Source organism: Triturus cristatus, chromosome 9, assembly GCF_964204655.1.
Source record: "Triturus cristatus chromosome 9, aTriCri1.1, whole genome shotgun sequence".
Lineage (NCBI taxonomy): Eukaryota > Metazoa > Chordata > Amphibia > Caudata > Salamandridae > Triturus > Triturus cristatus.
The window spans coordinates 867,291,165-867,435,343 of record NC_140592.1 but is presented as its reverse complement, the minus strand read 5'-3'; positions in this window follow the sequence as shown (position 1 = coordinate 867,435,343).

Genomic DNA, 144,179 nt, shown 5'->3' with positions numbered 1-144,179 from the left:
ATCATGCTCTGCATGGGAGACATAAGCCATTCCCCCCCTGGGACCTACTCTAAACAACATTGCATGTCTGTCACACCTCTACACAATGCCAGAAGTGACAGTCACAAACAAGGTGAACAGTCAAAGGTAGTGGAGTCAGCACTCACCTGCTCCCCTGGTCTCCCATAAAGGCTGGTGTACTGTGGGAGGATGACATCCAGCAATGCCTCATTCTCCTCCTGGGTGAATGGCTGGGCCCTCTCCACAGACCTTGACATGGTGCCAGAGGAAGCACAGGCAGCATCAGTGGTGTTGACTGTAAGGTAGTGCAGGCAAGTGCCCTCTCATGGGTTCTGGCTGACTTATATCTGCCTTGCTGGGCTGTTTCATTTACAGGAGTACAGAGTGATTGGTCAGTCTCATTTGCATCCTAAGTTTCCTCCAATCCCTTTAAACATACACCAGTGAGTGCCTTTGCATGGTTCAAAATTTGAGCATAATGTGAAGTCAACAACCACTTTGCTACATTGTATTTAGTTGCCAACTGCCTTCTACAGGCCACCTGATGGAAACATTTGAACTGGAAACTCGGTATCCATGACAACCAGCATGCATTTAGGCCCTAATACTTGTCCTTCATGTGTCCCTATGTAATTTAGCAATCCACACACTGGTACGGTGCGTTTGACACGTACCCCTACAGCACCAGGTGCACAGTGCGTTTGACACGTACGTGTACGACCAGTGTGTACACATGTACGTGTATTACGGTCGTACACGTACGTGTACTACGGCAATGTACACACTGGTCGTACACGTACGTGTACAACCGTAGTACACGTACGTGTACACACTGGATGTACACGTACGCGTACGACCGTAGAACACGTACGTGTACACACTGGTCGTACACGTACGTGTACACACACTGGTCGTACACGTAAGTGTACACACTGGTCGTACACGTATGTGTACGACCGTAGTACACGTACACACTGGTCGTACACGTACATGTACACACTGGTCGTACATGTACGTGTACACACTGGTAGTACACGTACGTGTGTACGGTCTGTACACACACCCGTACTCCCGCGGGAACACCAATATGATGATACGGACCGTTCACACGCCCTCAGAGCGTGTGTACGGGGCGTTTCACAGCTTACACTGGTGATAGGAGGCGCACACGAAAGGAATGGAGGTGTCAGACTTGTGCATGGCTGTACATCAAGTCATTGTCATTGCAGTCCTTCATGTGCAGGGCCTAGGTGTGTCAGGCAGTGATATGGCACACGTCTCTTCATGTTTTAGCACAATAGATGTGTGATGACCTGTGTACACATGTCATGTGTGATGGGGCAGTATGTGGCACACTTCCCCTTCCCACTTTGCACATGTGTGCATGTAGTACAAACATGTCCAGCACTGCATCACTGGTATGGCACAGTCACCAACACCCGCAACTGTCCCCTGATGCCAGGAACAGGGACACTAACACCTGACATCTAAGTACCAGCGTGCCGTGATGTGACTATGTCCTGTGTGTGATATGTGTTCCCATGAGCTTGCTGTTGGTGTTCCGCCAACTGCATCTGCTGTTGCTGCATCCAACATGTGTCTGTGTGTAGCTGGGCATGGCACACATATACGCACACCGTGCCACATGTGGATTCACACGTTACGTGTGTCTGGATGCTTCAAAGATGATTTTTTTGACATGAGGACATATCTGCGCTGTATCCATGTCTGTGTTTTTGTTTTTCACATGTACCCCTTCATCGCAATGTGTGTGATCTGTACATTTTCAATGACATGTGACCTGTGCGTGTAGCTTGCCACCAGCTGTCTGTATGAGATGACATCCTTCAAATGCAGATATGTGGATGTATGTCACTCCTGTGATGTCTCTGACTGTTCACTTACACTGGCCCACAGCTAGTTTCGGGGCATGTCATGTAGAACTTGACTATCAACGGGTGTAGCTGGCTTGTCGTAGGAGTATCACCTGGCTGGCATACGTGTCCTGGATGTATTGCACAGACCAGACTCTGTATTCAGCAGATGTGTAGTAGCAGTTGAGCATGTGCTCAGTTCATTGACGTTGATATTGTTATGTAGTCACTCTTCGTTATTCCTTCCAATTTTCTGCAGGGCACCGCCTCTCCCCCGACCAATGCCAGACTTGGGTGCCATGAGGGAACGTGACTGCATAAGACGTTACCGCTTCTCGCAACAGTTGATTGAGAACATGACCGCAAAGCTGGAACCACACCTCCAACCGCGACGCAGGTATCCTACTGCGCTGACCCTTAAGATGAAGGTGATAGCAGCCCTACATTTTTTTGCCACTGGTACGTTTCAATTCACCATAGCTGATGTGGGTGGCATGTCACAGACCATGTTCAGCCGTGTCCTGCATGATGTTTTAGAAGCCATGTTGGAGCACCTGGATGAATTCATCCATTTTCCGACTTGTGAGCAGTTGACAGGTGTCAAGGGTGAGTTCTATACCCTGTGAGGGATGCCCCATGTAATTGGGTCTATTGATGGGACAAATGTGGCTTTGGTACCACCACAGGCACAGGAGGTCGCCTATCGCAACCGTAAACATTACCACTCTATAAATGCCCTTGTGGTGTGTCTTGCCAACATGCTGATTTCCCATGTCTGTGCACGTTTTCCAGGGTCAGCACACGATGCCTACATCATGAGGCGTAGCAGGGTGTCAGAAATGATGCTGCGGCTGCACAACGAATGAGCATGTCTTGTTGGTGGGTATACTCTGTTTGTCCTTTGTTTAGCGCTATCTTTGTATCTTACAACAAACAATTGATGGACGGAATGCTGACAATGCAGACATTCTCCCCCAGTCAAGAGATCTGGGTTAAATCCATCGTTCTTTTGCCCACTACACCACCCCAGTTTAGACATGGCCATATGCAAATCAGTCTTGACCCTGTGCCTCATGGGAACAGTCCAGCCCGAACTGCCAAGCCCTGTCTTCCCTGGACCGGAATCAAGCATCCTAGGGCCGGTTTCTGGCTATCAGCCGTCATCAGCCAGGATAGCTTGACTCCAGTGGCGTAGTGAGCACGGGTCCCACGTCTGGGAATACCCATCCCACTTAGGGCGAAAAGCGTTACAACAAACAATTGATGGACGGAATGCTGACAATGCAGACATTCTCCCCCAGTCAAGAGATCTGGGTTAAATCCATCGTTCTTTTGCCCACTACACCACCCCAGTTTAGACATGGCCATATGCAAATCAGTCTTGACCCTGTGCCTCATGGGAACAGTCCAGCCCGAACTGCCAAGCCATGTCTTCCCTGGACCGGAATCAAGCATCCTAGGACCGGTTTCTGGCTATCAGCCGTCATCAGCCAGGATAGCTTGACTCCAGTGGCGTAGTGAGCACGGGTCCCACGTCTGGGAATACCCATCCCACTTAGGGCGAAAAGCGTTACAACAAACAATTGATGGACGGAATGCTGACAATGCAGACATTCTCCCCCAGTCAAGAGATCTGGGTTAAATCCATTGTTCTTTTGCCCACTACACCACCCCAGTTTAGACATGGCCATATGCAAATCAGTCTTGACCCTGTGCCTCATGGGAACAGTCCAGCCCGAACTGCCAAGCCATGTCTTCCCTGGACCGGAATCAAGCATCCTAGGACCGGTTTCTGGCTATCAGCCGTCATCAGCCAGGATAGCTTGACTCCAGTGGAGTAGTGAGGACGGGTCCCACGTCTGGGAATACCCATCCCACTTAGGGCGAAAAGCGTTACAACAAACAATTGATGGACGGAATGCTGACAATGCAGACATTCTGCCCCAGTCAAGAGATCTGGGTTAAATCCATCGTTCTTTTGCCCACTACACCACCCCAGTTTAGACATGGCCATATGCAAATCAGTCTTGACCCTGTGCCTCATGGGAACAGTCCAGCCCGAACTGCCAATCCATGTCTTCCCTGGACCGGAATCAAGCATCCTAGGACCGGTTTCTGGCTATCAGCCGTCATCAGCCAGGATAGCTTGACTCCAGTGGCGTAGTGAGCACGGGTCCCACGTCTGGGAATACCCATCCCACTTAGGGCGAAAAGCGTTACAACAAACAATTGATGGACGGAATGCTGACAATGCAGACATTCTCCCCCAGTCAAGAGATCTGGGTTAAATCCATCGTTCTTTTGCCCACTACACCACCCCAGTTTAGACATGGCCATATGCAAATCAGTCTTGACCCTGTGCCTCATGGGGACAGTCCAGCCCGAACTGCCAAGCCATGTCTTCCCTGGACCGGAATCAAGCATCCTAGGGCCGGTTTCTGGCTATCAGCCGTCATCAGCCAGGATAGCTTGACTCCAGTGGCGTAGTGAGCACGGGTCCCACGTCTGGGAATACCCATCCCACTTAGGGCGAAAAGCGTTACAACAAACAATTGATGGACGGAATGCTGACAATGCAGACATTCTCCCCCAGTCAAGAGATCTGGGTTAAATCCATCGTTCTTTTGCCCACTACACCACCCCAGTTTAGACATGGCCATATGCAAATCAGTCTTGACCCTGTGCCTCATGGGAACAGTCCAGCCCGAACTGCCAAGCCATGTCTTCCCTGGACCGGAATCAAGCATCCTAGGACCGGTTTCTGGCTATCAGCCGTCATCAGCCAGGATAGCTTGACTCCAGTGGCGTAGTGAGCACGGGTCCCACGTCTGGGAATACCCATCCCACTTAGGGCGAAAAGCGTTACAACAAACAATTGATGCTTGATTCCGGTCCAGGGAAGACATGGCTTGGCAGTTCGAGCTGGACTGTTCCCATGAGGCACAGGGTCAAGACTGATTTGCATATGGCCATGTCTGAACTGGGGTGGCGTAGCGGGCAAAAGAACAATGGATTTAACCCAGATCTCTTGACTGGGGGAGAATGTCTGCATTGTCAGCATTCCGTCCATCATTTGTTTGTTGTAACATCTTTGTATCTTACGGCATCTCCTGACCCACTTCTTTACATGATGTTTCCATGTATCCCAACATGCCATGGCTGATGACGCCTCTCCGCAACCCCAAGACAGCTGCAGATCACCGTTACAACAACGCACATGGGCAGATTAGGCGAGTGATCGAGAGGACGTTTGGCCTCCTGAAGAGCCGATTCCGGTGCCTTCATAAGACAGGCGGGTCCCTCCCATATGCACCGGTGAAGGTCTTCAAGATCTTCTTCGTGTGCTGCATGCTGCACAACATGGCAGTGGAGAAGGCTGTGCCACTCATCCTGGATCCGGATGAGCAGGAACATCCACCCATGGAGGATGAAGGGCTTGGTCACGAGGCAAGTGAGGATGAGGAGGAGGACGACATCCGGAGTCAGCTCATACGCAGCTTCTTCTCATAATGGTGAGTCCATGGGTCTGAGTGTGCACGCCTGGAGCCTTGTGTTGCATGTGTTGCAATGTGTGTGTCCAGCTGACTGTATGCTAAGTGACTTAGAGGTGTGTTCAGATGTGTCATTCGAGTGATGATGTCCTTCCACACATTTTAGCTTAGACACTCAATTTTGATATAGCATGGTGACACACTTATTCCTGTAGAGTAAATGACCATGCATGCGGATGACAATCTTTTCCCTGACTTCTTGTGTGTCTGTCATCCCCAGGTAGTTCTGCATGCTGTATGCTCGTGTCATCGTTGGCCTCCCGCTATTCCTCATGAGTATTGCAATGTGTGCTGAATCAGCGTCCCATGCACGGACATGGTGAAAAGTCTTTTTGGTTAAGAATTGCCTCAAGGCATTTTGGTGTTGGTAGGTGTTTGGAATGTGTGGGCACTGCTCCTGTGCATGTTGTGTCACTATACATACATGTCAACTCACCATGGGGCACATGACATGTTGCATGACTCCCATGTATTGATAGTCACCCTTCGTAACAGTCATCTGTAATGGGACCGTGGATTCTGATGAAGGCATCAATGTGTGTACAACTTCCCTCTGAAACATATGGGATGCTACGGGTGGACATAGTGTGGGACATCCCCATGAGAGGATCAATGGGGAATTGCAGCCCCTCCGTGTGCAGCAGGGGGTGTTTGGCTCACCCCCTTCACTTGTGTGCCAGTTCAATAGATTTACCGCATCTGTGTTGTGAAGGGGGTGTCCAGTGTAGGTCCCACATGTTCAGCCAAATGACCTGTGAGTCTGTTCATATTGATGCATTTCCCTAGGTGTGAACCTGAGTAATAAAGGTGTTCCTCACCCTCCAAGGTGCCTCATCTCTGTCAATGCAGGTCTCTTGCCACTTTGCATGCTTCATCTCTGGCATAGTTGTCAAAGATTGTGCATATGAGTCTATGTGTAGTTTAGCAACATGCATGCAGTTCTTCAGGGATTAGAATCTCTATTTTGCATGATGTCCATGGTTGTGTATGTATTTGGGCATGTTGGTGACCGCAACGGGCCGTCAACACCTGCTGAGGGTGTGTATCCTGTGCGCATCTCGGCCTTCAGTTTCATAATCCGGTGTCAGTCATCTTTGGTGATTGTGCATCCATTGTCTCTGGGTGTGCCATGGGAAACCGGACACTCCTTCCTTTACATACGCCTGTTGCAGTTGTCCTGTCTGACATCCTTGTCTTTGTGTGCAACTTGTGGCATAGTTTCCAGGGCATGCCGCCTGCTGATGCGGCCCCTGCAGCAAGGGCCCACAAAGTTTACAGATTCGACAACACACACACCTCAAAGATGCTCCTCCCTTCCTCCCTCCACCCATTCATTTGGCTGGCATCAGCTTGTCTGTGCCACTGTTGCGCCCACGCGGTGCCAAAGGCTGGACCGTCAGTGCATGCAACGTGCACATTGCACGACCCTCATGTCCTTACATAACCCACATCACACTACAGTCTGATGTTGCAGCCCCCTCCAAGCATTGTTCATCCGAAAAGCTACCGCCTGCTCTCAGGCATACCCTAGGCGCACACACAACACCTTTGCATGATGAGTGTGCAACTCCAACTGCCTACACAGCGCTGCCCCGCCTTCCAGGCCCTGTCACACCAACCAGGTCATGTCCCTCCTACTCCCCACTGACTCCGTATACCAGCAAGGCCATGGGAGTGGGACTCAAGCCTTCAGCATGTAGTATAGTGGCATCACTGGCACATGGCCCTGGTATCATCTCTCAGTGTGGCAATCTTCAATATGTCCAGGTCCCCCTCTCTGGCATCACATGCGCACAGCACCTCATCATCAGCTCGTATGCCATTGACAGCCAGGTGCTCCTCACCCTCAACAAAGACGCAGCCATTGCCAGTTCCAACATTCAAGAAGGCATGAGATCCATTGATGAATGGCTGAACATCAGCCACCTGAGGCTGGACTTGTACAGGACTGAGGTAATCATCTTAGGATTGTCCCCTTACAGCTGGGTCAACTGCTTGTGTCCCACCCGCAAGAGCCCTGCACATGCACCCAGTGCCCACGCACACAATATGGTGTGCATCATGGATTCGTCACTCACATTTGCCATGCTAATCACCAGCATCTGCAACACCCTCTGCATGATGCACATGATCCACAGATAGATCCACTCCAAGGAAAGACAGACCATCCCCCAGCCCCACGACACCAGCCGTGTCAACTACTGCCCCGCCCTCTACGGAGCAAGTACATCCTAACTCCCGGGAATCTTGTCCACATCCAGGCTGCATGTCCACACCTCAGCTATAACATCCCGCGCCCTAGCCACATCACCGTCTACCAGAGATAGCTGCAATGGATCACTGTGTGCTGCAGGATGACCTTCAGACTCCTCACCCACACTCAGGAGGCAGGCCACAACCCCAGACCCCAAACCAACCTTGGCCGTCTGTCATCCGAGACCCAGTTGTGCCAACTCCGTGCATCCAACCTTGCCCTGGCCACCATTCTTCACATCCACCGTACTCCAACATGCAGGACATAGTTCTCCCACCTGGCAAGACATACCTGCTACTCCCTCCCCGGCAACATCCACATGAGCCATGACCTCTACGCCTTCAGGATACTCTTCCCAATTGGTCTGTACGCACAGCAGCTTGAGGCCATCACGGGTGAGTATTGTGCTTCATGTCTGTATTGTATGATACATTGTGACCCATGTGTGTCCTGTCCCAGACTCAGATTCCAGGGTATGGATGGCTGGAGTAAGTTCAACACTCAGGCATAGTTTGACATTTCCCCACACGTAGGTTGTGTACTCATGCAAAATGAATGCAACATGTAACTGTAGAAATTAAGATTTATTCTCGGTGGGGGCCTGTTTAGTGTGGACAAATAGGTGCTATACAGTGTGCATGGAATCCAAAGTTCACAGGGGGAGATGGGATCCTTGTCATTTGGAGTCATCAGAGTGTTGGTCATCATTGGTCAGACTGTGACCAGCAAGTCCATGTGGCAGAGAATATCATTGGATGAGGTGCTGCTGTTGCGCATGAGGGCTAGGTGCCAGGCCAGGTGACCTGGGAGATGTGGATGGTCTGCTGCCTCTCACGGTCTTTTCTGTGGACGACCCACCTTCCTCGCGGGACCCTCAGATGCAGGCCTTGACGATGCTTGGGACGCTCCGTTGGACGAACCCTCCTCCTCCTCCCTCCCTGTGGCTGGTGGTGGTCTTCGCCTGGTGGCACATGGAGGGTTGCCCATGTTGTCGGCGATCCAACAGAGTGAACGGCTTATGTCCGTTTGCACCGCCAGGAGCTCAGCCAGTCTTGCCTCCATCCGTCCTTGGTGTTGTTTGTGACCGGCGTGTTGCTCGGCCTGCTGGTTCTTAATCTTGTTGAGGGTCCCCACTACCTGGCTGATGCCCCTGGTGTCACGCCAGTATGTGTCCAAGATGTGGCGTATGTGTGACATATCGGTTTCCTCAGCTGGCTGGTCAGGTTTGCCCCTCTGCCTGCCTCCACTCCCACCACCCCTGCCCACACAAGCCTGGCCTGCCGTTGTGGGCCCATCGAGTCTACGGGACCACTGAGTGATGGCATTTGCAGGGTTGTCTGCCTCCTCCTGGGTGGCTGGAGAACCTTGTCCCTCCAGGTCAGACTGGCTCAGTTGTTCTGTGCGGGCAGGGCTCCTGGGTATCTCCTGGGATGTGGCAATAATGGGGGTGGTGGTTGGCACAGATGTACCTGACGCAGGTGCTGCAGGGGCTTGGGCACCAGAGGGTCCAGGTTGGTTGGGGTCATCCACAGAGTGCTGAGAGTCGTCGCTGCCGGTGGGATCATCTTCCTGCCGAGCCTGGGCCTGTGATTGTTCCCCCCCAGTGTTGGGGGAGATCCATGACGTTGCCTTGTGTGTGAGAAAGAGACAATGTTAATGCTGTTTCATGCGACATCCATGTTTCATACATGTTCTAGTTGCCACAGTTCCTCCAGGTAGTTGTATGTGCCTAGAATTCACATCAATGTTCACTTGTGGATGGGTATGTTGCAGGGGACTGCTCGAAACGTTATCCAGGGTCTTTTACATGTTGCATTTGGCCTTGGATGCTTTTTTGGCTGTGGCTTGATCTTGTTGTGTCACATGTCCATTGTGAGAGTGTGTGACTCCATTGGCTGCCCCGGGTGTGTGTGCTTGTGGAAGGGGTGAGTGATCATCCCTCAGCCCGACGCTGTTCAACATCCACATGGCCCCCTCACACAAGTGGCCGACCACCACAACCTCAAAAACATCTCCTACGCCGACGACACCCAACTCATCCTCTCCCTCACCAAGGACCCTCACACCGCCAAGACAAACATCCACGAGGGTCGGAGGGCCATCGCTGACTGGATGCGGAGCGGCCATCTGAAGCAGAACTCGGACAAGACAGAGGTCCTCATCCTCGGACTCACACCCTCAGCCTGGGACGACTCCTGGTGGCCGATCGTTCTGGGGACATCACCGACACCCACCAAAAATGCATGCAACCTAGGATTGATCCTCGCATCCTCCCTCTCCATGTCCAAGCAGGTCAACGGCGTCTCCTCCTCCTGCTACGACACCCTACGCACGCTCCGCCAGATCTACTGGTGGATCCCGACATAAACAAGTAGGACAGTGACACAGGCCCTCGTCAGCAGCTGACTGGACTACGCCACTGCACTCTACGCAGGACTCCCATCCACACACCAACAGCGGCTACAACGCTTCGGAAACGCCTCGGCACAACTGATCGTCAATGCCCCCCGCCTCAGCCACATCACCCCCCTCCTGAGAGACCTGCACTGGCTCCACATCGACAAGAGGATCACCTGTAAGCTCCTCAGCCACGCACACAAGGCACTCCACACCGCCGGACAAGCCTACCTGCACATCAGACTCAGTTTCTACACCCTCACCCGCCAGCTCCGTTCCGGCATCTCGCCCTTGCAGCTGTCCCCCGCATCCAACGTACGCCTGCCTGCAGCAGATCCTTCTCCTACCTCACCGCCAAGACCTGGAAGACCCTCCAAACCCACCTACGACTGACCCTAGACCTACTTGCCTTCAGGAGACTCCTCAAGACCTGGCTCATCGAGCAGTGGTGGAACCCCCCCCCCCCCTCAGCGCCTTGAGACCCTCACAGGTAAGTAGCGCGCCTTACAAGTACCCTGATCGATTGTTGATTGATTGACAGTGCTTGCTGGTGGGTGTGGTGTGATTTGGCAGTGGGTCTCCCAGGTGATGTATCTGCCCCACCATGGCGCATGCTGCCATGTCACTGAGCGTGAGTTACTGTCCTAGATTTCTGAGCTTGTTGTGTTTGTGTTCGAGTTTGCAGTTGTCACAGGAGGGCCTTGTGCTGCCTACAGCAGGGCCAAGTGTCAGCTACCTTGTCAGTACTTTGCCAGTCCCTGTGCATTGCGCATGGTGCATGGGTATGTACCTGGGCCATATGGGCTGAGGGCAATGGTGTCTGTTTCTGAGTTGTACAATATGTTTAGTGATCCCCACCCTCCCAGCATCCCGGACATCCTGTCTTGGGTTTGTGGTTTGTGTAGGCTGGGACATGGCATGGCCTTGCTTTGTGAATGGGGCATACTCATGTCAGTGGCATGAGCGTTGTTTAGAGTGTGGTTGTGTCAGGTGAGGGCTTGGGGGTAGGTGAGTGCATTTGTTGTAGTTGGGGTGTGGGTGCCATTCCCCCATGTTACGTGAGTTGTTTGTGTACTCACCAGGCTCTCGAACTCCTTCGACTCCGTGTACTCCCAGCAGCGGAAGCAGGGCCATCACCTTCCCCTCCCAGGGATGGTAATGTACCAGTCTGCGGGGCAGCCCATCTCCTGTGATGTTACTCTGGGCGTATTCCTTGTTCATTTTGCGCTTGACTGCCCTATGCAGATCGTACCACCTCGCTTGGCTTTCATTCCTGGTCCTTCTGATGGGCGCAACAGCATTCACCCGATCGACGATCCTCTGCCACAGGCTAGGTTTTTGGGGATATGCTGGTCTGTCTGACCAATGTTCCAAAGAGCTGTGGCTCGACTCAGATGACTTCGTTGACAAGGATGTCCAGCTCCTCCCTTGTGAACTTTGGGTTCTTGTCTGTGGGCATGGTGTGGGGTGTGGGTGTTGATGGTTGTGGGTGTGTGAGTGTGTATGTGTAGAGGGGGTCTGTGTGAAGGAGGTTGTGTGTAGGTGTGTAAGTTAAGGTGTATGGGTGCAGTTGTTTGTGTGTGATGTCTGTCAGCAGTGGGTCTGTTGCAAAGGCTCATGGTTTGTGATTGTGGGCCCTTTTTATTGGTCCATTTGTGTGTGTGGCTGGGTTTGAACTTTTTGTGGGTGTGTTATAAGAGGTGGTTGTGAGTTTGGGCCTCTGTTTGACTGTTTGGATGTGCCAGGTCAGTCTTTTAGTTGTTTTTTGTCCTGTAGACGTGTTTTGTGGTGTTGTGCGAGTCGAATTGACCCACCTTGTGCTGTTTTACAGTGTCCTGGTTCAGTACGAGTCGTTTTCGCGTATGTAAGGTGCGTCCATAGCTATGTTGTTGTACAATGATCACATATGCAATGGTGTTGTACGATTCGTACATACGCGATGCTGGGGTACGGTGTTGGGGTACGGTGCGTCCAAGTACGGGGCTGGGGTGGGGGGTATGGGGCGTACATACGCTGGTGCTGGGGTGGGGGGTACGGTGCTTACATGCGCATGTGCTGGGGTATGGCGCGTACATGTTCGGGTGCTGGGGTGGGGGGTACGGCGCGTACATACGTGTGTGCTGGGGTACGGCGCGTACATACGTGGGTGCTGGGGTGGGGGTACGGCGCGTACATACGCGGGTGCTGGTGTACAGCGTGTACATACGCGGGTGCTGAGGTGGGGGGTACGGGATGTACATACGCGGGTGCTGGGGTGGGGGGTAAGGCGCTTACATACAGGTGTGCTGGGGTACAGCGCGTACATGCGCGGGTGCTGGGGTGGGGGATATGGCGCGTACATACGCGGGTGCTGGGGTACAGCGCATACATGCGCAGCTGCTGGGGTGGGGGGGTACGGCGCGTACATACGCGGGTGCTGGGGTACGGTGCGTACATGCACGGGTGCTGGTGTGGGGGGGTACGGCACATGCATAAGCGGGTGCTGGGGTACGGTGCATACATATGCGGGTGCTGGGGTGGGGGGTACGGCACGGACATGCGCGGGTGGGGTGGGGGGGCCGTACGACTCATACCCCGGGCCCAAGTGTACCCGGGCTAGGGGTCGTACAAAGTTCGCTCCGTACGGGACGTTTTCCATACGCTTGTGTATTCGGGACGCCGGTACGGATCGGACTTGTGCGCTCGGACTTCGGTTTTACGACTCGTACGTAAATCTGTCCGGGGACGTCTCGTAGACTTTTCCCAATGCAATTCGTATGTATTTTTACAGTACGAATCGTACTGCGCCGTTTGTACTGGACTTGTACGACTCGTACGTAAAAAAAATACGGATACGAGTCGTACGGGAAATAATTTTACCCGATCGGAATCGGCACCTAAGTGTAAATTGTGAAGAACCAGAACAAATATCCAAAAGATACCGAATGCCAGAAGCAGTATGGATTTTAGTTTTATCAGTTGTCAATTTATCAAAAATAATTACAAAAAAGAACAAAATCTTTTCTCTCGATTCTCCATTCTTTGATGATGTAGATTTTCGAGAAAACACACAACGTTCATAATGACATTAGCATAGCAGTTGATACCAGAACTATTCGCCATAAGTTGGCAGGGTATGCTCAGACGTGAGTCCCTTGCTCAGTTTGCCACTGGATTTAAGCAAGCCTGGCTGAAGACGGCTGAAATGCCAGAAACCGGTCCTAGGAAGCTTGTTGCCGGTCCAGGGAAGGCATGGCTTTGCAGTTCGGGCTGGACTGTTCCCATGAGGCACAGGGTCAGACTGATTTGCATATGGCCATGTCTGAACTGTGGTGGCAGAGTGGGCTAAACAACGGTGATGGATCAAACCCAGATCTGTTGACTGGGTGTGAGTGTTTGATTGGTTCTGATGCTCCGTCCATCACCACCCCCTTTTGTACCATTCCATTTCAGTCAGCCAAGGCTTGAAGAGTTGTAGAAGTGCTAAATAAAAAAATTCTCTTTTATCTGGAGTATCACAACTGAGTTTCCTGTGATTAATCAGATGTCCTTTGGCATGTTTTACCAATCATCCTTCACATCCATTCACTGCATACTTTCCTTCATTTATATTTTCAGTAACATTTCCCTTAAACGTTTGATGTTGCAGTACTTCATAGAGACATATTTCTTCCAGATGTGGACTTCTGTTAGGATAGTACGTATCCAACATATTTGTTTTAAGAATATCTGTACCTTCTGGATCATTCAGTGCCAAGTATTCGATTTCTTGTACAGATTTCAATACACAATTTCGTGTTGCTGCAAGACCTACACTTACCCAAACGATTCCTATTGACTTTGAATATAAACTTGCAGATGTCAACCGATCCGAACATTCGTAGAATCCAATCTCTCGATGAGAAAGCATCTTCAAACTAAAGCTGTACATTTTCTTACTAAGACTCTTCTCTTGTGAAATATCTTCCCACATTTGTTTTAACGCCATCTTTTCAGCTTTTGTTATATAAGATGTAACATAGCGAGCAACAGCAATGGAATTATCTGCAACATACTGGCTATCCATATTAGCATTCCACATTCACAAAATAACTGGATTGTAGTCATTAAAATATTTTGATTCCTCACTTCTCTTTATATTGTAAGTATTCTTTGGAGATTTTCGAATGATAGTATGTCTCACTGCTGACATAACATTTTTTACTCTTCCTTTGGAAATTACTGGATGTGGAAAACCAAATCGACATTTTGTATAAAAAATCTCCTTCGACTTGTATTTCTGTCGGCAATACTTTCCACATCGATGATTTTGAAACCTTGAAACAAGCTGTCTTAAGGTATTTTCTTCTCTTGTTTTTGGAATACCACATGTAACATAGTCTTCAATGAAAGATAAAACAGTCTCTTCAGAATTGGTTCCAAATGTAGGAGCATCCTTAATCCATTATAACATATGTATATGAGGAGCACCTCTGGCTTGGTACTCCTTTCTCCAAAAGAAATCAATAACTTCTCCAAGAGGTGGGTTCTTTTTATTGCAGATAAAACTCATCATTGCTTGAAACCTATGATTAAAATATCTGCACACACTGACTGGATCCAAAGAACACAGTTCTCCAGGTGTCTTCAATTCAATGTTTTTAACGTTTGAATTTGCTTCTCGTAGAAAATCAAGTAAATCGTCCCATGTGTATTCTGCACAGCTTAGCATAACAAACCATGTAGGGGTTCCTAAATTCCTTAGCGTACATTTCAGTTCTCCGTGACGACAATACCAATGCTCATTAGTACCACATTGACACGCCATCAAATGAATCAACCGAGATTCTAAATGATGATTTTTAGGTTCCACTATGTGCATGAATTCCTTTGCAGAAAGATCTGTAAGATGAACTCCTGTGTTTAATATGTGGTTCACTGCATATGAAAGTGCAGACAAGTCACTTTCAAACAAAAGATGAAATATATATGGAATACATTGTCGAAATCTTGGATCTTCTGGGTATAATCTTGTTGTACGATATTCTGAAGCTGGAATCGGCACAGGTCGTTCATCATATCGTCCACCTTTTCCAGTGGGGAACAGCTGTGCAAAACTACGCTCTTCTAAACTTCTTTCCCAAACACTCATGGGAGTTCCCTTTGCTTTCTTCATTTGGAATAATTCAATAGTAGTTCTGATCTCTTCTTTTGAATGTAAAGGATTAATACTGTAATATTAATACATTTCTTCATTCCTGGAGACATTGACTTTTTCAATTTGGCCAGTTGAAATTTCTGTGTCATCTCCTAAAGATATTTGTTCTTTGTCCACAGGTACATTTTATAATTAATATTGTTCTCTGTAAGATATAATGTAGCTTTTTTTAAGTTTGCTCACATCTACTAACTCTTGCCATATTTTCCGACTCTTTGTTGGTACACCATTAACTAGAATAACTACTGGTTCAATTTCTTCTCGATATACACCAACTGTTTCAATATTTTTTTTCAAATCCAAAGATAAATACACAACTCTTCCTTTCAAACCTCTTAGTAAATCTGTAGGAGGCAGCTTACCTGTTTTAGGCTCCATACGAACAATAGCCTGAAATGGGTGTACAGATTGAATTAGAATACATTCATATGTATTTAAATCTTTTAGTTCTGAAGGAATACCTTCCAACTCTAGGTTATTATGTACTGCTCAAGCTGGCAATTTATTTTCTTCTAGTTTGCTGTAACAATATTTGCAAATACATTGATCAGTACCCAATGACCCAGCGACATTCCACCATCAAATAAGCACCAAATTGCTCCCACTTATCATTGTTTTCCTTTTTACTTTTTAAATACACATCAACATTCCTAGTTTTATTTTTATAGTGACTACGTCTACAACAGATACAAACATAATTTGGTTTTTCACTACAAACTACTTTAAACTTGTAATCTCTTCTGCAAACTTTTGAGCACTACTATCTTCCACCTCTTGTTCAACACCTACATTAATGACACTCTCACCTCCTCTACTCTCTTCTTCAGGACCAAAAAAACAAAACAGTATCTCGTCACAAACCTTTTTTACATCCGATTCTGAACCATGCCAAAGAGCTAAACATAATGCTGGACTCTTTACATAGTACAATCATCGTACTAACGTCCCCATTTGTGAGTGATGTACTGCTAACATTCTTAAATGATGAAAGACACTTCTACACACTTTTCTAGAAAGACAAGCTAGAGAATGACCCTGCAAACCAGTATATTTTCTGACTTTACAAGGGTCTAATCCTTGCAACATCTTAATCTTCTGTTGAACAATTTTTTTTACTGTATTCTTGTAAACAATTTACAAAAATATCAATTTCTGTTGTATACTACAAATACTACTACAATCCCATTTATACACTGGAACTTGAGAACATCTCCCTTGAACTTCTTCAGCTTTTACTTCTTCTACATTTCTAGGGACCATATTTACTTTTTCAATTGGGCAACCATTTTTAACCTCATAGGAATGACCATTGATATCAACTGTGTGAACTAATGTATTTTGCTGAAAATAGCTTTCTTCATTAAAAAAAGGTTCACTACTAGAAGTGTGCTTCCATTCCCCCCCAAAAAATTGCAAAAGTTAATTCTATTGACTAGCCATTTCTTTTACTTTTCTCCTTCATAAAGTCCATTATTTTATTCAGTGTTCTCAGTCTATTCAAAACTAATATAAACAGTCTTCATTTCAATTCAAAAGCCTTTTCGATTACACTATCAATATGTTTTTTTTATAAAATGCAGATTGTTTCTTATATGTTTTGAAATGTTTCAATACATTTTCCAGTACTCTACTTTTAAACATGTGTTTCCTTTTATCTTTAAACTGTTTCATCCTCCTTTTATCATAGATTCTTTTACCAAAACTTGACCTTCTATCACTATCTTTTTTTTGCTTTTCCTTCTGAATGTTTGAACAAGTTTTCTTTTTCGTTTGTCCATTTTCTAAATTTGTAATCTTCTTTAAAACTCTTTTAACAAAGTCTTTAGTTCTCTTACCAGAATCCGTTTTCTTCACTGTCACTTGTTCTACTTTTTCTGATTTCCTATTTTCTCTCTTTTTTAAATAAGATTCTTTTCTTTCTTCCCTTTTTTTGTCTTTGCTGGTCATAATGAATCTTTAGTAATGATAATGGTCAGTATCTGAAAAGAAAGAAAAGTTTAAATACACTTGTTAAATCATTTACTATTATTAAAATAATTATACACAAAATAATATAAGTAAACCAGTAACATCTGGGGCATTAAGGGACTACATAAGTACCGCCTGACTCATTCCATGACTACAGGGATAATATCTCAGGATTTACATCACTACATAGGATGTGACTGACTGATTCTATAAGTGTATGAGTACTGACTAATTAATTACACAAGTACAACAGTAGACCCTGCGTAACTGAAAGACTACAAACATACTGCTGGGTAATAGAAGCACTATATAGCTAATGCATTGGTTAACACCTGGCTGATTGCATGACAACAGCGGTAATATCTGGGGACTGACATGCCTACATAGGAAGTGACTGGGAGATTTTATAAGTGCATGGGTTGTTCTTGGCTGATTGCAAGACTACGGAGGTACTACTTGAGTGAATAAAGTAGTGTAAAGGTAGTGCATGGGTGATTTCATGACAGCATGACTATTGGCTGAGTGATAACATAAGTACAAGAGTACTCTCTGCGTGATTGAAAGACTAAAAACATACTGCCTGGGTAATTGAACCACTGTGTAACTAATGCATTGGTGACTGCATGAGAACAACAGTAACATTTGGGGGATTAAAGGAGTACATAGGTAACACCTGGCTGATTACATGACAACAGAGGTAATATCTAGGGATTGACATGACTACATAGGATGTGGCTAGGTGATTTTATAAGTGCATGGGTACTTCTAGGCTGATTGCAGGACTACTGAGCTAGTGCCGGAGTGAATAAAGGAGTGCAAAGGAAGTGCCTGGCTGATTTCATAACAGCATGACCACTGGCTGAGTGTTTACATAAGTATAAGGATACCACCTCTGAGATTGAAGGAGTGCAACGGTAGTGCCTGGGTGATTATATAAGTGCATGAGTAGCGGCTACATGATTGGAAGAGTGCATAAGTAATACTTTGCTGATTGCATGAGTAGTGTCTAGATGATTGCATGACTGCAGCACTAATACCTGAGTGATTACAGCAGAGCATATATAGAGCCTGGATCATCCAAAGACTGCATGCACAACACTTGGGTCTTTTTAACCCCTTCCCCGCTTATGACGGAACCGTTCCGTCATGAGCCACGGTTGCCGTGTGCTCATGACGGAACGGTTCCGTCATGACAATCCTGTTGGCGGCCGCTCCCCCTGCGCGGCGCTGTTTCCCCGCCTGTGCGGGGGGACAACGCAAATGCGCGGAGTCATGACGGAACCGTTCCGTCATGAGCACAGCTCAACTGTGGCTCATGACGGAGCGGCTCCGTCATGAGCACAGGCCCACCGCGCTGCCCCCCTGCCCCCCCCAGCGCTGCAGCGGAATGTCCGCAGCAGCGAAGGGGTTAAAACATGCAAAAATGTTAGGCCTGGAAAAATATAAAGCAGCACACTATTCCATAACTCAACCATAAGTCTCTCCATACTGCTCAAAGTGTGCATATATACGTGTCTACCTTCTGAAATCATCATTACATCTAAAAGAAATATGCATGCAATATTTCTGGAAAATAGTGAAACCAACAACTTGAGAAATGTAATAGATCTGCCTGAGTGATAGCATAACTTCATGACTTGTGCTTGGATGATTGTATAAGTGAAAGGGTACTCGCTGGGTAATTGGAGTAGAGGATAGATAGTGACTGGCTAATTGCATGATTGTAGACATAGAGCTTCAGTGCATGGAAAAGTGCATGGATAGATGCTGAAGGCTGGACGAGTTATTGAGTAGTGACTAGCTGATTGGATGAATGCAAACGTGGGGCCTAGATGATTCTATTACTGCAAGGGTAGTGTGTGGGTTATTACATGAGTGCATAGGTACAGCCTGCATGATTGCTTGACTGTAGGAGTAGTACATCTCAATGTATGACTGCAGCAGTAATATCTTGAGAATTACTGGAATACATGAAAAATTAGAAGGTGATAATATAAGTCAATAAATACTGCCTGGGTGATTACAAAACTACTAAGGTACTACCTGAGAGATTACAGTACTGCGAAGGGAGTGCCTGGGTGATTATATAAGTGCATGAGTAGTGGCTACATGATTGGAAGAGTGCATGAGTAATACCTTGCTGATTGCATGAGTAGTGCCTAGATAATTGCATGACTGCAGCACTAATACCTGAGTGATTACAGCAGCAGAGCATATATAGAGCCTGGATCATTCAAAGACTGCATGCACAACACTTGGGTCTTATTAAAACATGCAAGTGTTAGGCCTAGACACAGAAAAATATAAAGCATCACACTATTCCATAACTCAACCATAAGTCTCTACATACTGTTAAAAGCATGCATATATATGTGTCTACCTTTTGAAATCATCATCACATCTAAAAGAGATATGCATACAATATTTCTGGAAAATAGTGAAACCAACAAATTGAGACATGCAATAGATCTGCCTGAGTGAATGCATAACTCCATGACTTGTGCTTGGATGATTTGTATAAGTGCAAAGGTATTCGCTGGGTAACTGGAGGAGAGGATAGACAGTGACTGGCTAATTGCATGATTGCAGACATAGAGCTTCAGTGCATGGAAAAGTGCATGGAAAGCTGCTGAAGGCTGGACGAGTTATTGAGTAGTGACTAGCTGATTGGATGAATGCAAACGTGGGTCCAAGATGATTCTATTACTGCAAGGGTAGTGTGTGGGTTATTACATGAGTGCATAGGTACAGCCTGCATGACTGCTTGACTGTAGAAGTAGTACATATATAGTGTCTATCTCAATGTAAGACCGCAGCAGTAATATCTTGAGAATTACTGGAATACATTAAAAATGAGTAGGTGATAATATAAGTCAATGAATACTGCCTGGGTGATTACAAAACTACTATGGTACTACCTGAGAGATTACAGGACTGCGAAGGGAGTGCCTGGGTGAATGCTTAAGTGCATGACTACTGGCTGAGTGATTACGTAAATACAAGAGTACTCTCTGAGTGATTGAAAGACTAAAAACATACTGCCTGGGCAAATGAACCACTGTGCAGCTAATGCATTGGTGATTGCATGAGAACAACAGTAACATTTGGGGGATTAAAGGAGTACATAGGTAACACCTGGCTGATTACATGACAACAGGGGTAATATCTGGGGATTGACATGACTACATAGAAAGTGACTGCGTGATTGAAAGAATAAAAACATACTGCCTGGGTAATTGAACCACAGTGTAGATAATGCATTGGTGATTGCATGAGAACCAGGCCTGGGCGTAGTGGGCGTAGTGCGGCTACGTGGAGCAGCGCGTAGTGTGGCAAAATCTACGCACACTCACGCGCTCCGCGTAGCCCCACTACGCGCCGCCCGCCCTTATTTTAAAATAATTTAAAGAAGATTAAAAAAAGTAAATAAACCTCCTTACCTTCAGCGCGCCGTCCCGGGGCTCCCTCTTCTTGCTGACGGTAACTTCTTCATGCAAATGCGCATGCGCAGACGCCCGCGCATGCGCATTTGCGTTAAGAAGTTACCGTCAGCAAGAAGAGGGAGCCCAAGGACGCCGCGCTGAAGGTAAGGTGGTTTATTTACCTTTAACCTTCTTTAAATTATTTTCAAATTAGGGCGGGCGGGAGGCGGGTGGCGGGCAGCTCTGCTTCGCTACGGTGTGTGCATAGCGCTGCCTGCTACGCCTACTTCTTAAACGGCAAAGCAGGCAGCGCTACGTGCACTCCGTGGGCGAAGCGGAGCACGACGCCCAGGGTTAATGAGAACAACAGTAACATTTGGGGGATTAATGGAGTACATAGGTAACACCCGGCTGATTACATGACAACAGGGGTAATATCTGGGGATTGACATGACTACATAGAAAGTGACTGGGTGATTTTATAAGTGGATGGGTACTTCTAGGCCAAGGGTCTCGAACAGGTAGATCGCGAGCTACCAGTAGCTAACAGGCTGCCACTGAGTAGCTCACATATGATCATTGTCTGATAAGGCGATTATTTTAAACACTGTGCCCTGAGCATCGATTCATCTAATATCAGGGTGGTGGTGGAAGTTTGTCTCACTTCACGACAATCATGGAAGCAGGACGGTTATTTCCGGTTCCATACCTACTCCCGCCTCCCTTGGCTTCTTTCTCCTAAATGGCTCTGCACACAATTTTGAAATACAGGTGTTTGAGGGTAGCTGGACAAACCTGTGGCGGAGTTGGGCTGGTTGTGCTTAGCTGTGTACCTCAAATGGCACTAAGTTAGCCAATGGAGGGCAGCCTTGTTACCTGGGCAACAACAGAAGAGTTCAATAAGGGTGAAAACTGAGCCCATGTCTGTGATTGGCTGCAGTGACCCTGCACCAAGTGTCACTGACTCTGGCTAGAGCTTAGCTGAAGAGAAAAGAATCTGCATCGCTCCTACCGGTAAAGGAAATACACCACTCCGCTTATTTGCTCGACTAATTGTGTGCCAATCTCCAATCTGAGCTGAGATGCAGAGACTGTAGCTAAATACCTAATTCTTACACCCAGATATGTGACACTTGGCAGAGTGGCTGTAGTATCCCATATTTACTACTGACTCAATACATACTCATGAAACTTGTTCTGCAACCCCACCCCCGTCAAGAGATGCTGATCTGTGATCTAATGGAAACTGAAAGAAAATGCCTGAAACGGGATGCTTTAAAAACAGTGCTGCAGTAAAAACTAATCATGTGCTGGTGTGCGTATAATGTTAATAAAAGCATTTATTGTGACTCAAAAATGCTGCCTGCAAGAACAGCAAAGGTGCCTGAATTTAGACACAGCGTCTTCTTCTGCGCAGTTCAATCTGGGTCAGCACAGGAATACTGGAAGCCTCCAGGCATGCTAGGGGCTGTCTGAGGCCGGGGACGAGTGTTTCTCAGTTACATTTGAGCTGATCAGGTCGAATTATAACAGTTTCAACTTGCAACAGTTACAATATCTGGAGGTATGCTGCTACTGAACCTCTCTCTGCCTGGAGCATTTTTTACTGCCAAATGCTCCTTTTTCTCTGTTCCTTATTTTGTCTTTGTCCCCTTTTAACCCAGGGGTCGCAAGGACAGTGCCATAGGTCTCAGTTGCAACACATGACGAACCCCAAATGACGTCCATGCACCGTGCTCTTCTTTGAGGGCTCGACAGCTTACAATGAAGCATGATGCAGCTTGAGCTCTTTGCGAAAACATTCTTTCTTCTTTCTCTCCTTTATTTCAGCCTCTTTTCTTTCTTTTTTCCCTTTGCTTTCTGTATTTCTCCATTTCTGTTATCCTCTGTTTTTCCTTACCCCTCTTTTTTCCTTCCCCTCTTTTTTCTCTGGCTTTTGTTTGTTCCTGTCTTTGTACACTACTTCTCTTTTCTTTGTTGTGCATTCTTTTTCATTTGCTTTTCTTTTTTCTTCTTCTCTTTATTTCACTATCTTTTCTCTACTTTTCTTTTTTCATTACTACCTCTTTTCTCCTTTTACATTGTTTCCTCTTCTTTGTTCCTTTCATTCTTACTTCTTCTCCTCTTTCGTTCTCTTTATTTATCCTCCTTTTTCTCTGTTTCTCCCTTTTCTCCCTAATTATCCTTCTCCCTCTCAATAATTATTTCATTTGTGCTTTAATTCTTCCTATCTTTTTTCCTCCCCATTTGTCTTTCTCAGTTTATTTTTCTTTCTTTCACTTTCTCTTGATTTATCTCCTTCTTCTCTACTTTTTTTCTTTTGTCCTAGCTCTTTCTGTTTCTACTACTTTCTTTCTCTGCTTTTTCTCACCTCTTCTTTCCTTTTCCTCCCTCCTTTCTTTCAGTCTTCTTTTTCTTTTCATATTTCTACTCTTTGTTATTCTTTCTCTGTCTCTCTTCTTCTTATTGTATTTACTTATTGTACTTTTCCATTCTTTTTCTCCTTTTTCTTTCCACTACTGTCTTCTTCTACATGACACTCCTTCTTTTCTTTCTGTTTCTTTCTTAATTTCTCTTTTCATGTACTCTTTCTTTTGCATTCATTGTATCATTTTATTCCTCTTCTTACGTTCCATCTTTTTCTCGTTCTCTTGTTGCTATTGTTTTTCTCTCTGTCTCTGTTGTGATCTTCCTTCTTTCTTTTTCCTACTTCTGCCTTTGGCATTGTTTCTTCCTGTTCTTTCATTCATTTCTTTAACTGTTTCTTTCTTTTTTATTCATCTTTCATTTACATTTTCCTCATTCTGGCTCTTTTGTTTTCTTTCTTTCCCTGTCTCTCTGCTTCTTTCTTTTTTTGTTTATTTCACGCTTGCCTTTTTTCTCCCATCCTGTAATTCTTTCATTTCTGTCTTGCTCTCTCTTCCTGTACTCTCTTACTCCCCTTTTTTCTCTCACATTCTCTGTCTCTCTCATTCTCTCTCTTCCTCTTTATTCCTTTACGTGGGTCAAGAGCAAAGGGGCAAACTGATCCTTAGGGACGACCCCAATGTAAACATTTTGCAATGTAGCTCTAGATCCATTAATGCTATATGCTTCCTGTAGGAAGACTAAGGTACTTTAGAGACAGTAATTACGTTTTCTGACTTCCACGGCTGCTCATATGCCATGGATTACTGTTTTCTAAAGATGTAGGATAGTTTAATAAACATATATTTAAGTTATCTGACCTTTGTGTACGTTTATCCAATCCCTTTATTAGGTAATAGCTCACAAAGGTTTCCTATGATCAGAAGTGGCTCTCACTATAGAACAAGTTGGAGAACCCTGTTCTAGGCTGATTGCAAGACTACTGAGCTAGTGACTAAGTGAATAAAGGAGTGCAAAGGAAGAGCCTGGCTGATTTCATAACAGCATGACTACTGGCTGAGTGTTTACATAAGTACAAGGATACCACCTCAGGGATTGAAGAAGTGCAACGGTAGTGCCTGGGTGATTATATAAGTGCATGAGTAGTGGCTACCTGATTGGAAGAGTGCATGAGTAATACCTTGCTGATTGCATGAGTAGTGCCTAGATGATTGCATGACTGCAGCACTAATACCTGAGTGATTACAGCAGCAGAGCATATATAGAGCCTGGCTCATTCAAAGACTGCATGCACAACACTTGGGTCTTATTAAAACATGCAAGTGTTAGGCCTAGACACAGAGAACTATAAAGCATCACACTATTCCATAACTCAACCATAAGTCTCTGCATACTGTTAAAAGCGTGCATATATATGTGTCTACCTTTTGAAATCATCATCACATCTAAAAGAGATATGCATACAATATTTCTGGAAAATAGTGAAACCAACAAATTGAGACATGCAATAGATCTGCCTGAGTGAATGCATAACTCCATGACTTGTGCTTGGATGATTTGTATAAGTGCAAAGGTATTCGCTGGGTAACTGGAGGAGAGGATAGACAGTGACTGGCTAATTGCATGATTGCAGACATAGAGCTTCAGTGCATGGAAAAGTGCATGGAAAGCTGCTGAAGGCTGGAGGAGTTATTGAGTAGTGCCTAGCTGATTAGATGAATGCAAACGTGGGGCCTAGATGATTCTATTACTGCAAGGGTAGTGTGTGGGTTATTACATGTGCGCATAGGTACAGTCTGCATGATTTCTTGACTGTATGAGTAGTACATATGTAGTGTCTATCTCAGTGTATGACTGCAGCAGTAATATCTTGAGAATTACTGGAATACATTCAAAATGAGAAGGTGATAATATAAAACAATGAATACAGCCTGGGTGATTACAAAACTACAAAGGTACTACCTGAGAGATTAAAGGACTGCAAAGGGAGTGCCTGGGTGAATGTTAAAGTGCGTGACTACTGGCTGAGTGATTACGTAAGTACAAGAGTACTCACTGCGTGATTGAAAGACTAAAAACATACAGCCTGGGTAATTGAACCACTGTGCAGCTAATGCATTGGTGATTGCATGAGAACAACAGTAACATTTGGGGGATTAACCCCTTCTGTGCCCATGATGAGCTGGACTCGTCATGGAGCACAGTCGCGCTGTGCCCATGATGAGTCCAGCTCGTCATGAGGCATTCCCAAGGGAATCCCACCAGAGGGATTCCCTTTAAACCAAAATAGCCTCGGGAGCTGGGGAAGAGCTTCCCCAGCTCCCGAGGCCCCCCCCTTTCACTGTAATGACGATCGGCGCGCACGTCGCACCGACGTCATTACAGTGAAAGTAAAACTGAAATGATCCTAGATGCCCCTGGGTGTCTAGTTTTCAAAAATGTATAGGTTTGTTAGGTTTCCCTAGGTGCAGGCAGAGCTAGGGTTAAAAAACTACAGCTAGGCACTTTGCTATAAAAGGGTAATTTTGCATTGTGAAAATGTGTTGTGTTCACGTTGGGTTTTGAGCCATTTCCTGTCATGGGCACTATGCCTACCCCTACAAGTGAGGTACCATTTTTATCGGGAGACTTAGGGTAATTCAGATTTGTAAAGGAACTGTTATTACCTATTGACTTTCGATGCATTTCTGCCTTCCAAATGAAAGACATTGTGTAAAAAAGAAGTCATTCTAAAAAATGACTGATAATTCTCATGCTAGTATGAGTATTCCCAATTTCGGAAATGTGCAAATATCTACTGTTTCTAAACTCTATATTTTGTTCCCATTTCAGAAATACATAGGTGTCTTTCATACCGATTTTTCCATGTACACATTTTTACAGAATAATTACTATATACCCGGTACATAATAAAAAACCATTGCAAGTTGCTGCTCAGTTTTTGGCTCTGGGTTCGTCGGGTTCTTGGTGAACCTACAAGTCCTATATATCCCCACAACCAGAAATGTCCAGCGGATGAAACGGTATATTGCTTTCAAAGAGCTGTCATAATTAGAAGATGTTACAGGTGAAAACGTTGACACAAAAGTCTTTTTTATTCAACAAATTTTACATTTATCCTATATTTAACTGTTAGTTTCTATAAAAAAAACCTTGATGGATCTACACAAATGACCCCTTGCTGAATTCAGAATTTTGTCTACTTCTCTAAAATGTATAGCTTTCCAGGATCCATTATTGCTTTTGTACCCATTTCTACCATTAACTGGAAGGAGGTCGAAAGCACAAAAAATAGCAAAAATAGGCTATGTCCCAGAAAAATGCCAAAATTGTGTAAACATTTTTGGGTTTCTGACAAAAGTCTGGTATCCGCTAAAAGCTGGCAAAATGGTGATTTCAGCCCCACAAACCCTTTTTTGATAACACTTGCAGGGAAAAACCCAGAAGCTTTCATTTGCAACCCGTTTTTCCCATTTTCACAAAAAAAACTAAATTTTGCTGTATTTTGGCTCATTTCTGTGACCCCTCCAGGGGTACCTTCAGAATCCCCATGATGTTGGAAGAAAAGGACGCAAATTTGGCGTGGATACCTTATGTGGTCAAAAAGTTACAGGGGCCTCAGCGCGCACTACCCCAAATAGCCAAAAAAGGGCGTGGCACAGGAGGGGAAAATGCCTGGCAGCGAAGGGTTTAAAGGAGTACATGGGTAACACCTGGCTGATTACATGACAAAAGGGGTAATATCTGGGGATTGACATGACTACATAGAAAGTGACTGGGTGATTGTATAAGTGCATGGGTACTTCTAGGCTGATTGCAGGACTACTGAGCTAGTGCCTAAGTGAATAAAGTACTGCAAAGGAAGTGCCTGGCTGATTTCATAACAGCATGACTACTGGCTGAGTGGTTTACATAAGTACAAGGATACCACCTCCATGATTGAAGGAGTGCAACGGTAGTGCCTGGGTGATTATATAAGTGCATGAGTAGTGGCTACATGATTGGAAGAGTGCATGAGTAATACCTTGCTGATTGCATGAGTAGTGCCTAGATGATTGCATGACTGCAGCACTAATACCTGAGTGATTACAGCAGCAGAGCATTTACAGAGCCTGGATCATTCAAAGACTGCATACAAAACATTTGGGTCTTAATAAACCATGCAAGTGTTAGGCCTAGACAAATATAAAGCATCACACTATTCCATAACTCAACCATAAGTCTCTCCATACTGTTAAAAACGCGCATATATACATGTCTACCTTTTGAAATCATCATCACATCTAAAAGAGATATGCATACAATATTTCTGGACAATAGTGAAACCAACAAATTGAGACATGCAATAGATCTGCCTGAGTGATTGCATAACTCCATGACTTGTGCTTGGATGATTTGTGAAAGTGCAAGGGTACTCGCTGGGTAACTGGAGGAGAGGATAAACAGTGACTTGCTAATTGCATGATTGCAGACATAGAGCTTCAGTGCATGGAAAAGTGCATGGAAAGCTGCTGAAGGCTGGACGAGTTATTGAGTAGTGCCTAGCTGATTAGATGAATGCAAACGTGGAGCCTAGATGATTCTATTACTGCAAGGGTAGTGTGTGGGTTATTACATGAGTGCATAGGTACAGCCTGCATGATTGCTTGACTGTAGGAGTAGTACATATATAGTGTCTATCTCAATGTATGACTGCAGCAGTAATACCTTAAGAATTACTGGAATACATTAAAAATGAGTAGGTGATAATATAAATCAATGAATACTGCCTGGGTGATTACAAAACTACTAAGGTACTACCTGAGAGATTACAGGACTGCAAAGGTAGTGCCTGAGTGAATTTGTAAGTGCATGACTACTGGCTGAGTGATTACATAAGTACGAGAGTACTCTCTGCGTGATTGAAAGACTAAAAACATACTGCCTGGGTAATTGAACCACTGTGTAGCTAATGCTTTGGTGATTGCATGAGAACAACAGTACCATTTGGGGGATTAAAGGAGTACATAGGTAACACCTGGCTGATTACATGACAACAGGGGTAATATCTGGGGATTGACATGACTACATAGGAAGTGACTGGGTGGTTTTATAAGTGCATGGATTCTTCTAGGCTGATTGCAGGACTACTGAGCTAGTGCCGGAGGGGAGACATCCATTGCAACGCATGCGTTAGGTCGCATGCATTTACGTCGCAAGCGTTACAACGCAAGCAACGTTAGGACGCAGACCATTACGCCGCGCTCCATTACACCGCATGGGCATTCACCACGCATATGCTTTTAGATCGCGAGGCGGGCGGCACAGACAAGCACCGGGGAAGAGGCGGAGGAGCACCGGGTCGACGCGAGGAGAAAAAGGTAAGGGGGCTTAAAGTTTAGGGTTTAGGGCAGTGTGTGGAGATTAGGGTTTAGGGCAGTGTCTGGACATTAGGGTTTAGAGCAGTGTTTAGGGTTTAGGGCAGTGGCTGGGGAGTGTGATGACAGTGTAGTGTTTAGGGTTTAGGGCAGTGTTTGGAGATTAGTGTTTAGGGTTTAGGGCAGTGGCTGGGGATTGTGCTGACAGTGTAGTGTTTAGGGTTTAGAGCAGTGTGTTTAGCGTAGTGTATTAGGGGTTAGGCCTTAGGGTTTAGGGAAGTGTAGGGTACTTTTTTAGGTTTTAGGCGAGTGTGTGCTATGCTGGGGGGTATTTGGGGAAAAATCGCGATGCTAAACCATGCGGGGTGTTTGTGTGCGTTGTAAATGGGTTTTGCATGTCTTTAAATGCGTACGCTAAGTAATGGTTTGCGTGGTGAAAGACTGCGTTGTACGTGTGCATGCAATGTGAAGACCCCGATGTAAAGGGATGCGATGTAAACGCTTGCGATGTCGCATCATAGATCCGTGCCGGAGTGAATAAAGGAGTGCAAAGGAAGTGCCTGGCTGATTTCATAACAGCATGACTACTGGCTGAATGTTTACATAAGTACAAGGATACCACCTCCGAGATTGAAGGAGTGCAACGGTAGTGCTTTGGTGATTATATAAGTGCATGAGTAGTGGCTACATGATTGCAACAGTGCGTGAGTAATACCTTTCTGATTGCATGAGTAGTGTCTAGATGATTGCATGACTGCAGCACTAATACCTGAGTGATTACAGCAGCAGAGCATATATAGAGCCTGGATCATTCAAAGACTGAATGCACAACACTTGGTTTTTTTAAAACATGCAAAAATGTTAGGCCTAGACAAATATAAAGCAGCACACTATTCCATAACTCAACCATAAGTCTCGCTATACTGCTCAAAGTGTGCATATATACGTGTCTACCTTTTGAAATCATCATCACATCTAAAACAAATATGCATACAATATTTCTGGAAAATAGTGAAACCAACAAATCGTGACATGTAATAGATCTGCCTGAGTGATTGCATAACTTCATGACTTGTGCTTGGATGATTTTATAAGTGAAAGGGTACTCGCTGGGTAATTGGAGGAGAGGATAGATAGTGACTGGCTAATTGCATGATTTCAGACATAGAGCTCAGTGCATGGAAAAGTGCATGGAAAGCTGCTGAAGGCTGGACGAGTTATTGAGTCGTGCCTAGCTGAATAGATTAATGCAACAGTGGGGCCTAGATGATTCTATTACTGCAAGGGTAGTGTGTGGGTTATTAAATGAGTGCATAGGTACAGCCTGCATGATTGCTTGACTGTAGGAGTAGTACATATATAATGTCTATCTCATTGTATGACTGCAGCAGTAATATCTTGAGAATTACTGGAATACATTAAAAATGAGTAGATGATATTATAAGTCCATGAGTACTGGCTGGGTGATTGCAAAACTACTAAGGTACTACCTGAGAGATTACAGGACTGTGAAGGTAGTGCCTGGGTGAATGTTTAATTGCATGACTACTGGCTGAGTGATTACATAAGTACAAGAGTACTCTCTGTGTGATTGAAAGACTATAAATATACTGCCTGGGTAATTGAACCACTGTGTAGCTAATGCATTGGTGATTGCATGAGAACAACGGTAACGTTTGGGGGATTAAAGGAGTACATAGGTAACACCTGGCTGATTACATGACAACAGGGGTAATATCTGGAGATTGACATGACTACATGGAAAGTGACTGGGTGATTGTATAAGTGCATCGGTACTTCTAGGCTGATTGCAGGGCTACTGAGCTAGTGCCTAAGTGAATAAAGTAGTGCAAAGGAAGTGCCTGGCTGATTTCATAACAGCATGACTACTGGCTGAGTGGTTTACATAAGTACAAGGATACCACCCCCAGGATTGAAGGAGTGCAACGGTAGTGCCTGGGTGATTATATAAGTGCATGAGTAGTGGCTACATGATTGGAAGAGTGCATGAGTAATAGCTTGCTGATTGCATGAGTAGTGTCTAGATGATTGCATGACTGCATCACTAATACCTGAGTGATTACAGCAGAGCATATATAGAGCTTGGATCATTCAAAGACTGAATGCACAACACTTGGGTCTTATTAAAACATGCACGTGTTAGGCCTAGACAAATATAAAACATCACACTATTCCATAACTCAACCAGAAGTCTCTCCATACTTTTGAAAGCGTGCATATATACATGTCTACCTTTTGAAATCATCATCACATCTAAAAGAGATATGCATACAATATTTCTGGACAATAGTGAAACCAACAAATTGAGACATGCAATAGATCTGACCGAGTGATTGCATAACTCCATGACTTGTGTTTTGATGATTTGATTAAGTGCAAGGGTACTCGCTGGGTAACTGGAGGAGAGGATAGACAGTGACTGGCTAATTGCATGATTGCACACATAGAGCTTCAGTGCATGGAAAAGTGCATGGAAAGCTGCTGAAGGCTGGACGAGTTATTGAGTAGTGTCTAGCTGATTAGATGAATGCAACAGTGGGGCCTAGATGATTTGACTAGATGTGGGTTATTAAATGAGTGCATAGGTACAGCCTGCATGATTGCTTGACTGTAGGAGTAGTACATATATAATGTCTATCTCATTGTATGACTGCAGCAGTAATATCTTGAGAATTACTGGAATACATTAAAAATGAGTAGATGATATTATAAGTTCATGAGTACTGGCTGGGTGATTGCAAAACTACTAAGGTACTACCTGAGAGATTACAGGACACTGAAGGTAGTGCCTGGGTGAATGTTTAATTGCATGACTACTGGCTGAGTGATTACATAAGTACAAGAGTACTCTCTGTGTGATTGAAAGACTAAAAATATACTGCCTGGGTAATTGAACCACTGTGTAGCTATTGCATTGGTGATTGCATGAGAACAACAGTAACGTTTGGGGGATTAAAGGAGTACATAAGTAACACCTGGCTGATTACATGACAACATGGGTAATATCTGGGGATTGACATGACTACATAGGAAGTGACTGGGTGATTTTATAAGTGCATGGGTACTTCTAGGCTGATTGCAGGACTACTGAGCTAGTGCCGGACTGGATAAAGGAGTGCAAAGAAAGTACCTGGCTGATTTCATAACAGCATGACTAGTGATTGAGTGATGACATAACTACAAGGTTAGTCCCTGCATAATTCAAAGAGTGCAAACATAGTGCCTGTGAATAAATATCACCTGAAACTCTAGATGACTTATTGAGTACTGCGTAAGTGAATAGATAAATGCAACATTAGGCCCTGAATGATTCTATGACAGCAAGGGTAGAGTGTGGGTTATGACATAAGTGCATCGGTACAGCTTGCATGATAGCATGACTGTAGGGGTAGTACATAACAAGTCCCTGGGTGATTGCATGACTGCAGGAGTAATATCTGGGGGATTTCTACAATAGTTAGAAAGTGAGTGTGTAATGTTATAGTACTAAGATACTGTCTGAGTGATTACATGAGTTTAAAGGTAGTGCTTGGGTGATTTTATAAGTGTATGACCAAGTAGGCACATATCTCACTCACAACACCATGCAGAGCTCAAAACTTAATAGAGTACACTTCCATTTTCAAACAGACACTGAAAATGATGTGCTATATATGAAATCTAACTTTCCTCACATGATACAAATTACTCTAACAAATAACAAACATCTAAAAGCTCAGATTCAGGCTTCTGCTTAGCAATTCTATAACTACTTATAATAAAATACCTACCCAGATACAAAGTAGGAACCCATCACATATCTTTAGTAAAACTGTCATCATATTCCTAGAAGCATACATGTATGTGTCTCTACCATACCAACATCCAAACCTTAAAATTTCACATAACAAACTTCAAATTTCAGTCAGTCAAAAAGCTTTATTATCGGTTAAAAACAATAAAAGCGAAGAATACATAATTACATAAGACAGCCAATTGATCACCAATGAGCAGCAATATAAAGTGTACATGATTAAACAATACACCTAGAACAATAAATAGTATTTAAAATAATAAAAACAGATAAAAACAGGCCACTCAAAGTGGTATTAAAATTCCCTAGTAAATGCAGAAGGGTACTGACAGTTAAACAGTTAGTGCAGCTTTCTCCTTAAGTTTGGCTCCTCTAGAGCACCACATAGAGAACAAGAATCTGGAGGTCGCAAACACAGTCAAAGGGGTAGAGTCATATTTCAGCAATCTAAACACAACCCTGTAATCCCTGAAGCCCCTGGACTTGCATAACTGTAAGATCCATTTGGCTCTAGCCGTGGAGTATGAGGAGCAGAAGAGCACAACGTGCAGATCTGTCTCTACGGCGTATTCACACCCCGGACATAGGCTAGATGCATAATGAGCCATTGACCACTTGTTTGTTACTGCCCTCACTGGGAGAGATCCATGTCTAAATTAGACATACAATTTCTTCGCCAGTGGGGGCTGAATGTCGTCCAAGAGTTTCTCAAATTGGTACCTGTCCTTGACTGTGAGAAATCTACCGGACAACCTACCCAACGATGGTCTTAGTGCCATCTGTTCCAATCGGAAATAGTTGAGTGCTTTGACCAGCGCCCTCTTGGGAGTCGTAACAGAGGAAAGTGCGGGGGTAAGCCACAGATCTCCCTTCCCCAGGGCCAGGCATAGATCTTTAACATGCTTTAACCAAGGGATTTTTCCCACACCCCTTAGCGTCAATAGATGACTAATTCCTCCTGATAACTTAAGAGCTCTGTGGGAGTCTCAGCAGACGCCTTATGAAACTATTCTCAGAGATAGAAAGCGAGGAGGCATTGGCGTGGCCCCATAGCTCTACACCGTAGAGCACCCCACCTCTTGCTTGTGCTTTATAGATTTCTACTGGAGGTCCCACAATTTTGGATGTGCACTCATTATGTACCTTTAGAATACCCCCCGCTGCTTGGGCCAGCTTCATATTTGCCTTGGCTATATGGGTCCCCCATTCCATCTTGTCATTCAGTGTTACCCCTAGATATTCAAAAGTAGAGACTCTTTCGAGGACCGTGCTATCCATGTGGTGAAGGGGACAGTTGGGCAATTTAGAGTTAAAAACCATAAATTTGGTTTTGGACAGGTTGATCTCCAGGTTTCTTAGTCTGCAAAAGGAGCAGAAATCCTCCAATGTTCGCTGAATACCTGTTGAAGATTTTGATAACAAAAGGGTATCGTCAGCAAACATCAGGGCTGGTATCTTTCGGGCTGCCAAGCTGGGAGAATCTAAATCCCGCCCGTCCCAAAGATGTTTGATCAACCCATTAAGAAAAAGCGAGAAGAGCGTGGGGGCCAACACGCACCCCTGCCTCACTCCCTTTTCCACCGGAAAGGCGGCCGAAAGCTCCCCATTTCTCCCGTACCTCTGTCTTGCAAAAGTGCCCTGATGTAGATGTTTAAATAATTGGCACAAATAGGCTGGAACACCCATCTCCAACAAAATGGCCCATAGCTTCTCCCTCTGGACCAGGTCAAATGCAGATCGAAGATCTACAAAGATCAAATACAAACTGCCAGCCCCCAAAGTCACCGTCTTCCAGAATACCATCTGTAATCTAAACAGTTGGTCGATGGTGGAAACTTTGGCACGAAAACCTGCTTGTAGGGAGGTCAGGATGTGATGATCGTCCATCCAACACTGCAACCTTGATAGAAGAATGCGGGCCATTAATTTCTGGAAGACGTCAACAAGACTGATGGGGCGGTAGTTGACCGGGTCCAGGGGGGATGCCTTTTTATGGATGGGAATAATCTCCGCGCCCAGACAAGTTAGAGGAATTTCCATACCCAGGAGTATGGCATTAAAGTATAGGCACATGTAAGGGACCCAGACCTTCTGCTCACTCAGAAACAAGTGTCCCGGTATGCGGTCCAGTCCAGGGGCTTTCCCTGTGGCCAGACTTTTAAGGGCTCCCTGAGTTTCCTGCAGGGTTACTGGATAGTAGTCCGGGTCAGTAGTGAGCTTTGTGTCTGGAGCAGGTGTGACTGAGTCTGTTGGAGTCACAGTATTAGTATGCGCGAAGAGGGGTTTAAAGTGAGCTATCCACACATATTCACTCAAATTAGGTGTAATAGCACTCGACCCCTCGGACGAACCTGATCTAACCAGGTTCCAAAATGCCCTGTAATCACGTCCATCTAGGGCATCTTTTATGTTATCCCATCTACGGGCCTCCCATTCTGCTTTGGACTCCACTGTAATGCTTTTGTAAGCGAGTCTAGCCCCTCTTATACTCTCAACTGTGCCAGTTTTACCCTCTCTAACAAGGGCGCGTTTTGCCTCCGTACAGGATTTGTTAAACCACTGCTCCTGGATTCTTGGCCGGACCCTCTCTTGAGCTGGGATGTAGAAATAATCAGCTAGGGAGGTGAATAAATTAGAATGGATAAGCTCAAACGCCCGAAAGTAGGAGCAATCATAAGTAACCGGCAAAAAGGAAGCCTCTGCAAAGGACGAGGCAACTAGTTGGTAGAGCTCAGATACTTTATCCGATGCCAATGCAAATTTAGCCCATTTAATACGTCTGCCTCTTGCCACAGTGATTAAATTGGGGTTTGGGTAAGGATCGTACTCCCCCACTCCAAGTTTACTGCCCAATGCTGAATGAAGTTCTAGAGACAGGAGATTGTGGTCACTATCCACTCTCAATTACAGCGAAGGTCTTAATTTGGGACCACAATTCAACATTGACCATAATATAGTCAATGGTCGTAGTTTCCCCGCTCTATTGTAAGTGGGCTTCCCTGGGGAGTCGGCAGGATGTCTGCCATTGCAAGCTCTAAGGGAATGGGAGACTAAAAGCTTATTTATCTGCAGCGCCAATGGAGTCAGGCGCTTTGCTGGATACAATAAGCACTCCTGAATATGCCAGATAGAATCCTCCTCTGCAGTTACAGACGGGATTCCCACCAATGGTTCAAAATGACAATTAAAATCACCACCCAATATTCTATGTATAGGAGTGGGGTACAGTGTGAGGAGTTCACCAAGCCTCAATCAGGGGAGACTCCCTGGAGTGGGGAGTGGGGCGCAGATAGATGTTGAATATCACTACTGACGTGCCATCCAGATATTTAAGGGCAATGCACAAAAGATCCAGGGAGTGTGTATCGATCACTGTCACTGAACACCCCAGATGAGTAGCTACCCATGTGCAAGAGTCCCCGATGGTCTACCCCTCAATCCCTGTGCAGCTGGAATGTGGTAGCATGCATAGCCCACCCTGAGGGGGACAGATGTCATCCAGGTCTCTTGGAACAGACACACGTCATATTGATCCACCAACTCCCCCCAATCTGGGTTCGATAACTTAGAGCCTAACCCTGCTACATTCCAAGACCCTATAAATAAACTACATAGCTGGGGCCTTGTGGAATTGGCTATGGCGACAAATACAAGGGATTCCTTCTTGAATGGTTGTCCCGCTTCCATCTCCTTGGCCGCGAGCTTTAAGATTTACAGTTAGTAGAGGCGGCAGTGGATCCACTAGTACTGCCCCCCCTGCGGTCTGAGGGAGCTCCTCCCCTTGCCTCTCACCCGCCTTCCCCTCCAGGCACTCGGCTGGAATACGATCTATATCATTGTGCCAAGGGGAGGAGGCTAGTCCGTCCACATTATTCAAAGCACTAAATCTACCTCCCGCCGTCCTTATGATAGTAGGATGCTCCAAAACCACCAGGCAACCTTTCCTGTGGGTAAAAATACCCTAAGTGAAGGGGGGTAATCGGACCTTGATGACAGGGTCCGCCCCATTCTAGTATATGATTAACCACGCCAGGATCTCTAAAATGAATGATCACACAATCCCCACCAATATCTTTAGAATTATTCCCTATCCAACTAACTCTTCTGGCAAATAGTATTTCCCCTTGACTTGAATTCGTTAGTGGCCTGCATTTGTTCAACCAGAATATGATTTTATTCTTTAGCTCGGTGAACGTTTCGCCTTGCGCTTCTGCCAATGGCGGAACTCCAGCTAGTACCACCACGTAGGGTGAGGCCTCTGGAGGTAGCTGGATGGAGGGTTGTAATTGTTTGGAGGTATTGGCTGGCAGTTTATGTGTAGACTTATGTGGTACCATTCCTCGAATTGGGAGCTGTTTATTCATCCCCATTGAGGTGTATGTCGGGATACTGGTGCAGGGACCCACTATACTTGAGTGTCCGCTAGAGAGAATGGCGGGGCCGAAATTGGTAGGTCCAGTAGGACAATTGGTCATAGACTATGGACCTGGCCCTTGTTCCCATTTACCTGGTCGAGGTCCTACACCTTGACTTTGGTCTTGGATTGTCTGTTTAGCATTGCCTACGTCCGGAGTCGGGAAAATATTCCTAGTCGGCGATGTTAGCTGGGGGGCTACACCACTTTTTGTATTTATCATGGAAACTACTTTATCAATTCTACTCATTAGGGTTTTAAACTGAGATTTGATAAGTTGTTCCATGTGAGCTTGCAAATCAATTATTAAGTAGGTAGCCCACAGAGGAGGAGCTAGAGTGGAAAAAGATAGCCCTGCATCTGGCTGTGGAGTGTCAGAGGCAGATGTGGTGGGCCTAGCGGCTTTTTTTGTGGTTTAGGCTTCTTTTTTCTAGGGCAGTTCTTAGATGGCTTGTTAACCACCTGACGAGCCAGAGGGGGAGGAAGATTACTACTAGAGCCTACCTCTGACTCTATCTGAGCGCACGGAAGGTCCGCAAAGGAGGTTGCTAACAGCGAGTCAGGAGAGTTAGCTGTGGCTAAAGAAACATTCCCAGGTGGCGTACTAGGTAGTATAGTAGGTGTCAACGAGAGGCGCCTTTCGGTGTTTTCTATGGCCGAAGCTACCACCCCAATAGTCTTTTGAAACATTTTGTCTATTGCAGTTAAGCTTGGGAGTGGTGTTGTTGAGACGGCTGTTTGGCGTGTAATAGGACGTGTGGATGGGGGAATGGTTTTGTCCATAATTCCGATCAAAAGGTTCACACCAAATGTAAAAAAAGAAAAGTACTACAAAATGTGATTTAAAACTACTTAGAATACTAATGAGAAAAGCATGTAAAAGTACTATGAGTCAAAAGATAAGAGTTATCACAGAAATAGTAATTGACTGACTAGTTAAAACATTATCAAAGTTCATATGTCCAAGCAGCAACAGTGTCCCGCCCCGCGAGTGTTCTCCGCACTTCTTGTAGCGCGTGGGCTTTCATGCTCCTCTCTCCTGGGAGAGCAAGGATTCCTGGGTCTTGGAGTCCCCAACCAGCTAGCAGCAACAGTGTCCCGCGCCACGAGTGTTTTCCGTGCTTCTTGTAGCGCGTGGGGTTTCACGCTCTTCCCTCCTGGGAGAGCAAGGATTCCTGGGACTTGGAGTCTGCTAGGTCTGGGCTCCTCTCGCCCGGATCGCCAGCCACGCGGTCACTTCCGTCAGCCCGGGAGTGGGGAGGTGCGCAGGTCCACCACCATCTAACCAGCCCGGGTGTGCCTTCTCCAGCAGGGTGGCATTGCAGTTGGAGATCGAGGCGTCCGAGGGCGTTCTCTCCCCACAGGTTTCAGACTGGAACCCACCGAAGTGAGAAGACCGCTCTCCGAGGCGGCCTCAAGTCCTCGTTACTTTCAGACACTCCTGGTTCTCTTCAGGTAACTCCTCCCGCTTGGTCAGCGCAGCCCCGGTGCCTCCGCGAGCTGCAAAATCAACTGGAGTAGCTGTGACCTCTGGTGCGCTTGGAGGGGCGAGGAAGCCTTGTGCCAGGCCGGTGGCGGGCGGAGAGGGGAGCGGTGTTTCCCCTGCGGTGAGCTGGATTCTCTGCTAAATGTTTATAAAAAGAACCCTTATCTGCCAGTTCTGTAAAAATCCTGTTTTTTAAAGGCATTCAGTACTTGCCATTTATTTGATCCCTGATAGAAGAGCACAGACAGTCCTTCTGAGTTTTTAATCCACTTTGGAAGCAATCCGCTTTCAGAATAATTCAAAATATAGGTGCCTTTTGCGGCTCCGGGTCACCAAACACGAAGTCTCCAGTTCGGTCTTTGCGGCTCTCCGTCTCCAGTTCCTCCCAATGCTGTATTTTTCCACAGGAAACCTTCGCAGTGCACGGAGGAGAGACCTGCTCCTGTGCCGCCCTGCACAGCCGCCTCCGCTGGCCTCTCACTTCAAATTTCAGACAAAGATAAAAAATGATGCTGCATTTTTCAACTGTACTTGTCTAGAGACTTAAAAAAACGAACCTAATTATTCACAACACCTCTTTTTATACATCATACACCTCCAAATGTATAAAACATATCAAAATACATATAGAAGTAGAAACATAGTTCAGACAGAAGTCCATGCACACCTTAAGTTAAAACTCCAAATTTAAACCAACAGCTAAAATTATGCGGTATACTAGAAATTTACATATTCACACACAAAAATAAACTACCACAATCACTAATCCATCTTCCAATACACACATATTACTATTCAAAAACGAATTCAAGGAATATTTAGCTACAATACACATATATTCCTTTATTCCTATATCTCAAACCTCACACATTTTGAATTATTTTTAAAGTTTAAAATAAACCTAATCCATAATACACATCACAAACTTATAACTCACCTTCCAAATAGATTTGTAGAATTTCAAAAATCACAAACTCATAAAAGATTTTCTCAGGCACACAATCAATGCAATGCACCTGTTTCACCAAGGTAGAACCAGTAATGGCACAGTTGCCCTCTCTTTCTCCACACAAATACATGTAAGTAACAAATCACATTTGTTCCTACATTATTTGAAATCTCAAAACACATTTCTATTGGTTAGACATATTTACCTTTTTCAACTGACTTCTAAAACTCCCCAAACGCATTCTTGAAGGTTCTAAAGCCGCGACCCCACCACGACGGAGCCGCGAACCCACAGGGGAGTTCAAAAACATATTACAAATAAAAAATCAACTATTTTATAAGAACACACCACTTCTACAGATATTCTTGGCTTGGAAAATCTTACTTCAATGAAATTTCATCTACATATACATAACAATTTCACATCTTAAATCTACAGTTAAGATCCAACCCTTCTCCATTCTGCTTATTGCCAGTTTCCATAGTAACAGTTCATGGAACATTGAACTTAACTGACAGGTCACAAGTTCAGCATATTTTCAAGTTCACCACACAATATTGCAGCAGGTGTGGTTGACCTTCCCATAGATAATCTTATCCTATCTACTGTACCTTTCAAACATTTTGTGCGAACCAATAAGAAACATGCTTTTTAAAGACAGAAACATTCACCCTATTTTTCACTTAGCAGTGTTCTTAAACAGCCAATCATTTCTCTTCTTTTTTAAAAACTGCATCTTGTCCACCATTTTAGATACCTCTCATTCTACCAACTGACTACTTCAGCTACAGACATCTTTTCATTACATCCAGACTTCCCTTCAAGATGCTTAGAGTGTGGATTGTGGGACACAGCTATGTTTTCTGGTGCAAAAGGTATGCTGAACGCAGAGGTATTGACAAAGACCTAGCTTTGCAAAATGTGGACATTAAATGGATTGGCCAAAGAGTATTAAAGTGGCCCCAATTAATGCCTTTGGTTACAACCTTTTTACATCTCCAACCCCCTGACCTCATGATTGTGCACTGTGGTGGCTATGACCTAGGCACATTGACTGTGGTAGGTCTGGAAATGCTAATGAAGGAAAGTCTTGCAAAATTGATGTTGCTTTTCCCCCAAACTGTCCTTGTATACTCTAACATATGCCAAAGACAGAAATGGAAGTGGTCCAATCAATTCTGTCCACAGATTGAGAAAGCTCGAAAAAACGTCAATAAAGCTGTTTCTGCTTACCTCAGAGACCATAGGATGGGCTCCATCTATAACAACAATCTACCTTTCCAGAATTGATGGCGTACACTGCACTGATGAAGGGAACAGAGTGTGTCTCAACAACCTGCTCTGCATCCGCACTTACATGTACCTACAACAATCTCCCAATGAAAACACGGGCTCTTTTTAGAGCCACCCAATAACCCAACATATAACCTTGCCTTAACAAAAAAATCTCACGCTGAGAGCCGCGCACCCATCGGGTTAACACTAGGGGGACGCGCTGAGAGACACACACTGGGGGGCCCCTTTCCCTGGACAACTTACTGCCCTGGGGACCCCATCCCCCAGGGCATGCCCAATTCTTTAATTTTTTAGTTTTTTTTAAGGGAGGGGGGCCGCGTGGCCCTCCTCCCGGGCTATTTATGCCCCGGGGAACCCATCCCCCAGAGCATGCCCGAATGTTTATTTACTTTAATTTTTATAAAGGGAGGGGGGGCCGAGTGGCCCCTCTCCCGGGCCATGCCCGAATGTTTTTTTTTTTAAGGGAGGGGGAATAAGTGGCCCCCTCCTAGGCCATTTTTGGCCCTGGGGACCCCATCCCCTGGGGCCAGCCTTTCTTTTATTTTATTTTTTTGCAGGGGAGGGGGGCCGCGTGGTGGTGGTGTTCCCCGGGGGTCATAAATGGACCCCCGAATTTGAATATTAAGTGTCCAGGGAAGTTGGTGGTCCCCAGGGCAGTATGGGGGCTTGAGACCCCCACACTAACTACTATTAATAGCCCCGGGGAGGTGGTGGTCCCCGGGGCTCAGGGGAGCCAACAAGGCCCCCCCACCCATTTACATGAATGCCCCGGGGAGGTGGCGGTCCCCGGGGATGCAGGGGGGCCACGTGGCCCCCCCACATTCAATTTAATAAGCCCTGGGGAGGTGGCAGTCCCCGGGGCAGCCGGGGCCCCCGCGGGTACCCACAAATTTATTGGTGAGTGCCCCCGGGACCTGGCCCACCGGGGTCTTTACAAAAACAGAGACCACGCTTCGTTTTTTAAAATTTTCTTGGCCGAATTTGCGACCCCAGAGCGAATTAGGCCAATTTGTTTTTAAAAAAAATGCTTTTTTTGGCCCCAGGGTGTTATATTTTATATCGGTACCCTGATATATGTTTAGAGAACAGCGTACATTTTCCCTACATCATCTCCCCTTCATTTCATATGAACAAGCCTTATAAGGACATAAATCCAAATAAGGACAGAATGCCTTATAGGGACTGAACGCCTTATAAGGACTGATGCCTTTTAAGGACTAAACCTTTCACCTAGTTCTATGATGATGATGGGTTCTGCCCGATCGATATTGCTAAAACGTCATCCTTAGCACATATTAATAATTTATGAGTACACTCTCCAGGGGGGCATACTTCACCTCTCCTATCTACGCACAAAGGTTTAATCCCCAACGTCATCCTCATACTGAACAATGGGTAACTTACGCACATAGACTGTATAAATACAGCACCTCTTGCTATCAGTAGTCAGGAGGGAACCTAGACTTCAAGGCCGACAAGATGACCAGAGATGCTGCGGCTCTGGCATGCCATTGCTCCAGCTGACAGTAACCTAGCTATCCCTGACGGGGTGTCCAACTCAAGTCCAGGACGAAGTCCCACACTCTGACTATTAAGGTATGGGGGTTTGACTAAATCCTAGAGGGATTCTTGGCTCTTAGATTCTGGGCTATTAGGCTCTTAGGCTCATTAGCTCTTTCGCACCTACTTACATGCTAGGTACACACAGGTACATCTAGTCAGGCATCTTAGGAGTACACACTTTATTTTATAAATGCATTTTATATTCATGTATGTGTTCATGACTATTGCAAAATGGTAGAGCAATACTATTCCTTTTTATTCACTGTACTGCTGATACTATAACTCTGATACTGTGTTACAGTTGTAGCAGCACATTTGTTTTACATGAGAAGAACAACGGTACAATAAATTCTTATTGTAAACACGCCCAACTGTTTCTTCTGTGTATCTCTCTGAGAGCAAAACAAGCAAGCACGAGTGACTGGGTGAAAAGTAGTATATTGTTTTCATGAGTGTGAGGAATCAGGGTTTGTTGTGTTCTGAGATTGTCAAAAACTAATCTCTCTCATAGAAGGAGATTCTAGTGGCACTGCGAGCTAGCTAATGCAAAAACTGGCTAACATACTCAGCGGGGGGGGTGGAGTCAGTCTGCCACCAGACCCACAGTTTATGTTATCCGCAAATGTGTAGGCCCTGCATGAAGGGTGCTATTAGAACTACACTACATGGCGCCCAATATGGTCTAATGGCACCCAACAGTTTGGTTTGGTACATATTTAACAGTAGAATCTGAGTAGCTCAGTCATGCGTATTCTCACAGACCCTACTAACAAAACCCAGAGACATCTGGAGTGAGTGGAAAGAAACTCCGCCACAGCTGAGTAGGCGAGATATCCTATTTATTGGCTGTTGGTTATGCAAGCTTGAAGGAAATATTCCAAAAATTGTGCATAAAACCTTTACATAACTTCCTTGGATAGTTATTCTGTGTTCCATACATGATGGCTGACGAACAGGGAGTCGTAAACCCAATAAACGATCCAGCCCTGGGACTTAATCAGTCTGGGGAGGAAGATGTAGATGCAATAACAAATTGCAGCCAAAGTGAGAAAAAAACTCCAACAGTTAAACTTGTCAAACATGGGTTACCACCTAGAGGAGGTGAAGTAATATTCATGATAGAGGCACACGAAGATTTCAAAACAGAGGTATTCTACTCATGGGTTACATTCCCAGAAGCGGATGCTGTAACAAAAACCTTTCATTATTACACACATGAAGAAGTTCCAGCAGCCTACACTCCGTTTGAGGAGACTGAAATTCCGCTTACTTACCAGGAACATATTTTCTGGTTTAATGGCGCCCTTCCCCATACAAGAACAAGAGCAAGGCTTGGTCCTTTAGGAAGACCAGGAGCAACATGGCCGATATTAGCGACCTATGCACCACATCCAGACATTGACACAATGCCAGGTGATGAACTGCTTGTTCAACACAAAGAGTTGATAAAACTCTACAGAAACATGACACACTTTGTCTTAAGGACACTAGCAGTCCAACCAACAGTAATTACACCAAATCCAGCTCCTACACAGAGCTCAGGTACTAAAATTATTCCACAAACATTACACGTGGTAAAGTGCCCACAAAACGTGAACAAATTCCTTTCAGGTTAGCTCAGAAAATAACCCAGTTACAAGCAGTATTCCCAAATACAACACCATTTGAAAAACACAGAATGATAACAATTTGTTTGCCCATGGGGATTACACCACAGTTAGATAATTGCAACTCTAGGGGTACAGTCTTTGCTGCCATATATACCAGAACTCATGGTATTTCTTCATTAGCAGTAATTCCTTTTTTTTTTTTTTTTTTTTTTGTGTCCTCATTCTGCCAATTTACTTGTTGGCAATACTCCCTTACCATTGCCGGAAACCGGTCAGGGGTGGAGTCGTTCCACTCAAGAAATCAAGCTGCTTCCACTCCCACCCTTCTCTGGTATGCCGTACAAAAGAAGGGGAACAGGACCGACAGCTATTTATTGGACTAATCATTGGACCCCAGCTTTATGACTCCAATCCACCAACATAGCCCATATCTTTTCCCAACTACTGAGGTCACATGCCATGTCCTGTTGACTTATAGATATAAAGTTCTTTTTACATTCCAAGAAAGGGGGTGGGACACCTGATTTCCATGCTCTGCAAGTCTCCCGTCTCCCCAATAAGATCACATAAAAGATGAGTCTTGCAACATTTTTGTTTATAACGGAGATACTACCTTGGCATCTTCTAAATGAATAAAAGTAAAGGACTTACCCTCACCTGTAAGTCTGCGACTTCCGACAACAATTTACAGAGTTCAGTCCAAAATTTGGTAATCTCTGGGCATGTTAAAAACATGTGGAGGTCGTCCGCTGAGGGATCTAGACATCTTGGACAAACATACTGTGTTCCTGAAAGTTTTGCTAATTTTTCTGGGGACCAATACACCCTGTAGAGAGTGAAAAGGCGATTGCGTTTAAGAAAGGCAGGTTTAACTACTTCCCGGAGCAATGCAAATGAAGCCGTCCAGGCCTCGCTCAGATTTAAGTTTGCTAGGTCATCGCCCCAGAGCTTTTGAATATCCTTTTCCTTGTCATCTTCTGCTTCCACCAGGGTTCGATACCACAAAGCGACTTCCTTCTTAATGGTGCCAACTTTCATTGCTTGATTTAGCCAATGATCGTCCTTCTGCTCCTCCCAGTCTTGACAAGCTCAACAAGCAGAAAGTTGATCAAATTTGAATCTGGTTAATTGACCCTGTGTGCATAGGCTCAGAGTTTCCCAACTGACCAAATCAGTTCCCAACCTTAGATCGCCCCAATGGAAAATTCCCGCATGCTTCAATGGTAGGCTGAGCAGATCCTTTAAACAGTCCGGGGTTCCTGGAGAGCCCCATATTGGGGTGTTGACAGAATAATAAGACACTCCAAGTTTTTTCCGTATGAGGACCCACATTTTCAATGCCTCCAGCAAAATCTTCAGTCTTACTTTCTGAACAAACTTTGGATCTCCAAACTTAAAAAGAAATTGCTCTAGCCCATCCCTCAACTCACTATGCATTGCCCCATAGAGAATACCTATTGCAGAATCATAAGGTTTGTTTAACAACATCCGACAATTCTCAAAGTGGAAAGCATGACCATATGCCGACAGGTCAGGAAGTGCCAACTCCCCCTTCTCTAGCCTTCTCCTCAATCTTTTCCAAGATATATGGGGGCCCTTCGAGGCCCAAATAAAACTATCAATCTTTACCTGTAATTTTGCTATCTCACCTTTGTCAAATTATAACGGTATAGAATTAAAAAGGAAAGTAAACTTTGGCAGAACAAACAACTTGATAAGGTTAACCCTACCATATAAGCTAAGGGGAAGATTTGCCCACCTGACCAGCATTCTCCCAACCTCCTGGCTGATCCTCCTCCAATTAACAATAGTCACATCTGCTAATTTCTGCGTAATTGTGATACCCAAGTAGCGCTTTTCAGCTTTGCCCCCAGAGTCTGAGTTGGTTGGTTCCAATCCATGATTTGAGGCTCATCTCTGTTTACTCTATACCCCGATACCTTTCCAAAAGGTTCTGCTTTAGCCATCAATATGGGAATAGCCTTCTCGAGGTTCAGAGTGTACAGAATAAGATCGTCTGCGTATAAGGCTAGTTTGACTTTGAAGTTTCTGTATCTAAATGGGGCGATAGATTTATCCTGTCTGATCCAGGCTGCTAATGGTTCAATATAGACATTAAATAAAAGGGGGGACAGGGGACACCCCTGTCTTGTTCCTTGCATAATATTGAACCAGTCCGTCAACTCCCCATTTGCTAAAACCCTAGCTCTAGGTGAGCAATATAGAAGTTGAACAGCTTTTATTAGGTTGTTAGGGAATCCAAAAGTCTTTAGAGCCTCCCAAAGATAGGGCCAGTGAACTTGATCAAAAGCCTTAGCGGCATCGACTGCCACAGCTGTTACTGGCAGGTTATATGATTCAGCCAAATCTACTACCCCAAGCATTGTGAAAGTTAGCTCATTGAGCGTCCTTCCAGGGATAAAACCCCTCCGATCTCTATGCACAACACTCTTAATAATCTTAGCTACCCTGGCTGCCAGTATCCCTGCGAACACCTTATATCTGTGTTCAACAGGGATATTGGTCTGTCGGACTCCACCGCCAACGGATCCTTATTTGGTTTCAGAATTAAAACCACTGTTGCCTCGGCCCAGGACGACGGAGGATCTTTCCCTTCCATCAGAATAGTGTTGAAAAGCTTTTTAAAGACAGGTACAATACTATCTAAAAGACACAGATAGATCTCAGTCGGAAGGCCATCTGGCCCAGCCGCCTTCCCTCTAGCCATCTTCCTCAGCTGTACTCGGATCGCCTCTTCCCTAATCTCAGAAGTCAAAGACTCCCTCTGAATTTCATTTAAGTGTGGAAGTTTGACATTCTTTAAGAACTCGTCAATGTTTTCCCTCCCGGGCGAAATATTCTCTTTATATAGTTTACCCATATATCTACATATTTCCAACCCTATCTTTATATTTGTATCTGCTATATCACCTGTTTCACACTCTCTTAGGTTGCTTATTTGGTTGTGGGCTTTAGCAGTAATTCCTGATGTATTAAGACAAATACAAAATGAGTACGGAGCAGAACCTGCCCTAAACTTAGGGATGAAGTTAATAAATAACTATGACCAGGTATCAGCCATAATACTAGCTAAAGTTAAAGGGGAAGCAGCATCAGCGGCAATCCGCCAACGCCTAGGGGAGGTTGGCCCATTATTACAGGGGGTTGAACTACCCAAAATAATTGCAGCTGCAGAATTAAGCAGGGATAGTTTGGGGGGGGATCTTTAAAACCTCAACTACAGGGCAGTCCATAAAAGGACACTTCTATGCAGACACCTACTTCTTCTAAAAAGAAGTGGGATAATAACAAAGAAAGCTTTAAAGACAAATGATCTCAGTCCCAAAGTAGGTCTCCTCCACAGGAGTCCTCTGAAAAGAGGTACAATCTTAGGAATAAGGATAATATCAAGAAACCTGACAGGTATCAGGATACTGATACACGTTCCTCTTGTTATTTTCAGGCCTCGAAGAAAAGCTCTGAAAGAGAGGGACGGTCAGAAAATAGAGAGGAGCGCACCCAGTCCAGAGACAAGCAGCTGAAGACTTTACTTCTAAAAAAGAAGATAAGCAAAATCCAAAACTTCAATTTAAGAAAAAGAAAGTTGCTGGTCTGAAAATAGGACATGCCCAGATATCTGTGGACACAACTTCTGAACGAGGAATGGGCTCTGACGATGCTAGACAGTGCGACAGAAGTAACAATAGCTCGCCTGAACCTGAAGGAATTTCTGGTGACAGCGGAGTTGAATGATTACATCACGGTGGAAACACCAGAAACCAGGGTGAGCGTCCCACATAAGTTATATGAAATAACACTCCAGATGGAGGGGGACAAGCCCAGGAAGGTAAAAACTATTTTTTGGAAGAACTTATCATCTGGTTATGACATCATGTTACCAGCACAAGATTGGCTGCCTGCATTCGTAATAGAGTGCCCCAGGGGGAAAAGTATAATTTTACATGCATTTTCCAACCACGTTCCCGTTCACCTTAAACATACATATGCACAGGAATGGGCACATTGTACAAAAATCACGTAGGGTGAGATGAGAACTCAACCTACCACGTGATTCCATTAAAAATGTCACCTAATGCTCAGAGGCATTATCCAATAAAGCAAGAAGCTAAAAAACAGGTCAGGGAGATCTTAGATCAACTTGAATACCAAGGGGTCATTAGAAAATGCGGGTACACTTATTTGACCTTTAATGAAGGATAAACTGTACCAATCACATACAAATCACACCTGTATACAAATGCAAAAATGTGTTTCACTTCAACAGAAAAAATACTGACAGCCGCTCAGACTGCTGTAGCAAAAGAAAGAGCACTGGCTCAGGGGAAACGCATTATTGTCGCAACTCTGGTACCAACTTTATAAGCTGTTACAAAGTCCAGCATCCCAAATGCAAAAGCGTTACATCCTAGATGGATACAATGGGCTAATTCTCTTACTGCAACAGACGTAGCATACAGATTTGACCCAAGTTTAAAAACACAATCATTCATGCAATATGAACACAATTCTCCTCTACCTAATAAAATCTTGCCTTTAGAACAATATAAATATATTATTTATACTGACGGATCTGCGCAACCGGCCATAGGAAGTAAGCAGCAATATTTTTTGGCATGTGTTATCGTTAAAGGTCGCATGCATGATGGCAAGTTCCATCATAGCTGCACAAAGACGCAATCTCTAGGAGACTGCATGGCTCAATTGGCAGACTTAAAAGCACTGAGTTTAAGGACACAAAAGGTGGCACAATTCAGCACAAAATGCTATGGGAATAGGTAGCCGAGTTGAAAGCCGAGCAACCGAGGACTCACGTGATCCATACACTGAGTCGTCAACGTGATGGCATTCATGTTGAAGGGAATTTATTGGCTGATGAAGCCGCAAAGGGGGCTGTTCGCACAGCTTCCGTAGCTGCGCTGACTTGTTCAAAAACAAGAATAGACGGAGATATTATGGTAGCTGTCATCGCATCACGCAAAGGCAGCACAGCAGTACCCAAAAAGTTTCCACTCAAATACTCCTGCAAGTTAGATGCACAAAACATTCCATATGCTCAGATTCCTGGAGTGGGGGATAGAGTAATACCAAATATGGATCGTAGGCAAGGTTTGATATTAGCTGCACACGAGGGTTTGGGCTCTGCGGCGCACACAGGCGTTACAGCGACTATTTCTTTACTGAAACAGCGCTATTGGTGGCCAGGGTTAACTAAGCAAACTAAAGACTATGGGGTCCTATACGATACCGTAGCGGTACACGGGACCGACTGCCAGAGGTGAGGCGATCCCACCATGGCAATTAGGATGCCACCGCCACGGTGGCATCCCACGTATATTGCATTGCAGCTGGCGGTGCTGTAAGAAGCACCCGCCACAATGCAATATATGCATGTTGTGCATTGGCATACACAACGTGACAGGCACTGCGCAGTGCCTGCCACCTTGTCCATGCCAATGTTGGGGGGTACCATAGGTGTCCCCCAAATGCAGTCCCCCACCCCCCCACCACCCTGGGGGCCCGCAACGGCCCCTGAAGTGAAAACCGCATGCCTGTCCATGGCGGAGTCTTCGCCATGGAAAGGCATTGTAAATGCCACATGCTAATATGGATGGCGGTGCCTGCAAGGCACCACCACCATATTATGGGCCTTTTCCGCCGGGAAGACAATCGGGACGATTGCCTACCGGCGGAAAGCGGCTGCCAGTCTTTCCGTCCGCTGCTGTACCCCCCGCCATGCTAATGTGGTGGGGGAAAAAGGCCTCCGGTGGGGTGTGTTGACGGGCGGATCGCCACCGCCAGTCCGGCGGTGGCGATCCGCCCGCAATGCTAATGGGCCCCTTAGTCTTGAAATGCGACATCTGACAGCAGATGAAAGGCTCTACCATTGCACGCCCGGCACAGACGCCATTACCACTCGGCCCCTTACAAACGGACAGGGCTTACAGACATATCATGGTTGCAGTGACTTCATGCTCAAGATTCCTATGGGTATGACCTCAGCGTTCTGCTGATGCTCGAACTGTTATAAAAGATTTGCAAGTCTTTATCGGCACATACACAGTTAGCACATTACACTCTGACCGCGGCCCTGCCTTTAGCTCTAAGGCTTACAAAGAGGCCATGGAAGGAATGGGCGTAGCATTGCGGTTCTCATCTCCGTACCATCCTGAGGGAAATTTGGTTGTGGAGAGAAAAAACTGGGACTTAAAGCAATCTTTAACCGCTAGGTTATTAGGCAAGGGCGGTAGTTGGGTCACACACCTTTATGGGGTTCAGCGGGCATTAAATAACCAGCCAAGAATCTCTCTAGGGGGTGTCACTCCATATGAGGTCCTCTTTGGGACACAAATGTGGGTACCTGATCTTGATTGTGAAGGTGCAGTGGTGGATGAAAGACCATTTAATATCCATGATCGTATGGCTTTTTTACAGGATCTAAATGAATCCAGGACAAAACAAAGCAATGTCCATCTACAGCAGACTACCACTGAAGAAGTCAAGGTAGTCACGGCAAGACTTGTCTGGATCCCAAAAGTCGGGGATCTAGTCAGAGAGAAAATTGCAGACAAAAAGGAATTTGGACCCTCTTACAGAAAACCTGTACCAATCCTTTCAGTACACGGAACAAGAACTGTGCTGCTCTCGCCTCTTTCCAGAAAATAGGAGAAAAGATTTGTCTCATTCAACTTAATCAAACCACACTATGTGGCCGATACTAAACAGTAGGACTAGTGGACTCTGTTGTAGCAGATGCCCCACCTCTAACTACAATCCAAGAAGTTCAAACAGAAAGGCTTATCAAGTTTGAAGAGCCATCTGTAAGGAATGAAGGACTAAGCAGCAATGGTATGGAACTTGTTCCACTTGAACCAGATATTCAAATTCGAAATGAAAATCAGAATAATTCACAAGTTGCAATTAGACCTTATACAGACATCTACATCAACATGCCTCGTCAAGAGGAAAATAATATTCCAACTAATCCCGATGCAATTCAAACAATTGATCGAACTGCTTCTGGCTATTTCATTAACTTTTATACGTTTTCTCTGGATCCAAGCGAGCTGGAAACGATGCCAGCCAAAACACCATTCAAGCAACAAGTAAATAACTTTCTTCTCGTTCTTCAAAAGACATACCTAATATCTCCTTAAATTGAACTCTGGGTAATTTATGGGATATTGTTTTTTCTTTTCTGGCCAGGCTTAGTATTGACTTTTAGTATGCTTATCAATGGACACTATCTTCATCAAGGTTCCACAGCCCAAAAGGTCAACATCCTACTGAACCCACATCCATCATCACATCGTGAACAAATAGACTTGTCATCAGTGAACATTGCAGCAGTTCCTATACCCGATGGTATAGTATGGGACAAGGTTGATTTCAACATCTTCGGACCGACCGAACTTTTAAAAATTAATCATGTATTTAAAATATCGTTCAGTGATATCATTACCTCCAGTACATTTTCTGATGATTGGGACACTGAAACAGTAAATAACATGTTGTCTGATTCAGAGAAAACTGCTGAATTTTCTAATAGTGAAATATTAGAGGGTTCTTCAGACTATGACAAATTGTACTGTTATGAACATTATGGTCATCATTTCCTGCACAAATCCATTTCAGGGATGTATTTGAGTACCATCAGTGGGAACATTGCCCAACACCACCAAAAAGTAGTTCACAAGTGTTTGCACATAAATTTGCATACTTTTCAGGATTTAAGACAACTGATCCAGCCTCATTTTATCTAGGGGTGGGCGGAATTTGCGAAATCCACTTTCGCAAATTATCGCGAAAATGTTTAAAATTATCGCAAACAAGCGGAAATATCGCGAAGATGCGGAATTTTTTTGCCCGCATGTTCGCGAGATTTTCTTCATGGTTGCGGGTCGCCAACTTACCCATGTGGTTGCTCGCGGGCGCGGCCATCTTGTTTTGAGTTGTCTCGCGGTGCATGATCGCGAGAAGAAAGACGTGATCGCGCGACGCATGACGTCACTGCGGGCGCGAACTGTCGCGAGACAGCGCAAATGGCTAAAAACAATCCAACATCTCATGGAGAACGCGACCGGATCAAGAAAACTTGTCGGCGAACGCAGGGATTCAGGTTAGGCGATCGCGCGCGCGCGCGCGAGAATGTATTATTTTACAGGGCGAGCAAGAAACAAATTATCGCCAAGCTGCGGAAAGCTGAAATTTTGACATTTTCACGCTCTCCGCGGAACGCGAAAATGTCAAATTATCACAATTTCCGCGAACGGAACGACATTTTTGCCCAGGCCTAATTTTATCATAAGGTTGCACCAACGTCAGCACTGAAAATTATGTTGACAAACACCAAACAGATTTACTCTGCTTCCTTTTTGGCCCAATTGTCTGAACAGGGTTTCCACCTACAGAAAGACGAAATTGACTCAAAATCAATTTGGGGTTCAATGAACTGGCAAGTTCAGGGTACAGAGGCACTATTTGTAGCATGCCTCATTCCACAGCAGATGATCTTTTTAAATGAGACTGTGCAAAAGACATCCTGTCTTGGAATAGCCAAGATAAAGGACCTGAATGCTCCAAGGTTACCTACACCAACACAGGGGTGGCAAAATTCTTCTACAAAAGAAGGGGCAACAGTTGATGGCATATTAAAGTACAATAGATCAGACCCAAATTGGAAGGAGTGGGTGGTTTGGCCCTTAGACACAAACACATGTCATAAAAGTTTCCTGAGCATCACCAAGGGACTCAACATGCATAGGCCAGACCCATGATATGTACAGAGAGCTCATCCAGGGGTAGTGACATCCTAAAGTGTTGGGAAGTTGTGCCTAGATTGGCTAGAAACCTCAACACTTGCATAAGTGAAACAACACTTATCTTTACTCTCACAAGACATGGATCTTAGGGACTTTTTGCTGGGACCTAGGAAACAACATTAAAAACGTTTTATATATGCAGGCCTTTATGCTGCCTATAATGAAATCTGGAAGATTTCCCAACAAAAAGCCGCAGAGGGAATACGGGGAAATAAACCGTATAAACTTAGAAAAAGCGTTAGCTGTGGAAGATAATGGGTTAACAACTTTGACCTCCAGAGTATATTCATTGGGCAACATTGATTCTTCTGTAATTGACATACTGGAACAAGATTTAGCCATATTACAACACGGCCAATCACAGTTACGTTCTATTATGTTATTGAGCTGGCCGCTGCAATCTTTGCGTGCTGGATTTGTGCCTTGGCGTTTTTTAAACAGTACGTCTCTGTTTTCAGAATACAATCTAACTGATACACAGATAGAAATGGCACAAAGGGGAGCTAAATATACAATGCTGCAAATAAAAAAATCTGGAATGGTTACCATTCACAGTAGCTGAATTACCATCAACAGATTGGCTACTCTACCGGTCACGACCTTTCAGTTTCACTATTGCCTTGAGCAAAGGCAGGTGGGCAGATATGAAAAATTGGGTAAAGAATACATCAAGAAATCCTGGGATTTACTATATAGATTTTGATGCCGGAGTGGGGCTCGAGAGGTGTTTCTTAGTTGTACCAACTGCAAGAACGCTTTAAGAGGTTCTCTCATGTGCCAAGATATTATTTTACACGGGCCTGTAATGGTTCAGTTTCAAATCTGTCTTGCCACATGAAAGGAACTCCAGCTGCCGTGATCACGCCAGCATTTGAACTACTTTTGAATGGGAGTTACTTGATGCTGAGCAACAAGCTTGTTGTGGGATGCTCCCGGGCATTGCATATCTGGTCACCGTGAACACCAGGGTTACTTGCTGTGTGCAAGTATTGTTTCCTCCAACAAGTACAGTCAAGGAGGCGCCAATATGGAGTTCAGTGAATGTTTCTTTTATACAGTTTGATGCTTTGAGCAGAATGAAAGCCATGCTTTTACAGCAAACTGTGACGTTAACCTTCGCTCGAGAAACCTTTGAACTCCAAGTCACAAGGACCTCAACAGAGATACAGGCACTAATCAATACCAGCTGCCCCATACATTTCGTTGAAATGGTGGGACGTATCTTTAATATGTCAGATACGAGTGGCATTGTACACCTATTTAAGACCATAGGGCCAAGATTCCTTAACACCTTTCGGACAATCCTCTGAGTTATTCCTAACTTTATACACTCCGTATTTGGAAGCATTTTTGGGGGTCTACCTCTGATCCTGCTCGCTGTAGCTGGAATCCTGATTATTGTCTACCTGCTGCGCAATGGACGGACCATTCGCCAGCGAGATTGCAAAAGCTCTCCTGGAGATATATTACCGTGAGCGCATGGTACAGCATCTGGGTGCACCTCGCTTACGAGAACTAAGTGCTTCTTGGTTCTTATCCTTCAGACCAGTCTGCATCGTACCTGTCTTCCGATGCCTGTTCTGCGGAGGAGAATGCGAGTTAGACATCTGTCTGCCACCTGACATGGATATGCCAGTGGACTTAGACTCCAGGCTGGAAGACATATGGTCCCATGCACGACTCTGTCCCCAGCGTATTCCCATCTTGACGCCTGCCTTCCTTGAGGAACCACAGGTACATTTCACGACTGAATTGAATTTCAGCTGCAGCATTGGCACAGAGGTATCGAAGTCAGCACCGGCTACCTCCACAACAGCTGTTGGCAGCAATGAGTTTCATCTATGCACACTTGACGTGCTATGCAAGGTATTGCAGTGTTTGTCCCCTGCTGTAGCAGGCAGTGATAATGTTATGTCTCCCTGCCAGGACTTCTAATCTAAATCTGGCTCATCATGTGCTGGGAACAAATTCAGATATTTTCTTTCCCCTTTTCAAAATAACTTTTTTTCAAATTGACACCTTCAATGAGCATGGCCTTCTAAGTACATTTGCAGTTGTTCAACTTGAGTGATCGAACTAATTTAGAACTGTTATTTGCGGGACTTTACAACAAAATGTCAAACTAGTACCAAAAGAACATTTATCGCCTCATTTTTTAAAATTGTTTTTAAATGATTATTTAACGTTTTTGGAAACATTTTAAATGACTCTTGATAATATTATGCACTGACACCGTTATAAATGTGTATCTCGAAATGTGTATTATTATTGTTAAGTATAAGGAGGAGTGGGTGTTATATTTCATATTGGTACCATGATATAGGTTTAGAGAACAGCGTACTTTTTCCCTACATCATCTCCCCTTCATTTCATATGAACGAGCCTTACAAGGACATACATCCAAATAAAGACAGAATGCCTTATAAGGACTGAACGCCTTATACGGACTGACGCCTTTTAAGGACTAAACCTTTCACCTAGTTCTATGACGAGGGTGGGTTCTGCCTGATCGATATTGCTAAGACGTCATCCTTAGCACATATGAATAATTTATGAGTGCACTCGCCAGGGGTGCATACTTCACCTCTCCTATGTACGCACAAAGGTTTAATCCCCAATGTCATTCTCATACTGAACAATGGGTAACATACGCACATAGACTGTATAAATACAGCACCTCTTGCTATCAGTAGTCAGGAGGGAACTGAGACTTCAAGGCTGACAAGATGACCAGAGACGCTGCGGCTCTGGCATGCCATCGCTCCAGCTGACAGTGGTCTGACTATCCCTGACGGGGTGTCCAACTCAAGTCCAGGATGAAGTCCCACACTCTCACATCTAGTCAGGCATCTTAGGAGTACGCACTTTTTTTTATAAATGCATTTTTTATTCATGTATGTGTTTATGACTATTGCAAAATGGTAGAACAATACTATTACTTTTTATTCACTGTACTGCTGATACTATATCTCTGCTCCTCTGTTACAGTTGTAGCAGCACATCTGTTTTACATGAGAAGAACAACGGTACAATAAATTCTTATTGTAAACATGCCCAACTGTTTCCTCTGTATATCTCTCTGAGAGCAAAACAAGCAAGCGCGAGTGACTGGGTGAAAGGTTTTCACAAGTCTGAGGAATCAGGGTTTGTTGTGTTCTGAGGTTGCCAAAAACGAATCTCTCTGATAGAAGGAGATTCTAGTGGTACTGCAAACTAGCTAATGCGAAAGCAGGCTAACATACTCGGCGGGGTTGTACGGAGTCAGTCTGCCACCAGACCCACAGTTTATGTTATCCGCAAATGCATAGGTCCTGCATGAAGGGTACTATTGGAACTCCACTACAAGGGGCCTTGTGGGACCCCCTGACCAGGCCTAGGGGGTCAGGGTGTTTGAACCCTGCTTTCTTTTCATGTTTTTTATCTTTGTTTCACCCTTTTTCTTGTCACTCAGTTTTACCGAGGCACAAGATGGCTGCCAACAGTTCCTGGTTTGGAGTGTTGGCAGCCAATCAGAGTGAAGCTCGTGCCCGGGAGGGTTCACAAACCCTTATCGGTGCTCAGATATCAATATTTTTCTTTATTTAAATTTCTCAGGAACTACTTACCAGATTTACACCAGGGCGCGGTCTAAACCAAGACCTACCTTTTTGCCAAATTAGGTGTAATTCCGTTCAGCAGTTTGGGCTGTAGCCTGTAATAAAGTTCCAATGGAAATTAACATTGAGAAAATGCGCTTCGGAACCCTCCTTTTTCGTCGCCCCCCCGCTTGATGAATCACCCCAACATTTTCAACGCACAAACTGAGCAGTCCAACCCTGTATTTTGGAAAATTTCATGAAGATTTGTCAAACGGCGCCAAAGATATTGGCAAATCAAAAAACGCTTTTCCTATGGAAAATAGGTCCTAACTATAACTACCTACCTACCTACCTACTGGTGACCGGCAGTAGGTAATACATATATATATATATATAAATATATATACATATATATATATATATATATATATATATATATATATATATATTTATGATTTAATATAATGAGCTATCGGTTCCCTTGGTTCCTACTTACACTTGAAATATCCGTTCAAAGAATTGTTTAATGAGTTTTTTAATTAAGGTGTCATGGAAATTCTATAATACACATAATACCTGTATGTTACCAATTTGGGTATTTACCCATTTTTATTCATGTTACCAATTGGAAAACATTTTCAAATATGAGATGAACAATGTGATGCAGTCTGTCTTCCATGGCCATATGTAACATCTATCACTTGGTGTTCAAGTTAATGTAAGTTTTGTTTTGTTTTTTTGCAGAGCGTATACTATGGGAACGCCCACATGTGGTGGCCGAAATGCATCACTTACATGCCTGCGTAAATACATTTCTATGCACCACAGAACTCAGGAGTCTGTGCCTTTTGTGATTGAACAAATGCATCTGTGACTGTTTATTAATAATATATATAGCCGAAACGTTATGGCAAAATAACGCACGAAATAAATCTTTTTCACTAATTACCTGGTCCGTGTCCGTGAATGCTTTGAGGCTGATCTACGGATGTTGGTGATATATATATACATATATATATATATATATATATATATATATATATATATATATATATCCTGCTTGCACATGGGGTGGTGGGAGGAGCAGGTTCTCCAGGAGACCCACAAAATCGAATGAGAAGCCAATGTAATGAGTTGGATGCGATACATCGACGAAGTATTTGTAGCCTGGAATGGTTCATGTGACAGCGCAGTAGCATTTCCTATGGTGAATTTTTAAGACTACGTAAGATTTACAGTACTGACCAGGAACTTCTGCGATGCCAAAAAGATTTTATGAAAAGGGGTATGATAGTCGTACCATTGAACAGGCTTTAGACAAAGCTTAAAAAAATTACTCGAGATAGTATGCTGTCGCCTAAACCCCTCACTATTACTGACACAGGAAATTTGGCCATTGAGCAAGAGGATGTTGAGTCAGTGACTCGACTCATATCATAATTACATACAGTCGACAAGAGAGGCGAATACGATCCATTATCACAAACAGTGGCAGATAGTTAAGACTGATGCAATTTTGGGAGAATGTTTACCTTCTAACTCCACATTAACTTTTAGACGGGCTCCATCGATGAAAAGTGCTCTAGTTAGAAGTAGTCCAGAGGTAGTACCCAAGAAATCAAAAACTAGTTGGCTCTCTTTCAAAAATAGTTTCTATAAGTGCAGTTCCTGCAGAGCGTGCACATTTGGACTTAATACTTTTGAATATGTTTCAGCTTTTAGCCCCAGACCCATAGCATTGAATGGTGTATTTAATTGCAGAACGGAGTTCGCAATATACATCTTGAATTGTACATGTGCACTCCGCTACGTAGGGAGTACTAAGTTACAAGTGTAGTTGAGAATACTTCAGCACTTGAGGGCAATAGTCAACTCTGATCTGACCTACACAGTGGCTCGGCATTTCAAAACAGAACACAACAATGATCTCAGTTGCCTTAAGTATTTTGCGATAGGAGCCATGCCACCCATGAGAAGAGGTGGCAATAGGGAAAAGATGCTTCCACGTTTGGAGTCCAAGTTCCTTTCTGGAATTGGATTCCAAATCGCTGAATTGTCTCAACACTGGGGAAGGCTTACACAACTTCTTGTGAGTCCACCCACATGATGTTGGCGTGCATACCATAGGTTTCAGGGGTGTTATAGTTAGCTGGACTTTTCACTTGTACAAAACCATTGAAATTCCCCCGTTATAGTTAGTTCAGCTAACTATAACTTGCGCGCCCGCAATGCACTGCTGATGACGTCACATATTACATCACTCATGACATGGTCAGTGACATCACTCATGACATCACTGATGACATCTCAAATGACATCACTGATGACATCATCCAGTGAATGTGTGTTTTTCTGAAAATTAAATATGTTTTATATATGTATATTTCAAGGTCGATGGAAGAATAAATGGGTATATAAGTGTCTAAATGGATGATTTGTTTTTGAAAAATTAATTCTGTAACTGACTGATTAGGTGTATCATAGTGAATACACGGCTTAGTGAGTAATGTTTAAATATGTAAATATCTGTATCAGTCTCTCACTTTGTGTATAAGTGGCTGCATGGGTTGGTGAGTAGCTACATGGGTGTCTATATAGGTTATTATATATTGTCCTACAAGTGTACTACTGTGTACACCGCCTTGGAATTATAGTGGTAAAGGTATTCCAGTACATTATAACATGTGTTATAAAAGGTGGTAACAAAAATAAATACATTAGATTATACACTGGTAACCGGTAACCAAGTAACAAGTTTGTAGGATTTATTATTATGTTATTCATGCATTGGCTGGTTCAGTGCAGTTGAATATATAACAGTATAAATACTAGGATAAAGTCTTCAAAAGTCGAGTTACAAAAGTTACAAAACTGTGTACAAAGTGCTAAATGGAATAAAGTGCCTAGATATTAAAAAGTGCAAGGTGCATAATAATTAGAATTAATTTGAGGGAAAACAGCAAAAACTTCTAACTTGTACTGATACAACAGCTGTGTATAGTACCTTGACTGATTTATATAACAATGTTCCATTGTAACATCTACTAAGCATATTAGTTTAAATAGAGATCCATAGGTGGAATCCTGATAACCAATGCACGCCAACATCATGTGGGTGGACTCACAAGAAGTTGTGTAAGCATTCCCCAGTGTTGAGACAATTCAGCGATTTGTAATCCAATTCCAGAAAGGAACTTGGACTCCAAACGTGGAAGCATCTTTTCCCTATTGCCACCTCTTCTCATGGGTGGCATGGCTCCTATCGCAAAATACTTAAGGCAACTGAGATCATTGTTGTGTTCTGTTGTGAAATGCCGAGCCACTGGGTAGGTCAGATCAGAGTTGACTATTGCCCTCAAGTGCTGAAGTATTCTCAACTACACTTGTAACTTAGTACTCCCTACGTAGCGGAGTGCACATGTACAATTCAAGATGTATATTGCGAACTCCGTTCTGCAATTAAATACACCATTCAATGCTATGGGTCTGGGGCTAAAAGCTGAAACATATTCAAAAGTATTAATTCCAAATGTGCACGCTCTGCAGGAACTGCACTTATAGAAACTATTTTTGAAAGAGAGCCAACTAGTTTTTGATTTCTTGGGTACTACCTCTGGACTACTTCTAACTAGAGCACTTTTCATCGATGGAGCCCGTCTAAAAGTTAATGTGGAGTTAGAAGGTAAACATTCTCCCAAAATTGCATCAGTCTTAACTATCTGCCACTGTTTGTGATAATGGATCGTATTCGCCTCTCTTGTCGACTGTATGTAATTATGATATGAGTCGAGTCACTGACTCAACATCCTCTTGCTCAATGGCCAAATTTCCTGTGTCAGTAGTAGTGAGGGGTTTAGGCGACAGCATACTATCTCGAGTAATTTTTTTAAGCTTTGTCTAAAGCCTGTTCAATGGTACAACTATCATACCCCTTTTCATAAAATCTTTTTGGCATCGCAGAAGTTCCTGGTCAGTACTGTAAATCTTACGTAGTCTTAAAAATTCACCATAGGAAATACTTTTATAAGGTGTTTGGGATGAAAACTCAGTGCATGTAGGGTCAAGTTTCCTGCAGTACTCTTGTGGTGCAAGGTCAATAGCAATTTATTGTCTACAACATAAATGTGCACATCTAAAAAATCAATAGCATACTAATCCATCTGTGCATTAAACTCCAAATTTAAATCATTGGTATTGATAGTGTTCACAAATGCTACTGCGCTGTCACATGAACCATTCCAGGCTACAAATACATCGTCGATGTATCGCATCCAACTCATTACATTGGCTTCTCATTCGATTTTGTGGGTCTCCTGGAGAACCTGCTCCTCCCACCACCCCATGTGCAAGCAGGAGCAGCTGGTGGAGAAGCAGGCCCCCATTGCTACATCCCTTAGTTGCTGCAATATTTCCTAATCAAATAGAAAATAGTTGTTGTGTAGACATACATATATATATATATATATATATATATACATATATATATATATATATTAACTGAAAAAACCATAGGTTTCAGGGGTGTTATAGTTAGCTGGACTTTTCACTTGTACAAAACCATTGAAATTCCCCCGTTATAGTTAGTTCAGCTAACTATAACTCGCGCGCCCGCAATGCACTGCTGATGACGTCACATATTACATCACTCATGACATGGTCAGTGACATCACTCATGACATCACTGATGACATCTCAAATGACATCACTGATGACATCATCCAGTGAATGTGTGTTTTTCTGAAAATTAAATATGTTTTATATATGTATATTTCAAGGTCGATGGAAGAATAAATGGGTATATAAGTGTCTAAATGGATGATTTGTTTTTGAAAAATTAATTCTGTAACTGACTGATTAGGTGTATCATAGTGAATACACGGCTTAGTGAGTAATGTTTAAATATGTAAATATCTGTATCAGTCTCTCACTTTGTGTATAAGTGGCTGCATGGGTTGGTGAGTAGCTACATGGGTGTCTATATAGGTTATTAGTTGGTTTTTTGAGTATCAGTCTGAGTGTCTGCATGGTTCGGTGGGGGGTATTACGTAGTGCATAGGTGCATGAATGAGTGACTCACTCTTTGTATGTGTTGAAGACAGCATGTGTGCAGGACTGTATGGGCGGATGAGTGTGTGTATGGGTGTGTTAGTGAGTGAATGACTGTCTCAATAGTGTCTTTATGAGTAACTACATATGTTTTAAACTAGTATATGTGACTATTGGTGTATATAAGTGAGTATATTTGAGAGTGAGAGATTGAAAGAGTTCCTGTATGAATAAGTATGTGTTTCTAAGTGATTGTTTAAAAGACTAAGTATGTGTAAGTTTCCGTAGAAGTAAGTGTGGTGGTGTGTGTATAACTGTATATGCAAATAAATGTATGTTTGATTCTTTATTAGCATGAGTGACTATGTGTGTGAGTAACTCTATGGATGAGTGGCATTGTGTAACAGGATGTATAGGTGTATGAGTACATATGATGAGTGAATACATGTATGAGTGACTGTATAGGACTGTTGGTGAATGAGTGGATGTGTATGTGTATCTTAGAATTACTGAAGAGGTTGTTGTAACTGGTATTGGTATGTCCATTGTTTTGAAAAGTTTAGTCTCTATTTTTGAATGTGTGTATCAAAGGTTATATTAGGGTGAGAGGAGGTCTGCCACTCTATCACAAGGATGATGTCATCAGTGATGTCATTTGAGATGTCATCAGTGATGTCATGAGTGATGTCACTGACCATGTCATGAGTGATGTAATATGTGACGTCATCAGCAGTGCATTGCGGGCGCGCGAGTTATAGTTAGCTGAACTAACTATAACGGGGGAATTTCAATGGTTTTGTACAAGTGAAAAGTCCAGCTAACTATAACACCCCTGAAACCTATGGTTTTTTTCAGTGAATTTCTGAGGTTTTATAAATGCTAATTCCTAACTATAATGTGCCTGAAACCTATGGTTTTTTCTGTGAATTTCAAAGGTTTTTTAAATGCTAATTTCTAACTATGCCTACAGAGATAGGACATTTGAAGAAAGAAGAAAAAATGCACAGAAAGAAAAAAAAGAAATGCAGAAAGAAGCAACAGAAGTCCTCAAAGACGAAGAAAAGTGCAGGAAGAAGGATAACGTGCAGAAAGAACAAACAGAAGAGCAGAAAGAAGCCTTGTTGCAAAATCATCCTGTACCCTCAACTTTTTCAGACGGATACTGGTGGTAACTGAGTCTGACTAAGCAGTCCTAGAGCCAGTGCTATGTTAAAAGACACTTAGAATACAGTGAAAACACCTACATACACTAGGGAACATTATGCGTTGGGGCCCCCTGTGATTAGCATGACCTCCTCTGTAAGCCCCTAGTATATAATAGGGCAGGGGGATTAAAACTACCTCTTAAAACAGGCCACAGGTCGTTTTTGCACACGTTAACTCAGGCCCCGTCCACTCCCTTCACCACTGTGTAAACACGCCCTGTGTCCGTTTTTAGTTGGGAGATTAAGTTCATTTGAATCCTGAGGGTCCCTAGGATCCAACTAGCCCACTAGGTACCTCCAGTAAGTGCCACAGAGCTGCGTTGCAGAGAGGTGTAAAAAGTGGCACGGCCTGGACCACCTCTCTGCAATGCAGCTCAGTGGCGCTTACTGGAAGCACTTGGTGGGCTAGTTACCCCCCAGGGGCCCTCAGTATTGAAGGAAAATTATATCCCCAATTTAAAACGTGCCATAGTGCGTGTTTGCACACGTCACCTCAGGCCCCGTCCCCTCCCTTCACCACTGTGTAAACGCGCCCTGTGGCTGTTCTAAGTTGAGAGATTAAGTCCCCTTGAATCCTAAGGGTCCCTAGGGTCAAACTAGACCACTAGGTACCTCCAGTATGCGCCACAGAGCTGCGTTGCAGAGAGGTGTAAAAAGGGGCTTGGCCTCAGAACACCTGTCTGCAGCGCAGCTCCCTGGTGCATACTGGAGATGCCTGTTGGGCTAGTTGGCCCTCAGGGACCCTTAGTATTGAAGAGGAATTAATTCCCCAACTGACAACTCGCCAGGGGGCGCGTTTGCAGAGTGCTGCAAGGAGGGGGCGTGGCCTCCGGCACGATGCCAGTCTTTTATTTATTTTAATTTTTTGAGAAGGGGGACTGTGTGGTTCCCCTTCTTATTCTAATTTATTGGCCCTGATGACCCCATCCCCCAGGGCCTGTCTCCTAATTATATTTTTGGGACCCCAATCCCCAGGGCCGGCCACTGTATTTTATTTTTAAAAAATATATATTTATAGACCCACCTAGGACATGCTGGACAAACCGTACGTACCTATCACCATGACGATTTGCGTGATATTCATTAAAAGGCGACTATGCATACAATGAATCCACGTGGAATGTATTTACACCGCTAGTGAAGCTCTGACATGTCTGATGCCCTACCGTGCCTAATCCCGGTAGACACCCTTGTCGTTTATTTATACAAACATGGGTAGCTATTGATGGGCACATTTAATACACATGCACACTAAGCCATTCAAAGGGGATTCGACAAAAATTCGACCAATTATGCAAGAAACCCCCCTCACGGTTAATAAAACACACATCCACTGCCGGATGTGTAATACTTTTTATTTTACTCTGGAAAGGGGACGAACATCACTTGAGAGTCACAGCGTGCTCCTGGCAGAGCCCAATGCTGTGTTACACCCACCATTGCCTGCTGAGTGCCACACACCTCTGTGTTGTATTCCACTAGCTAGTGCATATGCTATGACACTCTCTAGCCCATGTGCACTGTAACACCACCCCGTGAATGTCATGCCACACTTGTCTTCGCACGGGTTATATTGCCCCATCTAACGTGCCTTCCTCCATGCCTATGTTATAACGCACAGTACTATGCCATACATATTAAAATCTGGGATCCATATCTTTATCACAGTGCATATGCAACGTTACACTCCCCAGCACATATTTTATATTACAACTTTAGAGACTAGTTAGGTTACACAACACTGCCCTGTGCATATTACACTCCAAGGCGCATATCGCATAGTACGCGCTAGTGCCTGTGCTATCTCGCGCTCTCCAATGAATCTGTCATTGCGCACAATGTATTGCATATTATATTTCACGCCCGGTTCATCTTATATCACACTTTTTGGTGCATAGTTTATACCAAACACTATATCTAGTTTTCATTTTCAATCGTGCTCTCAGGACTATGTTCTATATAACACTGTGTTCACCTACCCTTTTCACGGGCATTACACTTTGCGATAGGGGGTGGAGGGTCAGGGGGTGTTTCTGCCAAGTGAGCCCGGAGTCACAGTCACAAACGTCCTCTTCTTCTTGAATAAAAGTGAGATTATGCTGCATACTTGTTCATATTTTAAGTAGTTCGCACAGACACACGTTTTAAAAACAATAAAGTTCCTTATACCCGCCTTCTCTGAACAGTTAGCTTGCTGCCCCATCCTCCTCCTCCCTATCCTCTGTTGTGTGAATCCATGGACTAGCCGCCTCCCTCCTGCCATGCATGGTCTGATGTGCTGCCACTGCCCTCAATTTAGTATGATGTACCAGTCCACTCCTCCTGCCCTCCATTACCCAATTCTATGCCCCATCATTGACCTCCTGCTTAAACTCTGTTCTTAGCTTGCTGCCCCTATTCTCCTTCCCCCTGCCCTCCGATGTCTTTGTGCATTCCCCTGCTCCATCCTTTTTGCCCACCATGTTCCATGGACCTGCCACTCCTATCTACTCTCAGTGTTCTGTTGAGCTGTCACTCCCCTCCCACCTGCCTAGCATTGTCAGATGACTGTAACCTGTCCCTGCCACCTCCACCCTGCCTGTCCACATGCCATGCCCCTATCCTCTTCCTCCTGTCCTACATGGTCCATTGTACTGCCACACCCTTCTACCCTCCCTGGTCTGTTGTGCTGCAACTGCTCCTCCTGCCTGCCCCGTGCGGTCTGTTGTGAGGCCCCTTCCCCTGAACTTTCTTGTCTGTGCACAGGTCCTGACCCTCCCTTCTATCCTCCATCGTCCTTTGTGCATGCCCCTGCACCCTCCTTCTTGCCCATCATAGCCATTGTGCTACCACTAACCCTCCCACTTGCCATGCATGGTCTTCTGTGCTGCCATGGCCCCTCCCACCTTCCCTGTGTGGTCAGTTAGCTGCCCCTGAATCCCTCCCACCTTCCCTCCATGGTCTGTGTGTATGCCATCACAGTCTCACTGTTGCTCTTCATGGTGTGTCTTGCTTCTAGTGCCCATCCTGCCTGACTTCCATGGCTATCTTGCTGCTCCTGCCCTGCCCCCTTACCCCCAGCCCTCTGTTTACATGTGCAGACCCCTACTCCCTCCCTCCTGGCTTGTCTGTTCCATTGTAATGCCCCTGATCCATCCCTCCTGCCCTTTATGGTCTGTTATGCTGCAGCTTTCTCTCCTGTCTGTCCATTATGGTCCTGCCTCTTGTCCCTCTGTTCTCTGTTGTCCATGTGCATGGTCCTGTCCCCTCCCTCTTGCTTTCTATGGATTGTTGTGCTGCACTCCCATCCCGCATGCCCTGTGTGGTGTATTGTGCTGCTGCAAACCCTGATGCCTGCCCTGCAGGGTCAGTTTGGTGCACCACTCCATGTCCCTCCTGTCCTCTGTTATCCAAGTCCATGTCTCTACCCCATTTCCTTCCATGATCCAATGTACCATACTTGCGAACATTTTGAACTTGGTAAGAGGGAAAAAACTGGGGTATTGATTTTCCCCTTTGAGTTACATTGAAAAAGAGGAGATTGTAGACAGGAGACAGATAAAATAAAGCCCATTTGAGCTTAAAAACATTGGACGTTTCCTGGCTGAATAGGGTCTGTTGGCATGTATGGTTGTACTACCATTGCCTCTTCCTTCTGCCCACAATGGTCTATTACATTGCCACAGCCTCTCTTGCAAGTCCTGTATTGGTGGTTTGTTGCCCCTGCCCCCCTTTCCACTGCCCTCCATAGTCTGTTGTGCTGCCACGGCCCTTCCTGCCTGCTCAGTGTGGTTAAATTGTTGCCTTTGCACCCTCCTACCTGCCTTCAATTTTCAGAGTCCGTGCCCCTGGCCTCTGCCTCTCAACAGTATCCTAATGAACAACTAGATTGCTAACATTCTATATTTATTACAAAAGTGTGGAACGCCTGACGTCATCTTGATGTAATCAAAACTGTAATACCTAGAGCATTTCCTTTAGAAATTACATATATGAGAGGGTCTTATTGGCATCAAAATTATGGTTAGTGCTCTAAAAGACTAGAATAAGGACATATTTTCTGAGTTTTCAAATAGCGAGAAAGCACTTTTAAATTATTTGTTACCTTTATGTTTTTTTATCCAGTTGACCACTTGATTAAATGTTGCACTTAGGGGAGAGGATGTGGTGTTACTTCCAGAACTGCAGACTTTGCAACTGGGGAACCAGGTTGGAGTTTCTGCTTAAGCTCGACATTCTGTGATTCTGGTCAAATCACTTAGTCTCCCCATGTCTACAACCAAAATGAATTTGTTCTTGTGTGATGTAACCAATGCTCATGTAAAGCACTCCAATACCTGACAAGTCTGCACTATATAACACTGCAAAAACACAAAATAATAAGTGTTTTGCACACTTCTGTCATTGGGCTATATTTGGGCTACATCTGGGTGATATTTGGGCTACATTTGGGCTCTTTTGTCTCTGGTGGCCATCTTGGCAGACTTATTTGTTATGAAGTTTCCTAATTTCCTTCATTTACTGCAGTCTCCTCAGTAGGAAATACTTTCAGTTTTTCACTTTGATTCCATCAAGAAGGCATTCAGATGTGTCACACATTTGCCATAAATTCAGAATGTTAGCACTCTTTTTGCTCATTAGATCACTGTAGTAAAGCTACTGCTCACCAGGGAAAACTGCTGCTGGTATTGAAAGTGCATGTTTCAGTCTGCATGTCCGAATTTTTTAATGAAATAGAAGAGGATTTGCGAAGTCACTCAAAATGTGCCCTAATTTTTCTTTCTGCAATACTAATCATACTTTTTATGGAAAAATGAACCCCCTCATTTTGTTCCTTTTTAAATTAAATGTTTTAAGAGTTACCACTTTAATCCAAGCATGATGGCTTCAGGTGTGCCATACGTTTATCATAAGTAGGACTGTTAGCGCTCTAGTTGTTCTTTGGAACACTCTGGGATGCTGCAGTAGAACACAAAGGAATCAACTGCCAGTCTCTGCCCTTGTTGGATGTACATGTTTTACTGAGAATGTCAGACTTCATTCTCACATGACTGAGAAAGATAATGTGAATTTACAGAAAATAAGCTCTCAGTTTAGCTTATAGATCACCTTCCAAACCTCTGTGGGAAAAGCATGAGAAAATATTTTTCTCTCAATCATGATGTCCCAGCAGAAGGCTTTTTCACATGGTGAAATCACCTTAGAACATACCACAATTCCTAAAATGAGTATGGTACCATCAACAAATGATTTATAATGTAACTAAAGTCTTAAAACCTTCTATTAACTGCAATGCTTTTTAATGAGGTGCTATCATGTATATTGGTCCCAAGATGGCTGCCAACACTTCTTGGATGAAGTGCTGACAGCCAATCAGATCTCAGGATGAGATGTGTGGTTAGGCTCCGCCCACATATATATATGATTTTACTTTTGATTTTCTCAGGAACTACTGAACAGATTGACACCAGACCTGCAAAAGGCACATCCCTGACCTGAGGACTAGCTCTCTGCCAAATTTCAAGTAATTCTGTTCAGCCATTCGGGCTGTACCTTGGACTAAAGGTCCCTATGGAAAATTGCATGGGGAAAACGTGTTTTGGGACCCCCCCTTTTTTCTCAGCCCCCACTTGACGAATCCCCCCGAGGCGTTCAGGGTAGGAGTGGAGCAGAGCGCCCCACCTATTTTGAAAATTTTGCGAGGATTCGTCAACCGGCGCCAAAGTTATTCCAAATAGAATGTTGCAGATTTCCTATGGAAACACGGTCCTAACTATAACTATCTACTGGCAACCACCAGTAGATAATATATATATATATATATATATATATATATATATATATATATATATATATATATATATATATATATATATATATATATATATATGCATCAACAAAAAAGTTCCCAACATGGAGAGCCACGTACAGGTGTGTGAATATCATTAATTCAGCCAGGCAGCCCTGCTAAAACAGTCTTTCAAGCACACAGAATGCCAGTAAATCCTTACGCGTTTCGAGCGTCCTTGCGCCCTTGGTCACAGGTACTGGCCATTAGGATGTAGGCAGGATACCGCCGCTCGTTAGCACCAGCTTATGAAGTTCCACCCAGTGGGCGTGTCAGCTCAGTGCATGCTGGTGATTGGAGTCCATGTCAGTGCTCAATCGCAGGTAAGTGCGTCTGCCTATGTCCAAAATAGTTAGCAGTCACCACAGTGGGGCTGTGTGACTCTCAGGAATGCCGCAGAACAGGAATTTCCCAGCTGAGCACACATCGTTCCATATTGTGAAGTATGAATGACTCCAATGGACCCGCACTTCCGCGGGAGGGCTCTCCGCGACCTGGGTGGGCCGCATTCAATTTGCATCAACAAAAAAGTTCCCAACATGGAGAGCCACGTACAGGTGTGTGAATATCATTAATTCAGCCAGGCAGCCCTGCTAAAACAGTCTTTCAAGCACACAGAATGCCAGTAAATCCTTACGCGTTTCGAGCGTCCTTGCGCCCTTGGTCACAGGTACTGGCCATTAGGATGTAGGCAGGATACCGCCGCTCGTTAGCACCAGCTTATGAAGTTCCACCCAGTGGGCGTGTCAGCTCAGTGCATGCTGGTGATTGGAGTCCATGTCAGTGCTCAATCGCAGGTAAGTGCGTCTGCCTATGTCCAAAATAGTTAGCAGTCACCACAGTGGGGCTGTGTGACTCTCAGGAATGCCGCAGAACAGGAATTTCCCAGCTGAGCACACATCGTTCCATATTGTGAAGTATGAATGACTCCAATGGACCCGCACTTCCGCGGGAGGGCTCTCCGCGACCTGGGTGGGCCGCATTCAATTTGCATCAACAAAAAAGTTCCCAACATGGAGAGCCACGTACAGGTGTGTGAATATCATTAATTCAGCCAGGCAGCCCTGCTAAAACAGTCTTTCAAGCACACAGAATGCCAGTAAATCCTTACGCGTTTCGAGCGTCCTTGCGCCCTTGGTCACAGGTACTGGCCATTAGGATGTAGGCAGGATACCGCCGCTCGTTAGCACCAGCTTATGAAGTTCCACCCAGTGGGCGTGTCAGCTCAGTGCATGCTGGTGATTGGAGTCCATGTCAGTGCTCAATCGCAGGTAAGTGCGTCTGCCTATGTCCAAAATAGTTAGCAGTCACCACAGTGGGGCTGTGTGACTCTCAGGAATGCCGCAGAACAGGAATTTCCCAGCTGAGCACACATCGTTCCATATTGTGAAGTATGAATGACTCCAATGGACCCGCACTTCCGCGGGAGGGCTCTCCGCGACCTGGGTGGGCCGCATTCAATTTGCATCAACAAAAAAGTTCCCAACATGGAGAGCCACGTACAGGTGTGTGAATATCATTAATTCAGCCAGGCAGCCCTGCTAAAACAGTCTTTCAAGCACACAGAATGCCAGTAAATCCTTACGCGTTTCGAGCGTCCTTGCGCCCTTGGTCACAGGTACTGGCCATTAGGATGTAGGCAGGATACCGCCGCTCGTTAGCACCAGCTTATGAACTCCAGGGCACCCAGGAGACAAGGCTGGGCCCAGAGGGATGGGGTCCCTGGATACAAAATTGGCCCAGGAGGGTAGCCATGTGGCCCTTCTCCCCATTTTTTTAATGATAGGCCCCAGGTGATGGGGTCTCCTGGCTGCATCGACCCAGGGGGTGGGAATGAGTGGCCCCCTCCCCCATTCAGTTATTACAGGCCCTGGGGCGATGGGGTCTCTTGGGCCAAATCAGCCCATGGAGGTTGATACATGGCCCCGTCCCATGTGCAGAGGGCAGAAAAACAAGCAGCAATGGGAAAAGGGAGGGCAGAGAGCATAAAGGGTAAAACGGGAGTCAGAAAAAGAGCAGGAAAGGCAAAACAGAGGGTTGAAAAATAAGAAAATAAAAGGCAAAACAGAGGGCAGAAAAAAACAGCAGACGAGGGCAAAACAGAGGGCAGAAAAATCAGGAGGAAAGGCAGAACGGATCCCTCGACCCCTCACAGTCCGGCTTCTGAGCCAACCACAGCACCGAGACCGCCCTCATCGCAGCCACTGACGACATCCGAACCCTGCGCGACAACGGGGAAACAGCGGACCTCATCCTCCTGGACCTCTCTGCAGCGTTCGATACTGTCTGCCACCGCACCCTAGTACAACGCCTCAGCAATGTCGGAATCGAAGAGAAGGCACTGGAGTGGATCATCTCGTTCCTCGCCGGAAGAACCCAGAGAGTCCACCTCCCCCCGTTCAGATCCGAGGCCACCAAAGTCATCTGTGGCGTACCACAAGGATCCTCCCTCAGCCCCACCCTCTTCAACGTATACATGAGCCCCCTCGCAGCCATCGCACGCCAACACAGCCTCAACATCATCTCCTACGCCGATGACACCCAGCTGATCCTCTCCCTCACCAACGACCCCGCCACCGCCAGAACCAACCTACACGAAGGGATGAAAGAAGTAGCCGAGTGGATGAAGAACAGCCGCTTGAAACTGAACTCAGACAATACGGAAGTCCTCATCCTTGGATCATCACCATCTGCCTGGGACGACTCCTGATGGCCCCCGGACCTAGGCAGCGCACCCAAACCAACGGACCACGCACGCAACCTGGGTTTCGTCCTGGACTCCTCCCTTTCGATGACCAGACAAGTCAACGCCGTCTCGTCATCGTGTTTCAACATCCTACGCATGCTCCGAAAGATCTTCCGATGGATCCCCACCGAAACCAGGAAGACGGTCACCCAGGCACTCGTCACCAGCCGACTGGATTACGGAAACACCCTCTACACCGGAACCACAGCCAAACTGCAGAACAGACTCCAACGCATCCAGAACGCCTCTGCACGACTCATCCTGGACCTCCCCCGTCACAGCCACATCTCCGGACACCTGAAAGACCTGCACTGGCTCCCCGTCAGCAATAGAATCACGTTCCGCCTCCTCACCCACGCACACACAGCCCTCCACGACCTAGGCCCCAGATACCTCAACAACCGCCTGACCTCCTACACACCCACCCGCCAACTGCGATCGACCAGCCGCGCCCTCGCCGCCGTTCCGCGCATTCGGAGAGCCACCATGGGAGGAAGATCCTTCTCCTACATGGCAGCCAAGACCTGGAATTCCCTCCCCATCCACCTCTGTCTTACCCAAGACCACCTCTCCTTCAGGAAGCAACTCAAGACCTGGCTGTTCGAGCAGTAGCGGACCCCCCCCCCCCAAGCGCCTTGAGACCCTCCGGGTGAGTAGCGCGCTATACAAATTTCTTGATTGATTGATTGATTGATTGAACAGAGAGCAGAAAAACAAGCAGAAATGGTAAAACAGAGCAGAAGAGGGTAAAACAGAAGGCACTGAGGCACCCAGACAGCCACTCAGAGACACACACACCAACTCACAGACCAAAAGAGACACTTATACACCCACTCAGACACTTACTCTGAGACTCACTCTCCCACTCACAGACCTAGTCAGACACTCACACCTACTCACTGACCTGCATAGACACTCATACATCCACTCACAGATCCACTGAGAGACTCACATACCCACTCACAGACCTACTTAGAGACTCACACACCCACTCACAGGCCTAATTAGGCACTCACATACCAGCTCACAGACCAAGTCAGACAATCATGCACCCACTCACAGACTGAGTCACAGACTCATGCACTCACTTACAGATCCCCTCAGAAACTCATGCACTCACTCACAGACCCACTCAGAGACTGATGCACACATTCACACACCCATTCAGACACTCATGCACCTATACACAGACCGACTTAGACATTCACTCACACAATCACAAACCTACTCAGAAACTCATGTACCCACTCTCATACCCACTCACAGACCCACTCAGAGACTCCAACTCCCACTCACAGACCCACTCAGACACTCATGCACCCATTCACACATCTATCCAGAGACTCATGCACTCACTCACAGACCCACTTAGAGACTCATGTACCCACTCATGGACCCACTCAGACTCTCACACACCCATTCAAAGACCCACTCAAACACTCACAGACCCACTCACAGACCCACATACCCACTAAAAGACCCATGCACCTACTCACAGACCCACACAGACACTTGCCCATCATCTCACAACCCAACTGCGACACTCATGCACCCACTCACAAAACCATTCTGAGAGTCATGTACTCACTCACAGACCCACATAGATACTCACACACACTCCCACAGACCCCGACAGAGACTCATGTACTCACTAATACAACCACTCAGACACTAACACACCCTCTCACACACCCACCCATAGACCCACATACCCACTCACAGACCAACTCAGAAACTTATGCACCCACTCACAGACCCACTCTGACACTTACTGATCATTTCACAGATCCACTCAGATACTCATGCACTCACTGACAGAAGCATTCAGAGAGTCATGTACTCACTCACATACCCACTTAGACACTCACCCACCCTCCCACAGACCCACTCAGAGACTCATGCACTCACTAACATAACCACTCAGACACTCATGCACCCACTCACAGACCTACTGAGACTCTCATTCACTCACTCACACACTCACTTTCAAAGGTTAGTGGTTACAATTAGGAAATAAAAAATTTCAAACCTTAGAAATTCACTTAAAAATACAAAGTTTACAGGGACGTTATAGTTAGGAGACAACATTAAAAAATCTTTAGAAACTCACTGAAAAACCCAAAGCTTAAAGTGATGTTATAGTTAGGCTCAGATTTCACTCGTACATAACCAGGCAAATTCAGCAGTTAAAGTTAGCTGAGTTAATTATAATTTACACACCTGCAGTGCACTGCTTATGACCTCTCATACTACATCACTCATGGCATAGTCAGTGACATCACTGATGCCATCACTGAAGACATCTCAAATCACACCCCTGATGACATCATCCAGTGATCTAAATGTTTATGAGTGTTAAATATATATACTGAGGTATTACAAAAGCTAAATTAGTATACCTTGTGCACTAATAATGAATACACCTCTTTCTAACATATATTATGTAAATGGCTGTGTGCCTGTGTGTATCCATGTGTGATTGGGTGTGTGAGTAACTGTTTGGGTGTGTGAGTGGTTGTATGGGTGAATAAGTTGGTGTGTGAGTAGCTGAATGGGTGAATAAGTATGTGTGTGTGTGTGTGTGAGTAGCAGTATGGGTGAATATGTGGGTATGTTAGTAGCTGTGCGGGTAAATGAGTGGCTGTGTGAGTAGCTGTCTTGGTGAGTGAGTTGCTGTGTGAGTGGTTGTATTGGTGAGTGACTGGGTGTGCGAATGGTCATAAGGGTGAGTGAGTAGATGTGTGAGCGTTTGTAATGATGAGTGAATGGGTAAGTAAGTGGCTGCATGGGTGTATGAGTAGCTCTATTGAAAGGCTGTATCAGTGAGTGACTGGGTGCATAAATAGCTATATTAGTGAGTGAGTGGGTGTGAGAGTGGCTGTATGGGTGAAGGAGTGGTTTGTGAGTAGGTATATGGGAGAGTGGCTGTGTCTGAGTGAGTGGGTGGTTTAGTGGCTCTGTGGATGAGTAAGTGGGTGTGTGAGTCGTTCTATGGTTATATTGGTGGCTTTGTGAGAGGTTTTGTAGGAGTGTGAGTGGGTATGTCAGTGGTTCTGTGGATGATCTCATCAGTGATGTCATTTGAGATGTCATCAGTGATATCACTGACCTTTTCATGGTTGATGTTATATGTGAGGTCAGAAGCAGTGCATTGCGAGGGCATAAGTTATAGTTAGCCCAAGTAAATATACCTACTGAATTTCACTGGATCTGTACGAGTAAAATCTGAGCCTAACTATAAAATCCCTGTAGCCTTTTGTTTTTTCTCCATGACTAAGGGGAGAACAACGTCCATATTATTTCTGCCTCTCATCGCATTTTTTAGAATAGCAGGTGATTCCCACAGGGCTACCAAAAAATTTGAAAGGACTCGTTTGGTGTCCTATTGAAAACAAAGAAGTAAAATACTTTGTCATGTAAAAAAAAACTTATTGAATCGCATTTTTGCGCAAAGATGAATTTTTGAAGCTCTTCCATTATTTCAGCATTATTGATGGACACAAGAGCCTGGTACAAAGATATTGACCAGTCAGTGATCAGAAATATGGAGTGGTCATTTCTTGCTGCTACAGTTGTTTAAATGCTAGCCTTATTCAACATCTCCTCTTGGTGTCATACCATTCTCTTTACTGAGTCACTAAAAGGCAAAATAAAGTTAGAAACATCCCAAATGTGCCATTAGAGTAATATAATCAATTACTATGCTTCTTACTATGATACATTTAAAAAGCTCCTTCTAATCCCTCAAAACAAAGGGTTTATGTCCACGCACATTCATACAAGCTCAAAATTAAATTACCCGGTTACTTCTGCTTATTTATAAAAATAGTTAAATTAGCTCAAACCTCATCCTTTTTTCACAACAGCCAAATAATATCTGCTTGTGAACATGAATAATTGTACAGAATGAAGCCAAACTGCAGCCTCTTTGTTCATGTCAGGAATTTTGCTGAGAACATCGAATGGATATTAAATTTACCAATTGTGGTCCTGCTTGGAGTTTCTGACACGAATATGAATTTGGTAACTTCTTCCACCCCCTCCCTCTCAATAAACCTGCAGAGGTTGTCCATATGGTCCGGATTATTCAACATTTTCATGTTACCATTAACCTAGGTTATTGCACACCACCACCTTAATCTATGATTTTACTTGGACAATTAGTGGATCCACCTCGGTCTAGAGAGTGGACCTTGGGAACACGCCACCATCTCACACGTTGGCTTGATGTTTTGGAACTGTCTCTAGCCCAGTACTCAAAGTTACATTTCTTGACATCACAAAATGCATCTCAGGTGAGTTATTAATGACTTAGGCTCTCATTTAGAGATTGATAGAGTGGGAGCACCACCCTAAAGTAGTGGGGCTACCCCTCCATTGAACATGTGAGGCCCTACTCTATTTAGTGTAAACCTCTGACTTTCCAGTCTTTTGGAGAAGAGGCTACCTGGCCACAATGATGGTTACCCAGCCCATTTTCAGTGCGAGTTGTCCTTCACTAGTTTTCCCTCTGTCTGTCTGCCATGGAAAGCAAGGCAGATGCAGGCAGGGAAAAGGCAGAATTGGAGCCATGATCAGGGAGAAAATTTTCTGTGAGTCAGGCTAAGTTTTATAGTTAAAAAAATTCCAGCTTTGGGAGTTTATTTTCTGAAAAGATGTTAAGTGCCTTAAACATGGTGCCCTCACAGAAAACCTTCAGTGTTATGAAGAAAGCAGCCAAGGCACCCTTCACATCACAAAAATTCCCCCTGGCAAGTTCTTGTTTCTAAATAGAGTAGATGGTCCTCCACGAGGGAGGCATGCCCCCTGCACCCCTAGCAGACACAAAGACTGTCCACCATGTTCTACATGATGCTGTTAGTTTTGCACTGTGTGCGAAGCTGAAGCATGAGCCTACTTTGAGGGGACTGGAGCATGACAGACATGAAAGGTTGTACTCCACTTATGATGGTCTTAATGGTCCCTTACTTTAGAAGATGACTACATTCTGTGAATAATTAATACACATGTTTATTGTGAACTTCAACTGCACTTGAGTGCTGTCTAAACTGTAGACCATCATCTGTGTTTCTGATCTATCATTCTCCTTCTCAAACATTGTGTTACTAAAAAGAACATATTTTCAGCAAAATATGTTATTGAAACTAATGTACCTATTATTATTCAGCGACTGCATGAAACTAACTGGATCACAGGGTCCTATCACTCTTGGCCTTTTGTAGCATACTTTACACTATGATTCAAAGAAAATAGGTTAAAAAATAAAAATAATTTAAAACTGTGTTGCCAGAACATGACAGTTTGAATTAGAGACAAAAATAGGACTGGAAGGCTCTATGTGCATCAAAGGATGAATCTAGGATTTTAAATGTTGGTCCTTGATCAGCCTAGCCAAGAGACTAGAAATGTATCCAAAAAGGATGAAACCAAGACAAGCTGATAGGGGTTGTGGGTGGTTGTACTGGCACTGAGCGCTTCAAACAGAGTTCCTGCAACATATTATATGGGATAGGAACTGAGCCTCATCCCATGTTTCCTGATGAGCAAGTATTGAATAGTCACAGTCATTTAGATATCTTTCAAACTCTTCTGCATCACCAGCAAGGTGCATGTCCTGAGCCGACCACCATATTTGGCCAGTAAGCTGAGAATGGCTGGTGATTCAAGGGACACCAGAAACAAGGGCATTTAGAGCATTGATATTCCCAAATTTAACAAGCAAGGATCTTTATCACAGCCTTTTTGCTGCTTCCCACCGCCTCTCAAATTTTATGACCAACAAAATGAGATGTTTCCAGACAATGCTTCTCTTTCACAAGTATTTAAAGTAGTTTTTTATTCACAAACTTTGCCCACCACAATCTCCTTAGTTTTCCATATGGTTGAAATTGTTACCTAATGTTTCATTTTACTCTGTATATTGTTGTTTCCATTTAATTTTGATTCTTCTTTTGGAGTTGCATATCATTTATCTAATGAATTCTTTTTATGTGGTATCCAGAACAAATAATGACCCAGAGATATGTGAAGGTCCCTATAAATAAAAAAAATTGCTTTTAATTAAAATCAGTCTTTGAGACATCTTTAGGTCCTGCAGTAGTACATACGGAACTTGAGAGAAGAGAAAGGAAACAATGCTGAGAGGGAAGTTAAGGTTCCTGTGCCAAAATATCTCTGGGGTAATTTGCACAGGTGTAGATTTTGCCACAAAACTCAGAGTTTTGATCCTTGTGTAAACTACTGTTTGAACAGGTGTGAAAAGAGTCATCCAAACTAGCATGGCAAGTATCAAACCATTACTGTTACTATTATTATTATTAAATAATTATTGCTATTATTATTAATGCTATTATTATTATCATCATCCTCATCATCCTCATCATCATCATCATTATTATTGATATTAATTATTATTATTATTATGTCATATTATTATTATCATTATTATTATTATTATTATTATTATTATTATTATTTTAATACAGAGGAGTCTGGAATCCCTGTATAAAAACAATCTCTAATTTGTTTATAATAGCCAACTTCTGACACACCCAGCCCCCTATTATAAATGACACAGCCACTGAAGAGGAATTACTTATTATATTGAGTTCTGATTTCACAGTGTCTACTGCCAGAGTCATCAGCTGAGGGGGAAGGCAGGTCATGTAAATGAGCATAATTAAAGCCTTCAGTTTAAAGAACGAAACTTACGCATGTCTGTTTTTCTAGCTGTCCAGTGATGTGCAGAAACGAGATATTTATGATAACGCATAAAACAAAAGTTAGATACTCTCTGCATATTTATACACATTGCGAGGTACTGAATTGTATTTAACTGATTCTAATATCTTTTTGCAACAAATATTTAACAGATTTTTTATTGTGTTTAATTTTGCACCAGAGATTCTACTTTTATTTTTTATTTTTGCAAACAGGCTCTTTCTTGCATATAAAAAAGCTTTGCACCAAGGATTTAAGGGCCACATGTATCAAGCTCTATTGTGTTCGCAAATGGTGCGAATCGCAAAATGTGGCCGTTAGCGAATGCAAAATGGCCGTACGAAAAGAAATCGCAGAATTTCCTTGCAATTCGCAAAAGTTGCAATTCCTTATTTTGTGAATACTAAATAGCGAATCTGTATTAGTGAATTTGCAATTTGAAATTCGCAAACATATGTATGATCCATTCGCAATTTGGTGGTAACCAGGTGCAAACTATTTAAACAGCTCCAGAAGGCCTCAGAATGTTTCACAATGGGTGTGTTGTACACCATGGCGAGGAGGCTGAAGATACAAGCAGCAGCAGCACAGAGAAGAAGGAGGAAACAGGAACGTATTTTTAGAGTGCGCATTACATTGTTGAAGCAGACAGAGGAAGAGATCTATGATAAATATAGGTTGAATTCAGACATGATCTATGATCTGATAGCTGAACTAGATCCACTACTGCAGCGTCAGATTTGCTGGACACATGCCATTCCCACACATCTGCTGGTCCTATGTTCACTGCACCTCCTAGCTTCAGGTAGCTTCTAGGGGGTGAGAGCTGCAGTCGGAGGGGTCTCCCAAAGTGCAGTATCACGCATTTTCTATGGCAAAAATATAATCACAGACATCGTGGTAAGATTCCCAGGTTGTACAAATGATTCATACATCTTCAGACACAGTGGCATACATACACGTCTCCTTGGGGGTTCATTTGGCAAAGCATTCCTGCTCTGTAAATGCATTTAACACTGTCTTGCTGACTCTCTGGTCATGGTGAAAAGTTGCAGTGAGTAATGTATTGCCTTCTACCCTGTAGGTGACAGCGTATAGGCTGTGCACTTATTCATACTGGCACCATACCTGAATCTGACTACATAAAGCGGATGTATGACATTACAACGCGTGTCATTACAACGCGTGCAGTTACATTGCATGCGTTACAACGCATGCGATGTTACAACGCTATGCCATTACAACGCAAGTCTTTACATCGACTTGCACTAGATGGCGTGCTAACATTAGAAAAGTGTAATTTACTATTCCAACTCCAGTCCACGTAACAGTAGGGAAGGTGTTGGGATAGTAAAATACACTATTTGTAATGTTAGCATGCCATCTAGCGCAAGTCGATGTAAAGACTTGCGTTGTAATGGCATTGCGTTGTAACATCGCATGCGTTGTAACGCATGCGATGTAAAAGCTGCGCGTGGTAAAAACCGCGTTGTAATGGCTGTTCCCCACATAAAGCGAACAGAAATACAACATAGCCTGCATATCAACACTCAACGTGCTAGAGAGGACCTTTGGTTTATTGAAGAGTCGGTTCCGCAGCCTACATAAAAGGGGAGGTGCATTGCATTACATGCCAGATACATGCTTCAGAATTGTGGCACTTGTGCCATGTTGCACAACATTGCAACTTCAAGAGGCATACCCTTGGACCTTATGGATAATGAATCTGGTCAAGACGATGAGCCAGGTCAACATCAACAACCAGCAAACGTTTCGGAGGCAGCAGTGAGAAGACATAGACGTGCAGAAAAAACGCAGAATTATTTGTAAGGTGGCTAATAGCGAGACAATACACTACATCATTTCATTGCTATTGTGATTTATTTAAAACAAAACTCAGGTAGTGTAAATGCACACATAACAAGTAAAATATGTGCATTGTGAAAGTATTAGTGCAACTAGATAACATTGACATGGTAGTTGAACTTCAGCCCCGACAACTGAATGCTACTAGTTATCAGACCTTAATGGCATTCCTGGGCTCAATGTCACACTATTTTCTGCAACCACGCACGCCTGTTTGCTATTTCACATCCCTTGTTGAGGCTTTTGAGGCAGAAGTATTTCTGAAATTGCACCTTCTGCATTCGTTTACTGGTGCTGTGATGCTACTGAGGCTCGAGGTTCCTCACTATCCCCTCCACCAGGAATATTACTACTACCACCTGTAGCAGTTTACAAATGTTCAAAAGCATTGGTGACCTGTATCAATCCTCTGGCCACATCACCACAAAAATGGGCCATTTCTACCTGCATGCTCACAGCGCGTCAAGATAGGAGAGCTGTTGTGTTACTCAGGTGATTTATGGCCCTAGTATAGCCATCCAAGCAGCCAAGTAATTACTGGTGCCTTTTGCAGTGGGGCACATGGACTTCCCACATTACATTGCATAGTTCCTTGATGGCTTGTGGCATGTGACTGAAGTTATCTGTTGTTTCCCTGCTGTAGTGAGCTGTGTGATGTTGTCCTTAATATCTACCAAATTTTGTTTTATGGCAAGAAGCTGTTCCTGCATTAAACGCATGTGTTTGCATTGCAGGCGCTGCACCTTCAACATTGCGTTCTCCAGCCTACTATGGACAGATGATCCATCGCCTTCATCAGCTTGCCTTTGTGCCCTTGCCCTGCGCCTCCTGATGTGGATATTTCTGTGCTGCATGTGGACTTGGGCTCTTGGGGTGGGTGTGTGCTCAGCCTGTGTTGTGGGAAAGTCAGGTTGACTCCTCTTCTATTTTAAACTCAGGTAGTATTGCCACTGGAGTCCTGCGTCTTGTGCGTGTGGGAGTTGGGGATGGTGGTGCTACTGTGTTGTCATCTCCTGACTGTGCCTGAGTATCCGGAGGGTCATGGGATTTGCTTTCCTCTGACTCCTGCACAGGTGTATCTGTGATGTTAAACAGTACTATTTCAGTTTATGATTTTGACCTGTATATCATATAGCGCATTGTTTTGTCTAATAAAGCTATTTAGCAACACACGGTGTGTACATTTCAATTGCTTGTTAAACTTAAATGAACCTATGCTGTTTTGATTTTCCTCCTTGCCTTTCCTATTGGAGTTTCTAACTATTAATCCCATAATGCATTGGCATGTAGCCAGTAAAATGTGGACTGGAGTAGAATGTGCTCCTCTAAACCTGATTACCATGCATATGGTCATTTGCATGCATCTTATCTTAGACAGTACTGGGCAGTGCAGAGGTGTCTATCTGCGTCACTTCAATGATGGCTTCAGGCTGAAGGGTAGACTCCACCAAGGGTGTCAATGCAGTTTGGGTGGATGGGACTCCTACAGTCTTCTTTGCCTCTGCAAGCCTTGCAGTAAGCGTTTCCTTAGCCCTGCTCCATAGAGCATACCACTGCTTACGTAGATCTGCAATGGAGCACTGTGTGACCTCCACTGCACTGGTTTTGGTTTGGATACTCAACCATAGTTTTCTTTTTTCACACTCTGGGACATGGAGTGACTGTTTTACAAACAATTTCTTGTGGCTCTCCACCACTTCCTCAATTAGGACTTCCAACTCTTTCTCACTAAACTTTAGCTTTCTTTTGCACAGTGCTGGCTCATCCCCAGTGTTTTTTGAAGCCATGCTGGTTTTCTTTCACAGGTTCAGCTGTCCAAACAGACTTCCTAGTGCTGTGCTCCTGCAGTCTGCCTCCTCCTCTCACTCATTTAACAGGTAACAGCACGACATGCCTCACCTCCTGGTTGTGAGGTCATCATACTGCATCGTAATGCTAGATTCACTAATAGCACATTTCAAATAGTGAATTTGCTATTTTGAGAATCACATTTAGCTAATCTCTAATTGTGAATGCGATTTTTACCGATCTCCACATTTTCTGCGAATTTCTATATCTATAGGATTTTGCGATTACCAAATAGTGATTTGCTAAATATCACTATTTGGTTATCACAATTTTGGATTTTGATACATCTGGCCCTAAGTGGTTTGTGGGAAAATAATGCTGTGACCATGTGCTAAAAGGAGAAAGGCACTCCTGCTATACATTATAAAGATATTTCAAGCCCCCTCAGGGTTTCATAACCTTATAAAGGAACTTGCACTTCAGCCTTGTGTCTCTACATGATAATGTAACTCCTCAGTGACTTGCTATATTCTTATAATGTACAACAGGGGGTATTTTATTCCATGTATTCATTATTATTATTATTATTATTATTATTATTATTATTATTATTATTATTATTTAATATTGATGTGATGATTTCGGTCTAACTAGGGCTGTAACAATTATTAGTACAGCAGGCGCAGTGGCACCAGGGCCCAGCTCACTTATGGCTGTCTTGTATTGTCCAACAAAAGGCCAGAAGCTATTTGCCTCATTTGCTTTAGAATCCTGGCACCCTCTCTACACCATCTAGTATAATGACATTACTTTGAGTGTATCATCAGAATATCAATCCTGTTATGCTATAAGCTCTTACTCAAACAGATCCTAGCAAAACATCAGGTTAATACCCCAGGGGGATGGTATCGCACTTGCACGTAGTCAGCTGGCCCAAGTCCAACTCAGATAACTCAGAGCTCATGAAGGTGAAAAGCACGGCCTTGACTTTTTTTCATGGAACCTTTCACCAGAAAGTAATCTTTTGTACACATGCTATGTTTGCGACCTGTCAGAATGTTTAGATTGAACACTATCTTTAAAACTTCAAGTTCAGAAACAACTATTTCCTCTAAAGTTTACTGCCGAGCCAGGCTAGCAATTAATTTCAGGTGTGCAGAATCACCAAGGTGGATAGAACAATTTAATTCACTTTCAGAGAGAAGCCTAGATTAAAGCAGTCCACACCTGTTCCTGATGCTTCATAATTAACCAAAAATGAACCTTAAGATAAAAGTAATGGTTGAGCAATTGGTTTAGGAGGGTCTTAAAAGTAGGGTGCACCTAACATTAATACTACCAGCCTCCTCACCATTGGAGTAGCAACAATGCTATAGGCTTTAACTCAAGCAGGGACAAGCCTTGACAAAGCCAATAGGTATTGACTATTGACTCTGTAACGCTGCCAGCCGTGTCATTCTTTAGGCGCCTACACCACACGGGCATTATTTTTCCTCTTTTTTTTTTTTACTGATCCAAACTCAATATGCAAATAAAACGGAAATATATTACTAAAACTATTTTTTTTAATTTCAAGAGGGGGAGCAACATGGAGGGCAGGAGTGGTGGGGAGCAGCAATGAAGGCACAGGTGGAACAAGAAGATGGGTGTGGATGAGGGAAGTCATGTGAAGGGTGGGGAGGAGAAGTAAAGGTAACAGAGAAGGAGTGCATGGGTAAGGGGAAGTGACACAGAGAGTGGGGAATACAATTAACATGGAGGGCATGTGTGGGTAGGAGAAGCAACAGGTAAGAGAGCAACTTTAGGAGGGCTGGGTGAAAGCAGGGTGTTGCGACAGAATATCAGAAAAAAATATTGTGATACAAAAATATCATGACAAGAATATTGTGACATCAAAAATATCATCAACAGGGGTGGAAGGTTGGGATAGGTGGAGGGCTGCCATGAGGGAGGAGGCCACAGCCTAAAAGGATCACAGTATGGCAGACATGGCAGTGTGAATGCATTCCAAGTAGGCAACCACTTGGGTCAGCTTGTTAGATTGCTCCTGAATGGCATTCAACAATGCAGTCTGACCCACAGAGATGCTCCTCAGGAGGCCAATAGCCTCCTCACTCAGGGCAACGAGGCTTACAGGGCGGGAACTGAGGTGCCTGGAGAAAAGGAGACCCCTCCCTTCTAAGGGGAGCAGGAACTGCCAACTCGTGGGGAGACAAAATGGTAGGTGGCAAGGGAACTGGGGGGTGGACAAGGATGAACGTGGAACTAACCCTGTTGGGTCTGCCACCACTCTGGAACCGCCATCGCCAGCTGCGCCCCCACTAATGTTGGCCCCTTCTCCTCTACTTGCCCTGGATGTATCTGAAATGACATATAACACAGGTTCATTGAAACTGCGTTTCCACACCTATCCATCACAAATCCACTGAAAACATTAAAGAAGTCCACATATCATACCACCTTTATGGTTCTCTCCATAGGCTTCTAATTTAGCATGAGCACATGCATGCATGCTACATGACCTGCAAAAAGTTGGATCCACTCATGTCATAACCCCAGACGATCCAAATTAATTGATGGCATTCTCTACACTCCATCCTTATGTCCATACTAGGATAGTTGATCACCATGTGTGATTTGGCACCTGTTGTATGCCATTTTGTTTTGTCCTCATATCATCTCCACTCAATAATAATATAATCACCCTTCCGGATTGTAACGGCCCACGTGCCTAAAATATTGTACTCTCTTCTTCAAGTACAAAAAGATTACTGCGCTACCTCGGGTACGACTTGCTTCCTAGGCCAACTGCTGTAAGAAGAAGTAATGATTGGACGGATCAATTTACCAAAAATTCAACATATCCCAAAAGCCGCCACCCTCTTTTCTCTTGTTTTCCCACCTATCTATCTTCTCAAAAAAGGCCATCAAACTCTTACAAGCATGCCAGGAAGGGGCAGAGTTTTGAGTCCATTGCTTACATATTTCCCTTCCCACAATAAGAATTAAATAGAACATCAGATTTCTTGGCTTTACATGTAATGAAGAACCCTCCAGATCTTGCTGCCTTGTTCCAAACATGATTAAGACAGTGCTTACCTCCACGGTGATACCCAATGAACTGGAGATGGTCTTACCCTCAACAAGCCAGAAATCTTGTAGCTTTGGACAAGTAGAAAACATATGCATGTCGTCCGTTCTGTTTCTTCCACATCATTTACGTTTGAGGTCACCAGTTTCCCTTATTTTTGCCAACCTTTTCGGGTTCCAATAAACTCTATGAAGAGTAAAAAAATGGTTCTTCCTTAATGCAGCAGGTTTAACTAGCCCAAGCGAAGCTGTGTTGAATGCTCGCTGTGGCGCTCTGTGTTAACGAATTACGAGATTTCTTTTGCTGAGTTACATTTTAAACAGTATTTTATTTTCGTTTTTATCCTACCTGATTTTAATTGTTTTAACTGTCCGGAGTGGGGAGTGGAGTTGTTTGCTGCTATTGTTCACCGCACTTTACGGAGCCTCGCTTCCAGCCAGTTGAACACCACTTCCGCCGTTCTGCGGTCCAGTGGCTTTGGGGGAGTATATTAGGCAGATGCTGTCGCGCCCGCGCAGCGGACGCGCGCAGCGGGCGCGCCCAAGGCGCGCCCAAGGCGCGCACAAGGCAAGCCCGTCTGCGCCCGTCCGCGCTGAGGCCGGGCTCAGGGCCAGTCCCCCTGGCCCTTCTTCACCAGGTGGAAGGTTTATCTATACTGGTAAGGACATGCAGCTCTGGAATCATAGAGACAAAGGGCTACAGTGTCGCAAGCTGTCCCTGGGCTCCATTCACGATGTCTATGATACTGCGTATAGAATGGGTGGGTCCCTAATATGTAGTGGGTGTTTGGCTCCGCTCCCAATCATACTTAATCTACCTATTCAACACAGGGAACTTCTGCACGACGTGGTTAAAATGATCGGAAGGGACAATCACCTGAATTGTGTCCTATTTAACGCTAGATCGCTTGTCAAACACTCAGTGGAATGCGCTCTTTTACTGGAAAACAATAACGTTAAACTTGCATTTATAACTGAGACTTGGCTTGACAGCACTTCGGGTCCTGACCTGGTCAAGGCCACCCCCTCTGGTTTTAGCTGCTACTCCCTTGATCGAATTCATAAAAAGGGCGGAGGGCTTGCAGTGATATATCACGATTCACTGACTCCACACTTCTTACCTGTGCACGATCAAGGCTGCGAAGCCCTGTCTTTTAACATTGTATCCGCACACCATAAACCCTTTAAAGGGATCCTTATCTACCGCCCTCCAGGAGGTAAGACCGACTTTCTTAACTCTCTCAATATATTATTAGAAGAAGCACTGTGTCAACAAACATTTGTCGTATCAGGAGACTTCAATTTCCATTTGGAAAAATTGGAGGACCCTGACACGGCTAGACTTAACAGTACTATGGCCTTAGGTGGCCTTGAACAACTGGTTTCTTTCCCCACCCACATAAAAGGACACACCCTTGACGGGATTTTTTCAAATAATTGCGACCTGGGCAACATTTCTGTCCTCCCGATTACCTGGTCTGACCATTCTATAATCACCTTCGAACTCAAACATGCTATGAGGGGTCCTATAGACTCAAAAGATAAGAAGGAGATTACGACCAGAGCCTGGGGGAAAGTTGATGTTACACACCTAGAATCTTCTCTCATGGAATCAATGCCTATTGACTCACCCAATCCTGAAGTAGCAACACGCCTGTATAACAACTGGCTAGATGAGGCGTGTCTACTCGCAGCCCCCCCCAGAAAATGGATACCGAGAAGGGTGTTACCCACGGCCCCTTGGTATTCAGATGAGCTCAGGGAAAAAAAACTTTTATGCAAACGGGCCGAAAGACTGTGGCGAAAAAATTATGCCACGGATGCCAAAATTGACCTAAAATCAGCGATTGCAAGTTATAAATCATCCCTTTTGTTAGCTAAGAAAGAGTATTTCTCACTTCAAATCACTAAAGCCAAATCTGACTCGAAGGAGCTTTTTAAAACAGTTATTAAACTATCAAACCCCAGGACGCCCAGCGGTCCAGTCGCACCGGGCTTCTGTAACACTGTTGCTGCATTTTTTAAATCTAAAGTGGAAACTATTTTTTCCTCTTTGTCAGATCTGGTTAATAAAAGGCATTTGGACTCCACTATTAATACTCCCTCTCCCCCGGCCAGCACCCTGGATCATTTTCTTCCTCTGAATACTGAAGAAACAATGAATCTCATGAACAATATAAAATCAGGCGCTCCCAGTGATCCTTGTCCCACTTGGATTATTAAACAGCTGGCAGATACAACCTGCAGGGTCATAACTCCCCTTTTTAACAATGTATTCCGTACTGCTATTTTTCCCAGCCCCTGGAAAAAGGCCTCAGTGCTCCCTCTCTTGAAGAAGCAATCCTTGGACCCTAAAGATCCAGCTAACTATCGCCCTATCTCCAGACTGCCCCTTCCAGCTAAAATGCTTGAAAAAGCCATGAATAAACAACTCAGTGATTTTCTCCTGCTGAATGATTCTCTGGATCACTCACAATATGGTTTTAGAACTCATCATAGTACTGAGCTAGCTCTTATCAAATCGACTGAGGAGATTAGAGAAGTCATGGACAAAGGAGGAAACGCGATGCTTATCCTCTTGGATTTATCCGCGGCCTTTGACACCGTGCATCACAAAGTACTGCTTAATCGGTTGTCAGAGATCGGGATAACAGGACTAGCTTGGAAGTTGCTTGATTCATTTCTGAAGGATAGACTTCAAATAGTCGAACTAAATGATGATACATCTGAACCCTTCTCCCTGCCCTGTGGGGTGCCGCAGGGCTCTTCCTTGAGCCCCACACTTTTTAATATTTATGTGGCACCCCTGGCAGGCATCATTAGATCTTTTGGGTTCCAACTTACCTCCTACGCAGACGACACCCAAATCGTCTTGTCTGTTAGGGAGGGAGCCGAAAAGGAAACAGGAACCCGTTTTTCGCAATGCATGTTATCCATTTCCAGATGGATGTCGGCTAATTGCCTTAAGCTTAACTCAGCTAAAACTGAAGTGGTGATGTTTGGTAATAATCCTCGTATGTGGACACCCGACTGGTGGCCGGACTCACTCGGTCCCTGCCCCACACCCTGTAGGAAAGCTAAAAATTTGGGTGTGGTGGTCGATGATAAACTCAGTATGGGGGACCAAGTGAGCAGGGTCACCTCAGGATGTTCTATGGTACTCAGAATGATCAGAAAAATCAGGTCATATCTCTCTGAGGGGTCTCTCCGTACAGTGGTGACTGCACTCATACTATCTCGTCTTGACTATTGTAATAGTCTTTATGTCAACATGCAGTCACAACATCAAAACAGGCTGCAGGTTATTCAAAATGCAGCTGTCAGACTTTTGTCCAAGACTCCCAGATGTGTGTCAGTCAAAGGTGATCTGAAGACACTACATTGGCTTCCGATCCACTTGAGAGCCAGATTCAAGGCTTCATGTATAGTGTTCAAAGCCTTGAATGGGATAGGTCCAGAGTTTCTTAAAAACAAGTTTTCCTGGTACACTCCATGCAGAATGCTCAGATCTACTGGAGCTAAGCTAGTGAAAATCCCCTACATAAAAAAGGTCAATTGGGGAGGAAGAAGCTTTGTTTATGGGGCCTCAAAAATCTGGAACGAACTTCCTTTCATGCTGAGAAACGCATCTGATTTTAGTTCCTTTAGGAAAAATCTCAAAACTTGGTTATTCTCTCAGTTTTAGTTTTTCACTTAGCGTAGGTTATCATTTGCTTAGCGCCAGGACACCGCAAGGTAATCGTGCGCTCTATAAAATTTATTAACATAACATAACATAACATAAAGTGTAGATAAAGATACTTGCCATAACTCTTCCATGTCAGCATCCAGCAAGTATCCATCCCATGCGGAGAATGATGCTCTCATCTTTGGCCGCTATGAGTAGATGTTGATACCACTGTACCACTTCCTTCTTTCTAACACATCGGTCTTGAAGGTCGAGTCCCATTTGGTTTGTTTCCACACTTGTCCAATCCTGACTCTTAAGCAGTGCGTTTACTTGATAGATTTTGAACCTAGAGATTCTCCCTTCAGTCTTATAACTCAAATATTTCCAGGTCAGATTCTGTCCCTCATCTAGTAGCTGCCCCATCTATTTATACCACTCTGTCTTAAAGGGTCTGTAAGAACGTCATGCATACATTACAGGGTACCTGGGGAGTCCCATATGGGAGATAACTTACTATAATATGCAGTGCATAAGAACGATCTGACCTTAAATGAGATTTTAGCTGCTGCTCGAAGACATTTGAATCTGACCTTCTTAAAGTATTTTGGAGCCCCAAATTTGAAGGAGAAGTCTTCCTTGGGGAAGCCGCAAAGCATTACTCTATACATTGCACTAACTAGGGTTAGAGATGCACTCCCTTGTTGGCCCAGACAAACAATGTTATTTTCCCCTGTAGAACTAGAATACTCTTTTTATCAAAATTTAAAGGGATATTGTCAAAGAATAAGGTGACTATGGGTAAAAGAAATTATACTAAATGAATCAGCCCGTAAATAGACAGTGGGAGGTTCTGCCATCTTTGTTAACAGTTTTCCTACATCTTGGCTCGTTTTCTGGAAGTTAACAGTGGCAAGCTTCTCCATATTTTTGGATATATTTATCCCCGGGTTTCTCATTTCTGTGGCACCTGGTATTACCCCTTCATTTTGATTCTAAATCATTATTTCCATTTTTCTTCATTAATCTTATATCCTGAAAGGCTACCAAATATCCTTGCCTCCGCCATTAGTTGAGGTAAAGCTGAATGTACATCTGAGGTAAAAAGCATTAAATTGTCTGCATGTAGCACAATCTTCCTAGAAAATGTCTCTGCCTTGAATGCCTTTATTCCCCCTTTCAATCTTAGGCTTTGAGGAAATGGCTCGATATAAAGATCAAAAAGAATAGGTGAAAGAGGACACCCTTGTTTTGACCCCCTTTCTATCCTCACTGGTAATAAGGAGCTCTCATTCACCAAGATTTGGGCAGTAGGAGTTCTATAAATCTTCTCTAATGTGTCTATCAGAGGTTTACCCATACCAAAATGGTCTAATACTGCCATAAAATAGCTCCGATTAATGCGGTCAAATGCCCTAGCGACATCCACAGTCACAACCACAAATGGGGCACCATTAGTTATGGCTAGATCTATTGTGCCAATCAACGCATGGTTCTGCTCTCTCAGATTTCTCCTAGGTAGAAAGCCTTTTTGGTCCTCGTATATTCAATGTCCCACTACCTTATTCATACAGACTGCCAAGATACAAGTAAAGACTTTATAGTCGCTGTTGAGTAAAGAGATTCAGATGAAACGATTGGTATTGAAGAGGGTTCCTACTAACCCCGGGCGGGGAACTCCGCTCCGCCAGCAGAGGTTGCTGATTTTTGCCTAAGAAGGATGGCGAGGAGCAGGAAGGAGAGCGGCCAGGCAGAGGAGGAGACAGCCATGCAGGTAAGTGCCTTCTTTTTAAATTGTTTATTAACTTGGGAGGGGGAAGGAAGCGTAGTTCCACTGAGTTTTTTTTAAACTCTCGGATATTGCGCGTAGAGGCACTATGCCGCCCATAGTTCTTACCCGGCTTCGGAATTAATGTTATGACTGCTTCGTTCCACGATTCTGGTATTGGCATGCCCTCTACCAATACGGAATTAAGCAATTTAATCCAAATTGGGATAATCTCATCCACAATTGCAGAATAGAGTTCACTAGGAATCGTGTCAGGACCTGCCGCATTGCCTTTTTTGTTTTTTTAATTGCTGCCAATATTTCGCTACCAGTTGTTTCCTGACATAGGTAATCTTGTTCTTGAGACAGTTTAGGAAGATGCTTTCATTGAAGCCAAACATCTATGTCTACTTGTTTTTTGCAAGATCCTCTGTGTATAGTTCCTGAAAGAACACATTAAAAACCTCTCTTATGTTGCTGCTTTCTACTGTTATATGCCCTGAATCATCAACATTAATGTTCCTAATATACTTTTGAGTCCTTTCCAGCCTTGTTTTCCATGCCAACAATTTTCCGCAGCACTCCCCCTGCACTATATCCCTAGGGCAACTAATTTCCCCCTGGTGCCGAACCTTCTCTTCTGTCTTATCTCTAAATGTTATTTGCAGTTCCTCTAAGGCTGCTGCTTAGTGCTTTCTTTTTCCTTTCCTCCTTACTCAGTGCCTCACTTTTTAGCACCTTTTCTCATCTCCCCATCCCTTCCTCCAGTCTGGAGTATTCCACTTTTTCATCCTTTTCCCAGTTTACCAATACTCTTTTAAGAGTCCCTCTTAACTAGGCTTTATATGCATCCCATACTACATGCAGGGGGACCTATAACATATTCCAAGAAAAAACTCTTCTGAACCATGTGCCAGTTTTTCAACTATCCCCTCCAGAAGTGAAATCCTTCTGTTGATTGTTCACCTCCTTGCCCCGCATGTCCCTCAGTTCAACTTTTAAGAGCAGAGTTGCGTGGTCTGAGAGGTTGATCGGGAGATGCTCTATCCCCACCACTTTCTTGACTTCTTTCCTGTTTATGAAGAGATTATCTAGCCTGGAGTAGTGACAATTCTTTTTGCTGTGGAAGGTTTAGTCTCTACAGTCCCCCTTTATTCTGTGAAAAACATCACATAGTTTGTAATTTTCCAGCATAACTACCAGATATGCCCTCATCTTTGGGGAATTAATCTGTATCAGATAGAGGATCTGTCAGATTGTTCTCTAAAAGGATATTAAACTCCCCTCCTAAAATAGTGTGAAAATTAAAATCGATCAAAATGGAAAAAAGATGTGCCAAATGTGAAACATTGTCTATATTCGGGCCATAATAATTCACTAACGTATTTAGATTCTGATACAGATGAACCTCTGCGATAATCCAATGACCCCCCTCAACCGCTCTATACCAAACCAACTCCACTCCTGATTATACTGTAAATATAACGGTTATACCTTTGGTACAATGCGATTGGTGACTAGCAACTATATTTTCCACCCACTTTTTGTTTTAATAAAAGATTTCTACATTTCTGTTTCCTAAGGTGAGTTTCTTGCAGCATAATTCTTTGTGATTCAAGCTGCCTTAAATACACCAGGATGGTTTGTTGCCTCTTTTTGACCCCCCGCCCATTTACATTCCAGCATATTATTTTAAGGACTAATATCCCCTCACCCAGTGCACATTTTTTTTTTTAAATGTTTTTATTTCTGTAAGGCTGCTTCTGTTTGGTGCTGTTCTCCTAAACCGACACTGAATGTTGATATCTCATATTCCTTGCTCATTTATTGTCCCAAAGTTTCCCCTTTCTTTGCCTGTACTATAAAATTAGCTACATCTTCAGGATGAGAAAAATTGTGCATTTTATTTTGCCATATTACCTTCAGGATAGCAGGAAACCTTAGTTGAACGTTGGCCTCCAGCCCTTTCAATTCTCCTGTTCTGTTTCCTAACTCCCACTTCCTGTCCATGGTCTCCCTGGAGATATCTGATCTTATCTTAAAGGTGCCCCCCAATGCTTGCAGTGATTTTTCCTTCAGAGCCAAGCTTAACAGTTTCTCTTTTACCGTATAAGAAAGAAAATTCACCAAAATCTTCCGGGGGCTTCTGCGCCCTAGGTGCAACCAAAGGGGTCTGTATGTACACGCTGAATTTCACCCTCAAAGCTAATAAGACTTTTTTCCTGTGGGAAGGCACTTCTCAGCAGTTTTATCACAAAAGATTTAATATCTTTCACTTCTGCACCTTCCACGACCACCAAGATTCTAACGAATTTCCTCCTGGCATTATTCTCCAACTTAATCTAATTTGACAGTCAACATTAAGGGTGGGCGTAGTTCGCGAAGTAGCACTTCGCGAAGCTACGCAAAGTGAAGTTCGCACTACGCGAGCTACGCGTAGCACTTCGCGAACTGCGAAGTAACATGTTCGCACTGTGCAAGATGTTGTTTTCAATGATTGCACAGTGCGGACAAGCAACCGGCACTGTGCAATCATTGAAAATGGCATCTTGCACAGTGCGAGCTGTAGTTTTCTGCTGCTCGAGTAGATTTTTACTCGAGCTGCAGCTTTCTCAACGCGAACTGGTAGTTTCTCATCGCGAGCAGTCGCGAGCATACGCGACCCCTCGCAATGAGAAACCTGACCTTCTCGCGTTGGGAATCTCGCCGGGAGGTTTATTTTCCATGCTCGCGATCGCGAACAAGGAAAAAGTCTCGCCAGGATGTCATTTTGCTTGCTCGCGGTCGCCAACTTGACGTTGAGGACCGCGAGCAAGCAAAAAATGACCGCAGCACTACGCAACACTACGCTACGCGTGTTCGCACTGTGCTACGTGCAGTTCGCGTAGCGCGAAGTAGCGCGAACTTCGCAAACTACGCGAGCGTAGCGTAGTGCTTCGCCCAGGCCTAGTCAACATCTTCTCTCTTTGTTTCAAATGTACTACTTTTTGAATGTTTTCTTGGACTTCTGTCTGGAGTCCTTGTATCTCACATTCTAAATCGTGTGTACATTGTGCTAGGCTCTCAATCTTTGCCTCCAGATTGGGACAGGTCATCTGGATCTCCTTTTGATTTGACTCAGAAATCAAAAAACGCTCTTTAATTTCCTGTGCTCGTTGACCTTGCATACCCTGCACTGAGTCCAACACCTTAGATTCACCATTACCAGATTCTCCAGTTAACGTAGCCCTACCTGAGATGTCACCCTGTTCAGCCATAACACCTCCTATATCAATGTTTAACTCCTTTACTACTAAGCAGAAAGATGGATTGTTCGTGGGGACTGTCGGATGTACTGATACCCTACCTTGTCCCCCCCTTATCCACATTCATTATCTTAACACTATTCAAATGATTCTTTGGGGCCAAGCTACCCCACTTCGCTCCCCACTTCTCTACTCACACTCTTTTCTTCTTAGGTCTGACCTGACCTTGAAGCAAGATTTTAGCGAGGGAGTAATTTTTGGGAGTTTGGTGGCTAGAAGGTCCTGCTTCTCCTTCAATTTAGCAGTAGTTTCTGCTCTAGTTGATATGGACTTACTGGCTGAATTTTTAGTCGAGCGGGTACTGTTTTGATGCTTTATATGTTTAGTTAGAGCCTTCATTGGTAAGCTGGAACTCCGTTTTTCTGTCTCCAAATTATCCTCATCCTCACTCACTGCCCACAAAGAGTTATGGGACCTCAATGTATATCTGGTGGCGCCCTCCTTTTTCCCCCGCCCTGCCTGCTCCTGTCTCCACTGAATGCTTATGTTTCCTATGTGTTTTCTGTTGACACAACTGTCTATCTAAATTACTATCAGACTGGGGGCAAGTTACCACAATACACTTACCCTCAGTTTCAGTTGGTCCAGCATCCATTAGGGCATGCTTGCGGATGCAGCAACCTCTACTGCTAATCGTGCTGATTCTGGAAGATACAGCAGAGCTCTTTCCAGGCTCCCCAGGCGTAGCACCTCTCCTCCATCTCCTTGACATGTGCTGATTCTGTCTACGCTTCCACCAACGACGTAGCAGCCTCACATCGTAAGAACGCGCTGCACAGCGCAGAACTGCCAAAACTGAGCAGTCGCGATGTAATAACGCGGCGTCCCTTACGCTACCAACCGTTGATCACACAGTACCCTGTTGCTGCTGTCCATGACAAAGAGAGAAACTTTCCCCTCAACATCTCTCAAGTAAATTGAGCATTGAGTTTAAAATGTATTTGGTCGCTCCCAACCAGCCCCTCAACCGGCCGCCATTTTCCTAGTTGCCCATCACCTGTTGCGTACCATTGTAAAGAGATGTAACCAAATAGGATGGGTCCTAGCATGAGATGTACACAATGCTCACACAAGGCCCAAATTCAAACATATCTATTACTCATAACAAATCATGTTGTCATGATGGTCAAGTTGAACACCAATGTACCATCAATTACATCATGTCACATGCAAATGCTCATTGCACACTGATGACTCTTTGCACTCCAAATTACTTCATATGTCCATTACTTGAAAAGTAAAATTACAGCAGTACATATGTAGTTTAGCTATGTATCACATTTTGCAGAATTCCATGTAAACCTTGAGGTCCAAACATTTGGAGATAGTTACTCTGATTTCACTTGCCCAACACTCCTTTTAGCCATATGAACATCCCCAATCCTGCTAGGTACAGGTGATGACGCCAGCAGATTGTATATCCACAAGCCATTACACCTTTGAAAGTTTTGGGTGTCCAAGAAAATCTATGATCTGAAGATGTGGGAGTAGACTCCCAACAGGCAGGCACAGCACACCCTTCTTTTGTATTAAATACTCAGACTGCCTTGTAAGGATCGGTGTAGACACCCACATATGTTCCCCACAGTTATACATCTCACACCCTCAGTGAATGAGTATATTAAAACACTATTGCAGATGAATCATTAACTGGCAAATGCACGCTGGCCTACATGTAGGCAGTACTGCTGATGGTAACTGTGATGTCTGCACTCCATTTTCACTGTATAACCAGTACTTACCAATGGGAACTGTTTTACAGTCACTGCATGTACTGTGAAATAATGTCATGTCACAAGCAATATGGCCACCACCACATGAGGGACAGTCGTGAGGGAACATCACTCCTCACACAAGTAAGACCAGTTGCCTGTGTGGTACAATTGTTACCCAGATATACTGAGAACATGAGATGTTTACTCACTTCACTCAGCCAGGTGTCTGTTCAAAAGGAGAGATCTGGATGTGGGCAGGACTCTGCTCTCTTCCAGGTCAGAAAGCCAATAGGCACACCACAGCAGCATGCACCTACTACCACACTTACACTGACAATGGCTCATCTTGTGTGTGGTAGATGGGTCACCACCAATATGGTTGGTGAAACGCCTGTCTGCAGCATACAAAGTTGGCAATATGACATGTGTGAATCGTGCCAGGACTCACCTCCATGTAGCTGCTGTTAAGTCCTCAACTGGCTATCAAGGTCTGGGTAGGCCACCTCCAGTATGCGGGGCATCAGGGGGGTCAGGGTCCGGCATGCAGCCCTTCCACGTTGGGACGACTTCCCCATCTGAATCACTGTGATCTTCCAGGGGCAGCGCCGCAGGTCCTCTCACCTATTTCTGCAGTAGGCACTACACTGGTGAAACACCCCCCGGGTCAACACCTTCCGGGCGATGGCTCTCCAAATCGCATTCTTCTGATGGGCATTGACTGGTATAGATGCAATAGAGGTAGAAACAGATTGTATTTGGAAGTTTAACGATGCCTGTATGATTAATACACATTTGTTTACACCTAGCACAAACATTCATCAAGAGTCAACACAGTACATGTGTCTATGTCACATTCTAAGCACAACTGAATCATGGATATCCACTTTTGTGGCCATCCGATGACTAATCTCAACCCTTGAACAGACCTACACTGACTGAGGCAGCCCACTAACATCATGTAAGCCAGGGCCATCCTACAGGAAATGTGATGTGATGTGAGGTACCATGACACACGGCAATCCATTTAGGCCTTCTGAAGGGTAAACTACCTGTGCATGACTGCCCAGACACCTTCCCTACCAGGCTCATTGCATTGTTGCATATGATCCATAGAGGAACGCACCATAGTATGTGCAACATCCTAAGACTTGGAAAAAAAGGTAAGGGCTGGCGTGTGTGATACTCAGAGCTACCTCGCTGGGGGCTGTGTGGACATGTGGACTACTTATATGAATATCATAGCAAGTCATGATAAGCTTGTGTTGTTTGGACTGCCATCACAGGGCACCCCTTTTGCCATATGTGGCGCTGTAACAGGGATGACAATCAACATACCATGTGTAGTGTGATAGGGGATATTGTAGCCAATCAGATGATTCACATTTCTACATCTATTCAAAAGTAACCCACTAGCTACACTATTCATACCTCAGATGTGCAATAGGCTGTACAGTGGAAACAACACTATTAGAATAGTGTCAACATATGTGTGTGAGTAAGGGACAGATACACATTGATATTGTGGGTCTATGGAATGAAGTGGCAGGTCAGGGGATCACCTCAGTCACTATGCCTCATGTTATCCATGTAACAACTATCAGCCATTGGGCTGCGACCGTCACTATCCCCAATGTTATCCTATGGCTGTGACCGGTGTACATACGTCCACCCACTGCGTGGTCGACTATTGCTGGAAGTGTCGTTCGACATCTCCTATTAGTGAAGTCAGGCATCCACCACGTTACCAATTGGGAAAACTGTATTGGTGACAGTTAAGTACATCACCACCACTACAAATGAGGACAAACAGATGTACATATGAAATGTTCAGTTCCCATGTCATGTTCAGTACAAAACTTCATCTGTGTAGTGCATTACTCTGCACATAGGTAGAAAGTGTGCGGCATTGTGTACACCGCAGTTAGCAGTATATCACATAAAATGTTCTGTTATCCTCACTATAGTGGCAATCTAAATTTTCCGAATTGATGATGTGTATAGTTCTGTGATAGACCTGTGAAGGACACCTTGTGGATGACTTGTGGATGTTCAAGATTTGACAATGGTGATGTAAAATGTGTACTGCCTCAGGAAGAATTAATGTTCAGACACATGACTTTTGCCACACTCTTCACATATGCTACTCTGCACACTGTGACAAATTTGCATTTTTGTGTTACTCCTCACATAGGTACCCTGGGAGAAGGAGGAGGCGCCAGACTACAGTGCACCACCCATTTCCAGACTTACGCACCATGGAAGAGCAACATGTCATCAAGACGTTCCATTGAAATCATCAAATAATCCAGAATTAATGTCATCATTGGGAGCCTGACCTCCTACCTCACATCAATTATCCTACATCAATCCTACCACTTGTCAAATTCATATCTGTTTTGCATTTTTAGGCCACAGGCTCATTTCAATTCACTATGGCTATTTCAGGTGGAATGTCACATCCTACTTCAAGAGGTGCTAGCAGTATATTTGCATATGGCTGGGTCCAAACTTGGGTGGGATGGTGAGGAAAAGAACGATTGATTAAACTCAGATCTTTGGGACTAGGGGTGAATGTTTGCAATGTTCAACATTCGGCCCATCATTTGTTCCTTTTGCATTTGTCGCCCTAAGTGGGAGGGGTATCACAGATGTGCGACCAGTGCGCACTGTGCCACTGGATTCAAGCTAACCTGGCTGATGAGGGGTGATGCCCAGAAACAGGTCCCTGGATGCTTGTTTCTTGTACAGGAAGGATCTGGCGTGGCAGTTCGGGCTGGACTGTTCGCATGAGGACAGGGTCAATACTGATTTGCATATTGCTGGGTCCAAACAGGGGTGGCGTGGTGAGCAAAAGAACAATGGATTAAACCCAGATCTTTGTGACTGGGGGTAAATGTTTGCATTGTTCAGCATTCCATCCATCATTTGTTCCTTTTGCATTTGTCACCCTAAATGGGATGGGTATGCCCAGATGTTGGTCCCATGCTCACTGCAACACTGGATTCAAGCTAGACTGTTTTATGAGGGGTGATGCCCTGGAACCAGTCCCAGGATGTTTGTTTCTGGTCTACGGAGGACCTGACTTGGCAGTTTAGATTGGACTGTTCCCATGAGGAACATGGCCAAGACTGATTTGCATATGGCTGGGCCCAAACTGGGGTGGCATAGTGAGCAAAAGAACAATGGATTCAATCCATATCTTTGTGAATGGGGGTGAATGTTTGCATTGTTTAGCATTCCGTCCATCATTTGCTCCTTTTGCAGCAGTACTTTTGAGACATGTAGTCACCTACATCCAGTTCCCCAGACGTGAGGATTTAGCAAATGTGAAGGCGGATTTCTATGCTTTTGGTCACGTCCCACATGTTATTGGATCCATTGATGACACACATATTGCCTAAGTACGACCATATACCAGGGAAGAAGTGTGCCGCAACAGGAAGCACTATCATTCTGCCAACGTGCAAGTTGTCTGCTTGGCAGATTTGTACATCTCACACGTCAGTGTCTGGTCCCCCGGATCTGCCCATGATGCCATCTTACTGAGGAACATCACCAAACCCCAGCTGATGTCACATCTACTAGGTAAGTGTGATCTATTTATTTATTTATTTGATGAGTTTTATATAGCGCTGGCTAGACCCAAAGTTATCAGAGCGCTTTACATAAGGAAAAAGCGAGTTGCAAGTTACAAAATTTCACATAAATTACAGAATGATTACAAAGTCAAGACAGGAGCTACTCGCAAACACAAAAGTCAAGACCCAAAAAGACCAAGAGAGTTGGAAGTTCACAGGGGGGAGACAGTAGTGGGGAAAACGATGAGACATATGTATGAAGTCTGGCTGGGTAGATGATGGCCATAGCGGTGCACCGGAGGCAATCTCCCCTAAAGCTGTCAGTACAGCACCACCGGGAATCGGCCATGTGGTTCGGGTCCTGCCGGGTTAGAATGAAGATCATGAAGTGACCGAAAGTCTAGAGTCCAGAAAACGGGAGGGTGGAGATGATGAGGATGGCATGATAGGAAAAGGTATGAATCTATCCTAACTTTGTGTGGTAAATGTCAGGTAGTATGATCTGAAAGTGTGTAACAAATGTTGCCCTTCTGTCATTCTTCCATCTATAAGACTCAGCGTATCCCAACCGGCCATGGTTGTTGGCACCACTGAGGAATCCTACAACGTCAGGGGAAGGTTGCTTTAATGAGGCCCATGGAAGAACGTGGTGGCCGCCTGAGGAGCAGGCTTTTGGAATGCTGAAAGCCAGATTCAGATGTCTGGATTAGACTGGGGGTGCCTTCCCCTCCTTAGCTAGGAAGGTGTGTAAGATTACCGTGGCCTGCTGCATACTCCACGACATTGCCCTGCGATGTAACAAACCTTACATCGCAGAGGATGCAGGCCATGAAAGCCACCATGAAATATGTGTGCTATTATGTGATCAAACGCAATGCTGTATTGTGTCCAGTTCATGCTATCCATTTCCTGATTGTGCATGAACTGTATTAAGCTGTTGATGTGTCTCCTCATTGTAGGCCAAATTGCTTGTAACACATCGCTGACATTCCACCAAATGCAAGCAACACTGAATTGAAATGACCCTTGAGTCAGAAACTGTTGTACTAACAAGTGTCTTTTTATTTGTATATTTGATGTAGTGTTCCTGGTGTGAGGTAGGCAATATGGCTCCAGCTGATGATGTAAAACTAATTTATTGTTGCCTATTGTGTGGGTTATTGCTAGATGTAGCCCCTCCTTCCATGGGGTGAAAGTCTGTAAGTGATTATGTGAGTCATGTCTTATTTGCAATGCGTCTGGCATCATGTCAGCCAATGAATTGAACAATGCAATAAATATGTATGTGTGTGTTGTTGTGACATGGTAGTGATGCTGAGTTTAACATTGTTTAGATACAATGTATCCATGTGTGATGTATGTTTTTAATGAAATGAACAAGGATAAAATCAACAAATTAACTTAAAATTTAACAGTGTAAACAAAAAGTGAAGTCTTCAGTAATGGTGGATGAAACCATTGTAGCAGAGTTCAAATGGTTCGGAGTCCAAAGTTCAACATACTCCTTCCACCAATCAATCAATCAATCAATGGTTCATATAGCACAGCTACTCACTCGTAAGTGTCTCAAGACACTGATGGGGGGGGGGGCTGCTGATCCGTCTGGGCGCAGGGGTTCAATCAAAGAGCCAGGTCTTGCGATCCTTCCCGAATTGGGTAAGTGACAGGGTTTGCCTGAGGTGGAGAGACAGGGTGTTCCAGGTCTTGGCGGCAGGGTGGGAAAGGATCTTTCTCCGGTTTTGGTCTTGTGGGATTGTGGCTGGGGTAAGTAGGGAGGAACGAAGGTGTCTGGTGGGTGCGTGGAGTGAGAGGCGGTGGTTCAGATATGCTGGTCCTTCATTGTGGAGAGCTTTGTAGGCATGTGTGAGGAGCTTGAAGGTGATTCTTTTGTTGACTGGGAGCCAGTTGGATTCTCTATTCCATCAGATATGAAAAAGGGGACAGGAGTAGTCCAATAAAGTGAATGTGTAGCACACACAGGAGGACCTAAGGGTCGAGCTCTTTTACTGGAGGTGGTGGTTGTCTTGCCATCCTGAGCTCCTGGGTTTTTGTGTGGATGTCCCCTCCCCCCGACAAAGAAGAGACCTGGAGCTGCTGAGACAGGGGCATTTGCAGGTGTGTCATCCTCTGACAGGGCCTCCCTTCCTGTGATTGTGGCAGATGTTGATGGTGTGGATGTACTTTGACAGGAAGGGGTAGATCCAGGTGGAAAAGCCCTGCAGAGGGTGGTGTTTATGTCATGGAGCACCCCAACCAGGGTGGCAACTTTGTTGCGGATGCCGGCCACCTCAGTGTGGATGCTGGCCACCTCTGTGTAGATGGCAGTGACCTCCTGGTATGTGTCCCTCTACAGCTCCTTCATTTCTCTGATTTTGGAAAATACCTAGCCCAAGACACTTTGTGAATCCCAGGACTTGGGTGATTGCAGCCTGGGTGTCAGTGGCCTTAGTGGCATCATTCTAGGGGCCCACAGTTACCCTCCTATGGGTCCTACCCCCACGGCCCTGTGACCTTGGCACAGACTGCACCCTCCCACTGGCTCCTGGTTCCTCCATGACTGGGGGTGGTGTTAGCTGTCTCAGAAACAAGGACTTGGTTTCTGAGCACAGGATTCTACTGACTGTGCTAGGTGAACAGGTTGGGGGACAGTGGTTGGCTGTGATGATGCAGCAGTGAAAGGAGGTGTTGTAGTGGGCACAGTGAGCCCCACTGTTGGTGTCTGCCCAGGCTGGCCAGATGGGCCAGGACCGACATCCATGTCAACCTCTTTAGGGAGCATTATCATCGCTAAGGGCTTTGTCCTGGGGTGGAGAGGAAATCTGTTCGGTTTCCATCCTCTGTGCAGGTGAAGTGGTGGATTGACCTGTTGGGAGATAGAGAACATTGTTAATAGTGGAAGTGAAGTATCTACATCCACATTGTTTTTATCAAGGTTAATGGTGACCTAAATTTGAACCAACTAGATAGAGATTAGTATTGTCATCTATTTGCGTGGCGTTGAAGTTGGTTACTAGACATTTGTAGACATTTAATAGATGCAGTAGATTTCATCAGCTCATTAGATGTGCAGATATGTGGCATTTTGGTTTTAGGTATAGATATGACATCTCTACAACTCTGCTGCAAAGACAATTTGAATATAGTATGTTACAACGCATGCTATTACATCGCGTTCTATTACAACGCAGTCCTTACAACGACTGTTTTGTTAGAATACGATACCTTTACGTCGCAAGTCATTAGATCGACTTGCTGTAGGGGGCACGCTGGACTTAGGAATAGTATAATTTACTGTTTCAACTCCAGCGTGCGCAACACTAGGGAAGGTGTTGGAATAGTAAATTATACTATTCCTTAGGTTAGAGCGCCCCCTACAGCAAGTCGATCTAATGACTTGCGACGTAAAGGTATTGTGTTCTAATAACGGGGTTGTTGTAGCGACCGCGCTGTAAAAGTAACACAATGTAGTGGCAGCGTTCTAAACGCTGTTTCCCAGACAATGTAGTCATAAAATTTATATTTGTCCATTGCAAGGACTAGCTGTGTCTAATACAAGCAAACACCCAACTTGGTTGTATATTTAGCATTGTTCATCGTGTGAGAAGTACAGAGTCAAGGGGTCACCTGGCATGTCGTACTTTAATATTCGGGACCGCGTAGGGAACAGGGCCCTACCTCTGTCTATCTTGGTATTAGCGAACCGCAAATGGTAAATGCGTTTTGGACCCTTGACGAGTTTGAGAGAGCGAAACAATCGAGAGAGTCTTCTGGTGACGTCATCGATCAGCAATATTCAGTTAAGTATAAGTGGAGCGTCTCCCATTTGTTTTGGTATCCTTCGGGATCGTTTGGTTTGATTTGGTAATTTGGTGATTTGGTGTTTGCAAACCCCAAAGCCAGAGGACTCGTGTATTCACGAGAATATCGTAATCGATAATCCTCTGACGTTTGGATCTAGACTAGTGAGCGAAGATGCCTGGTTCTGGACTATTTGGTAGATTATTCTGTTTGGGTTGTGGAAAAGGTTTCCAGCTGGAAGAATCATGTCCGGTTCCTCCGGTTGGAACTCCAACTTATGAGCTCTATGTAAAACATGGCGTAGGCCCAATTGCATATAATGAAGTGTGGATCCACTACACCAGGAAAGACGGTGTTTTAAAATGGCCCCAAAATGGTAGTTTTGATACCGATATTTTAGATAATTTGGAAATTAAATTGTTTAAGAAGAAAGCCCGGCCGGCGATGTTTGACTCTTTCCGCTTATGGCGAAAGGAAGCCAAACAGAAGGAAATTAAGCTAGCGAAGAAGAATAAAAGAGAGAGAGGTATGTCAGTAATGCAAGCAGCTGTACAATTTAAAGACAATGAGGAGGAGCAGATGAGCGAGCAAATGCACAGGCAGCGTAAGTTAGGGATTGACAAATGTTACCCAGCTTTACCACATTCTAAGCAGAATGAGTTAGAAGAAAAGGAAAAAGATCCCCTGATGTCACATTTGTTGAGTTCACCACCTCCGTATGCTCAAAATGCCACAGCACCTCCCCAGCTTGTGAATATGCCACCTCCAGTTGATGTAATACAAGCCTTGCCGTTACCGCCAGCTGCTGTGCAGCCGGCTCCTATCCATGTAACGCAACCCTCTCAAGGGCTGCCAGTTGTGCTTCCAACTGCCCCCGCACTTCCTGCGACTTTGCCTAATCCAGCAGCTGCCTCCCCTAACACTCTTCCTTGCACCACTCCAGTACCCGTTTCTACATCCTCTTTTCTTCCCTCTGTTTTTCCCCCTGTTTCCGCTTCAGCTTCTCCTTCAGCGCGACAGCGTTTAGCTAATGTGGTTACTACGTTAATGTCGCCTCTCTTTGAGTCATCTGGTGCGACTCCTGGTTTACGGCGTAAGCAATTGCGTAGTCAGTTGCCTAACCCTGATGAGAAAAGGGTAATAGATAGCATGGCGCGTAGATGGATTGTTTTCCCTTCATTGTATGATGTGGAATCAGTTGTCAATGTCTTCCATCAGTGGGATGCCCCAAAACAGAGATATGTGTTTGAGAAAATGTGCGAATTTCTCTGTGAGGAATTGGAGGATAGTGGTAAAAATCCGAGCCCGCAGGAATTGTGTAGAGTGAGGTTTGATTTCGGAACTGGTGTAATTGTGGACCGCGATATAGATAAAGCAGTTGCGGTCGTATTTTCCTTTAGGAATGATGATTGTCATCAGTCATTGTTTGAGCAAGATGTCCTTGCGGGGAAAAAGGTAAAAGCGCGACAATATCCCATGAGAGAAGTTCCCCCGGTATGGAAGGAAGCAGTTGCAGCTGTCGGCAATAACCCCGCTGTGCCAGCGCATTTCCAACGTGTTTGGGTGCATGTTCCATGGAAGCGCTCTGAGGTGTTAGCACTTAAACAGACATTGCCTGATCCCCGTAAAAACCCAGCAGGTTATTATAAAGAGTTGTCACAGACGGCAGGGTCATGCGTTATGAACCTGGCCGATATAGACATGTTGTTTGGTAATGTTGTTCCACAGCCTCTATGGGGGTCAATTCGTAATGCAGATCACGATGCAGAACTAAGGGATACATGGGCTAACATTATTGCTGCTGATGCAAGACAAACTGGTGGCGCGAAACCTGAGCCTTTAGTAGCTGAATTGCCTGGTAGAATAATCACGTATATGAAGACACTAATGCCTGCGATGCGCGTAAATTGGGACAAGTTATCTGCATGTAAGCAGAAGAAAGATGAGACAGTGTCAGACTTCTTTACTAGGTTTGAGGAAACGTTTATTGACCACAGTGGGCAGGATATGAGTACTGAGGGTGGCCAACGGCTGTTTGTGGATAAGTTTGTGCAGAATTTACTTCCTGACCTGTGTAAAAAGTTGAAAGACTCAGAGAGTTCTTGGGCTGTTTCTTCTTCAGCGCAAATACTGGCTACTGCACAGTATTATGAAAACAGAGATAAAGACGAGAAAGATAGGACAGAAAAGAAAACGAAGGAATTAAAGACAAAGGTCCTTTTACAGCAGGCCTATCCACCACGTGGAGGTCAGAATAATTATAGGCAACCCCAAGGTGTTTATCACCAACCCCAACAGTTTCAGACTAATCAGCAAATGAATGGGTATTATCAACCACGTGTCCCTGTAGGTCCCAACCAATGTTCATACTGCAAAGAGGAAGGTCATTTTAAATATAGTTGCCCTAAATTAATGCAACGGAACGGTAATGCGTATGGCGCCAGAGGTAGAGGTGGTCAGCAAGCTCCTAGAGGCAGAGGGCGTGGAAGTGTTCCCCAAAACGCGCGTCCTCTTCCGCCCCAAAGCGCCATTAATAGTTTTGATCAACAAGCTAACGCGACTAGTAATACGGCCCAGTATTACAATAATGATTATTATGTGGAGGATGGCGATGCAGAAAATAATGATTACTAGGACAGCCATAGACAGAGAGAGGGAGTTGTTTCAGTGCCAGTGGATCAGAGTGGACCGTATGTTGATGTGACTACAGCAAATGTAACGGAGCCTTTCCTGCTAGACACTGGTGCTGCAAAGAGTTCAATAATGCATTCCAAACTCCCTGGCGCACCTTTGTCTGGCGATATAAATGTTTCAGTAGGTTTTTCTGGCGCCCCAGTTAGGAACCCGATTTCTAGTCCCATGTCACTTTCTGTTGGACCTTGCGAACGGAAAGCACCCCTGATCCTAACAACAGGTTGTGGTGAGAATTTGCTGGGATTAGATTTGTTGAAAAGATTGCACGCTACACTGTATTGTTCTCCTTCAGGAGTACAACTTACATTAGGCAAAAAAGTGATTTCCCCTATGTACTTGTCTAAAAATACAATGCCACCTGAATTGTCATCCCTTCCGGATGCCCTTTGGGCTACTGGTCCCAATGATGTGGGCCTCTTGGAGATACCGCCATACGTGGTGACTTTAAAGGCTAATGTCAGACTGCCACGTATTCCCCAGTACAAAATCTCTAATGAAGGCCAGAAAGCATTGTTAGACATTGTCAGCGACTTGATTAATAAGGGTGTGATTGAAGAGACAAGAGGCAACATTTGCAATAGTCCGATTTTACCTGTCTTAAAACGAACGGACCCTTCACAGCCACCTGTTTACAGATTTGTGATTGATCTTAGAGAGGTTAATAAGATTGTTGTGCCACAGTTTCCGGTTGTCCCTGATATAACTGCCTTGTTAACAATGATTCCAGCTTCTGCTGCATGGTTCTCAGTGATAGATTTAAAGAATGCTTTCTTTAGCATCCCAATTGCAGAAGAGAGCAGAGACATTTTTGGTTTTAGTCTGGGAGGCCGAAGCTTCCGCTTCAAACGCGCTCCCCAGGGCTACTGCGAGAGTCCATCCATATACAGTCAAGCTTTGAAAGCGCAGCTTGATGTACTTGTTTTACCTAGTGGAGCTATCCTGATTCAGTACGTGGATGATTTACTAATCGCCGCGGATACTGAGAAGATCTGTAAAGAAGCCACATTGTCATTGTTGCGCCATTTATCCGCTTACCATCACAAAGTGTCTCTCTCTAAGCTGCAATATTGTCGACAAGAAGTGACCTACTTAGGTCATCTCTTATCGAAGGAGGGAAGGAGACTGACCCCAGAAAGAATTCAAGCCATCGCACAGTTGAGTGTGCCAAGAACACAGAGAGAAGTGCGTGCTTTCTTGGGCATTACTTCATACTGTAGGCATTGGATCCCAAGTTTTTCTTTGTTGGCAAAACCTTTATTAGCATTAACATGCAAAGACACACCGAATCCTATCCCATGGTCTGAAGAGTGCCAGAAAAGTTTTGTGGAATTGCGCAATGCGTTGTGTTCAGCACCTGTGTTGGGCACTCCTGACTATAGCAAGCCTTTTACATTGTATGTTCACGAGAAAGATGGATGTGCGTTGTCAGTGTTAACACAGCCTTTTGGCGACAGACCGCGCCCATGCGCATATTTTTCATCCACCTTGGACCCTGTAGCGAGGGCATTGCCAAGCTGTCTGAGAGCGACAGCTGCTGCAGCAATGTCTATCCGACAATCTGCTGGTCTGGTAATGGACAACACATTGATCGTTATGGTTCCACATGCTGTAGACACATTATTAAATAGGACCAAGACACAACACTTGACTAGTGCGCGATTATCAGGGTATGAACTCACACTGTTAGCGAATCATATACACATAAAAAGATGCAATACGCTGAATCCAGCCACGTTATTGCCGATTCCAGCAGACTCAGATGAGATTGAGCAGCATGACTGCCTGTTCAGAACGGAAGAAGAAACGAAAGGGAGAGTGGATCTGAAAGATACTCCCCTGACTGAGTGTGATGGTACTTTATGGGTGGATGGTTCATGCTTCAAACTCCCTAATGGTGACACGACTGCTGCATATGCTATCACGACTTTACACACGGTCGTGGAAACTGCACGAGTGCCACATAATTCGGCCCAAGCAGCAGAATTAATTGCCCTCACGAGAGCATGCGTGTTGTCTGAAGGAATGAGAGTGAATATATACACAGATAGCCAGTACGCCTTTGGCGTGGCTCATAATTTCGGGCGACTGTGGAAAGAGCGTGGGTTCCTGACGTCACATGGAGCTAAAATCCAGAATGGCAAGTTGGTGAATGATCTCCTTGAGTCACTGACCCTACCGTTGCAAGTTGCGATCATGAAATGCAGTGCGCACAGGAAAGTCACAGATGATGTTGGACGTGGGAATGCGTTTGCTGATGAGACCGCGAAAGAGACAGCACAGAATGTGAAGACTAGAATGTATGTTGCAGGCCCCGCAAGATGGGTTAATGATGTGGGAATGTGCGAGAACACAATAGAGAGTGTGAAGTCGCTTCAGGCTGAAGCTACAGAAGAAGAGTTAAGCAAGTGGAGAGAGAGTATGGGTAAGTTGGATGAGAATGGTTGTTGGATTGATCTGACAGAACATAAGCGATGGTTGTTGCCTGATGCATATGTGCTTCCAGTGGTTACTATGGCACATGGAATGGCACATATCAGTACGAAAGGTATCTGTAAGTTGTTGGCTCCAGTATGGCAGAATGCTGGGATTCCCAAGTGTGCAGAGAATGTGGTCAAGAATTGTATGGTATGCTTGAAGTACAACCCTGGTAGGGGAACCCCAACTCCAGCCGGTCACTTTGCACCCCCATCATGTCCATTCGAAGTTTTGCAGCTGGACTTTATTCACATGGACAGATGCAACAACCTAAAATATGTACTGGTGGTTGTTTGTGCTTTCTCCAAATGGGTAGAGGCTTATCCTCTGAAAGATAACACTGCCCTATCCACAGCCAAAGCCCTTGTGAAGGAATTTTTCCCCAGGTTTGGAATGCCGAGAATGGTATGGTGTGATAATGGAAGTGAGTTTGTGGGTAAAGTGATGAAGAATGTATGTGAAGGTTTAGGCATAAGGCAGAAATTCCACGCTGCAAATCACCCCCAATCAGCTGGACTAGTTGAACGCTACAATGGAGCCTTAAAGCTCAAGCTGGCCAAAATCCAGGCGAGCACCGGTCTTAAATGGCCTGACGCTCTGCCTTTAGCACTCCTGTCCACCAGAATGACGATACACTCACGAGTGGGACTTAGTCCTTATGAAGTAGTCTTTGGCCGCCCGGCCAACGTATGGGGTGTGCCAAGGCCTACGAAGTTCAGTGAAATAGAGCATCCAGTACTGCTCGATTACCTGTATGATTTGCGTGTTTTGCACCAACAGGTACATGATACTCTTCCCCAAGCTTCTGAACCTCCTGGACACCCTATCAACCCTGGCTCGTGGGTCCTGGTCCGGAATTTCCAGCGTAAGGGCAACGACGAACCTCGCTGGATCGGCCCTCATCTTGTGCTTCTGTCAACGAGATCAGCGGTGCGAGTAAAAGGGAGGAAGCACTGGATTCATGGTGCCCACTGCAAAATAGTCCCTTTGCCTCTGCCATATGACCAGTGGGTCAAAGAGGGTATCGCCTACACTGAGACAGACACTGTGCTTCGTTTTGTACCATTCAGTGACGCACGCCTAAAAGACACAGCTTCAGTCCAAGAGAGTGACAATATTCTGCAGGAAGCTGTGCCGCCATCGAATCGACTGGACACCACTGAGCCTGAACTTTTGTTTCAAGACCAAACGGCACCTGGCCGTCTCCGTTATAATTTGAGACCAAGGCCCATGGACAAATAAAGATTTTTCCTTACTCTTTCCTTTTTGACATTTTTTGCTCTCCCATCTGAAGGACTTTCTTGATTTTTGTTTTTCGAACCACCATCCGGGTTCTGCCGCAGGGTCGCGGTGCCAAGACTTTGGGGTACAGGCCGAAGACGTTAGGTCAACGGTTCTGGTTGGTCTAGGGCGTTTCCCTGGACTGACAGGCGTACTCCTTAGCAGAAGAAACTCATCCGCCGCGAGCGGCCCGAGTAGAGGATGGAGTTGTTTAAGATGGAGAGACCGATTGAGGAAATGAACTTTCAAACAAGGATGTGTAGAATTGTAAAAAGTAAATGTTTTGTCTTTTTGTGCCTTTTTTCACTGTGTAGTATAATGATGTTTATTGTAGGATGTGTGTCTTTCTCTGCTCAAAAGCCCATTGCACCCACTGAACAGCCTATACCCCTTTCTACTGCCTCCTCTCACTCTTTTCACCCTTTGCCTGAACACGAACAGACCAGACGATCAGAGTTCGTAAATAACTCGTTCATCCAGCTCTTGCACCAGCACCAACTAGTAGTGAACACGACCAATTGCTGGGTGTGTGGGTTAATGCCACATACCATTAACAAGGGTATTCCCTACCTGGTGCTGCCATATAGTTACAATGGATCGTCATGGGCATTCCAGACCATGTTTCTCTATGCTCTAGATACGTACTCCCCTCGCCAACCGCGTTCCATCAGACCTGGTACAAATAATAAAGCCTTAGTGAGAGGAATTGCCGATATGAGTAGGGATATTGATGCATACTCATCCATTCCCAAAGAAGAGCTGAGACCTTATGTAGGATGGAACGCGACGGGGTATAGTATTAGTCTGGGTGAAAGACAGCGAAAAATCTCATCTCCAATCTGGGTCGTACCCCACATGGGTCGGTTCTGCTTACAGGGTAATGGTCAGAATCCTAGAGCTCAACTGGGAAGAAGTGACTGTACTGAAACGTACACTTTTCCGTCACAGTTTTCCCCTGCGTTTTTGACTGCCAAGGGTACATATTTCATCTGTAATGATCGAGCATATACATGGTTGCCCCCTGATTTCTCGGGCACATGTTATATTGCGAATCTGCTACCGCCTACATTTACTGCTGCCTCCGACTATCACAAGACCAGAGTTGTGAGAGGCGTGATTAGTAAGGAGGACACTGCCGGTCAGGAAGCAGGAGATTTCTTCTTGGGTTTCCTGCCGTTTTGGGGACCTATGGTCAATAGTAGGAACCTGAGACAGCTGACTCGTGTGGTTGAATCCACCGTCAATGTAACGGCTGGTGCCCTTGGTAATCTGACAGCTGAGCTCCAAGCGGATCGCCTTATGACTTTGCAGAACCGCATGGTCCTAGACGTTATTCTTGCAGACCGCGGTGGGGTATGCAGGGTTATTCAATCCAGTTGCTGCATTTTCATACCAGATAATGCTCCAACAGTGTATCAAGCCATCTCCAAACTCCATAAAATATCTGAATCCATACACGTGGATAAGGGAGATTGGTCACTGGTGGGGTGGTTCTGGGAATTGATATCTGCCTGGGGTTGGAAAGTTCTAATGGTCATTGGAATGATCTTAGCCATTCTTTTCCTGTTCTGTCTATGCATACAGTGTGCTCCTGCGATATGTGGCCTCTGTGCTACCTTATGTGTAAGGAAACCTGTATCGAGGGACGAGCTAAGTAATAGGATGATGCTACAGCAACATCTCCATGACTTTGTGAACATTGACCTAGACTCGGATTAAGATGAGTATAGTGATTGCCTATGTAAGGGCAAAAGGAGGGTCTGTCGTACTTTAATATTCGGGACCGCGTAGGGAACAGGGCCCTACCTCTGTCTATCTTGGTATTAGCGAACCGCAAATGGTAAATGCGGCACGTACGAGTGCTTTATATATCGTTCTAGCTATGAATGCACTGCGTACACGTTATTTTGCTTCGCTACGCGGGTTCCATTTTGGAAGCAGTGGCCATCTTGTCATTGCCCTCACATAGGCTATAATGGAGCAAATACGGGCCTCACAGTACATGGGCTTCCTCTCTGACTTCTCTGTGACCTGGGCAGCTGGCTCTGCTGCCCCGGGTCAAACTGGTCTCACGAGCTCCCCTTCCTCTCTCCACCTGTGATTCGTATCAGGGCTTGGCCCGTCATAAAACCCTTTTCATCCTACACAAGCCCCTGGCTAATCTCTTTCGCACCTGGCTGTTCCTGCTTTATGACTTGCTTCCCAAAACAGGAGATGCTCATGTTTATTGGGGGGATCTGTAAATCTAATGTGGGATCTGAACCTTGTTGTGTAAATCATTGTGGGCTGGCCGAACTGGAATGTGGGATGGTCATCATGACTCTGCCTTTTCTTTGTAACATATCCTTGTATATTGCCGTTTCATAAAACTCAGGAATGTATGCTTGGGGCCAGAAAAGGCCTATTTAAGATGTAGCCTGTTCCTATGATTTTCAGCAGTCTCCTGAGAACATACACGCTGGTGTACTTCTAGGATACCTGTAATTGGTCTGCAGCCAATAAACGATTCTTTGACTTCACCCAGAAGACTCTGTCTTTCTGTAGGTCCGGAACAGGGTGAAACCCAGAAGTCATAGGGTGTGTGCCCCTGCACCGCTGGGACTAAAATACCCAGTACTTCAGGCACTGCTAATCAGCTGAGTTTCCTTCATGTCTGACATATATTAGGTGTTTACTGTTGTTATGGTGTCACTCATGCCATCAATAGTTTGAATTGATTGGTCCATCAAGCAAAGTATTCAGACGTAAATCTGAGTGGAGCATTGTCGGTACATTGCACAATCCATGATGAGTGTAGATCAATTGTGACATGGCAGACAAGTGAGAACGGGCAAAAGGAGCCTAGCTCTTGGTCAGAGGTACAATCACAAGGCCTCATGGTAGTTGTAGGCACTACAATGTCACTTTAGCAACACTTGACAAATGGTAACCTCCATGACTATTGTGGATCAGTTGTAATATGGCAGAGAAGTGAGAAGGGGCAAAAGGAATGTAGCTTCTTGGTTAGATTTGGAGTGCGAGGGCCTCATGGTAGCTGTAGTCACTTCAATATCACTTTACGACTGGTTAGTGTACCATAGCTGTTGGCAACATGCATTTGGGATAGACCATACATTTACCTTTGAACCCATATAATTGGGCCCTAGATTGATATTTTGATGGCAATGCACTTACGGACAGGATTGTAACACGTGGCATGTCATTGAGTTGGATAAAAAATGCTCTAATATGCAGCAATACGCAGTGCCACAGAAAGACCAACATCTCATTTACTTTGAGTATTGCATGTTTGGAAAGTAGATAGAGAACACAATAGGAAAAATTGTGAGCAAACAGGACATTGTGATATTGTACCAGTTATTAAAGTGTAACTTAACAGAGTCCACTCCCCCTCTATTCCTGTTAAGCCCTCAGTATGCAGGATGCAGGATGGCCAAGAGATTCTCCTCCCATGGAAAGAATTGTAATGGTGCACTGGGAGGGCCATCACCAGTCCTCTGAGCCTCCAGGTGGTGGCTGTTGTATTTGGAAGGACCCTCAGCCCGATATCATGCTGTCTCTCCCCAATGTCGCCCTGTGTACACAGGGTGATACCAACAGTATCCACTCTGTTACTATTCTGTCCCACATTTCAGTTTTCCTCCTGAGAGGAATTTGCTGGACTTGGGCTCCAAAAATGTGTGAATCTACTCTAATGATTTCATCCACCATGACCGTGAACTCATGCTCAGTGAAGGTTGTCTTTTTTTCCTTTTGGCATGGTGAAAAATAAAATGTGAGTATATGAATGAAAAACAAACAAGTGATAGAGGTAAAAAAGATGCAAAACAAAATATTACAGGTGATGGAGAGTGCTAAATAGAAAGATGAAAAAAGTGAAGCAAAGGATGCTGGTTAGGGATGGGTGTAAGTTATAGTGTGATTTGCAGGCGTGTTCACTAACCAAAGCACATCAGGTGTGTCGTTTCTATATCTATGCAATAGACACTGTCGTGTTGTTTTTTGTGGCGTGTACAGAGGCAGTCAACTGTCTTTGTGTAACCGCTGTTTGTTTACCATCGCTGGTGGGCCGTGAGTAAGACTATATAGTCATAATGCACTCGACGTTTCAGACAGCACAACCCGTAATACGGCAGGCGGGGTATCGCCGGTGTATTGGTGGTGTGGATGACGCAGATGCGGTTCACGGGCGGTCGGACCGCCAAACTCATGATCAGCCCTATAATAAAGACAGGGCACACATTTTTCACATTTTATTTATGTTTTCAAACTTAATTTTATGGATATTTTGACCTTTTCAATTATATATGTTTCTAGTTGAGAAAATAAAACATTTATTTTTCATTTTTTTTATTAATTTAAAAAAAGAAACTTAAATGTATTGTATGTTTTACATTTTCAAGCTTGTTTCACTAAGTTAATTTCCTTTTCATGGGAATTTTAACTTTTAACTTTTGTGTCATTATTTGATTTGTTATGAGGAATTGTTTGGTTTATGTGTTGTACTTAATGTATGATATGGATTGAGTTTGTTTTTTATTTCCTTGGTTTGTACTGGTTACATTTTATTTTAAATAATGTATATATAGTTTTATCATGTCAGTCTTCATTAACATTGACATTTTAAGTAATTTTTTACTTTGGTAACAGATTGATAAATTCTTAGTTGTTGGTAGCTTGCTCTTTTTATAATGCTTCTATAAATGTGTGTAGTATAGGTTGGGTGCTGCCTAATGTGAATTGAAAGGTATTATGCCATCCTTCTACTGCGTTGTTTGTCTTGGTTTCCTGTGCCAAGGTGTTGTCATTGACATTCCACCATGGTATTTGGAATTTGGGTCGACATCTGTGCCCTGAGCTATGCAGTCTGTCCATCCAAGTGTCTTTGAAATAGTCTATAGAGGCTAAGTTTGGCTTCATTTTGTTGGTAGAAAGGGCTTTCTATTAGTAAATTGTAGTGATTGGCAGGAACATAGGCTTTACTATCATTTTATTTTATTTCAAAAGAATTGGCAGTTTGTCGACTATTCTACGCTTAGGGCTCAACTATGAGTCTGGTGGACCACGGACCGCCAGACTCAGGAGGAAGCGATGGAGGCGGCAGTCTCTCAACTGCCCTATTACGATTAGGTCAGCCAGACTGCCATTGCCCAGCTACAGCTGACAGGAAATGGTGTTGCGGTGGTTAGGAGGCATCAATATGCTTGGCTAGACTGCCGAGGTTCTGCCCTGCATATTAAAGATTTTCACTCTCTCATAGTTTTTATGGCTGTTCCTCCTCCATGAAAACCCTGGTGGAGAGGAAACAAAGGGGACCCTACAGGGCCCACTTGTGCCTGTGCCCTGGGGTGTATGCATGGGGCACAACATGTGCCGCTCTGTGTGCACACACCCCAGTTACTGCACGGCATGGACTTTCAGGAACTGTTTTTGGCATTCTCATTGCAGTGCCATTTGTTGAGGCACCGCAGTGGGAACGACAAAAAAAGCTCTCCAGACAGGAGGAAACTCCAAATCTGGCAGGCTGCGGCAGACCTGGCGCTGCGGCAGACCTGGCGCTGCACCGCCTAAATCGTAATCAGGCTCTTAGTGCAGAGGTTTGGAAGTGCCTCCATATTCTTTGATTGAAATGATGGTAACATCCTTGTATAGCTGTACAAGGGTTTGTTTTAGAATGGCTTGAATCATGGCTTGCTCAAAGTCTATGTTTATGTTTTTGGGGGTAGTAATTATTTGTTTCATGTTTAATAGGATTTAAAAGGTCATAGTCAGTGCTGCTTTGTTTATTTGGTAGCAGGGCATATGAAAAAGGAATATTTGTATTTTGATATTCACAGTGTATGGTGTTTATCTGAGTGAATGGTTTGGTAAATATTTTGAAGGTCCCATCTATCATTCACTTTTTCAAATTGTCTCAGTTTTAGTAAGTTGTCAGCAGAAGACAATATTAGGATTTGTTTTTCTTTTGTCATATAAAAGGCGAGGTTCCTCATTATGTGTCTTTGTTAAATGTTTAGGTATGTGTATGTCTTGGTATCTTCTAGAGACAGGTGAGGTATGGCAGGTGTTTTTTTTCAGTTTGTGCAATTAAACTTTTTAAAGTGAAAATAAGTGGTAGTTGGCCTATGATGTGTTTGGGGACTTTAGTTAGTATATCTTTAAGGATTTTGCTTGTGGGTTCTTGGGGTCTACTGCTTGCCTCTCTCATATCCTGCAATATCCCCCATTACTTCCATTTCTGTGATGTTTGGAGGGTATTTAGCACATTTCCAGTTTATAGTTTTTGTTGATGCACTTTCTTGACTGTAGGTGTAGCCCATGTGATTTAATTACTGCTTTCCTTTCTGGGAAGTAATATACTTTGCAGCTTCTACCATTATATCCGAAAGTAGTTTACTAGTATAAATTTAAAGAATATTTTAAACTTTGCACGTTTATTATTTACATTAAAAAATATGCAACTATTTCATATTTGTATACTTACATGTATATTCTGTTTAGATTAGTCACACGGTTTTGCAGCTTTTCTGTTTCGGGGTGTTCTGATGTGGAGCAGGTGCTTTCTTTCCTGTTGGATAAAAAAAAATGATAGGTTTCTTTTTAAATGTTAATGTGTTGGTAGTTTGTAGAGGGTGAGGTCGTTAGTTTTCTTTTTTTCACTATTTGGATTGTTTATAGTTTTGTATTAGTTTATGTATACTTACTTTCTTAAATCTTTTTTCTGCTTTATGATAGTTGTAATTTTCTGGCAGTTTATCACTGTTTCAAGGTGCGGGATTTTCGTTTAGGAAGTCTACCTAAAGATATAGAAGTTGGTGAGTATTTTATAAATTATTTGTTATTTAATGATTTTAAGTTTAGTGAGAATGATGTTTTAGTCTAAATATAAGTTTTATTTACTTGGTTAGGTAGTTTTAGAAATGTATATATTTTTCTGCAATGGTCTGCTGAGAAAATCCAGCAGAGTTTCCTTGCCTTGCAGAGTTTGTCGTTTTTTTTTTGTGAAAACATATTTTATTTGTCAATTTGCATATATTGTGCAGGGCTCTGCACACCAGAGTCATCTGCCAAAGCAAACCAAAGACAACCATTACAGCAAACTACTTCCCCCCCATGATCAACAATAAAATAAATAGGAGCATTTAACGGTATGTCACCCCACTCCCAACTCCCCCCTCCCACACCCCCCCAAAGATCACACAGGTCCATACTATCTCATCTGTAGCATTAAAAAGAAGATCAGAAGGTCCTAATCCAGGCTAACCCCCCCTGCTCCTTTCCTCCCCTCCCCCTATACTGGACACCAGACTTAAAACGGCATCGAAGGCTCCTCTAACGCCAGAGGTTCCAGCCTGAGGACCCGGTACTCCGCCCATCGTTTCCATTTTTATAGTGTTTGCGCTGGCACCCCCTGGCCACAAAGATGGGTTGCTCCATACTCATGCAAAAGTCCAGACCATTTTTCCAAGTAGCCACTGAGGGAGCCCTCATCGCCTTCCAGGCTTTAGCAATGTCTCATTTTGCCAGTGTCAGGCCTAGGAGCATGAGGTGTCGTTTATAGGCATTGCCCCCCACCTCGCCATAACATGTAGCAGTGCCAGCTGTGGTGTGTGGGTAAGCTTCCAGCCCAGGACCTCTGAGAGACAGGCAAAGACCCCCCTCCAGAAGTGCTCTAACGATGTGCATTGCCAAACTGTATGTATAAACGCACCCTCAGCCCGACCACAGCGAAGACACTCCAGGGAGGCGATCATCCCGCCCGCCACAACCGTGTCCTAGTAAAGTAGACCCTGTGGAGGTATTTGAATTGGACTAGACAAAGCCACATCGCTATGGCTGCCCCCCGTGGGGCTGCCAGGGCCTCCGTCCAATCCTCCTCTTCCAGCCCGCCCACATCTGCCTGCCAGTCCCCTCGGAGTTTATGAAGTGTAGGGGAGCAATGCGTGACCAGGGACTGATAGATATGCAAGATCTTTTGTCTTACAGATCCCCCATAAAGACTTTCGATTCAATGGGACTAAACTTGGGTATGGACTCCAGGCCCTGCAGGCTAGGGGACAACGCGTGGCGAAGCTGTAAGTAGCGATAGAATTGAGCCTGGGGCATATGGAACTCCTCTTGTAGATCTCAAAAGGATTTTAGTGTCGTGCCCCTCAGGACATCACCCAGGGTGGAGATACCAATGGCGTCCCATCCCCGAAACCCCGGAAGGGCCACCAAGTGGGGCAGGCGCCCATTGTCCCACAAAGGAGTCTCCCGGGTCAGGCTGTTCCACCAGCCCATGCCCCGCAGCGCCTGCCTCCAAACCATGAACACCACCCGTGTAACTGATGGCAGCGCGCTCCATAGCCATGCCAAGTACAAAAGTGTATGTAGTGTGTGATGCCCCATAAGGTAGCGTTCCAGTGCGTACGCTGGGTCCTCCTTCTCTCCATGCCACCACTCATTGAGGACCAGCAGGTGTGAGGCCTGATAATACGAGAGGAGATCCGGGGATGCCAGTCCCCCACAATAGGTGGATAAGAAGCATGTACGTATGGCCACTCGCACCTTCCCTCCTTCCCACAGAAACTGCCCCAACACAGAATTCCCCAGTCGGAACCATCTAGGTGGGATTGGATATGGGTGATTCTGCAGCTGGTAGAGAAGTCGGGGGAGCGCCACCATTTTGAAGATCGCCTATCTGCCAAACAGTGTCAGGGGCATGCGGGACCAGGACTTAAGGTCTGCACAAACCTGATCCCACACAGGTGTCAGGTTACGCTCCCAGGCCACAGCCGGTACATCCGAAAGTACCACCCCCAGATATTTCAATCCACCTGCAGCCGACTGGACCACGGTCACCCACGAGCCCACCCCATCTGACCTCCCAGCACCCACAATGTGGATTTGCGGGGATTCATGTACAGTCCCGACGTTTTCCCGAAGATCCGCATTATATGCAGAAGCCATGACCCCATCCTGTTGACTGCTGTCAGGAAAAAGAGAACGTCGTCTGCATACAGCACAATTCTATCGGAAAGGCCCTTGGCCCATTCAAATCCCCGTACCTGGGCGTCCACATGCACCCAGGCCGCCAAGGGCTCCATGGCAAGGGCGAACAGATACGGCGATAGGGGGCATCCCTGCCGCGTTCCCCTCTGAATAGCAAAGGTGGAGGAGGCGGCACCCGCAACCCGAACTGACACCTTCAACCCCGTATACAGGAGTTTCACATAGGAAAGAAAGCGTGGGCCCAGATTGAGTCTGGGAAGCAGAGCAAACAGGTAGACCCAGCTCAGGGAATCTAACGCCCTGTCCATGTCTGCCAAAAGCAGTGCCGCCGGATCACCAAGTCGTTGAATCGCCGCAATCGCCACCTGAGCCCTTCTGATATTGTGCCAGGTGGCCCGTTGAGGCATGAACCCCGCCTGATCGGGGTGCACAAGTGATGCGATATGGGTCAATAGTCGATGGGCCAGCGCCTTCGCCAGGACTTTGGCCTCCACATTTAAGAGGGAAATGGGGCGGTAAGAGGCGTGATGTTCTGAGGGACGCCCAGGCTTATGGCATGTCTCCAGTCCGGGGGAAGCACACCCTTGTCCCGGGCCTCCTCCACCACTGCCCGGTAATGTTGGGCCAATTGCACATTGTACCGACGAAAAAACTCACTTTGAAACCCATTGGGTCCGGAAGCTTTCCCAGGGTTGAGTTCCCCCAGGGCCGCACCCAGTTCCTCGTCTGACAAGGGGGCCTCCAGCTGATCCCGCAGCTCGTCTGACATCGCCTTAGGTGGCAGATCTGTAATAAATTTCTCGACTGTAGCGGCCAACCGACATTCCCGGTGGCCATAAAGGTCCGCAAAATATGTAGCAAAGCTCTCTGCAATAGCAGGAGGATCAGTAATCGGGGTCCCCGCCGGGTCCAAAATTCCCGGTAGGGCCTGAGTGTGAAAGGTGCCCTGACAAAGGCGATGCAACATCTTACTCGACTTGTCCCTCCATTGGTACACTCTGCTGCGCGTTGCCAGCCAGACTTGTCGTGCCTCATCCATCAGCAGAGTTGCGCACTCCTGTTGGGCCAAGAGCAACTGCCGCCCTCCCAGAGCACTCCCTGACTCACGGTTCTGTCGCTCAAGTATCTCTATGTTCGTCTCAGCGCAAGTCAGTTCCTCCCGAGCCGCCACGCACCAAGAAATGTCCACACCTCGCAGAGTGGGCTTCAACGCCTCCCACAGATTGGCCGCACTGGAGACGGATCCCACATTTGCAGTCAGATACTGAGCAATGGATTCACCCATATGGGCTGTATATTCTGCCTTCTGGAGGTTCCACACCGCCAGGTGCCACCAAAACGGCAGCTTTCCCCTGCCGGAATCTAGTTTTATGAGCAATGGGGAGTGGTCCGAGAGACCCCGAGGCAGAATCTCCGCCACCACCACCCTACTAGCCATCGCCCGGGGAACAAAAATATAGTCCAGTCTAGAGAAGGATTTGTGGACTTCTGAGAGGTACGTGTACTCCCGAACCGCGCCATGAGCACGCTGCCATGTGTCAACCCAGTCTAGTCCCGTCACCAGAGAGTGTAGTTTTGTAGGAAGATGGCTCCTACGACCATCCCCAACCCCTGTCCTGTCCGTAGTCGTGTTCATAACGTCATTCCAGTCCCCGCCCACCACAGACATTACATCAGGCATATCGGCCCACAGAGATTGCAGCCGCTCAATTAAATTCCCCTGCAAAGGGGGAGGGGCATATACACTACCTAAAATCAGGGTGTCCTCCCCGACCCTACCCCGGATAAACAAGTAGCGCCCCTGCACATCGATCCACTGCTGCTCATGCGTGTAGGGGATCCTGCGGTGTATCAGTACGGCCATGCCTCGAGACCCTCTCATAAAGCCAGCATGAAAAACCTGTTGAAACCCATAACGCTGCAAGCGAAGGGCCTTCGTGCCCATGAGATGAGTCTCCTGTAAAATAAGAATATCAGCCTTTGCCCTCTTCGCGTGGTGGAGTATGGCCCCCCGCTTGATCTTGTCCAGGGCCCCTCGTACAGTCCAACTCAGGAAACGGAGACCACCCTGCGTCCCTTGCCCACCATCGGGCATTTTAACCATAGGGGATTGCATCATTGTTCAGTACTAACATGGAGCCTCGGTGGCGTGTGTGGAGCCTGTAGCAGACCTGTAATGGAAGTGCGACCTGAAAACAGCAACAACCCTTCCCCAACAAACCCCCCGCCCCATACCTAAAAAAAAACACTGAAGTATCTGTTGTGGCAGGACTGATTCCCGATCCCCAACGGGGGGATGGGCACCGCCCCAACCAATGGATCCCCAATTCACAGCCCATAACCAGCTGGCAGGGCTCCCGCCAGCTCAAACGTGACAGTAAGTCAAGCCCTGTTCAGGACATCCCGGTTATCAATAATTGAAGTTCCACGACGCAACACCAGCAACCTCCGCTAAGGTTCCGATATCTGACCCCCCCAGGGCCGGCCCCCCTCGGGTGGAGGCACTGCTGGACTGCGAGCACCGCCGGGACCTCGACCATCTGTCGCCCCTCTGCCGCTGGCCACGGGCCCCCCGAGCCGCATCACTCAAGCATGAATCTGATTCCCTACCCAGTGGCGTGTGGGTCCTCATCCGCACCATTTCATCCGTCCACCTGAAGACCTCTTCTGGAGTATCAATGAAGTGAGTGCGGGAAGAAAGACCACCCGGAGGCGGGCCGGAAACAGCAGGGCATAAGGAAACTTGAACTCTCTCAGCCGGGCCTTGGCGGCCATAAACGACAGACGTTGCTGCTGGACCTGCCGCGTATAATCAGGGAATATCAGAATACGAGTATTATTGAAAAACAAGGGTTCTTTGGCCCAAGCCTGCTTCAAAATGGCGTCTCTGTCCAGATTGTTCAATAATTTGGCAATGACAGGCCGCGGGTGAGCCCCCACCAGAGGCTTCTGCATGAGTACCCGAGGGGCCCGCTCCACTACAAAGCATCTGGACATAGCCTCAGGGGGGAGCCAGCCCTCCAGCCAGGTTGTGAGAAAGCTTTCCATGTTTCCCTCTTCACAGCCCTCCGGAAATCCAACGAATCAGAGATTGTTGCTTCAGGCCCATCCTTCCGCATCTTCCGCTCTGAGCGTGAGGCCCTTTTGGACGGTCTCCATCACTGCAACCTTTCGTTTTAACTCAGTGACGTCATCCTCCACTCCAGAGATACGAGTCTCAGCCGCAGTAATACGGGACACCGCATTGCGTAGATCTTGCCGCAGCCGCATAACGTCTGCTCCAACTGGCCCTATTTTCGCATCGAACATGTCCTTGGATTGGGTGATGGCGGCCATAAGGGCCGCATTGTCTGGCACCGCTCCCGGTTGGCCCCCAGAAGCTCCAGCCACCGCCCCTGGGCTGGTAAACTTGTCAATAGGCCCCTGCCTGGTCGAGCCGCCACCTCCCTTGTCTCTGGTCCTGATTGTGTCTTGGGCTTCTTGGACTGGCCCAACCCTGACCAAGTGATGCACAAACACAGGTGATAGCAAATCCCGCGGCCCGATCTAGCCGCTGAGTGTGCACTGGTCGGCACAAGGCCTCACTTCTCTGGCTCTCCAAGCACCCCAGGAGTCCAGGTCCACCCGAGCGCGTGGAACCGTAGACTCCGTTCAACAAGCCTCTGGAGCGATGATGCCACTGACCAGCGGGTGGAGTCCACCCACACCGCCAAGTATTCCACACGCAGGCAACGGCGGGCTCCCTCAGCAGCCTATCCCTCACTCCTGCAGCCCGATCTATACACCACCGATGACACCAGCTGCCCAGAGTGATTCCTGAAGCGGGCGGTGGGGTGTAGGCAGACAACCCGATCTTTGGTCCCCACCTCACGGCCCGATAATGCCGCTGAGCCCCTCCGCCCACTCCTCTCTATCGGGTGGCCTCGTGGAGCACAGGTTCCTTCCTCCGGCCGCCGCACTGAAGACCCAGCGGGCCCCGGATATCTCTACTGGGGTGGGGGCAGCCAAACAAAGTGTCCGGTGATTCCCAATACAGTCCAACTGCCCCTCCGCTCTCCCGCCGTGATAGTAAATGTGGAGGGGAGAGGAGCACGTTATTGCTCTGTGTGTAGGCCCCAGAGAGTCCGATGTTTCCCAATGAGGGGGGCAAGGTTGCTAATCACAGTTGCGGCAGCCCCCCCACATGGCCCGGTCCAGCTGCCGATCCCCGTTGTAGCACTGAGAGGGGGGGCAGGGGCCCAACTGCCACTGCCGCACCGGAGCTGCAGAGAGAACCAAGTGTCACCGGGGGGGTGAGGCAACCTACCAGTCCCCCGGCAGCCCCCCTTGCAGCCCGACTGTGCCGCCGGTCCCCACCGGAGCACCAGAGAGGAAGGACACTTTGAGGAGCAGGCCTGCCACCCCTGTTGTCGGCCGCCTCAGCCCTCATGCACCTCAGCCACTAAGATGACCCAGGATTGGCCGCCCCTCCTGCCACAGGCGCTCCGCCTTACCACCGTGGCCCGGTCCAGCGGCCGGATTACCCCGTCTCTCTCATGCAGGCCCGCTGTCTGAGTTGCCGAGTCCCAGCACAGTTCCCCACAGCCCGATCGGTTGGCGGGCCTCCTGCCGCAAGGCCAGTCCACTCTCCGCTGCCAGATGTGCCCGCCGGCCAAGCCGAACTCCGCAGCCAGCCCTTGATCACCGACAGAGGCGCCGCTCATAGCTCCCAGAGCCCTCCTCACTCGGCCAGGCCTCTCCCCCGCAGCAGCGGAATCGCAGCTCCACAGCAGCTCGCAGCTCCTAAATTTCAACGGTCAATAGAGTAGCCGGTACTGCGCCACAGACAAGTCGATTTTTGCCTCAAACGTTCCGGGATGCCAGGATTATCATCAGATGTATGGTGGGCTGGACAGAGCTGGCTTAGAACACGTCTGCCGTGTTGACTTACCAAGCCACGCCCCCCCCAAAGTTTGTCGTTTTTAAAGTAGTTAGTTGTTTAAACAAGTTTGCCTGCTATATCGTTGATTTAATTGTTTGTTTGATGTTATTGGTTAAAGTTGTTTATACTTATTTTTTATTGGTTGGTTTAGTTTTAGTTTGAATATGTTTGATTTGTTCGATCCTTTTATGGTAAAAGCTAATTTAGGTATTTGTTTTATGTATGATATATAGTTTAATACTTTTGAATATAAGGATATATATATATCTCCGCTCCAAACCCTCAAACCATCTTTGGTAAAGAGTACAGCACTCGCGGGGATGGTTTCAAGCCGTCCATTTATTGCCACAACAAACGCGTTTCGGAAATTCCTTCTTCAGTGTCTACCATCAGCACTGAGAGGAGGCGTTTAAATTTCATTTCAACATCCTGCCATAGACACAATGGTGGGACTAATGACTAGAAATATCGGCACCATCTTGGACGGTAAATCCGCCCAAGTATAATAGTAAAACGAAGCTTATTGTTTAACAGTATTTGCTGAATGACAATTGTTTATATACCGTTCCAATCATTTCCTCATAGAAAACCGCAGTAATTTCAAACCATGTTATACGATAGAATAAAATGCAACCCTGCATATGAATTGATTACGCCGTAAATCGGCCAAAGTCGGAACCTCCAGCAACGCCTTGGAGCGGTGAATCCGCCCAAGTGTTAGCATGTCTCCAAATGCTCTTTGTGCTCCTATGTTGCTCCAAACTTTTGAATAAGCAGTATACTCTTTATCTTCCGATTATTATAATCAGAATTTAAAATTCCGCCATGAATCGGCAACTACCGATGAAACTGTATTGTCATTAATTCCCTAAATTCATCAATATCTCGCCATATATTAGCCTAAATGTAGTCTATGTACACAATTTAATTGAAAAAGTAATAGTTGCTGAATTTCAATTCTAGAAATGTTATGCATTACTGAATTTCTTAAAGATCGAAAAAAATTGAAAACACATTTTTATCATATATCCAATGAATCACTGACCCAGGTGCACAGACAACTCCTCCCCCTGTTTAGGCCATGTGGTGCCTTAGTCTGGAGATCGATAATATAACGGGATTCTAACCTCCGTAATCTCTGTACTCTGTCCCCACCTATGGGATCCAACAGTACATGATCTATGCCGAAATACTGCAACAGCTCCCTGTTGCTTTGGTGCTTAATGGAGAAGTGTCTGGCAACCGGGTAATTCAAATCTTTATTAGTGATAGCACGCAAATGTTCTAGAACTCGAATCTTCACACTATGGATAGTACTGCCTATATATTTGAGCCCACAAGGGCATATCAAACAACAGACAGTATGTGTTGTATGACATGTCAGAAATGTATGATCCGCTTCTGTTTCTTCAAACCTGCTACCTGGTAGGAGAGTACCCTTTTACTATTGACACAAGCCTTGCACTTACCGCAGGGAAAGAAACCTTTCATGTCTCTTATTGTTCCTGATCTTTCTGGTACTGCATGTAAGTGACTATGGACTAACCCATCCCACAGGGATCTAGCTTTTCTAAATGTGATCAAGTGGGCAGGAGGAATATCATTGCCTATGATGATGTCAGTTTTCAGAATATGCCAATTTCTTCTTAGCATACCTCTAAATGAATCGGCATTGTCTGAATAGGTGGTGATTAGTCTGAATTTACCTCCATTCTCTGCCTTCGTAATAGTTTTTTTGTCATCTTTTACAGTGAGTAGTTCTTTTCTTGGAATTCTATCTACCTTCTTTAAGGAGGTATCTAGGAGAGCCTTATTATAGCCTGTAGGTGCAAAGCAGGCAATGCTGTCCCTTGCTGCTGCTATGAAGTCACATTCCATCGAACAGTTACGTTTTAGGCTAAGGAGCTCCCCGTATGGTATGCTCAGTTTTGGGGGGTGACTGCTTCTGGCATGCAAGATTAAATTGCCCGCCGTAGGTTTCCTAAATAATTCAGTTTCCAGTACCCCTTCATGTACATACACCCTCAAATCCAGATAGTTCACTGCCACTGAACTAATTTCTGATGAAAACCTTAGATTTACATTGTTGTTATTGAGGTGTTGTATGAATTCATCAGCTAAATCTGATGACACCTTCCATACAAGGAAAAGGTTGTCTATGTATCTGTGCCAGAGTACTATCTCGTTGACCCATTTTTCTTTTTTTTTGGGTCCAGGCTATCTGCCCTTCTCACCAGCCCACGAATAAATTTAAGTAGCTGGGGGCGAAGTAGGTACCCATAGCTGTCCCTGGGATGCTCATTTTGCTACACTGAGGCAGGACGCTAGGTCCGTCAACTTTTGCTGAAATCATTTTGTTGTAACTGTTTTAGTGTGTATTTAGTGTGTTTTTACTGCTTTTAAAAAATCTGTGGGGAAGACATAGGGGGCTGTACTGCACAGTGTCACAATTGGAGGGTTACAGCTAGAAACCAAATGAATTTGTTTTAGTGGTGTTACTGCGTGTGACTTTTAAACGAAAACGGAATTATTTTCTTTTTAAAACAAAACTGACTTGCCTGCTTTTAAAACCGCCCGTACTTTGCCTCAGTGAACTTGCACCTCACTGGGCTGGTAACGAACAACGCAGCGCCTGCCCTTCCGCCTGGCCATTAGGACATTTGCCTGGCCCAGGAGTACGCAGGACGCATTCCCACCTGAGATGTTTTACCGGTGGGATTTAAGCACAGCCGCACAGCGGCCGCGCACAGCGGGCGTGCCGCCAGTGCGCCAAAGGCAAGCCCGTCTGCGCCTGACCCGTGCCCAGGGCCAGGGATGCTGCCGGTGTTAGGCCCTTCTCTGACGCTGTCCCCATACGTAGCTACACTGGGGAACAATTGTGGGCCTATAACAAATATGGTAGGTGTAATGCAGAAATTGACATCAATGCCGATCCATGCCTGGCTCATTTTAATTGTAAAGCCTGTGGGTATTCCCACTATCCACCAGAATATCTCCAATCATCACTAAATTTAAAGCAATTACTAAGCCTGGGCAAAGCACTACGCTACGCTCGCGTAGTTTGCAAAGTGTGCGCTACTTCGTACTACGCAAATTGCATGTAGCACTGTGCAAACACGCATAGCGTAGTGCAGCGGTCATTTTTTGCTTGCTCGTGGTCCTCAACGTCAAGTTGGCCGCGAGCAAGCAAAAGGACATCCCTGCGAGACTTTTTCCTCGTTTGCGATCAGCAACATCAAGTTGCCGATCGCAAGCGTGGAAAATAAACCTCCCGGCGAGATTCTCAACGCGGGGAGGTCAGGTTTCTCATTGTGAGGGGTCGCGTATGATCGCGACCGCTCGCGATGAGAAACTACCAGTCCGCGTTGAGAAAGCTGCCGCTCGAGTAAAAATCTACTTGAGCGGAAGAAAACTACAGTTCGCACTGTGCAAGATGCAGTTTTCAATGTTGCACAGTGCCGTATGCTTGTCCGCACTGTGCAATCATTGAAAACGTCATCTTGCACAGTGCGAACAGGGTACTACGCAGTTCGCGAAGTGCTACGCGTAGCTCGCATAGTGTGAAGTACACTTTGCGTAGCTACGCGTAGCACTACTTCGCGAACTACGCCCAGGGTTAGCAATTACCCATGGCGAAGAATAATGCAATGTCCATATCAGGGTGCCTTATTAATGCACGGTCACTTTGCAAACACGCTAATGAGTTTGCCATGCTTATTGAAACGTATAGTATTGACGTGGCATTTATTACGGAAACCTGGGGAGACGCCGCAGCTGATCCTGGCTGTTCCTTCAGGGTATACATTACATAGGCAAGACCGAGTGGGCAAAAGGGGAGGAGGACTGGCTGTCCTGTTTCCCAGTACTTGGAAAGGGGTTTTTATCTCCCAACATAATGGTCCTTCCTTGGAATCTTTACTTTTTAAATTAATGATAGGCAACCACCATTCTTTCAATGGCTTGTTATGCTATCGGCCACCAGGCCCTCGGGCCAACTCTCTGGAGGATATTGGTACTTCCCTGGACGTTATATCCCAGTCATCTGATTTCACGCTCCTAGGTGACTTTAATGTTCACTTGTAGGATCCGTTGGATAGTGATGCTGCCCATCTTATTGACATTGCTAATGGTATGGTCCTCACTCAGCTGGTGACTGGTAGTACACACTCGGGGGGTCATTTATTGGATGGAATATTCTCCAGTAATCATTTACAATGCCTTCCACCAATGCCAATAGTTTGGTCAGACCATAAAGCCATTTTGTTTTCATTTCCGGAACAAAGCCCCCAGACAGGGAATCGGATAAACAGGCAGAGGAAAATGGTCCTGCCTTGGAATAAGTTGGAAGGGGGCGTATTTAAATCTGTATTAGTCCAAAATCCTCCACCATCTATAGAAGATCCAAATGAAGCCGTGGCTGCATTTGAGGACTGGCTGCGAAAGTCAATAGACCAAGCCCTACCAGCCAAGTGCATCTCTCACCACGGGCCTAGACCTACCGAACCCTGGTACACTGAGCAGCTCAGGACACAAAAGCAAATATTTCGCCGTCTGGAAAGGAGGTGGAGATCATCACTCGACCCGGAAAATAAAGCTAATTATAAATCTGCTTTACTTGAGTATAAAAAACACATTTTTATAGAAAAACTAATTATTTTACTACGGCCATACTGACAGCAAAAAACTCATCAAAAGAACTTTTTTTGACAGTAGAACGATTAGCCAAAGGCGCTGAGGCCGCTGAATTGCGAAACACTCCGGTATTTTGCAACAAGGTGGCTACGTTCTTTCAAGATAAAGTGAAGGCGGTCTACGACTGTTTCACCAAAGCTATAGATCAAGAAATAGCTGTTGTTCCCAAGGTATTAGCCAAACCTCGGCTTGCCGGAACCACTTCCAGGATCGACTCTGAATTCAGGGATTCTCCTGAATTATCTACTTTTCAGACGCTTACAATGGAAGCAACAATTAACCTGTTAAGATCTATTAAATCAGGCTCTCCTTTGGATTTATGTCCTCCGAAAAAATTTCAGCTTTTTCTGAGACTTTTGCATCTCACCTGTTGCCTATTCTTAATCAAATATTTTCCACTGGCATTTTCCCCACCAGCTGGAAGTTGGCCTCTGTGCTCCCCCTTTTAAAGATACCAAATCTGGACGATACTGATCGCAATAATTACCGTCCAATCTCCAGATGCCGTTACCTGCAAAAATAGCTGAGAAAGCAATGAATAGTGTCCTGTCTGAATACATTGAAAGGAATGATTTTTTAGATGACACTCAGTTCGGGTTTCGAAAGCACCACAGCACCCAATTAGCATTGATCACTGCATTGGAAATGATTAGGCAAACGGTTGACATGGGTGGCAGTGCAGCACTTGTGCTGCTCGACCTCTTGGCCTCGTTTGACACGGTGAACCATCAGAAGCTCTTGGAAGTTCTAAGGAGTATTGGCATCAAAGGGAATGCACTTACCCTACTTAACTCCTTTTTGTCAGACAGGGAACAATTTGTGGCGTTAGATAACCTTAGATCGCCCAATTTTACATTGCCATGTGGGGTGCCACGGGCTCTTGCTTGAGCCCGACCCTTTTTAACATTTATGTTGCTCCATTGGCAAAGTTGATCAGGTCCTTGGGTTTTTTGGCTGTTTCTTATGCAGACGATACGCAGATTATCGTCTCTGTATCAGGATCCCCTACTGACACCTTGAAACAATTCCACGCCTGCCTTCGTCAGGTTGGGGAATGGATGACCTCTAACTGTTTGATACTTAACTCTAGCAAGACAGAGGTCCTACTCTTCGGTGCACATACTAACTTTTGGTCACCTGATATTTGGCCTCTGGAATTTGGGCCATTACCGACGCCAGTGACCAAGGTTAAGAACCTGGGAGTCAGTTTTGACTCCAAACTTCCATTCGAAAATCATGTAAACCAGGTTACCTCCTTTTCTTTTTATACGTTAAAACTCCTGCGAAAAATCCTTCCTTTCATTCCGGTTGAGCTTCGTAAATTAATGGTCTCAGCGCTTGTCCTTTCTAGGGCCGACTATTGCAATGGGCTCTTTATCAACCTCTGGAAAAAATGCCTAACGAAACTGCAGGTTGTGCAGAATGCAGAGGCTAGGCTCTTGTTAAATATCCCAAGACACAGATCTGTGTCAAAGACACTCACAGACCTACATTGGTTGCCAATAGGCAAACGTATTGAGTTTTAGGCTTTGTGTATTGTCTTTAAGACCACACAGAGTATAGGACCAGGTTTTTTAAAACTGAACTTGATACCCTACATCCCAGCACACAATCTTCGTTCCTCCTCTGCACATGATCTTATTGTTCCCAGGGTGAAAAAATGTTCCTGGGGGGAAGAAGCTTTGTGTTAGGTGCAACTAAATTGTGGAATTCTCTTCCGATAAAATTGAAACAGGAGACACATCTGTTAGCCTTCAGAAAAGCGTTAAAGACCTGGTTGTTTATTCATGAAAGCGCCTGTGAACTCTTCAGTCAAATTTGGTTTCAATGAGTAAGCGCCTTGACACCCTAGGGTGATTGTTTTGTGCTCTATAAATCGCCATTTCATTTCATTTCTGTAAAGGTCCCCCTGATATAAAAGAATATTATTCAACAGGCAGAATTCCTGTGCAATAGGTGGGAGGGGGTCCGCGCGGCCCCCTCCTAGAGCCCTTGATGGCCATGGGGACCGCCACCCCCCAGGGCCGGCTCCTGCAGTGTCCCGGGGTGCCCACCGCCGGGACACTGCTGCTTGCAATGACAGGGCGGGAGCCTCACGGCTCCCGCCCTGTCATTGCAAACTGCTTTGCTTCATTGAAGCAAGAGCAGGGAATCCTGCTATCGCTTCAATGAAGCAAAGCAGAATGCTTTTCCACAATGGGAGCTGCATGTTAGCAGCTCCCCATGTGGAAAAGCAATGCCGGCTCCCGGAGGACGCGGGGAGCCGGCGGGACCAAGGGGGCATTGGGACTCCCCCCACGGTCCCCAACGGAGAGGGCCAACCCCAGGGGATGGGGTCCCCGGGGCTAGAAGTGGCCCAGGAGGGGGGCCAAGCGACCTCCCTCCACCAAAAATTTAAATAAATAAAGGCGCCAAAGGCCTGCGTTGCAGAGAGGTGGTCCAGGCCATGCCCCTTTTTACACCTTTCTGCAACGCAGCTCTGTGGCGCTTACTGGAGGTACCTCGTGGGCTAGTTGGACCCCAGGGACTCTCAGGATTCAAGGGGACTTAATCTCCCACCTTAAAACATGCCATGGGGTGTGTTTGCACAGTGGTGAAGGGAGGGGGCGGGGTCTGAGGTGACATTTGTACAAACACGCCCTGTAGCGCAATTAAAGTTGAGGAATTAATTCCCTTTCAATCCTGAGGACCCCTGGGGGCCAACTAGCCCACCAGGTGCTTCCAGTAAGTGCCACTGCACTGCGTTGCAGAGAGGTGGTCCAGGCCACGCCTCTTTCTACACCTCTCTGCAACGCAGCTCTGTGTGTTTATCACGACAAATGCGCATGAGCATTTGTGAGGAAGAAGTCGGCGATAGAGAAGGAAGCGCAGCTCAGGTAAGTTACTTTGCGGTTGCTTTTAAAAGTTTTGAACATTATCACTGCATTTAAAAGAGGGCGGGAGGGAGGCGGGTGGCGCATAGCGGGGCTACGTGGAGTGTGCAAGGTGTGCGTAGATTTGCCCCACTCCGTGATGCTCCACGTAGCCCCACTACGCCCACTACGCCCAGGGTTAGTTTACACACACATCCATTCACTCACCCGTGCAGTCACTCATACTTATGGTCACTCAGTACTATCATATGCACTCATACACCTATATAGACACTCACACACCACCACTCATCCATAGAGGTACTCACACACCTAGTCAGTCATACAAATAATTAATCACACTGCCATTTACTCACCTATACAGTTATACACATACCAGCTCACTTACTCATACAAATACTAGCACATTCTTACGCTCTTATACAATCACTGATACAAGCACACACTCATCCATACAGCCACTATCACAATCACATACTCTCACTTATAGCCATTTATGTACTCCAACACACATATATACTGCTTTTCACGTATGTAGTTACTCACACATGTACTGCTGAAATATACATTTACTCACTAACACACCCATACACACACTCACCAACCGATACAGTCCATCACAGATGCACTCTTGAAACCATGCACCCAGTGAATCACCCACTCACACATCTATGCACAGAGTCACACACACCCCACCCACACAAACACTCAGGCACCCATACAGATACTCAGACAACCAATCAATAACCCATATAGACACTCATGTAGCTATTTACAAACCCATGCAGCCTCTTACACACCAACAGAGAGACAGCTACAGACATTCACACAGGTTACTCACTGACCCATGCATTCAGTAAGATACGTTTAATCACTCACTTATAGTCAGTCACGCACCTACTAAATCATCCATTCAGACACTTATACACCCGCTCATTCTTCAATAAGCCTTTCCCTATATATATTAAACATATTTAAACTTTACAGAAACACACAGTCACTGGATGATGTCATCAGTGATGTCATCAGTGATGTCACTGACCATGTCATGAGTGATGTAATATGTGACGTCATCAGCAGTGCATTGCGGGGGTGCGAGTTATAGTTAGCTGAACTAACTATAACGGGAGAATTTCTATGGTTTTGTACGAGTGAAATGTCCAACTTACTATAACTTTCCCTAAAACCTATGGCTTTTTCAGTGAATATATATATATATATATATATTTACATATATATATACTTGTACACACACACACACACATACACATATATATATATAAATATATGTGTGTGTATATTATCTACTGGCGGTCGCCAGTAGATAGTTATAGTTACAACCTAGTTTCCATAGGAAATCTCAAAATTCTATTTTGAATAACTTTGGCGCCGGTTGACGAATCCTCGCGAAATTTTCAAAACTAATGGGGCGCTCCGCTCAGCTCCTACCCTGAAAGTCTCGGGTGATTCGTCAAGTGGGGGACGAGAAAAAAGGGGGGTCCCAAAACGCATTTTCCCCATGCATTTTTCCATAGGACCTTTAGACACAGCTACAGCCCGAACAGCTGAACAGAATTACTTGAAATTTGGCAGAGAGGTAGCCATAAGGTCAAGGAAGTGCCTTTTGCAGGTCTGGTGTAAATCTATTCAGTATTTCCTGAGAAAATAGCATTTAAAAGCATATCAATATCTATATGCGCGCACCGTGCGTGCACAGTGCGCGCACCCTGCCGTGCGCGAGCGCAATTCTGATTGGTTGTTAGATGTCGGTAAACATTCGAATCGGTCGAAACCAGGAAGTGTCGGCCGCCATTTTGTCTCTCGCAGTCTGAGGGGGTGAAAAACAAAGGTGGAGAACGTGAAAAGGGAGCAGAGTGGACAGTTCCTGACCCCCTAGCCTTGGTCAGGGGGTCACAGAAGGACCACCAAGGGAGAAAAAAACAAATAAATTTTTTTTTTTTAAATCGCCAGGTGCGCGCACCCTGCACGCACTGCGAACCGTGGGCGCTCGGTGCGCGAAGCGCACCGAGTGCCCAAAGAGCGCGCACCGTGCGCGCACGGTGTAAAACCTGAAAATAAATAAATACATAACTTAGCATTTAAAAAAACTTACAAATTCACTGAAAAAATCATAGCTTTCACACACGTTATAGTTACGAAGTAGCATTTAAAAAACCTTGCAAATTCACTTAAAAAACCATAGGTTTCACACATGTTATAGTTAGCTGGACATTTCACTCGTAAAAAACCAATGAAATTCCCCCGTTATAGTTACTGCAGGCAACTATAACTCACGCGTCCGCAATCCTCTGCTGATGACGTCAGATATTACATCACTGATGACATATGTGTCTTTCTGAAAAATAAATATTTGTAATATATGTATAGCTAAAGATTGATGGAAGAAGACATGGGTAAATAAGTGTCTAAATACAGTGATGTAATATCTGACGTCATCAGCAGAGGATTGCGGTCGCGTGAGTTATAGTTGCCTGCAGTAACTATAACGAGGGAATTTCATTGGTTTTTTACGAGTGAAATGTCCAGCTAACTATAACATGTGTGAAACCTATGGTTTTTTAAGTGAATATATATTTAGGATGTAGTTTAGATGTTTGCAGCTCATGTTGATATTTTTTGTGGTGGTATTATTACAATTTTAGTTATATATTTTTGGGGGGTGAATAGTTAAGATTTTGGTGATGTAATTTATTTTTATTTAAAATGTATTTTGGTTTTATTTGAAGTAATTGCTTTATGCAAAAATCAGTTTTTATATATTTATTAGTGTGCTGCAGATTGGCGCATATAAATTCTCCCTTCTTCCACGGATAGAGTAAACATACAGTCACACGCACATACATACATCATACGCTAGGGCCCATCACACTGAAACTCATACTATTTACTCTATCCACACTGAATAAAAGAGAGAACCTAAACCAATCTGCATCTAATACGAGGTCAATGAGACCATAATGACATTGTCCTGAGTCATGATTTAAAACATAGGAAATACATTTTAAAACTCAATAAATGACAAAGAAATAACCACCCAACACTGGTATTCAAACAAATGCTTATTTATCTAAATTAGTTCAAATGAAAGTCAATCATCAGCAAAATCATTATTCTCATAGTTACCTATTCTAGCTAAATGGGTCAGGACAGGTCTCTCGGTAAAGTCTCTCAAGCTGCCGTCCTCAGCATAGGTTCAGAAAGAAGTCCAAAACGCGATGAACCGCAAGAAACGCAATGAATGTAATGAGTGCAATGGAACACGGACCCTCTCTAGTCTAACATATTTATAGGGAAAATAACAGATAAAAAGTTACAAACAAATGTTGAATATCCGTTGAGCCGCTGAGCAGAGCAAGCAGGAAAGGATGCCACTCGGTTACATTTAGAAAACCTCCGCTCAGGAAAAATCACAAAAATAAAAATACGGAAGAAGGAAACTCAAGTTTGCAAATGTAACTTTCATAAATGCTCTTCCTTGATATCTTAGCAGAGCCACCGCAGACTGGTCATTGTTCATTGTGGCTTTATCCTTCTCCAAGGACAGTTGGAATCATTCCCAAAGCTGCTGTCCTCACGGAAAACTTTCTACCCAGGCAAAGGCTGTGGTCAGGTGACTCTCGACCATGTTCAGCAAGGCCTCTCGTCAAAATTCAATCACTCGAGTGCAGGCTGTAAATGGCAGCCATCTTGTTTTCGGCCAAAACGGACCATCTTAATTAAAAGAAACACAAAACAACGTTACCACAGCATAGTGATTATACAGTGTTAACTCCCACTAATACCCTTATGTGTATGTAATTATCTAGCCTTCTGCAACGCAATAAAGCATTAGCACACGTTATTTTAAAAGCATAAACATAAAACAAATAGCACTTTTACAACACTCATTTAGTAAAATCGCACATTATTATTAAGCAACATATATGCATCCATATGCATCCCACGTGTAGTTGTTTCTTCTCATTAGTAATGTTGGTTAGTCGAGACTTTTAACAAACAAACTATTAATTAATAATTATAAATCAGTAATTTTAATCATAACATATAGACAAAACTGGAGCTTAAAACTCAAAAAAATTTCAACAGAAAACTCTGCTCCAGCAATCCCCCCTTTGGTGATATCTTATCACCACAAAAACCAGCCCAAAAAAAAAAAATTGTCCCAATTTTAGGAGAAATCGAAAATGTCTTTTATAACACAACATTAAACACCAGACTCCCTCACATCATCCCTCTTTGACTCCAAATAAACACTCTCCCTCAATTCTTCTAATTCTATTTCTTGTGGATCTCTCTTTGACCTCTTTTGTTTCTTGTCAATATTTCTTCTAATTATTCTCTTTTTCCCTCCCCTGTTTTTACAACACAAACACCCCAATCTTAGTATCAATAAAGCAACAATTACGCATGTCAATGGAAATAATATTTTACAAATAATGGTACTACCTATCTTAGCAATAAAATTCTCAACAGCAACTATCTTATTAGCTATTTTAGTCCAGACACTCTCAGCTTCCAGGGGTACTAATTCTTCATGCAAATCAGTAATATTCTTGATATAGACCTTTAGGTCTTTGCTTTCGTCAGGAATGTAAGTGCAACAATGTTGAACTTTCAGCATTCCGCAGACTCCACCCTCTTTGGCCAATAGAATATCAAGGGCAAGTCGATTTTGCATAGACATGGCACGTACGGCAATCATCTCCGTATTCACCAAAAGAAACCCTCCAGCGGTACTTGTCGATAAGCGATCCACCACTGTTGACAGTTTCCGAATCCCATATGCATTTAAAGAAATTCCCACTGCTGGAATTAAAGCACCAAAAATATCACCCACTATTACTGACCAAGTCTCCCTCTTAAAACGTGTTAGTAGATTAATGTGTTCTACATCTTCTATCCTATCTATATGAAAAATCTTTGGAAAGACCAGCCCCACATAACACGTGCCATACCAATGGTCAGGCTACTTGTAATAAGCCTTGTTCCCACAAACATAATACACTCCTGGGAAAACTGGATCCTCTCCACCTTTAAAAACCCCATCCTGTTGCAATGAAGTACGTATCATGACACTCACTAGTCCCAACAAAATAAGTATCATATTGGGATTTCCTTCTGGTAATGCATAGTTTACCCTTCTGTGGTGCATCTAAAGCTAAAGTTGGACTAGCTCCATTCTTCAATTCCTTTCCCATTTCAATGTCCCAAATTGTCTCACTCACTTTATATTTCCCTGTCTTTTCATGCATGCTCATTCTTCTTTCCTCTACCATGTTTAGGAAAGCCTTCTCCTCTTCTTTCAAACTGCAAGTTAAATTGTTTCTAAAAATGTAATCTAATGTTAATTCTTCTTTCTCAATAAAAATCTCACCAAAAATGTTAGCTTCTTTAGCTGGATTCAGCTTTTGGTTCATAGACAATTGCCCAAAAATGTTATCTTTGTTAGTCATTTCATAATCTATTTTCCCTAACAAATAAAAAACACTACTTAGCACACTACATGAAATCCCATATGTAGCTGGTAAATGGTGATAAGTAACACCTTCTGAAACGGATGCAGGTAACTGCATACAAACGTAGCAATCCCTAACTTCCATTGTATTTACGTATTCATACAACAACTTTGAAAAAACATTGCTAGAAAAATCATTAATTGACCTATCTTTATGTATGTAAATGTTACTAATTCTAGTTGGAACTACTTTTTGTGAAATCTTCTCTATATTAGTCACATTCTCAGTATGTATTCCAAAAGTATCTATTGTAACCCTAAAGGTAACTAATAAAGCTAGTACACCCCATAATAGCATTAATAATCCAGTACAGCAGCAGCACATTCTACACCATCTTTTCAAAAAGGCACATCTACTTTGATTATTCTCTGTGTTAGCCATTTTACTACTTCGGCAGTGTCTTTTGACTTAGCCTCTTCTACTCCACTACTGAGTTTTTTAGAACTCTAGTTTATTTCACACAACTAATTTCTTATTTTCTCTTTTCACTTTTCTCCAAATGACTCCTTTAGTTCACTCAATTTGGATTTTCATCACTTTTCACTTCTTCTTCAGCAACATCAAATTGTATCAGATCTTCAACAACATCCTGTGCATCCGACTCTTCTCCAATATCAGTCAGGATAACTTTCAGGATTCCAACAGATTTTCCCTCTCCCTCAACCACTTTTCTCAAGATCCCCTCCGGATTGACTTGACTCTCCGCCTCTTCTTCTTCTCCTTCAGGCAATGCCACATAAGTCCATTCCGGTGACCTGTACTTTTGGTTGGGTTTTCTAATTCTTTTGATCTCCTCTGGTTCTTTTGATTTCTTTTGCTCCTCTTCCTTCGCTTGATTTTGACTCGACACCTCCTTCACTTGTTCAGCTTTCGATGAATTCACTCATGTCAGTCGATACCTCAGCCTCTTTATTCTGTTAGGCCAAAGGTCTCCTCTTACACTCCTCTTTGGTCTAACTTCTTTTTTATTTCTTTCTCCGATCCAAGTTCTCTTTCTCAGAACTCGACCCTCTGATTTCTCATTCTCACTCTCATCTGATCCTGTCTCATTTGCCTCTTGTTCTTCAGCAGTTTTCTTTTGTTCCACAGTCTTTTCCACCACTGATTGAGACTTCCCTATTTCTGTCCCTCCTCGGGTCTCCGACACGCAATCTTCTTGCTGTCTACTTGTCCCTTCACCTAGCTTATCAGGAATGTTCCCTACACCTCCTCGGGGGTCTTCCGCAACCTGTCCCTCTCCATCTTCTTCTGACCCTGCTTCTTCAGGTGTAATCTCAAGTTGATTTTCAACCTCCTCATCTGATTCAGGAGTAGTCTCTGTGGAATTGCTCTTTTCTCTTCTTTCCTCTCCACTGCTTATTGGAACTTCAGGCACTCTTACAGAATCCGATCTCTCCTCTGAGACTCTCAATGTTTCTCTTGAAACCTCTCTTGGAAAGAAAGAATCACCTGACTCTCTTTCTCCTTCAGCTCTTTCAGGATTCTTTCTTCTTCTCACTTGCTCAGTTTCTTCATCATCACTCGAATCTGACTCTTCAAAATACTCTTTACCAGTCCCATCCTTTGGATTTGGAACTCTCAGAGTATGACTCGCATGCACCCAGTTTTTCACACCGGCACACTTTACTGCAGTTGTCGTAGTCAGAATAACTTGTCTCGGCCTTCCCCACCTTGGAACCAAGCAATTTCTTCTTCTGTGTACCTTAATCCTCACCCAGTCCCCTGGACTCAGATCATGGGCTTGCTTCTTCTCAAGTGTGGTAGCATCTTCTCCAACCTGGTGAAACACAGAATGAACTGCATCAGCCAGGCCTTTACAGTAATCCAAAATCATGTCATCAGTTATTGTCATCAACTTGTTGACAGGCACAAATGCATGTCTCATCGCACGTCCCATTAAGATTTCGTGCGGACTCAAACCTGTGGTTCTATCTGGAGTAGACCTAATAGTCATCAGCACTAGAGGCAAGACATCAGGCCTTTTCATTCCAGTGGCTAAACACATCTTACCAATTCGGTTTTTTATTGTGCCGTTCATCTGTTCAACGACTCCAGAAGCCTCTGGTCTGTATGCACAATGTAGCTTCTGCTGTATGCTCAATGCTTCACAAATTAAACCCATGAGCTCATTGTAGAAGTGTCCACCTCTGTCAGACTCAATTGTCACTGGGAACCCGTACCTAGGAATCAACTCTCTTAACAGTAACTTTGCAACTGTTATCCCATCATTCCTTCTAGTCGGATAGGCCTCCACCCATCTTGAGAACAAACAGACTACTACTAGAACATACCTCAATCTGTTCACTTGGGGCATTTCAATGAAATCTATTTGCATTCTGGTAAAAGGACCTCCTTCTCTGCCTATTGTTCCTAGACTCACCACTGTCTTCTTTCCAGTATTGAACTGCTGACAAATCAAACATCTCTGACAGATGCTTTCTGCAATCAGCCTGAACTTTGCATTATACCAGGTTTGCTTGATTGACCTAATCATTGCGTCCCTCCCCAGATGTCCCTGGCCATGATACATCCTTGCCATTGTCGATAACATGGAGTTGGGCATGACTGGTCTACCATCTCTATAGATCCAAACATGATCTGTCTCTCTTGGGGCACAACCTGCCTTGATCCAATCTCTCATTTCCTCATCTCCTGCCTCATCCTGCAACTGTTTCACTTCATCCGACGTTTCTAGGACATTAGTAAACATCACAGAACAAAAAGACATCTCCCTTTCTCGTGCCCTATTAATCGAATGATTATTCTTCGCACAATACTGTGCTATGTCATTGGCAAAACTATTACCAAGAGTAACAAAATCATCTCCTTGTCCATGAGCAGCACACTTCACAACTGCTAATTCTTTAGGCAGCTGTATCGCCTCAAGCAATTTCCCAATCACTTCAGCATTCTTTATTGGAGTCCCACTCGACGTCAAGAATCCTCTCTGTAGCCAAAGCTGGCCAAAATCATGAACCACTCCAAATCCGTACTGACTATCAGTCATCACAGTCACTCTCAGATTCTTCCCAATTTTGCAAGCTTTTGTCAATGCCACCAATTCAGCCACTTGAGCAGATCTCACTCCTTTCAAAGGCGAAGCTTCCATAACTTCTGAAACCTTGCACACTGCATATGCTGCACTCAGCACACCATCATCAGTTCTCAAACACGATCCATCCACAAACAGCACATGATCACTCTCTGGCAATGGCAAATCTCTTATGTCTGGTCTTGGTTTCGTGCAATAATCAAGCACATCCAAACAATCATGATCAACATCATCTCCCACATTAACAATTTTTGAAAACCGAGCAATAGGGTTCAAAGTAAAGTCCAAATAATGGTGCTAGTGCACATCAAAAGGAATCTCAAATAAGTTCCAGTTGTTCAAGTCTTGTCTTTATTTCTTGACAGAGCTTCTTCGGTGCAAGCCCCCTGCCAGCCAACACGTGTTTCGTCCTGACTATATTAGGTCATGGACTTCATCAGGGCTGCAGGCAAAAAAATATAATAACCAAAATCCATAAGTGTATATTACTAATCAGAAAAACATTTCTCCAGTAAATACATTGAGAGGCTAAAAGAGGAAGCACATGATAAAGTTGCAAAGGGTTATTCACAGTAACTGTATCATATTTAACAGTGTTGTTTACGGCTAACATTATTGTCAGAGGCTAACGTGAATAGGAGAAATATAGAAGCACATTCAGTTATGTACCCAAAAAGTACTGTAATTCATTTTCAATATTAATCCCCAGATATTTCTCTTTCTTTTGCCTCTACTTAGGACACTAGTGGCTAGGATAGTAATTGTCGTTCTCTTAAGGTCCATACAGCTTATTGATCTTACTTTACTTTTGATATTCACATCTATTGGTTCTTTATTAGGTTCTTTCCTAATATAATTATTCCCCTTCTGGCGTTTCACTTCCTTTCCTATAATCACAGAATACAACCTTTACTTTTCGGTGAATATACACATCACATGTTTTGCTCCGACCATCATTTGTATCTATTAGGTTAACTGGCACAATTAATTGTAATAATATTATTATAGCTTATGATGTTAGTATAGATGTATGAATGTTTTTCTGATTAGTAATATACACTTATGGATTTTGGTTATTATATTTTTTTGCCTGCAGCCCTGATGAAGTCCATGACCTAATATAGTCAGGACGAAACACGTGTTGGCTGGCAGGGGGCTTGCACCGAAGAAGCTCTGTCAAGAAATAAAGACAAGACTTGAACAACTGGAACTTATTTGAGATTCCTTTTGATGTGCACTAGCACCATTATTTGGACTTTACTTTGAACCCTATTGCTCGGTTTTCAAAAATTGTTGATGTTCAGGGTAAACTTGGTTTGCCTAGATTACGACATTGGTGGTTGTCGTATTGCTTACCTAGTAGCAAGGGTTCTCATTTACATAAGCACGGATATTACATTTCTCTGCGCAAATTGTCCCTACCACTGTGGTTTCTTTTTTGTCATCTCCCACATTCACATTCTCAGCATCTGGTAGAAGTGTCGCTGGATTCACATTCACACATCTCTCAAGAGTCACATTTGATGCTCCCAGAATGATTTTCTCATATTTAGTCAACCGACTATGTGACATGTACTGAGTCCTGCTTCTTGTCAAAAGAATTGCCACATCATGAGGTACAAATACCCTTACAGGATATCCCATTATTATACCCTCACTCTGTTCCAAGCTTCTGCATGTAGCAGCTACTGCTTTCAGACAACCTGGCAAACCCACAGCTACGGGGTCAAGTGTCGAATAGAAGTACGCAATCGGCCTTCTCAGTTGTCCATGTTTCTGAATTAACACTGAAAGTGCACATCCATTTCTCTCACTGCAGTACAACTCAAACTCTTTCTCATAGTCTGGCATTCCCAAAGCAGGGGCTTTACACATTCTGCTCTTTAACTCTTCAAATGCTGCCATTTGTTCCCCATCCAGTTCCAATGGGTCTCTCACCTCACTTTTGGTCAACTTAATCAGTGGCTTTGCTATCAGGGAGAAATTACTTATCCTCTGACGACAATAACCCACCATCCCCAGAAACATCCTCACCTCTCTCTGGGTCATTGGGGCTCTCATTCCTCTGATAATTTTGATCCTATCATCGGTCACCTTTCTCAGACCATTTTCAATATTGTGTCCAAGATAATGCACCTCTTTCTTGCAAAACTGCAATTTGACTGGAGATACCTTTAACCTTCCATCTGCCAGAAGATTCAATAAAGCTATGGTATCTACTTCACAAGCTTCACGTGTCTTTGATGCCACAAGTAGGTCATCGATATATTGCACTAGTACTGAGCTTTCAGGCATGATCAAACTCTCCAATGATTTTTTCAACAACTGATTGAATATCGAAGGACTCTCTGTATACCCCTGTGGGATACGACACCATGCTAAAATACGCTGTCCAAACCGAAATGCAAAAATCGGCTGGCTGTCATGATGCAATGGAATTGAAAAGAAAGCATGACAGAAATCAATCACTGTGTACCACTCAGCATCATGAGGAATCTGATACAAAATCACTGACGGATTTGGCACAATGGGACAACATGCCACCACAATTTTGTTAACTTTTCTCAAATCCTGTACAATCCTGAACTTTCCATTAGGTTTCTTTAGCCCCATTATCGGTGAATTACACGGGCTACTCAGTATCTCTCTCACACACCTTGTTGAATCATCTTGTCAATTATAGGAGTTATTCCCTCAATTATCTCTGGTGTCAATCTGTACTGAGGAATATTAGGATAAACAATCCCCTCTTTCACTGAAATTTTTACTGGATCTACGTTATTCATCAATCCCACATCTTCCCCAGTAAAATCCCAAACTGCTGTTTTCACTGTGTGTCTCAACTCCTGAGGCAAATCATCTGGATTAAACACAGCATATGTACCAACAATCTCACTCTCTCTATTATCTAGAGTCATCCGGTACAAAACATCCTCATCTGGTGTCTCAAAAGCTATTCCATCCGGAGTACAAAAAATTGTACAATTCATCTTGCACAATAGGTCCCTACCTAACAAGTTCACTGGACTGGTGTCACAGACAACAAATCTGTGCATGTCTGAAAATTTCCCTATTCTCACCCTTACTAGTTCAGTAAGACGAGTCTTAATCTGTGTATTGGCTACACCAACCACTTGGATTGCTTTGTCCGAGAGAGGAAGATTTTTAATATCTGCTGACCTGACAGTTGATCTCGTCGCTCCTGTGTCTACCAAAAAAGTAACACTCTCCCCATTTATTTTTCCATCTACAAATGGTCCTGCCTGGTCTATTTCTAGAGTTGCACCAAGTATGCACTCTTCCTCCTCTCTTCGGCACCGTCAATAGTCCCCTTCAGACTCACTCCCCTCATTCTTTAACCAGTACTGCTGTACCAGGTTAGAACGTCTCGGTTTGTTTACCTGCTCATCATTGTAGAATCCTGAGTCCTGGTTATACTTTTGGGACCCTCTATTCTGCGGCAAGGGCGGTTTTGGCTCTTGACTCTGCTGTCTGACAACCTTCTGCTGTTGCTGCTGATGATTACACCCCTCGTTCTGCACCTGTTGATTTAAGGTTTTATTCTCATTACTCACTAATGGTGGATTGGTACACTCGGATCTCCAATGCCCCAATTGTCCATAGTTGTGACAAGGGAACTTTTTCTTTGCCTCCTCAAGATTTCCCTTTCCTTTTCCCGCATATCTGGGTCTATTTCCTGGATTATTTGCTTGTTCCACCAACTGTGCTTCTTGTCTTTCTGCAACTTTCACCTGTGCCCACATTGCTTTCTCTTTCAGTTTTCTCTGTTTTGCTTCAATCTCATCACTGAAGTACTTTGCATGTCTCAAGATTTCATCAATCTTTTTACTCTGCCAATCAACTGTGTGCTCACGTATTCTTTCACTGATTTCAGGTCTCAGGCCATATACAAATCTGTATACAAAATGACTCAAATCCTTATCACCCAGGTGTTCATCTCCACTGAACTGTTTAAAAGCCAGTATCAGCTTTTCGTAAAAAGCATGAACTGATTCTTTCGCTTCCTGATGTGTTCGATCTATCTTAACCCAATCTGTCTCTTTCGGGGGTACTTTATTTTTCAGGAACACTATAACCTGATCATACTTCTTCATAACCTCTGGATCTGGTGCTCCTGTTTTCGGATCTCTTGGATACTCTTTTGCAGGCCAATCTATAACTATTTTACACTCTGCCCACAAGTCTGCTGGAACAATTATATCAAACAGACTATTCAGGTCAATCCACAGCACTTTTGACAATTTCACAAACCTATCTACCTGCCTGTACCACTCGACGGGCTTTTCTCTCAGTCGAGGGAAATCATTCGTAAATGATAAAATATCCTGTCTAGTCCATGGGACATGTACATATCCTCCTCCAGGAATCTCTCTCATAGGATAAGCATCCACTGTTTTCTCTTTTTCTCTCACAGGGAAAGCTGAGTAAGTCCTATCCACTGAATCTTCCCTTTTCTTGTACCACCTATCCTTCCATTTTTCCACATCACCCCATTTTCACAATAAGGCAATCATTTCTTTAATCTGCCCTGTTCTGCCAGCACCATTTAGATTTTCAATATCTTTGTCAGAGAAATCCACCCTGTAAGGTTTCTGCAAAGCTTTCACCTTATCCATGTCAACTCCTTGTTCACTCGCTATTGCCCTTAACCTATCATGTGTACTCTTAGCCCTCCAGGTGATACTCTTGCACATAAATAACAACTCTCCATCATGATGGTTTTTCAGTATATCTGTAGGAATTGTTCCTGCAATAAGCTCCTCCAATTCTATGCGCAACCTGGCTACATCAATTGCCTGTGAATCTTTATCCTTCTTTTGAAGAACTTTTAACCAATCATTCAAATCTTCAGCTGTTATTTCTGTAGACTTTTTCACTGCACCCACTTGCTCTGTCATCCTCTGTGGTTCCAAAATCGTTCCTCCCAAACAACCAGTATTCAATCCTGAATTAGGCTGCACATCCAATCCTCCACTACATGTGTCATGTCTCGACTGTCTCAAATTATTTCCTCCTGTTCTCATTCCTGATTCCTCCAAAGTACAAGTACCAACCAAACCATTTCCAACATATGGAACTGTCAAACTATTTTCACCCATTCTTTGTTTATCAAAAATAGGCACAACCGGACCTATCGTTACAGGCACTGTAACTGCTTCAAGATTTTTCGTCAGCTCTCTAATTTTCTCAGTCAGCTCAGATGTGGTTCTGGCTAATTCTCTTGTTTTCTCGTTACTGACTCGATTCTCTCTCTCTCGCTCTCTCTCTCTCTCCCTTTCCGTGAAAGAGCTACCACTTTTCAGATCAGGTGTCACAGCCTCAGTTTTAATAATTCGCAAAGTATCTCTTACAGGAGCAGCAACTGGCGTGCTCTCTTCTGGTTCCGGTCTATACGGAGGTGGTCTCTTGTAAATCATGTCATCCAAAACCTCATCTTCGTAATCATTAGCTCCATACCTTCTCACTTCTGCATCAGGCACCTTTTCTGCACCTTTCCTCCCTTCCGCTTCTTCAACAGTTCTCATAGGATACAATCCCTCTGACATACTAACATCTCGCCATCTCCTCATCCGATCATGATGAGTTTCACGATCATATTTCCTC